At 45.1% G+C, this 118,086-nt stretch overlaps 4 protein-coding genes and 1 pseudogene across 4 annotated transcripts; 2 read left to right on the top strand and 3 right to left on the bottom strand.

The window, feature by feature from the left end:
• Window positions 1–18,834: 18,834 nt before the first annotated feature.
• LOC129342963 (probable G-protein coupled receptor 33) lies at window positions 18,835–19,896 on the top strand. Its single transcript, XM_054998919.1, has one exon. It carries the CDS (start codon window positions 18,835–18,837, stop codon window positions 19,894–19,896), a length of 1,062 nt encoding a protein of 353 aa, XP_054854894.1.
• Window positions 19,897–22,760: 2,864 nt separating this feature from the next.
• On the bottom strand, window positions 22,761–69,318 carry LOC129342962 (uncharacterized). Its single transcript, XM_054998918.1, has 16 exons — window positions 69,241–69,318; window positions 68,121–68,273; window positions 64,581–65,039; window positions 59,654–59,956; window positions 59,123–59,186; window positions 58,376–58,414; window positions 53,053–53,147; window positions 49,330–49,418; window positions 46,015–46,042; window positions 45,242–45,469; window positions 31,710–32,117; window positions 28,804–28,857; window positions 27,108–27,374; window positions 24,188–24,475; window positions 23,118–23,202; window positions 22,761–22,998 (listed from the first exon to the last, which is right to left on the bottom strand). The coding sequence occupies exons 2-16, from the start codon at window positions 68,200–68,202 to the stop codon at window positions 22,761–22,763; spliced, it is 2,727 nt and encodes a 908-aa protein (XP_054854893.1). The 5' UTR covers window positions 68,203–68,273; window positions 69,241–69,318.
• A 5,102-nt stretch (window positions 69,319–74,420) lies between these two features.
• LOC129342961 (probable G-protein coupled receptor 33) lies at window positions 74,421–75,569 on the bottom strand. The gene has a single exon (XM_054998916.1). It carries the CDS (start codon window positions 75,567–75,569, stop codon window positions 74,421–74,423), a length of 1,149 nt encoding a protein of 382 aa, XP_054854891.1.
• Window positions 75,570–84,845: 9,276 nt separating this feature from the next.
• LOC129342960 (probable G-protein coupled receptor 33) lies at window positions 84,846–103,383 on the bottom strand (annotated as a pseudogene).
• A 13-nt stretch (window positions 103,384–103,396) lies between these two features.
• On the top strand, window positions 103,397–104,461 carry LOC129342959 (probable G-protein coupled receptor 33). The gene has a single exon (XM_054998915.1). It carries the CDS (start codon window positions 103,397–103,399, stop codon window positions 104,459–104,461), a length of 1,065 nt encoding a protein of 354 aa, XP_054854890.1.
• The last annotated feature ends 13,625 nt before the right edge of the window (window positions 104,462–118,086 follow it).

The raw sequence follows: 118,086 nt of genomic DNA, 5'->3' as shown, positions 1-118,086 counted from the left end.
AAAATTGCCAAAGCACTTAGCAGGTAGATGGCACATCAAAGACACTTGTTGATAGACAGAGACAACAGCATTACGAGTAACACTGAGAGCCAATCTACATTAGACACCAGACATGTGTTCTTCTTGTGTTGGGTCCCGCAAGATTCCCTCGGTAGTGTAGTCTTACAAAGAACAGCTGCTTGATGTGATTCTCTGTTGGGGGAAGAGCGATGGGAGGGATTCTCTCTCTTTCTTGCAAAAAGCCTCAGCTCGAGTTTTCCTCCAGGATCTCAGGGGTGGGACGTAACTGGAGGCAGGAAATCCAGGATGGCTTTTTGAGAGAGAGAGAGAGAGAGAGAGAGAGAGAATTCCTTCCCCCCTCTTCCCAGTGGAGAATTGCATTGCAGATTCTCTCCCATCACATCAAGCAGCTGTTCTTTGTAAAACTACACTACCCAGGGAACCTTGCAGGACCCAACATGCACCTGGGTGTCTCCTGTAGTTTCCTTCTGAGTGTTAACTACTACTTCAAGCAGACCAAAGATCACAGATGGATGATGCTTGACAACTAGGGGCTAAGCAGCACATCAAACTTGCAATCAGACATGGGAAATGAGGCAGAACAATTACTGGTTGTTATGAAACCTGCATTCCGCCTAGACTTCCTCTGCAACCCACCAGCTGAGAATCGCTGGTCTAAAGCAGGGTTCTCAATGCAGTACTCATGGGCACCATGGCACCTTCCTGATGCTTACCAAGTATTTTTAGAAAGTGGCCAGGACCAGGCAGGGATTTTGCCCAGCAAGGCTTCTAATTGGTCATTGGAGGTGTGATGGGATGTGCAGATTATTTTTAAAAAATGTTGCTTTTGCAGCAGCTGCTACAACAGCACAAGGATCTTCACCGTATGGTTGAAGGTAAGCTGTGGCAGCCATTTTGTGGCTGTGCCATTACTCCACGTCAGAACTCCAAAGGTGTCCACAGGTGTGAAAAAGTTGGGAACTCCTGGCCTGGAAGAAAAACTCTACCTGTGATACCTCATTAGAGCACTAGAGGGCACTGTGCAGGTGCAAGTTAGTTAAAAAAAACTTTGGTTGCGTGAGTAAATCTCTGATTTTTTTATCCATAGCTTTGACACCCCATCTGGCAATATGGTAGGCTGTACTAGGCAAGAACGGCTAGCAATGGTGCCTGCCACTTTGTAGGATACACATGAAGTGCGTTCCAGCCTTGGCAATCAGATAAATAACCCTCGTTTGCTTCTAACAAGAAGGGTTAAGCCACCAAAAGGGAATTAGGTATGTCAACAATAAAAGGGCATAAAAGTATCTTATCCCCAAGTTAGGAAAGTCAACAGAAGGAGGGAAGGTAATGCAAAAGTTAGGGAGCAACTCACAAATGATGTTAAGATTCATGGTATTATTAATTGTTGCCTGTATTGTAGAGTATATGACATGGCAGGTGAGGGCTTTGCCTTGGTCAGCTACCCAGGGGGTGAAAGTGATGACTGATCCATAGGTCCAGCTCCCATTGCTGTGCTGAAGGCTCCATGGAGATGAGCTGACATTGTTGGCCTTGATGCTCCAGAAGATTTGGGGTGGAGTCCCTGAACAGGTCCCTGGTGCCAGGCAGCTGAAAGTGATGGGCTTCCTGAAAACCAGCTCAGATGAGTTTGAGATTGTTGGTTTTGCTGTTAGTTCTGAACAAGGGAGAGTCCCCCAGGAAGAAATTAGGAGTTTGGCACATTGCTACAAAAGGCTGAAATGTGCACATCTAAAGTAGACACGAGCATGAACAGAAAAAAAAACACGAACATGGTATTTGTCGTTCATTGTCCTCCACGAACAATGAACATTGACGAACATGACCTGTTCGCGAACATGTTCGTTGTACGTTGTACGTGGGGGCTAGGAGGCTCTCCTCCAGCTATCAAGATCCCTACCATACCTCTCCCAGACAACCTACCTGAGCAGGCAGCAGGAAATATACCAATAATAAATAATAGCTTGGCCCCGGAGCCTGGCAACAGCCCTGGAACCTGAAGGGGTAGATCCCTACTGCACCACTCCCAGAAACCTTACCTGAGCAGGCAGCAGGAAAGGTTCAAGTAATAAATAATAGCTTGGCCCAGAGCCTGGCAGCAGCCCTGGAACTTGAACAGGTAGATCCCTATCCCACCACACACAAAGAAAATTCAAGCTCCAATGCACTCTCCCTGCCTCTCTCTCAAAATGCCAACAGCAACTCTCTCTCCCTCACTGTCTGCAAAACCAGAGCTGGGAGCCCCCCTCCCCCCTGCTCTTTGCTTCTTTGTAACAAATTTGGAGCTCCACACTTGAAAGGAAGTCCTGCCTATCAAGCTAAATTGGGCTTAGATTGGGGTTTCCAGGGCAACAGCAGGAGTTCAGACAGAGTTCAGACAATCCCTGCCTGAGTTGCCATGGGAATTGATTGCAGGTGCCAGACTGTCTGGTTTGACAAACAGCAACAAGCAGCAATGAATGAGGCTTGCAACGACCACCTGTTCATTTAGAATGGGGCCTCTCTACACAAGACATCTTACATGAGTAGGATCAAATGAAAGATCTTACATGTGTTCTCCCATTGTGCATATACATGCCCTGTTAGGGACACAGAGTACACTGAATAGAAGACCACACAGAAAGTAAGTCACTTGAGCATCCCCATGTTAAGATGTCTTCTGTAAAGAGAATCTCACATAGCCCACTTCAAATCCCGTCTGGCACGAGGCTCACTGAATGACCTCGGGTCATGGTCTCTCTCAGCCCAACCTACCTTATAAGATTGTTGTGAGGATAGGAAGGTAAAATCCATATAAGTTGCCCTGAGCTCCTTGGATGGAAGACTTGATAAAAATATGATAGACTAGAGGGGCTGATTTCTGAAATACCAGACAATGGGACAAAGGGGATGGATTTACCCCTTCAGAACATCAAAAGAATCCTGTTGGATCAGACTAGAGGTCCATCCAGTCTAGCATCCTGTTTCACACAGTGGCCAACCGCCTTCTGTGAAGGGCCAACAAACATTAAGGCTAAGCTCTTCCTTTGATGCTGCCTCCAAGTACAGTAAGTCAAAGGTTTACCGCCTCTAGATGTGGAGATTCGCTTTAGTCACCATGGCTAATAGCCATTGATAGACCTCTCCTCCATGTATCAGTCTAACCCTCTTTTAAAGCAATCCATGCTAACGGCCGCATCATTCACTAGCAGGGGTTCTGTGAACCAAAAATAAAGTACATTTATGAAAACTCGCCCACTTTATTCCTTTTGGGCCTTTATGTCCTGAGATTTTGGAGAGGAGAGAGAGGAGCGTGGACTATTAACTGCTACTGACATCATTTTAAGAAGAGTTTTCTTTGCTTTCCCCAGTAGGGAGGCAAAAACAGGCAAGGAAGAATAAATAAAGACATAGGAACCCATTTGTGTGCGTAAAGTGCCATCAAGTCACAACTGACTTATGGTGACCCCTGCTGGGGCTTTCAAGGCACATGAGAAGCGTAGGCGGTTTGCCTGTGCCAGGGCCGGCGCACCCATTGAGGCCAGGTAGGCGGTTGCCTCAGGGCGCGGGGCGCTGGAGGGGGTGCCAGAGGAGGCGCTGGGGGTGGGAGAATGCACCACGGAGCTGCAGCCTCCCAGCCCTCCCGCCCCACGCTGCTGCTGCCACCAGCACACGCCCCTAGTTGGGCGCAGCAGCCGCAGGCAGGCGTCTGGGGCGGTGCAGGGCAACCGTGTGGGAGAGCTGGGAGGCCACCTGCGCGCTATCCCAGCCGCCCGCTGCAGCTATCGGGCCAGCTCATGTGCACTCCCATGACGACGTCACACGTGATGTCATCACACAGACTGGTGTGCGTGCACATGCATGTGTGTGTGTGCCCGGCCAGCCGGCTGGCCAGCCGCAGGCACCAAAAAACCTGGCGACGGTCCTGGCCAGTGCCTTCCTCTGTGGAGTCTTCCTTGGTGGTTTTCCGTCCAAGTACAGACCCTGCTCAGCTTCTGAAATCTGATGAGATTGGACTACACCACCCGCCTTCCCTCCCAGGAACCCATTTACCTGTCACTAACAGATGAAGTGAAGCAGCAACTGAATCCTGGTTAGTGGCGTAACTGAATTTTAAATCTTCTCCTCTCTCAATTCTAAAGTAGTACGGGCCCTGGTCTTCTAGCTGGGCATCACTGATGCTGAAGGAGCAGTCGCCTTGCTCTGGGTTCCCTTCTAACCGGAAACGGTTCACAACGGATGCCTGGAGTCCCTGACCAGGGTCATTAGTGGCCACTAGAAGACCTGAGACGTAGCGGGAAGAGACAAAGTGCTTGGACCCTTCTTTATTTTTAAACCAGTAGGCAAATAGCTTTGCTGTGCTATTCTGCTGTGGATGACCGTAGGTGAACTGGCAGGGAATGTGGACACAGAGGCCGTGCTGCACTGACACAGAGGCGGGAGCTGTCAGCAGAAATCCTGGCACCAGCTTGCTCACTGTAACTGGAAGAAGAAAGAGAAAAGAAAGACTTAGCTGGTATTCAGAGAGGTGTGAGGCAAGCACCTCCTAATGTTGCCCCCCTCTTGAGTTTTTTTCAGCAATTGCACCAGAATCATTGTCAACTATTTTTGGCCCCTAGCAATGTAGCTTGGGAGGCATCAGGCAAGAGTTTTCAAGGTTGTGTCAAGGCTCAATGAGGTCTGGCATCATGATCTGGCTTTGCGTACCCTTTGATGCAAAGAAAGAAGCACCTCCCTTGCTATTGGCTCATCCAGTTTTAATCACATTCTTCGATTTCTACTAGAGGTGTGCACTGAAAAAAAAATCCCATTTCCGTTTTGGATCCAAATGTTCCAAACCAACTATGCACCACCATTTCCCCCCAGCTGGGGTGTTCCCAGGTTGGATCTAATCCATTTGCAGGTGTTTTTCTGTTATGCTTTGGCGCCATTCTTTGCAATGCAGGCTTCTAGGCTCTTTGGGGCAACTGTTTTTGCACTGAACAGCTCCAAAATTGCACAGAATACAGTCCTCCCCCTAAACCATCAACCTGCTGAGTTTTCCCTCAGTTACATACACACAGGGTTTTTTTCTGGGAGAAAAGGTGGTGGAACTCAGTGGGTTGCCCTTGGAGAAAATGGTCACATGGCTGGTGGCCCTGCCCCCTGATATCCAGACAGAGGGGAGTTTAGATGGCCCTCCGCGCCACTTGGCGGTATGGAGGGCGATCTAAACTCCCCTCTGTCTGGAGATCAGGGGGCGGGGCCACCAGCCATGTGACCATTTCCAAGAGGTTCCGGAACTCCGTTCCACCGCGTTCCAGCTGAAAAAAAGCCCTGCATACACACAACAGCAGACCCTGGCTGGCTAAGGGAAAGCTGAGGTAGGGAGGAAGGGGTTGGAGCATTACAATCTTTTCTGTTCACTTTTTTTCTCTTTCTATTCTATAACCATGCTCCCCCAATGGCCACAAGTATGGCTTTCTTTTCCATTCCAAACAGAATACTCATTTCCTGGTTCCAGTTCTCTTTATCTTGTCTTTCAAATATGCTGTGAAGGCCTCGCTTAAAAAAGAAAAGCTGTCCTTCCTTTCATCATGAATACAGTGTTTTTCTGGAAAGACCCCCGAGCAGGAGGGGAGAGCCCATATGATCAAGCAAAACACAGATCAAACAATCTCAGTCAATCAAAAAAATGGAAATTCTATTTGATACGAAGAAAAGAACGTATATACACACATTGTGCTCACCTTTGCAGAGGTGGGACAAGATCAGTGCTATTATACACAAGCTTACTACCTCCTTAAAAGAAATCACAAGCTGCCATCTCCTCTCCTTTTTCATCCTCCTTCAACCAAAAGTACTTCCAAAATCTGTAAGGAACAGGAGGCAATTTGATCAGAGTAAAGGAACAAGACCTTGTCTACTAAGGTTGTCAACCTCCAGGAGGGACCTGGAGATGTCCCAGGATTACAACAGAGCTCCAGCCCACAGAAATCCCCTGGAGAAAATGGCTGCTGTTGGGGGTATACTCTTTGGTATTGTAGCCCTTTGTGATTCCCCCTTCCTCAAACTCTGCTCTCCCCAGCCTCCACCCCCAAATCTCCAGGAATTTCCCACCCTGGAGTCAGCAACCAATTGTCCATCAGTCTCCTTGGGAGGGGGGGTTTGCGTCATGCACCATCTCCTATCAGAAGAAAACCTTCTTTCCTCATCTCGCTGTGCACAGTTTACCTTACAGCAAGAGCAGCTCAGCTTCTGGTCTGGGCTAGTAACTTCATCAGCAAGCAGAGGACTTTGATGAAAGAGCTGAAATAACAAAGCAGGAACACTAAAATCAAACAGAAGTGAAAGTTAGAGGGGGGAAAGTTTTGTTAAATGCATTTGGAGAAGGTGCAGTTTACCACATTCCCCCGTCCCTAAAGTCCTAAGTCATACATTAAACAGCTGCAGAACAATCAGAAAATCAGCAAATAGAGATTCTTTATCACTGTCATTCCATCTCCAAGGCAGGAAATGTTCTATCTATCAATCTAATACATTTTAAAAACCCCATTCTTCCGAGGCATGTCACAAACGTACAAGTAGTTTTCTCCTTCTCTGTTTTACCCTTACCTCAATCCTGGAGGGTTGGATAGGCTGAAAGAGAATGATTGGCTAGGTCACCTACAGATTTGTTGGTTTGTTTGTTTAAAATATTTATTAGCCTCCTTATTAATATGTGCAATATATTAATATAAATCTTACAAAGATGGAACACAGAAAAGCAACAAGAATCGGGTTTCCTAACATTTCTTAATTAATTCTATGTTTTAAACAAGCAGATTTTCTCTGAGATGCATTAAGATTTCCATAGCACACATTACAATGGTACAATTCTCACTTTTATGAGATGGATTTCAGCCAGAAGTCAGACCTGCTATCCGAGTTGGCGCTTTTATAGGTTATTTTATGCAGAAATCTAAGATCTTTTTCATGCGATGGTAAAAATAAACGATGCTTGGTTCAAGACTTAACTAATTATTCATATTTTAAATTGTATAACATTCTAATTAGCCCCAAAGTGACGCTATATCCAGCTGCATGATAAAAACTATAAATCAGTAAAAATGATAGAAAAAGTCGAGTAGATCATCAGTTCCAGGGATGGCAGTCCATGGAAGATAGATCCCCAAGCCCTTCACAGCAAGCACTCCAGTGCATTGGTTGAAATACTTTTATTCAGAGATCCATTCGTTTCACAGGTACATCCATAGATGGAAAAGTTGGCAGGAATGATTATGCAGGCAAAAGTACTATCGATATAGGCAGCATCATTCCCCCCTCCCCTTGAGTGGTTTGCATCTAGGCATGGAAACCTAAGAAGTTACGTGAGAATACAAAAGCTTAGTCTAGACAAGATTACAAAGAACTCAAAGTCTTTCCCTCTCCCCTGTGAAACAGTTACATTTCCGTTTGCAGCTGCAAGGTTAACAGACGGCAGAATCACATATTTCTCAGAGATAACAGTCTGGTTACTATTCCTGTGGAAATCAGCATTAGCAAGCAAGGCACTTGCGGTTTTAGCTGGGCTAATCTTGGCATGAGCTATTATGTGAACCCAATGCAAATTATGACAGTAATAGCAGGGCCTGAGATCATAGCACAGAATATAACAGTGGCATGGATGTTCTCATACATGACAGGTCCATGCTATGATTAGAGGACATTAATCTAGATACTGTCCACTACTTTTAATTAGTTGCCAAAGAGGAAAGTACACTTGTGTGGTTATACAACAAGTGAGAAACAACTACAGCAAAGTTCATACAGATTTCAGAAAGGTTCACCAGCAAACATGTGTATTGCTGAGTATAATGTGCTCTAATCCAAATATCTATGACAGAGACACTTCCCTGCCTATTGGCTTTGGAAACATATAGAAGGGGGAATCTGCAGACTTCAATCATAGGCTAAAATTCTAAAGACAATTCCCTGGGAGTAAACACTATTGAATAATATGAGACTTACATCTGAGTAGACCTGTTTTGAGGCACAACCCAGGCACCAGTCTGTCTTCCCAATCCCCATCAGGGTACTTAGACAGTTGCTGTGAGGAAAAATGCCACTGGGTGTGTGTGCAAGTAGCCTGTTCAGTCAAAAGCAGGATTGTTTTTAATGCTGCCACCATTCCATGATCCCTTTGCCACCCATTTCCGAGGGGGGGAGGGGGGTAGCCTGCCCCTGGCGCCACCAAAGAGGGGGCGCTGGGCGCAGCTGCCAGCCGGGTGCGCACCAGAGCTGGAGGCGGAAGCATGGGCGGCTGAGCAGAGGGCTGGGAGGCTGCCCACATCATTCACCTGCCCCACCGATGGGGCAGCTGGCTTGCTGCACGTGCAGGACAGGGAGTGCGCAGCAAGCCAGTGCAGAGGAACAGTGCAGGCAGCTTCTCAGCAGTGCTGGGAGTATGAGTGTGCTGCGCGTGCGCATGAGGGAGATGCTGGACTTGGATTGCCCTGGGTGCTGGCTCATAGACATTTCTAAAACCCTCTTGCAAAAGGTTCCACATTACTTCAGGTGAAGTGCCAACAGTGATGCTATCTTTGCAAACAAAATCAACGATTACTTCAGAATACTAGAAATTTCTAGAACATTATCACAATAGCCAGGATGGACATTTTGATTGTCAGCATCAGAAATATACAAGATGGATCAGAATACTTATTCTGGAAAATGTTTCATCCCAACCTTGGTTGCTGCTCTAGTTCCCATACTAAGGCCTAGCTCAAAGGTTAGGGAGCTAAGCCTCAAGCATCACTGGACTATCCCTGGGACTCAGCTATCAGGGGCCAAAGTTGGCCTAAGCACTGATTCAGATTGAAGCCACAAACCAATGAAAAAACACTCCATTATAAAATATATATTATTTAGTAATGAGGTGAATAAAGAACAAATGTTTAAAGAGTGTGCGAAAAGAATAGATAAAACAATGCAAACTAATAACCTTCTTAGAGATACCTGGCAGAATCTTTTGCCCGCCTGAATAAAATAGCACAGCTTTCCTCTTCAACGATTCGAGGCCTAGGGCAGCCAGGTCCCTCGATGGGGGAGGGGGATTCCCTGCTCCCACCTTCTGCCCCCCCTCACTCCCCAGGTCAGTGGGTGGAAAAGGCAGGGGAACAGACCTCCTGGGCTAGCTTCTGTGCCGGCATGATGACATCCCTCCCGGGAATGACATCATAGTGCAGGCCTCAGGAGTGCTCCCGTTCTTTGCAGCAGAAGCCCTCCCGATAAAGATCCCATCCCCCTGTTGGCGACGAGGGATCATTAACAATGCCTACCCATAATCCATTTTGACTCTACCCAAGGCTGGCTTATTTTTACTACAAACTCTGGCCAAGGCAGGCATGACTCTTCACACTGCTGCAGTTCATCTATCTCCAGGTTTGACATGTCCTCAAAGGGCCAAACCTGGTTGGGGGACAGCAGGAGTGGCAGCAGCTGCAAACTTAGTGTTTGTGGCTGATTTTTAGCTAATTGGTCCCTAGTATGACCTGTTGCTTCCTCAACATGCTGGAAAATAGGGTTGCCCGGTCCTCTTTCCTCCTGGCAGGAGGGTTGGGACCTGGCACTTACCTTTCGCAGTGCTGGTCTCAGTCTTCCCATGAGCACTCTGCGCATGCATGCTCCAGCGACGGCGTGATGACATTACTTCCAGAAGTGATGTCACCGCACGAGGTGTGTGGCGATGTCACTTCCAGAAGTGATGTCGTTGCACCAGCCATGGGAGTGCTCCTGTGCCCAATATGGCTCCAATTCAGCTGTCGCCGTGCTGGATGGGAGCACGTGCTGGGCGATTGGCGGACAAGGGGGCAAATCCCCAGGAGTTTGCCTGCCACTGGTGTGGACCTGGGAACCCTATGGGAAAATGATGTTATTTTCCAGCTTGATGTGCAGGCATGTGCGCACATCCCTTTCTCCCCAACCAGGCAAGTGAGTGGTGGTGGGGTGGTAGTAGCTGGGGGTGGGTAGCTGGCAACCATATCTGCTAGGAGCACAATAGCTTGATCAGAGCATGAAATAAAGATGATCAATTGTAAAATACTATAAGTAACTGCTTTTGAATGCTGAGGACAAATTGGCACAACACCAGAAATTGGATATATGTATGTAATCAGTTACCCAAGTTGGTGGCCCTTGTGAGGGCAGAAAGAAGGAATATGTTTTGTAAAACAGAAAAAATAAACATTTACCTTCAGAATGGGTATATCCCAGAATACTTTTCCTATAAGCTATCCCCAATGTGATGCCCATGGACACAATTGTGCCCACTAACAACTTTCCTTGGGCCCACCAAATGTCGTTACAAAATGGGTGGGGCCAGGTGGGGCTTTACCAAGCGTGGTTTCTGATTGGCCACTGGAGATTAAATGCTGTGCAGATTTTTAAAAAATGTTGTTTGGGCAGAAGCAGCTTTTACAGCACAAGGACCTTCACTGTGTGAAGGAAGGTAAGCTATGGCAGCCATTTTGTGATGTTTGAAGAATGCTCCACCTCCTGCAGCAGCCATTTTGTCGCTGTGCCAACCACATTGTGTCAGAATTCGAAATGTACCCACAGGCTCAAAAAGGTGGGGGACCCCTGGTCTAACTATGCTACAAAAAGCTCCATCTAATCCTTGTTGGCCATGCGAGTGTTCGACTGACATTGACTGAGGGAACATTTGATTTTTAAATGTCTCATTTTGTACTCTGCACCCTGCATCAACGACATGAACTCATATGTGCCCAATTGCCGCAAGAGAGGCTTACTTTTGATTCGTTTTGCAACACTGCCCAACCCTGATGTAGATTAGCAGATTATCAGAAATGCCCACACCTTCTGAGAGCTATAAAGGGGGTAGAATCAAAAAGCAGAGATATGGAACTGGAAGTAGAAATGCAGAAGGCGTTGGCTTTTAGGGACAGAGCATGAATAAGGCATCTTTTCTCCTTTCCAGATTCCGTGAACTGTTACTCTGACACCAATCCTACAGAGGTCTCTAAAACATCGTTTTGCTTCAATCCAGGTCAGTGCCGGCAAACTTGGGGCCAAAAGAACTATCAGTGATGGAAAGAGTGCTTGTTTCCCTAACAAGTACCTCTGGGTGCCTGGGGATTCAAGATACAGGAACTGGTTGGGTCTCTCTATGCACATAAATTTTAAAAAATAGTAGTATCTCTTTAACTTGCCCTACTGGGGTGGTGGTAGGGAATCTATATCCAGAGTGTTCTGCCCAACCTAAATTTGACCCATCAAGGAACATCAAAAAAAATAGTATTTTTCTGTTTTTGACATGGCGTTTGAAGAATGAGATCTTGTCTTCAGAACAGGAATTCAATTATGTCCTTACTAGAAACAGACCCATTGTGCAAATAAATACAACGGGCTCTAGAAAGCTGGGGCTGGGGAGGGCTGGTGGGAGGGGGTGGTTAGAAATGGCTGGCAGGTGGGGGGCAAGGGGGGTCTGGGGAGAGGTGAGAAGCAGGAGGGGTGTGGAGAGGAAAGGCAGGGAGGGAGGCAATGGGGTTTTCGGGAGGGCTGAGAGCCAGGTGGGGTGTGGAAAGGAAAGGCAGGGAGAGAGGCAATGGGGGTTTGGAAAGGGGTAAGAGGCAGGTGGGGTGTGGAAAGTAATGGCAGTTAGGGAGGCAATGGGGTTTTGGGAAAGGCTGAGAGCCAGGTGGGGTGTGGAGAGGAAAGGCAGTTAGGGAGGCAATGGGGTTTGGGGGAGGGCTGAGAGCCAGGTGGGGTGTGGAGAGGAAAGGCAGTTAGGGAGGCAATGGAGGTTTGGGGAGAGCTGAGAGCCAGGTGGGGTGTGGAAAGGAAAGGCAGGGAGGGAGGCAATGGAGGTTTGGGGAGAGCTGAGAGCCAGGTGGGGTGTGGAGAGGAAAGGCAGTTAGGGAGGCAATGGGGTTTGGGGGAGGGCTGAGAGCCAGGTGGGGTGTGGAGAGGAAAGGCAGTTAGGGAGGCAATGGAGGTTTGGGGAGAGCTGAGAGTCAGGTGGGGTGTGGAAAGGAAAGGCAGTTAGGGAGGCAATGGAGGTTTGGGGAGAGCTGAGAGCCAGGTGGGGTGTGGAAAGGAAAGGCAGGGAGGGAGGCAATGGGGGTTTGGGAAGGGGTCAGAGGCAGGTGGGGGTGTGGAGAGAAATGGCAGTTAGGGAGGCAATGGGGTTTGGGGAAGGGCTGAGAGCCAGGTGGGGTGTGGAAAGGAAAGGCAGGGAGGGAGGCAATGGGGGTTTGGATTGGAGAGCGGGGCGCCACGGCTCCAGAGGCCTTGCAGGGCGGCGGCGCTCTGCTCATGCCACCTTTCCCAGGACCTGAGGAGAGTGGAGCACCACTGCCCTGCGAGGCCCCTGGAGCCATGGCGCACCGCTCTCCTCGGACCCAGGGCGAGACGCCGCGAGAGGAGCGCCGCCGCTGTGCAAGGCCCCGGGTCTTTGCAGAGCTGCGCACCCGGCTCTGGAGGGGCTGACACGGCAGCGAGTGCTTCTCCCTCGTCCCGTCCCTGCCGAAAGCGATGTGGCTCAGCTCTGGCAGGGGTCAGAGGACAGCGGGCTTCTCTCCCGCCATGGCTCCCCCAGGGCTTGCTGGCGCGTCACCCTTGCCGCCCTTCCCACGCTGCCATCGGAAGGGCTGAGAGGAGTGCCACCGCTGTGCAAAGCCCCGGGTCTTTGCAGAGCGGCGCGCCCGGCTCCGGCGGGGCTGACGCGGCAGTGAGCACTTCGCCCGATGCCCCGTCCCTGCTGAAAGCGGCACGGCTCAGCTCCGGTGGGGGTCAGAGGGCAGCGGGCTCTCTCCTGCCGCAGCTCCCCCAGGGCTTGCCGGCACGCCGCCCTTCCCTCACCACTGCCTCCGCCCTCCAACCAGGCTGCACAGCCCACGGCATCCAGCGGCGCCCTCCGAAAGCGGCCTGCCCGGTGCACTTTTATGCTGGTATGCCCCACACAGGCACACCGGCATCAATGTGAGTCGTCTGAAACCCGCTAAGAGAATTATATAGTAAGGTTCAAGTTGCCGCTGACTAGCTATTCCACCATTCAAAATAGCCTTCCTGGCTTCAATCAGAGCTCACATTTTTTTCCCCTATAGTAGCTCCCACCCTATGAAATTGATATTCTGGGGAGGTGAAGTGGCCACTGTTTGTAGAAGTTTTTAGGAGATGTTGTAAGACTATTATATTCACTAGGGCTTTTAATAAGGTGTAGACTACAGACATGGGTGTGGAGAAGAGGAGTTACATGGGGTTTTATTGTTGTCTGGAATTTGGAATTGTAAATTCCCTTGAAAGGAAAAATCAGTATAAGTATTTTAACATGTAATTTTTTGGTGCCCTCTCCCCAAAGCAGGTGGACTTCAAACCCTTCCCACTTGATCCACCCCATTCTGCCCCAGTCAAGATTTGCTGCGTCTGGGTAGAACTTTTATCCTGGTGTTTCAGTCATCCAGAACAAAATAACCATTCCTTTGTAGATGTCACAACTGCAGAAAAAAATCTGCTTAACTGGAAGAGGCTGTCCCTGAACCAGCGAACTCTTTATGTTTTCCTTGACAAGCTCCTCTAAGATTGGTTGGAGATACTGATTCATTAGCTATGCTGCTGGACTCTGTCCATGCTTCAGTAAAATTGAGCAATGCATGTGTGATTTCACTTCTCTGCTGTGACTTCTCCATCCAAACTCTCTGTTCAGCTTTCTTGCTACTTCAAGGAAAGTGATAGTTCTGGTGCTGTCTTGGAAATGCAGCTGCAAACCTCTAGGGTGTGTTACCAGAAAACTGTGGTTTGTTATCTTTTTTAAAAAATTGATGGTATGCCCTGGCAAATGGATATGTTGTTAAATACTGGAATTACTCTTTCCAAGACACTGATGCTTAACTCCGTTATCTCACCGTACCAACATAGTAGTCAATAACAGGCTGCAATTCTAAGAACACATTTCTGGGAGTAAGCACTGGTGAATAAAGTGTGACTTACTTCTGAGTAGACCTCCTTAGTATTGCTACTACAGTCAACTAATTATCCAGGACTGTGTATCTTAGCAAGCTTTTGTTTGATAGTTTTGTCTTGATAAGTATCTTGAATAAAGCAGAGCAAATTCTTAGTCTTTTCTAACATTTCCTGCTATAATGCTGGTGGAATCATTACTAGAGATGGGCACGAACCAAAATATGAAACAAAATTAAGCACGAACCAGGCTGGTTCGTGGTTCGTGAACCATGGTTCATCAGATCCCATTTCTGACGAACTGCCACAAATTTTAGGCTGGTTCGTTTGGTTTGTTTTTTGGTTCATGACTGCAGACAGCCTGGTGCCAATCAATCAGTTTCCTAGGCAACAGGGGATGGACTTCCTGCAGACCTTCTGCTGACCTGGAAGTGATGGTTTTCTGACCCAGATGTGCTGTTTTCATGAACCAAACAAACTGATTCGTGAACCGGAGGCAGGTTCGTGAAAGTTCATGGTTCGTGGTTCATGAAATTTGACAAACCATGAACCGCATGGTTCGGGTTTTTTTTTGTTCGTGCCCATCTCTAATCATTACCATGTCGTGAAACACAAGTGAATTCCCTGCCTTATGGAACTAGAATGTCTTATGTGACTATCTAACCATTTCAGAGTCTGATATTTTCTTTAAGCCACTGTTCTAAAATTGTCTTTAAAAAAAATTCTCATTCAAAGTTTGCTGTAGTTGCAAAATTCTTGCCTGCAAACTTGCACATTCTCTCTCTAATAACATTGATATAATTCTACCATTTAGAGCGTATCATTTCTTAAAGTAGAGGAAACTCAGCTGTTGAAAAGTCAATGAATACAGAAAGAGAAGAACAGCATTCAGAAAAGTATGATGCAAAGTAGGTGGGGAAATCAGGTGTCACAAATATAAAAGGGTACTCCTATTTTCATCTGCGTCATGTTGGACAGTGTGAGGGTTTTCTTGAGAGAGTTCTTTCCATTTGAAGGAGGAAAAAATCAACATGTCATCACGAGAAAGAAGAAACGTCAAAAGACAGGAAATGAGATTAAAAATAGCTGAGATAATAATGGAAGTGGAAAGAGATCAAAGATGAGAGGATAAAATGAATGCTGTTACTGTAAAGTTTATAGTTAGATGGAAACATTAGAGAATTGCAAACAAGCCAGGTGGTAAATCATTGATGTTAGGCAGAAAAGAGAGGCAAAAGGGAATAACTGTAGGAAAAATAAAAATGAGCTGGAATTGTCAGAGTTTACGGAGACACAGCATATAAATGTCCGAAATAAATAAGCAATACAATTATAAATAATAAATATATATTAACAAGTGGGGAAGCTGCAAGGATTTGATGGGGGCATCTCATTTCCCCCAGTATCCCCCTTCCCCCAGCGTTTCCACTTTTCCTTCATAGGCACCTCCATAGTTTCTCCCCTTTTTCTGCATCCTTCTTCCTACCAACCAGCCAGCCTACCTTTATCTGTTCCCTGGTCTTCAGCTTTATCCTCTTCCCCCCCCCCCCACCAACAGTCTGTCTCTGAGAAAAGTCTGGACAAGGTGTATAGTGGCAGCCAAATGGGGCCCAGTTGCGTAGTAGCCACCACCAGCCCAAATTGAGTGTTGTAGGTAGTCAGTTACTGGTGGTCTTTCCCCATTCAGCCCTCATCCATCAGGGGACATAATAATAAATAATAACTGTGCTTATATACACTCTACAGATTAGTACCCGACTTAGAGTGGTGAAGCTGGTGAGCTGGGGCTGAGAGGAGTGGCTTAGCCAAGGACCGCTACTGAGCTCATGGCAGTAGTAGGATTCAAACCAGCAGAGTGCTAAACATTGCCCAACCACTTGATCACTGTGCTACATATAGGAGGTGGTGCCTGGACCCTTTCCAGGCTTGCTTTGGCCTCCATCCCCACCTTTACCCTCCATCATGGCTTTGCTTTACAGAAATCAAGACTCGGAAGGCTTGGCAATATTGTTGCGGTTGCTTAGCAACCTCCAAAATGGTGACCGAAAGCTCAGTGGGCATTATTTTCTTAAAGATTTTAAAATTTCAGATTTTCCTACAAATTTGGGTCTTAAGGTATGCAAAGATATCTTTCCTTTCTTTCCATCCACTCTATGGTCCTGGTCAGAATCAGATATAGGGATATGAAAAACGAGCAGAAGCATCAAGAAATGAGTACAGGTGGGAAGAAGGACTTCTTTTCTGAGCCTTTAGTAGCTGTATGATATAAATTCAGCAAATAAACCTTTCTCCAGCTCTGCGGTAGAAAAAGCTGCAACTGTTAACCTCCACTTGTCAAACTGATGTTAAAGACACCGGAGGAACTTGGCCAGGAAAAACATAATAAAAACAACTAAATGGAACACATCAAGCTGTGTCCTTTGCAACTTGAATGCCACCATATAGGAAAGAAGGCACAGCTATTAAAAGATATCACTTCTGGCTTTCTAAATGGTTGGTCCATTGCAGTCATCTTAACATCTTTTGTGTAGTTAGATGAGCGTAGAGAGGCTGAACTTCCTGTGGTTATGGTGGGATGGCTATTCAGGAGGTACTGCAAGTTTGCTTCAGACTGTAGCACTGATATCTGACCCTCCTAGATCTTAGAAGAATTCGTGACCCTCCGTGTTGCATCAGAAACCCATTAACCAAGATCCATTCTACGTTGTGCTGGAATTGCTCTAGGGGTTCTGCAAAACTTTCCTGGGAGATCCAACCCACACTGGTGCCAAAGGGTAACTCCCATTTGGTAGGTGAAGTTCCAGCCTAGCAACAGTCTGAAAGTTAGTAGGATTTTTAACCTGCTGTTATAAACTGCATAGAAATTTTATTGCATGCTCTCTTGTCAATTTTTGTTACTTGATTCTGCTGTTTAGAAGGTCATTCTTTTCTGGCTACCTGCACAGCCCACGGGGACCTACATGGCATTCCAGTGTGCCACTCATTGCATCTGAAGAAGTGGGCATTAGTCCAGTTTACTGTGGAATAAGATGTCGGACTTGTGAGTTTTAAGTTGCCACAAGACTCCTGTTGAAATAAATACTCTCTCAATTCCGTTTTTTCTACTGTCCTCTGATCTCCAAGTTTGAATCCTATTACTTTCTTGCTGTCTGCATTTCTTGTAGAAGAGAAAAGAATCCAAAGTCATTGAAGATCTGGGAGTAAAATAAGTTGTATGAAATAGAAAATGGTTGCAGGGGTACCATATCATTTATTCTCAGCTTCCGGAGAATTTCTCATTCTATGCTATATTCTCAGCCATCCTCCACCAGGTATTTGTCTAATGGCTTCTTGCGTGCTTTCTCGCCACACAGTCTCTCTTCTCCTCCTCTGCCTCAAACCCTCAGGTCATGTATCCATGTGTCATCAAGTCACAAATGACTTGACGGCCAGTTTGAGGTAGTGGTGTAGTTAACAGCAGTGGGACTCTAATCTGGAGAACCAGGTTTGATTCTCTACTCCTCTTCAAGTCAGCTGGGTGACCTTGGGTCAGTCACAGCACTTCCAGAGCTCTCTCAGCCCTACCCACCTCACAGGGTGTTTGTTGTAGGGATAATAATAACATATTTTGTAAACCGCTCTGAGTGGGCATTAAGTTGTCCTGAAAGGCAGTATATACATGGAATGTTATTATTATTATTAAATCAAATGTTGTTGTTGTTATAGTGCCCTCAGCAAGAGTCTCTTTAGGCACCTGTATAATTCCAGAAGTCCAATGCCTTCCTTTGCTGCTAAGGCAATGGAAGAAACTTCTGAGTAAATGGGAACAGGCTCCTTCCCATGTCTTTGTTTCTCCAATTAATTACCTGATTAATCGGCACTGGGAATGGTTGCAGCATACCCCCCCCCTCTCTCTCTCTCTCTCTCTCTGTGCATGGCTCGAGGATTTTTGTGTCATCCCAGTAGCATGGAACTTCAGCAGACCCCCGTGTTATCAGTCAGACTCTTCCCTCATGTTAAAAGGAAATTTATGGATATGAAATATCATAAACTCCTTGCCTTAAGTCCCAGACACTGCCTGGTCTCAGGCAGAGGGGATGCCAGCCAGCCTGGACACTGGAAAATTACCAAGACATGAGTCATAGGGGGATGAGTGAGTGAATGGCCCCCAAGCCCCAGAGAGCAGCAGATATAAGTCTTCCTGAGAGTTTCATCCCATCAACTCCCTTCTGTGCTTCCCCTCACCCAGCTAACCTAATCAGGCTATTCAGCGAACCTGATAGCCTTCCTGTCCAACACTTACCAGGTCATCAAGCAATCATTTTTACCTTTAGTCCAGCCCAGATAGTCATTTCACACCTTTCCCACCATATTGTTCCACCTCCAGGCAGGCCATTAAGGTATTGTTTTTGGAAGCAAGACATCAGCTTTGCTGTAGGGCATGTTTCACCCTATAACTAGGCTGTCCAGCCATGTGCTGGATCCAAACACCACCCTCAAGTTCGCTTGAGCCCCTCTTCTCTCTGTAAAATGCTGGTCATTTTACTGCTGCTCCCATGGACCCCCCCCCCACCTCTCTCTTCAGAACTGGTAAATATCACCCTATCTCTTTCCCACTTTCCTCCCTATTTTCTATCTAGCCTTGTATATGTGCTACGTGGGTTCCATACTTGCTTGATTGCCTTTTATTTCTCTGTCAAAAACCTTTCCTGTTGAACATCTGCCCGCTTATTTGAGAGCTCTCTGAGGGAATAATCCTGGTATGCATAGGTGGAGATTTCCCAGTTACCCTCTCTCACTGCATCTCATTTAATGCTAATGCTAACTCACAAGGAGAGACCCCTCATTAGAGTAACACATGCCCTGAAACCAAATAAGCACCTGTCTTCGCTCTTTCTAATCTTCCTCTAGAACCTGATGGAGAAAGCCAACATGACCATCCTCTTGGAGAAGAATGTTTCAACTACAATCTTAAGCACCGTTCATTCACCAGTGGATATAACTCCTATGAATCTGGCTATGGGCATCTCCAACTTGGTGGCCTTCCTGGTGGGGACATCAGTCAACGGGCTCTTCCTATGGGTATTGGCGATGAAGATGAAGAGAACTGTGACTACCCTCTGGTTCCTCAACCTGATCCTCATCTATTTCATGTCTTCTTCCTACATACCTTTCTTTGCTGTCTACTTCCTCCTTGATTTCCACTGGGTCTTTGGCGCAATCATGTGCAAAGTGGTTAACTCCCTAGGTTCACTGGGGATGTTTATCACCGTCTTTCTCATCACTATTATCAGCATAGACCGCTACCTGCTCATCTGCCACCCCATCTGGTCCCAGTATAACCGGACTGTTCCTCGGGCACGGAGACTGATTGCAGGAGTGTGGCTCACTTCGTTCGCCCTGAGTGCTCCCTACCTGGCTTTCCGGGAGACTCGAGAAGCAGAAAAGGGTAAAATCACGTGTGTCAACAATTATGCTCTCTCCAGTGACTGGGGTAGTCCCAGAATAGAAGCCCTAAGGAATCTCATTCATTTGACTCTCTTTTTGGTTCGATTCCTGCTGGCCTTCTTGATTCCCTTCTGCATCATAACGGGCTGCTATTGCAGAATGAGATCAGAACTAAAGAAGAAAAGGTGGGTGAGGAACAAAAAGCCCTTCAGAATCCTGGCAATTGCTGTGGCCTCCTTCTTCGTCTGCTGGCTTCCTTACCATCTCTATCATGGTTTATCACTCTTTAAGAGAGTACCAGATGGATTACTACTGCCTCTTCAAGGAATTTTTATCATCACAAGGTGTTTCAATTTCTGCGTCACCCCCATTCTCTATCTCTTTGTTGGGGAGAAATTCCAGCAAATCTGCAAGATGTCCCTTCTCGGTTTGCTGAAGAAAGCTTTTGTGGATATCCCTGTCCAACCTGGGGATGATCCACTGGCAATGACAAGGGCCACCCAACCAGTACCAGCAACAGCTTGTAGATGAAGATTACTTGGGGGTGGAGGATCATCTGCCATCTCTTTGAAGAGGCTGCCTTGGGTTGGTGGTAGAAAGAAACTCAGTTCCTACATCTTATAAAATTGCTTTCCAGAGTGAGATTTTTCCCCTGTGTGAACTGGCACGGAACCATATTAACGAATGTTCGGTTCGCAATGTGAAAAGTATAACCTCCATGCAAGAAGAATCCAGTTTAAAACTTGTCATTGGGTGCCACTTTCCTGGCCTTCCACTAACGATGCAAAACTGAATTATTCAAAATGGCTTTTTACACAAAAGGGCTGTTTTGTAGGGAGATGATCCAAAAGAGATGCTTCATCAACAAGTTAGGGACCATAGACTTCACCACTATGTTGTCTCACAGACTATCTGTTTCTTTAAGTATGTGCTCCTATGTACTACCTGTTGCTTTAAGTATGACCCTCCTGGATAGTTCTATGTTTTCTAATGTCTGTCCTAGAATTGCTTAAGCTCTGTTTCAGGATTTCTTCAACTCTGTATTGGATTGATTTCTAATACAATATCTTTGTAAACTTGCATTTATTTATCCGATGGCATTGTTCATTGAAATGTCCTTGATACTGACTGTGCTAATCTTACTCTATGTAATCCGCCTTGAGTCTCAGTGAGAAAGGTGGACTATAAATAACACAAATAAATAAATGAATAAACAAAAAAACAAATAAATAAACAGGGCTGAGAAGAACATTTCATATTTGAACAGCCTGGCTGTATCACATGTTCCCATATGACTCTGCTTTATCTCGTACAAGACCAGCGGTTTATCAAGGTCAATCTTATCTACACGGCTGACAGCCGTTCTTCAAGATCTTAAGAAGAGGATTTTCACATCACCTACTTCCAGAACATTTTAACTAGAGATGCCAGGGATTGAACCAGGGACCTTCTGCGCTCAAAGAAGATGCTCTATCGCTCCCGTCATGTCTCTTCTCTAGTCTTCATTATATGATTAATGTCCTGCACATATATTATTGTGCATGCAGTTGCTATGCTGTTTTTACAATGCATCTGTGATTCTGGAGATTTGCAATCTTTCCCCCATCGGTCTTGTGACTAAGTCCTGCTTCGATGGAAAGTTTTTGATGCTTTATTATGTAAACATTTAAAATTTGCTTTGTATGTTTATGTGCCGCTGTGTGATATCACTACTGCAGTGAGATGCTATATTCTAGTTGTCTGTTTTCTCTTTTAAATGTATTTTTAGTTTGGGGTTTATGGCACATTTTTTAAAAAAATTATTATACTTTTTCCCTTAGGAGAAAGGTGGGATATTAATGTTGCAAAATAAATGAACAGCTTTCAAGAGGTCGATATTAATTTGATTGCACTTTAATCATTAATAAATTCCATACAATGCAGCTCCTTGGAGTCTGGTAAAAATGTACATTTGTGCAAGACATTGCACACCTTTGACATTTTTCTGATTACTTTTTTAAAGAGAAATCATGATTTTATGTTGTATATCTAATGATCTGCTGATGATGTACACAGATAAATTGCTAGTCAGAAAATACCACTTTGGCTGATTTGTGTAGCTGAAACAGTTTTCAGTCACGATGCCCAAAATTCTACTTACAAAAAAAATTGTGGACGGAGTCAAAAATGAGTTTGCTCTCAAATACCTGGATGCCAAATCAATTTCATTTCAGATGGGGTGAAGGAGTCAAGAGAGAAGCTAAGACAGTCTGATGGGAATGGGAAATCAAGAGTATGCATGAATATAGCAGGCATGTTGTGGAACGACATCTTTCAGACATTGGCAAACAACCTGGAACCTGGAACAACAAAGCATCTCTCTCCCAGTCTCTTATTTGCAGGCCCAACACCCAACATGATTTCACAGGAATCACATAGTCTAGCACAGGGGTCCCCAACAAGGCACCCATGGGCACCCGCTGATACCTTACCCAGTGCCCACTGTGTGTTATTAGAAAGCAGGTGGGGCAAGGTAGAGATCCTGCCCAGCAGCACTTCTAATAGGCTGTGCAGATTAAAATAACATAGTTTTGGTGGCAGCAGCCACTATAGTGTTGGTTTTATTCTCTCTCGTCTTTCCCTGTGTATTTTAAAAAAATGTTCTTCTTGTCCCCAGCATTTGGGCTTCCTCCGTGTGCATGTATGGGTGTGTGTCAGAGTTTCTCAGGTGCTCGCAGGCTGAAAAAGATTGGAGACCCCTACTCTAGTGACACATTTTAACCACCTTTTGAACAAATATTCAATATAGCTGAAAAGTATGATGAACAGTTATTCAGTGTCTGTTTGTACACTTGTGGCAATGTGGCATTGCTGTCTTAATCTTCATTTGCAACTATGAATGCAGAATCAACAGGGCAATATTAATCTTGTTTATCCTGGAATAAAAATGCATGACTTTGGACAATGTGCTTTGGGGGCCCTTCTGTGTATTTCCTTTCACTCCAGATTAGAGATGGGCATGAACCGAAATACGAAACAAAATTCATGACAAACCAGGCTGGTTCATGGTTCATGAACCAGAGGTTCGTCAGATCCCATTTCTGACGAACCACCATGAACTTTAAGCTGGTTTGTTTGGTTAATTTTTCAGTTCATCACTGCAGGCAGCCTGGCACCAATCCATCAGTTTCCTAGGCAACAGGGGATGGACTTCTTGCTGACCTTCTGCTGACACGGAAGTGGTGATTTGCTGGCCCGGAAGTGACATTTTCATGAACCAAAACAAACCGATTTGTGAACCGGGGCAGGTTTGTGAAAGTTCGTAATTCGTGGTTAATGAAATGTGATGAACCACAAACCACATGGTTCTTTTTTTCTTGTTCGTGTCCATCTCTACTCCAGATGTTGGTTTCCTTTCACTCTGGAAGAACACAGCTGTATGTGACGCCTTCTATAGACTGCTGGTTGTAGTAAATCCCACTGTACCGAACAACAGGATCCTGGAGGACACAGTTGTGTGTGATGTCTTCCCTGGGCATAAGATTGCTGTAGATGTCACTGGTATCATCGGCCACCTGTTGTCCTTTTGAACGGGCGTCATCGGCCGCCTGTTGGCCGTTTGAATCAGATGAAACTTTCCTCTCCTTCAAAAGGCTAAAAGTAAATGTCATCAAAATACAGCGATTAAATAGCTAGATGGAGGTGGGCATGAACTGCTTGGAACTGGGTCAATGAGTACAGAACAAGTACAGAAAACATGAAAAATAACTTACCAGATCAGGTATGCGCCTAGCAAAAAGAGGGTGGCTGTGATCAAAGGCCCACAGAGAGCAGAGATCAAGATACTGGGATAAGCTCCTGCAATGTTAAAATGAGATAAGAAGAAACTGAGGCAGAGGCTAAGAGCTCCACTTTGGGCTTCGTAATATCTGTCCCCCACAAAAGGCAGCCCAGTGCCATCTCTTTGGATGGTAGGTAATCAATTATTTGGGGCACTTTGGCACCTCCACTGAGCCTGCAACTCTTACTTACCCTTAAGATCGACATCTACAGATAGAACAAAATCTAAACTACACAACAAGACTGAATTACTGTAAGAAAATGAGTACAAGAGGCTAGGTTTCCTTTATCAAGAGCAACTTCTGACATTTCTTCCTTATTTATTTGGGTGGGAGGGTGGCATGGTATAGCCTGATCTCATCAGAGCTTAGAAGCTAAGCTACTTGGATGGGAGGTCACTGAGGAAGACTCTGCAGAGGAAGGCACTGGCAAACCACCTCTGCCTTTTACTTACCTTGAAAGCCTCTTGCTGGGCGCAAGTTGACGGCACATAGGCATTTATTTATTTATTTTATTCACATTATTTATTGTCCACCTTTCTCACTGAGATTCAAGGCAGATTACACGGTGTGAGTTAATACAGTCAGTCATTTATTATAAACAATGGAATAGGGTATATAAATGCAAATTTGCAAAGATTTAAAATCAGCAGAAATCCAATACAGAGCTGAAGAAATGCTGAAACAGAGCATAAGCAATTCTGAGACTGATACATTAAAAAACATAGAACTACCCAGTAGGATCATACCCAAAGCAACAGATAGCACACAGCGGCACATAGTAGTAAACACTATGGTTCCTAGCCCTCTACTGATGCATCCCTCTGAGACCACTTCCTTACAGTACAGCCCTCCTAGCTGAGTAAAAAGGCCCTCTTGAATAATTCAGTTTCACATCATCTGTGGAAAGGCAGGAGAATGGGAGCTTTCCTGACCTCTTCAGGTAGGCTGTCCATGGTTGGCATGCACAAAAATCCGGGAAGAGATCTGGGAGAAAGACTCACTTGTTATGGAAGAACTGAGTACAAACTGAAGGGTGTAGGCCCCGGAAGGATTGGTCACAGAACAAACGATGCTGTGGTACTCCTTCTGGCTCCCTGTCCAGTTTAGGGAACTGGTGAGCTCTTTTCCCTGCAGAGTTTCTCTTGGGATACTCCCATTGATAATCTTGCCATCCACTTGCCACTTGATCTGGGGTGGAGGCCAAGAGTGCAGAGAACAAGTGCATAAGATGGCATTGCCCTCACGTCGACATGTGGAATTTTGCTGGGTGCTGCTGAGCCTGGGTCCATCTGGAAAAGTGTAAAAATCCAATGAATCAGAGGCAGAAAGTAGAAAAGAGCAAGAGTCCAGTAGCACCTATAAGACTAACAAAATTTGTGGTAGGGTATGAGCTTTTGTGAGCCACAGCTCACTTCTTCAGATACCTGAGATACCTGAAGACGTGAGCTGTGACTCACGAAAGTTCATACCCTGCCACAGATTTTGTCCGTCTTATAGGTGCTACTGGACTCTTTCTCTTTTCTACTACTACAGACAGACCAACACCGCTACTCATCTTGATCTATCTCCAGAGACCGAAAAGATTGTTTTTAAAAAGCCTCTCCTTGCAGTACTGCAACAGAGCACAAGAGGGCGATATGCAAGTGATAACGGATTAAAAGGCAATGGTCGTTGTGGGTTTTCCGGGCTGTATTGCCGTGGTCTTGGCATTGTAGTTCTTGACGTTTCGCCAGCAGCTGTGGCTGGCATCTTCAGAGGTGTAGCACCAAAAGACAGAGATCTCTCAGTGTCACAGTGTGGAAAAGATGTAGGTCATTTGTATCTACTCAGGAGGGGTGGGGTTGAGCTGAGTCATCCTGTAAGAGTTTCCCAGGGTGTGGAATGCTAATGGCGGGAGGCTTCACTGTATCCTGAGGAGGTTCTTTTGCATATGGATTGGTACTTGATGTGCTAATCTTCTCTGCAGGGCTATTGTCGGGGATAGAATGTTTTGTTAGCCTGGTGTTTTTCAGAACTGGAAACCATGCTCTGTTCATTCTTAAGGTTTCTTCTTTCCTGTTGAAGTTTTGCTTATGCTTGTGAATTTCAATGGCTTCCCTGTGCAGTCTGACAAAGTAGTTGGAAGAGTTGTCCAGTATTTTGGTGTCCTGGAATAAGAAACTGTGCCCTGTTTGAGTTAGGCTATGTTCAGCCACTGCTGATTTTTCAGGTTGTCCAAGTCTGCAGTGTCTTTCATGTTCTTTTATTCTTGTCTGGATGCTACGCTTTGTGGTCCCGATGTAAACTTGTCCACAGCTGCAGGGTATATGGTATACTCCTGCAGAGGTGAGGGGGTCTCTACTGTCTTTTGCTGATCGTAGCATCTGTTGTATTTTTCGGGTGGGTCTGAATACTGCTTGAAGGTTATGCTTTTTCATAAGCTTTCCCATCTGATCAGTAATTCCTTTGATATATGGCAAAAACACTTTTCCAGCTCAACCCCACCCCTCCTGAGTAGATACAAATGACCTACATCTTTTCCACATTGTGACACTGAGAGATCTCTGTCTTTTGGTGCTACACCTCTGAAGATGCCAGCCACAGCTGCTGGCGAAACGTCAGGAACTACAATGCCAAGACCACGGCAATACAGCCCGGAAAACCCACAACGACCATCGTTCTCAGGCCGTGAAAGCCTTCGACAATACATCGGTTTAAAAGGCATTTTGCCAACATTTACTTATTTTATAACTTTTGACTTTTATTGTTATTGACTTCATTTACGGTCTATCTGTCTTGTTGAGACTCAAGGCGGATCCTCGATCTTGCACGCATTTCCAATGATCATTTGGAAATGCCCCACCCACACGCACACATACACAACTCCTCAATTATGCACTTTGCCATAACTTGCAAGTTTCACAAGATAAAATTGAGAAAACTCATCCAATTTTGCAAATTTCATTGGAGGGTTTGCGAGTGAGGCAGGGGGTAAGATACATAAATAAATAAGGTAAATTTTCCCCTTCTGCATGTCCATGGATGGCTTCAAAAACTACATGCCTGAATACCCTGGAAACTGCATTTTGATTTTTGGGACTCATGCACAGCAACAGCACATGGGGTGGGTGTGTCCAAAGTGTCATGCTTAAGTGACATGCACAGAAGTGCTGCCCTCTCAAACTCATTAAGTCACACCAATGACTCTTCTTGTGCTTGTGCCATGGCAAGAAAAAGATTGCCCTGAACCAAGAGACTCACTCCACCTACATTCATATGCACTGAGATGCCATGATGGGAAGAAAAAAGCCTCACTGGTTAGATTTCTGCCCATCATCAAATGCAAGTGTCTTACCAGGAAAAAAAAAACAAGTAGCAAACTGATAAATAAATCGTTATGTAGGCCCCAGAAACCTAATTAAACGATTCCATGTTTGGGCCGTTAGCAGAGTCTATCATTTGGCAGAGGAAGTGTGATTATAGGTGGTTGTGAGCTTGTTCTGCTGGCTGGTGTTGAGTGCAGGAGAGAAAATCATAAATCATAGACTTGCTTTATATTTAGAAAAGAAATAAGAGTTCTTTATTGTAGGAACTCCATACTCTGATAGGAAAGGCGGAGAGACAGATCCTAACTAGTCTAAGGATGGGCATGAATGGCTGGGCAAGGCCTGCATCCATGCTGCCAAGATGGAAGAAGGAGAAAGAGAGAAGTGTTGCCTGGAACAATGCCAGGAAGAGAAGAAGTGAGAGGGAGGAAGTCAGGAGGAGGAAATCCTGAGAATAGCAATCTACATATCAAGGGACAGTCAGAGCAGTAAACAGTAAACAGAGTGCCCTGACCTCTCTATCATTCTATCGCTTTGGTTTGTCCCCCTCTGAATCCTCCTCTTCCAACACAAACCAAAGAGGAATGCCGCCATGTAAAGATGCGGTGGTTCTTACATTGCACACATAGTTGGAGGGTCTTCCTTGCAGAACCGTATGGAGTTTTCGCCCAGCACAGATATTCCCCAGCATCCTCTGGTCTGACCTTTGGTAGCAGGAGAACATGCTCCCTGCTTTGCCTGGCGCTGCTGAGGGTCTTGTTCCCCTTCCTCCAGCTCAGGGTGGGGTCAGGCCTGCTCTCTACGTTACAAACCAGGGCGATGCGTTCACCTTCTTGGGCCACCGCTGAATCCACATCCCTTTTGGCTTCCTGGGAGCACAAAGCTGCAAGAGAAACAGACCTGAGTTAGAGACAATTGCTTTGGGGTGTGCCTGTTGCTGAGATGAGGTCTATGACGGGGTAGAGGTTTATAGTTTGATCCCTCCGCCCCGCCCCAGCAAGGCTTTGGGGAAAGTTTATTAAAGTACCAGTGTAAGATGCAGGGTAGTACAAGGTCTAGCACCCCTCGCCCCGGTACTCCCTCTTCTATGTTCTCTATATATAGGGTTGCCAGCTCTAGGTTGGGAAATTTCTGGAGATTTGGGGGGGGGGGAAGAGCTTGGGGAGGGTGGGATTTGGGGAGAGAAAGGACCACAGTGGGGTATAATGCCCTAGAGTCCACCCTCCAAAGCAGCTGTTTTCTCCAGGGGAACTGATCTCTGTCACCTGGAGATCACTTGTAATCACCCAGCAAACGCCTGATGAACCTGAAGGGGCGGCTCCTCTTCCCCCCTCCAAACCTAATGGCTCTCTTGCTCTGTTTTTGATCATTTACGTCAGGACAAAGGCACAGGCTCTGTATGCCTCTACATGAAAATGCCCATGAAATCTTTGATCTATACTCAGCAGTTCTCTCTCTCCAATCTGATCCTTCATCATCACTGCTGTAGCATCGTGGTTAAGTGGTTGGGTTGCGAGTCAGCAGTCTGCTGGTTCGAAACCCCCTACTGCCCTGAGCTCATCAGGCAACCTTGGGCAAGCATCTCCTCTCAGCCCCAGCTCCCCAGCTGGATTGTGGGGATAATGATAACAATGACCTTGTTCGGTGCTTTGAGAGGGACCCTGATCTGTCTAGAAGAGAGGTATATAAGCATGCTGTTTGTATTACTAAACTCTTAGATCTTAACTGGCTTGGGGTATGTGTGTGTATTTACTGTCAGATGCAAGTGAACCTAGAACCTCTGGGCTCCATCTAGTTCTCATAATCAGAGCCAGTGTGGTGTAGTGTTTCTCATGTCAGAATAGGATTTGGGAGACCCAGGTTCGAATCCCCGCTCAGCCAAGGATGCTCTCTGGGTGACCTTGGACCCCTCACTCTCTTTCAGGCTAACCTACTGCACAAGGTTGTTGTGAGGATAAAATGGAGGAGGGGGCTGGCTACGCTAAATAAGCCACTTTGGGTCCCCGTTGGGGAGAAAAGTAGGGTGCAAACTTCTAGATGTCGGTTCCTATCAATTCCATCAACTTATTCACTTACCCATAACTCACATGAATGAATGAATGAATGAATGAATGAATGAATGAATGAATGAATGAATGAATGAATGAATGAATGAATGAACTTTGTTGAGAATGTGGTATCTAAATACAAGAAATGAATACTCTTTTAAATTCAGATTTCTACTGAAGCTCTGAAATGGGTCAGAAAGTGTCATTTTTCTTAGGTTCAATGACTAAAATAAGCAAACACCCTCAGAGCTTCATATATCTCACCAGCATGTCCATGGCTTGTTCCATTTGCCAGTATTTTGATGACCTGAGGAGGACCTGAAACAGAATATACCAACACACTGAGGTCAGGGAAGCAAAAGTTTAATGGAGACATACCCCACCTCCCACCCTCCACAAGTTAGAGTGGGACAGCACTAAGGAGGAAAAGGAAGATTAACCTTTCCACCGCCAGTCCATTTTCTGGGGAAAGTAAGTAGATCCGGAGGTGGTAGCAGGATCTTACCATACCCCCAAAGTCTCAGAAGGTCTCTGGAGAGGTATGAGACTACTTTAAATCTGTGCATCTCTCTGGACAACTCAACTGCCTCAGCAGCTTGCTGTCCTGAAGCAAATAACAGGGGCAGGGGAGAGGAGGTGAAGAACTTGAGACCCTGATAACGTGAGTTGTCCTAGGGGAAGAAATTGCGTCTCAGTGGAAGGGCATCTATTTGCATGCAAGACTTGTGTCCAATCCGTCTCATCTCTACTTAAAGGAGCTCTCAGCTGTCCAGAGAGACCTTCCCCTGCCAGAGGCCTTGGAGAGCTACCGTGACTCAGAGGAGTTAATCATGAGCTGCGTGTACCAGCGGTCTTACTTAGAATAAGTAGGGATAAACTAATGTTCCCTCTTTTGTTCCTGTTGATATTCAATTCTAATTTTGGCATCAATTTCTCTGTAGGTTTTGTATATTTTGAGAGCACACGTTGTACAATTTGGGCATGCAAAACTTGTTGTCTTTATGCTTTTATAGAATTTACACATAAAGCCGAAGTACAAGGCTGATTGATAGAAGAACAAATAATACTGAAAAATGCAAACATTGTTGGGGGGGGGGACTTTGGCACAAGGAAACCAAAAATAATAATAACAATAATAACATTTAATTTATATACCGCCCTTCAGGACAACTTAATGCCCACTCAGAGTGGTTTACAAACTATGCCATTGTTATCCCCACAACAAAACACTCTGAGAGGTGGGTGGGGCTGAGAGAGCTCCTAGAAGCTGTGACTGACCCAAGGTCACCCAGCTGGCTTCAGGGGGAATCAAACCCAGTTCTCCAGATTAGAGACCCATGCTCTTAACCACTACATCAAATGAAAAAGAGTCTAGTAGCACCTTTAAGACTAACCAATTTTATTGTAGCATAAGCTGCCTGGTGTGGGCTTTCGGGGACCACAGTTCTCTTTGTCAGATGCATCTGGCAGGGAGAGCTGTGGTTATCGAAGGCTTATATTGCATAGGAATTGGAAGCTTTTACTGCTGCAAACTAGCACGGCAAACTGACTCCACACCAAAAGGAGATGTTTACATTTACTAGCAAAGGAATGTTTTGGTTGCCTCCCCGCTAATTGCAACCTGTCCCCTTCTGATATATGTCTCCTTCTCTCCCCTATCTCCCCTCCTCTTCTGTATTTGACCAGTTTGGATCATGCATCTGACGAAGAGAACTTGATTCTCGAAAGCTTATGCTACAATAAAATTGGTTAGTCTTAAAGGTGCTACTGGACTCTTTTTGATTTTACTACTACAGACTAACACGGCTAACTCCTCTGGATACATCAAATGAAGAATCACAAGTTCTTTTTTTAATGATAAAGTAATTTACTGTGACAACATTGATTAATTTCTTTAAAAGGGCCAAAATACAACCATTTTAAAATTCATAACATTCTATTTGCATATGGGTGACCTGAAATTGAAAATGGTGGGTGGGTTTGGATACAGCAAGGATGTAAAATTTTAAATCATCCCCTGAGAATGTTTTTTAATGTAAGTCCTATAATTGATTATGTTCTGTTTCAGCAATTCTCCAACCCCATATTGGATCCTTGCTAATGCTATGTCTTTGTAAACTTGTATTCATTTACTCTATGACATTGTTTATGGAAATGTTCTTGACACTGTATGGAAATGCCTGCCCTTGTCCTTGCCACTGATTGTACTAATCAACGCTATGTAATCCGCCTTGAGTCTCAGTGAGAAAGGCGGAATATAAATAAATAAATAAATAAATAAATAAATAAATAAATAAATAAATAAATAAATAAATAAGGTTTATGTTGGAGGAAGACAAAGGAGAAAATTCATAAGAAGAGAAAAAGACGCTCAAGAGATAGTTGGGCTTCAGACGTTTTGGTGCCAGAAAGGACTGAGAGATACAGCTCCCTTAAGTTTCTAGTATCATCAATGTAGCATAAGTTTTCGAGAATCTCGAAAGCTTATGCTACAATAAAGTTGGTTAGCCTTAAAAGTGCTACTGGACTCTTTTTGATTTTGCTACTACAGACTAACACGGCTAACTCCTCTGCATCTAGTATCATCAATGTATCCAAAAAACAGCTTTGGGGTCTCTTGCAGTGGGGAAATGTGAAAGTTACCCACATATCAAAAGAAGCAAACTACCACTCAATGCATTACAATGGCATGCTATTATCACATCGACATTGAGTCTGGATCTGCTGGCATAATTATAAGCAAAGCTTCCCCATCCCTGCAGCATAAAATGGGCAGACTGGCCGTTTCACTTATGGAGAAAGTTCCCAGTAGGTCACTGCCCTAGAAGGCTACTGGCAACCAGAAAGAAGCAGAGCCCAAACCTAGTAGCTCTGCCAATGCCACAGGGTCTGATAGGCTTGGACCCTGCATTGGCGACAAGGATCAATGTCAGCTCAGCAGTTGCAGTTTCCTACACTGCCACTAGTTGGCAGCAGTGCAGGAGGAAATAAAGAATGGCTGGGAACACTGGCTGGGTATTTGCCAAACAGCCCCTGAAGTGCTGACATGTAGGGTTGCTGGAGCCGCTCAGCTTGGCACGTCCCCGTGCCATTTCAACTTCTAAGTCTGCCTGCATGGAAAAAATACAAAACAGGAAAAAAGAAAGTAAAATAAGCAGAAAACCTCTTACCGAACACAAAAATAGAAGGTGAAGTATGAATTTGATTGCTGTGGTTGGCATAAGTGTATTTCAGACTTCCTTTCTCGATCCGAAAGTAATACTCCCCTTCATCCCCCCATTGGGTGTCATTGATGCGGAAGGAGCACATGCCTTGATTGGGATCCCCTGTGAACTGGAAGCGGTTCACGGCAGATCTATCAACTGCTACCTTCTTGTCAGTGGTAGCCACAAGACGACCGGGGTCAGAGCGGTGTGGGTAGGCATGGGACTTTTTCTTAAACCAGTAGCCATAGAGTTCCTCTGACCCGGTCTGGTTTGGGTAGGTGAACTGGCAGGGTATGTGGACCCAGAGGCCCTGACGGACAGAGACAGAGGCAGGCATCGTCAGTGTATAATCCGATTTCTGGCTCATCAAACCTTCCAGAGAGAGAGAAACAAGAAGTTAACAGGGCATGTGAACAGAGAACTAAATAAATCCTATTTTGCACTGGTCATTCAATAGTTCTGTTGATTCCTTTTACACCCAGTAGCAACACATTGGGTAGTTATAGTATTTGACCCCTGGAGCAAGAAGAGGAGAAACATACAACTGATATCATCTCGGAACTTGTAGCATACGTTCTCAGACATTTATGCAAATTTGCAGAAGGAGGAACAAGCCCTCTGAGCAAGGAACACAGAGATTTATGATTTACAATGGAGAAATTTCAGGGTGGGGGGAGAATATCACCATGCCAGCATCTCCCTGCTCAGCTTCAAGGGAGGGGGCTGTGGTCTCTGGCAGGACTCCTAAAATACCTGCCTTTCTTGAACTACTCAATAGTCAGGCAGCCTCTGCTTATAACCTGGTCTTTTGCTTCTTCCTTTGGAAAAATGGGACCAGCTCACATGGAGTCCCAAGACTGAGGGCCAAGCTACAAGTGATGAATGACACTTGAATGGCAAGTGTGTTTCTCTCTGTTCACTTGCTCTCCACTCAATCCACTTGCCGTTCAACTGTCTTTCATCACTTGTAGCTTGGCCCTTAGTCTCATTTCCATGTCTTAATTGAGCTTTTGATCCACTGAGCTTTAATAATGCAAAAATGATACTGTAAGGAAGGAAGTGGCTTAGTACACAATGGGTTTGTGGGCTGCCAGACAGGTAACAAAGGATTAGCAAGCAACGGGCTGTGACCTTTACAGAAAGCCAAGAAATTTGCACTCTGAACTGATGACATGCAAATTGTTGTGAGCAGATTCATCCATGCTTAATCTCATTTGCATATCTGAATTAAAGACAGTGTGACAGCGAAACTGATGTAAGACCGACAAGAGTATCCAATTGATGTTCTCAATACCTCTGATTTTTCTTAATACAAAAGAGGAGGAAGGGGGGAGAGGCATTTGAAATGCAAATGGACATTTTGGCAACATAGCATTTCCTTTCATAGCTGCTTTAACCTTTGTTAAAGAAAACATCCTCAGATGTCCACATAAATAGCGCAGGAGAACCTCAAGAGCAATTTAAACCTCACATACAAAAATGTTCTAAGGACTTTTTTCCTTGTCAGATAATATTCATCTCAAACAACTGTGCAAAAGATAGGCCACCACCTTTGGATTCCAAATGCATTAAAAATCTGTGGATTTGTTCCCCTTGTGAAGGATAAAACTCGAATGTCTTCTCCGAACTTCAACTGAAGAGGTGGCAAGGTGGTATTGAAGCATATGAAAGGTCTAATAATGACATTATGGGAGACCTTGCAGGAGCCGTGAAACCACATCCTACCCCCACCCAACAACTCCTTGGAAATCTTTAGCAAAAGAAACGCATATTGGCAACGTCGACCCAACATTTCCCTGCCCCTCTTCCATCAGTTCATCTGCTGATGCCTGCCAAGGATAGGAAGATAAACACTAGATAGCATGAGGTTGCATGCCTTTATTTAGAGCTATCCTAGTTCTGTAGAGCTGCCAGTTCAAGCTTGAGGAACTCCTGGAGATCTGGGGTGGTGCTGGGAGAATGGAATTTGGGGGAAAGAGAGAGGTCATTGGGTATGGGATGGTATAGGGTTTACCTTCCAAAGCTGCCATTTTGTCCAAGGAAATGGATCTCAGCAGTCTAGAGATCAGTTGTAATTCCAAGAGAACTTCAGACCCCGCCTGGAGATCAGCAAACCTAGTCTTCAATCTAAAATTGCTTGCATGGTGGCTCATAGAAACCACAAGTCAATGCCTAGGTTGATTTCATCCCTTAGGGAGGGGATTATGATGAGCTGACTGCTTCCTGCCTGCCCTTTGAGGGCCTCTTTAATGGAAGCTGGAAGAAGGAAGGATCTAAGCAGGACATGAATCCAGGCACACCAAAGGGGTTCTTGGTTCTTCCTTGTAATGGAAGATGGCCATTTGTTTCTTCTTCCTAGAAGATACTTAGCAGCAGCAGCAACGGTTTGCTTGAAACTAGAGTTGCCAGCCTCCAGGTGGTGGCTGGAGATGCCCTGGAATTACAACTGATCTCCAAGCCACAGAGATCAGTTTCCCTGGAGAAAATGGCTGCTTTGGAGGGTGGACTCTGTGGAATTATACCCCACTGATGTCCCTCCCCTCCCCTCCCCTCCCCAAACCCTGCTTCTGCAGGCTCCACCCCCAAAATCTCCAGGAATTTCCCACCTGGCAACTCTACCTGCCACATCTGCTAAGGTCTATTTGTTGACTAGTTCAAGGTATTAACTCACCAAATGTTCCTGTTAGGAGCTCAAGAAACTGAAGCTAGCATCATTACAGGAAGCTAGAGAATATATTTTTAGAAGATTCAGAGTTCTGCCTGTAGCACTTACCTTTGCAGAGAGGGGCCAGGAACAGAACAACCAGCTTTGCCACAAAGGAGGCTACAGACTTCATTTTCCAGAAGGGACCAATGAGCTGCTGAATTCTCCAGCCTTGTGACGTCCCCTTGGAACTGGAGGTTTTGACCAGAGATCAGTAGCACGTTAGAGGCAGCGAGCAGGCAGCAGAAAATATACTGATGGTAGAGGGTGGTCAGAGACCCTAGATTTAGAAAAATAACAAGAACTGAGGTAGTGCCCAGTCCACAGCTCAGTGAATTCCCAGAGTAGATTTCTTTTCTGTGCACCAAGGCTTTTAGCTAAGGAATCCGTCTTTTTGTATTTCTGGCATTGTTCAAGGATGCTGTATTCAGATGAGATGACATGACAGGAGATAACGTTGTTGAGCGGAGGAACGGGAACAAGCAGAAAAAGGTGACCTAAGCAGAGGGCTTAAATGACATTTGCTGTACAGGTAAGTTCCATTGTGTTGAGCTACTGCCTTGGTTTCCATGCCAGTCCCTCAGTACAGTTAGGAATGGATGCCAGCATTACCAACTTCTGCTTGTGTTCGAAACACCTGATCAGATCGCCTTGCCTATTTTTTGTCAAGATCAATTTGAGCACCATGAACTCAAAATGAGTCAGATCCTTCGCCTATCAAGGTCAGATTGGCAGCAGTTCTCCAGGGCGGAGACTTTTCACATCACCGCCTGCCTGATCCCTGTCCATGGAGGTGCTAGGGATTGAACCGGGGACCTTCTGCAGGCAAAGCAGATACTCTGCCACTGCGCCACGGTCTTTTCCCTTAATGAGAACACACGGAGCTGCCTTATATTGAGTCACCCTTTTGGTCTATTAGTGCCCGGATTGTCTACTCAGACTGACAGTGGCTCTCCAGAGTTTCACATGGAGATTTGTCATATCACCTATTGCTTGGTCCTTTTAACTGGAGAGATACCGGGGACTGGAGCTGGGACTTCCTACATGCAAAGCAGATGCTCTAAACACTAAGCTTTGGCCCGGTCCCTGAAAACATTTAAGCTGATCTATCAAGGTCAGTCTTGTCTACTCAGACTGGCAGCTGCTCTCCAGGGTCTCAGGCAGAGGTCTTCCCCATCATCGGCTACTTGACCCTTTGAAATGGAGAGGTCAGGATTAGTCCTGGGACCTTCTGCATGCAAAAAATGAGCCATTATCCCCACAGAGGGTTTCCACCTTCCTCTCACCCGCTGAATTTTCGTGCCTTCAACCGTTGCCTCCCACAAAGAAACTTAACAGGGGCAGCTTTCACCACCATGGGGAAGCAGTGTTGGAGAAAACCCATAGGATAAATTGCCTTCCAACATGCCTCTGTTTAGAGAAGCAGATCAGGGGGAAAGGCAGCTATCCTCCGAATTTAGGTGTGCTTACCATGCAGCCAGGCAAGGAGCTGTGCTATCTCTTTGGTTCCTGTCTGAAGCCGGATAGCTGACTGGACACAGCTAAGATATTAATACAGAAACAAGAGAAAAATGGCAGGAAACAGCTTCTGTGAAATGTGTGGCGGGAGGGTGTTAGCCCATATTTTTTCTGTCCAGGGTCCAGAGCGTTTAGCAGTTGTTTCACAGTCTGACATTCAGGTGGGTGAAGCTCTTTCTGTTGCTGCAATTCTATCTCCATGGTAAGAAACTCTCTGAACAGGGGTACCTTAAAGATTAACTACAACCTGGTATGGGCTTTTTAAAATCAGAGCTCCTTTCCTCAGATACAGAGGCCAGTAGGCCTCTGTTTCTTTTTGCTATAACAGATCGACATGGCTACCCCACACTGGAATAATGAAAGAAAATCTTAGCCTGTTATATCATGCTGTTAAAGGAAGAAAAAGCCTGACCAGGAAAAAAAAGTGGATTTCTGTGCAACTTAACCACTGGCCTATTACAACGATTCCCACCTGTGAACAGATAACACTTTAAAAAAAGTAGGACCCATGCAAAACTGAAAGCATAAAACATGATTGCACTTGCGTGTCACTGATATTCATCTAGCAGGCTTCTGCATAGCTCCACATGGGGACCTCACATGCCCCTTTTGTTGAAGTAGCAATAAGGTAGAGAGGAAACCTTGTTGGAGAAGGGGGTAAACACTTTGCACTCACATTAAGCTTGAGAACATTCCATGGCTGCTCATATGGGACTGCTCAGAAGGCACGATGGTGAACCCACGGTTCACTCCTCCTCAGCATTGCCAGGAAATGCTGTGGTGAAGGTGCAGAAACCAGAGTTCCAGCGACTGTTTCAAGTGTGTAGCTACATGTTGTGGTTGCTTTTAGCACCCAAGCATGCAATGAGGCAGGCTTTATTGTGCAAAAACTGGCACAAAAATTTCTGCTTGGTTATCGAGCTGTGGCTCTGTTCACCCACAGACACAAGTGTTCCCCTGCTGGAGGGTTGCCACTTTTGGGCTGGGAAATTCCTGGAGATTTGGGGGTGGAGCCTGAGGTGGGAAGGGTCCGGGAGAGGAGGGACCTCAGCGAGTATACAGCAATAGAATCCACCCTCCAAAGTCACCAGTTTTTCCAGGGCAACTGATCTTTGTAGCCTGGAGATCAGTTGTAATTCCAGGAGATTTCTAGACTCCACCTGGAGGTTGGAAACACTATGCTTGATTCAGATTATATTGTTCGTAATTACCCTTCTTTGTAATAAATTAGAGATAGTTCTATATAACCGAGTATATAAAACAAAAATATTAATAATAATTGTCCCCCAAATCCCCTTCATTGTATTTTTTAAGACACTGTCTATGAAGTACAGTAGTGCTTACTTGTGTTAGGTGTACATTCATATTCAGCATTTTAGGTTTCAAATTTCATAACTGATCTGTTTTGCAGCTCCATTATTAATTTCATCATTACTACATACTTGATATTGCAGATTTTTAACAGCTATGCTCTCCACAGCTACAAGCTACAGTTTTAAGCTTGTCGATTGGACTGAAAATGTAAGATAAGATAGAGAACGACAAAATATCATTCAGTTGCTTTAATAGCCAGGAATCCCTCTTCTATATTTTTTGGAATGTGATATCCATCAAAGTTTAGGAAGGGGTCGCCCTACAAAGAGACAGTTTGGAAACAGCTTGCATTTGAAGCAGCAAAAGCAAGGGAGGAACCCACTCTAACGAAATAACCAATCGGAAGGGTAGAAACACACGAGTGGGGTGCAATGCCAAACCAAATGAATAATAAACACGTATGAAAATTTAAATACAAAATGTTGTTTTAACTCCGTCAAAGTAGTAAGTTTTCAGTTAAATCAATATGGTACAAAGTATCACATACAGAGGTGCTACACCACAGGAATTCAATCGCCAGGTAAGTATGAAATTCCAGTAATTAAATAATCAATTTCAAAGTCCATGTGATGAAAAGTTTGTGCTGTTGCAGAGCCACGACGCCCGACACGCAGCTTCGGCTCGTTCTGCTGTTTCGTCACAAAGGACCTCTTCAGGGGCGAAATGCCTCCACCTCACTACAAAACATACCAGTACATTCAATAAATATCTTTAAAAGGGACTAAGCTATGTCTTATTTTGGAGTACAAATTGCATATCCAGCTCACCCATATAGTTACGAAGTCGTGTAGCAAACAAGCAACCAATGGTAAGCACCATCCAAGGTTACATCTGGAGAATGGACCTGCTTTTAGATTTTACCCGTCCACTGCTGAGGCAACTCAGCAGTGGATGGGTCTTAGACATCAAGGAACGACTCCTTGCACGTCATGAAAATTATCAAGCATTGAGATTTCAGGTCATTGAAACAGCTTTATTGAAACTGGAAGCAGACAGAGGGCCAAGCTACACATGACGAATGACACTTGAACGGCAAGTGTATTTCTCCCTGTTCGCTTGCCCTCCACTCAATCCACTTGCCATTCAAGTGTCATTCGTCATGTGTAGCTTGGCCCAGAGACAGACAGGCTTAACAGGAGCCAACTATATACACACAAGCCACGCCCCTTTCAAAGCCACACACAACTAGGACCCTTAGTTTGCATTAACTATACACAAAGTAACTTATTTACAGTGCAGTGATTGGTCTTTATTATACAATACTGATTGATTGCTGTCAGCAGGAAAAAACCAATAGAGATGAAGACTTCAGGAGCCTTAGCTCAGGCAGAAGCTAAGTCAATACATAACAAAAATGCTGCCATGAGAATAGCTCCGCCTCACAATCCCTTGTTCTATCCTATTAGCATTCATTTCCAGGGCTCTTGTGAATTTCACAAACAGGGTTCTGCACAAAAGAGGGATTATTTGGTACCCACTCAGGGCCGGCCCGCTCATTAAGGCCAGCCTGGCAGCCACCTCAGGGTGCTAAGGTGCTGGAGGGGCGCTGGCCAAGGGGCAGGAGCATGCGCCATGGAACTGCCACCACCGCCGGCCAGGAGCACATGCTGGCAGCAGCAGTGTGGGGCAGTGAGCAGGCAGCCACCTGTTTAGTTGCTCTGAGGGCCAGGCACAGCCGGCGGCCAGGGCAGCCGGCTGTGCCTGGCCCGCAGAGCAACTGAACGGGAGGGCTGGAAGGCCCCCTGTGCATGCACCCAGCTCTGTGTGATGATGTCACACACAGTGACGTCATCATGCAGTCCGGTGTGTGTGTGCGCGTGCATGTGCACAGAGGCAGCCCTTAAAACTGCCTCAGGTGCTGGCGATGCTTTAGCTGGCCCTGTACCCACTTTCCTTTTATTACTTAAAAAATGAATCTCCCTCACATCTTTTAAATGGATGTCTATGCTGGCACAGAGTTCTTCGGGGTATTTGTAGGATGTGTTATGATTCACTGCTCCCTTGAGTTGAAAACAATAATATTCCATGCTCAAGTGCATTTTTAAAAATTGACTCACATGGTTATAAAAGAAAGCTGTTTGCTCTGAGTATTCTCTAGGAAAGGACTCTGAGAATTGTTCATTCATCATTTAAGAGAATTTATAAAACAAAAAGATCTTGGACACTGTGCTCAGAAGACAATGGCTTTCCCACTTTTCATTGTGACCAGCATATTCACCATTTTCCTCATAATTGACATGTTTGACTGAGAGATACTGACTGGACATGGGCACGAACGGAAAAAAAAAACCGAACACCCTGTTCGACGTTCGGTGCCATTCACAAACAACGGACAACGAACATGGATGAACATGAACTGTTCCCAGACATGTTAGTTGTTCATTGTTCATGGGGGCCAGAACCACCCCCACCCAACCCCCCACTTAGCCCCCCTCCCCTCAAACCCACTTACCTGTCCCTTTAAAGATCCCCCCTGCCGCCTGCCAGCTGATAGTTTAAAGGGCCCTGTCCTGGCAAAAACAGCAGTCTCTGCTGGCAGCTAGTTTGAGGGGTTACAAAAGTGACCTTCCCAATGTCCAATATCCACCATATTTGCAGGGGACATAGTCCTCACTGTCTTCTGAAGACTCCCCAAGTTTCAGAGAGATTGCACCCCGGTAAAGGCATGATCCACGGGTCTCCCCGTTGGCTGTCATTTTCTCTTCACAGTGGCAAAAACGGGACTCTCTGCTGGAAGTACTTTGAAGGGTTAAAGCCAGAAGGAAAGCCAGAAGGAGTTCAGACAGAGTTCAGTCCCTCCCAGCCTTCTGTTTCCATGAGGAGTGATTGCTCAAAACACAAACCAAAGGTAACAAAGGAGCTGTCCCAAGGGCACCAAACACACAGAAAATACAAAGAGCCCTTAGGAAAATACAGTCAACAATTATCCCAAATTCATATATTTAAGGTGCTTAAAGTGCTCAGTGCGAATAAATCCGTCATATGAATTGTTCCATCATACAAATTGTAAATTTCCTTTAGACATCAATGATGGTATACAAGTCGCAAAATTCCTACAGGCAGTACATGTAAACAATACATAAGGTGCTTGGAAGCCTTAATAGTCCAATATAAAGCCAGAATTTTCCACCAGAATGTAGTATCCAGGTTATAGAAGTCTTCTCTTGAGTAACCTGGATATTACATTCTGGTGGAAAATTCTGGCTTTATATTGGACTATTAAGGCTTCCAAGCACCTTATGTATTGTTTACATGTACTGCCTGTAGGAATTTTGCGACTTGTATACCATCATTGATGTCTAAAGGAAATTTACAATTTGTATGATGGAACAATTCATATGACGGATTTATTCGCACTGAGCACTTTAAGCACCTTAAATATATGAATTTGGGATAATTGTTGATTGTATTTTCCTAAGGGCTCTTTGTATTTTCTGTTTCCAAGGGGATTGATTGCAGCAGGTGCCAGACTGTCTGGCTTGCCGAACAACTGCCGAAGGCAATGAACGAGGCTTGCAACGACCTCCTGTTCGTTTAGGATGGGGCCTCAAGAACAGCTTGTTCGAGAACAGCAGATTAGGCTGTTCATTGGTTTTTTCTGTTCGTAATGCTGTTCGTGCCCATGTCTAATACTTACCCACTCAGGTCAAACTGGCCATATCACTCGTAAGGGCTCTACATTTTCAAATATGTCAGCATTCTGTGACTTTAGCATCATTACCACACGGATTCTGTCACACTGCTGTTTTCTCCATGTTTGGTCATTTATTTCTACATATTTGTTCAGCTTTTTCCTCTCTGTTACTCTCTTTTACATATATAATTTGATTTCCTCTATAGGGACTTCCCAGTTCCGTTTGTTAATCTATCATACATAAACGCCTCAAATATCTTTTGGCTTTCGCCTGCCATTTTATCATGGCAACCTTTGCAAATCTCAGCCACCATTGTATAAAGTTTCTACAAGTTTACTTCTTGTATGAGAACAGTTTCCATTTTTTCCCCTTTGGTCAGATTTTAAACACATTGTGTTTGCCTCAGTTTTATTTTATACATCTATTCTTTATTCATTCTGCTTTGGACTGTGATTGAAGTTGACTTTTGGCCTCCCTCATAATTGCTTTGTTCTCTGTTCTCATCTTTTTATTATGAAAAAAATTAATATTGCATACCTACCTCTCAGACTTTTAAAATATTAGTATATCTATTCAATATTTCCTTCTTTTCCCCTTCATTAGCTTGTATGGACCTTCTACATTGATATTAGTATTTTCTTTGCTTGACAATAATTTTCAAATATCTCATTCTTTTTTTTAAAAAAAAATTGTGAATTTCCCCATAAACAGAATATTTATTTTCACACATCTTTATAGAATTGTTACACACGATTTCATGTTATCTGGTTTAGCTGCAGTATTTTTCTTAAATAGAATTTTGCTACATCAACCGATTTTTGTTTGCTGCCAGTGAATGAAATCAGTACTAGTACAGCTGTTTGGGGACTTTCACCTTTACAAGTCTCAAAGTCTACATCTGTTTAGTCATGGAACTCATTTTATGGTTTCATTTTGGATAATTTCGAGATTTTTTTTAAAAAGTAGCAGCTTGCTATATGCACATGAATTTTGAAGACTTTGACTGCTGTTTGAAAAGCAGAGTTTCTTTTGTTTGTATTCATGAAATTGGTACAATCTAATGGAATTTATGGAGTTAATTTTTATGATTACAGCAATCAGCTTTGTCATCATAGTCATATAAGCAGGGCTTTTTTTCAGCCGGAACGTGGTGGAATGGAGTTCCGGAACCTCTTGAAAATGGCCACATGGCTGGTGGCCCCACCCCCTGATCTCCAGACAGAGGGGAGCTTAGATTGCCCTCCGAGGGCAATCTAAACTCCCCTCTGTCTGGAGATCAGGGGGCGGGGCCACCGGCCATGTAACCATTTTCTCCGAGGGAAACCCACTGAGTTCCACCACCTCTTTCCCCAGAAAAAAATCCCTGCATATAAGAGTTCTTTTACAAATTAAGCTTTGTTAGGGGAAAAGATATTTGGGGAGAAAGGACAAAAGTGTGTGCAGGAGGGGGGCAAGATGGGAAGATATCTGGAGTGTCTGAATGACAAAGGTGAATAGACCCCCCCCCCCCGCCCTAAAGAATAACTTTTCCAAATTAAAAACGTCCGGGAGCTAGGCACAATTTCCATTCCCAAGAGGATTTGTTATATGAACCGAGGTCTTCCATTTCGTAGTATGGCCATTAAATTCTACTCGTATTTTGTACAGCTTTTTCTAGTCTGAATTTTAGCCCACCTCTGAAAAAAATGTATGCTGGTTTGTATTTTCCTACATTTTTACAGTTCAGGAACTCGGTACAACTGCATTACTTTTAGGGATCTTCAAGCCTCTTCAACTCTGCGTCCATTTAAGCATTGTGCTCATTTCACACTTTCATACTGAATTTCAGAGTCCTTTAAATTTTAAAAAGAGAGATTGCTGAACACACAAGTATTCTGGACCCCAAGCAGCCACTTGGAAAGCTGAACTCTGTGCTTTCTCTTCGTAGGTCAATGGAATCCAGTGATACAGATGGTGTGTGCGCCACCATTTTCTTCCGTAGGCAAATAAACTGCAGGAGATTCAACAGCTGTATCATTCGCTAATGCCCTCTTCCACTTGATGGAGCCTTCCTCCCTTTCGAAAGCCAAAAGGCCAAGAAAAAGTACAAGAAAAAAATTAAAATCCTACAAAGAGAAAAAAAATATTATCAGCCAAAGAACAGAACTCTTAAGAAGGTCTGCCAGGATCTGGAAAAATTCTGACTTTTTTTTTTACTGTCATTCTGCCTTTCAGCCAAAGTGACCCCCGAGGACAGAAGGAAAAACACTTACTTGGTCAGACACAGGGCTATCAGGAAGACGCTGGCTGAACTCAAAGACACAAAGAACTCAATATGGTTTTCTGAAATAAAAGTAATAAAACATCCTCGTGTTGTGATCTTTGAGTGGTAGTTTAGTTCCCAGCTGAGCCCTTGATGAAGTTTCCCAGGCAAGCAAGCTGGGCAATAACAGATAGGAAGAAATATTTCAAATGTCATGTCTAGGGATGCTGTTCAAATAGTTGAGAGGTGATGATCAAATGTGAGCTGATAACCAGGTCTTTTTGATTAGGCACTAGGCAATTTGAATGAACAAGTTTGAGCCAAAATTGCCAATCCAAATAGCCATTAACAACATTAAGGACTACTTAGCCAAACATCTCATTGTAGGATTTTTTTTTAAAAAAAACACTATATTCCTTTATGACTGATTTATTTGGTTTTGACTGATTTTACAGTAAATACATCCCCCTCTATGTGCCATAAAAGGGTTTTCCAGGTTTTTTAAAAATCAACAATTGCTTGATCACAATTGCTCAGCTTTCATGTTTAATAAACATCTCTATCCATTTTTACCTTTCCCCTTATGTCTCTGCATCAAAAAGGGGTAGAGATGTACTTTTAAAAAACATGTCAAGGGGAAAGGTTACACAGGATTAGAGCAGCATCTTAAAACCTAACAAAATTTATTTCAGCATAAGCTTTTGTGGGTCAGAGCTTACTTCCGTAGGTGCATGAATTATACTTCCTTCAGGCAAATGCTTTTTTACACAAGGCAATATGAAATGAAAGGAGCTACTAACCATTAATGTCAAGAAAGATGGTATTTGAAAGGCTTTTCCTTATATTAGGGTACCTAGCAGGTAAGGCGTTTACCCTGGTCATTTAGGGATGGAGTGAAGGTGAAGTCAGACCCATAGATCCAGCTGCCATTGTTCTGTCGATGAATCCACTGAAATGTTTTATATCCTGTCAGACTAGTTATCCAAGAAATTTCAGGTTCAGCCCCAGAGCAGGGCACAGGTACTGAGCAGGTCAAAACTGCTTCCTTCTCCAAAACCACTGCAGATGATTTTGAGATCTCTATTATCTCTGTCAGCTCAGAAACATCCCCAAGTGGGAATAAAGAAAAACACACACAAGACAGAGGGTCAAAACACACGAGACGCATGGGCGAGTATCTGATCCTGCAAGGATCCCTGGGAATTGTAGTTAAAAAAACCACAGCCACTCGATGTGAATCTTAGCTCAGCCGGGGAGAATTGCAACTGGAGAGACATTCTCTCTCATACACACACTTTCTCTCTCTCAAAAATCTTCTGGGAGCTCAGGATGGGGGTGGGGGGAGGTTGGGAACAACGTAACAAGAGGTAGGAAAAAAGCTGAGGTGTTTTGTGAGTGAGACAGGAACCCAGTCCCTCCCCTTCTTCTTCTCCTGGCAAAGTCCTGTTACATCTCCCTCCTGCCCCATCTCTGAGCTCCTAAAGGAAAACCAGGCAACTGGATTTTTGAAAGAGAAAATCTCTCCAGTCAGGCGGCGGTTCTTTGCAAGAAAATCCACTTTGCTCAGTTTTCCTCCAGTTGCTTGGAGATGGGGAGGGTTAGACTACCACTCCCAGGGACATTTGCAGGATCAATCAAGTGCTCTTCACATGTAATTTGTCTCGTGCATTTCTGTTTTGAGAGTCCAGTAGCAGCTATAAGATAAATAAAATTGTGATAGGGTATGAGCTTTCATGAGTCACAGCTCACAGAGAAGTGAGCAGTGACTCACGAAAACTCATCCCCTACCACAAATTTTGTTAGTCTTATAGGTGCTACTGGACTCTTGCTCTCTTCTACTGCTACAGACAGACTACCACGGCTACCCAGCTTGATCTATCTACACAGAAGATTGATTGAAAAGAGAATATAAATAGAATAAAGTATCAATATCTCATCTCATAAAAACATCTCATAAAAACTTAAATGTCTGCAACCGCCAGCAACCAAATAGTCAGGTAATAAATAAAAAGGAAGTTTTTACCTGTCACAAGAACTTCAAGCATCATACGAGCTCGGCCTTTGGCAGTGGTGTAGCTGTATATTATTTTGCTGTCCTCAGTTCGAAAGTAGTATTTCCCTGAGTCCTGTGGTCGGGCATTGAGGATGCTGAAGGAGCAATTGCCTTGCTCTGGATCGCCTGTTAACTGGAAACGGTTCTCCACAGATGTCATGAGTATCTGTCTCTTGTCATTGGTGGCCACAAGAATACCTGGAGTGGTACGACGTGGTGTGCTTAAGGCAAACGAGTGCTTCCACCCTGTCTTTTCCAAAAACCAATAGCCATAGAGTTTTTTAGAGTCATTCTTGTGTGGATTATCATAAGTGAAGTTGCAGGGAATGTGGACACCGAGGCCGCATTGCACTGAGACAAGATCAGGAATGGTCACTTTAAGATCCAGATACTGGCTCAGGACACCTCCCATAATCATACAGGAGTTAACTGGAATACAAACAGAGGAACTGTTAAGCTCCGTTTTGCCTTGGCCCTTATATAGTTCTACCAAGGCCTTCCAGACATCGGAAAGCACTCAGACATGTTCAGAGCTCAGAGCCAAACTAAAAGTGACGTCTTACACAGGTTGGACACTAGTCGGCTTCCCTCAAGTTTTGATGGGAAATGTAGGCATCCTGGTCTTGCAGCTGTAATGGAGAGCCAAGCTGTAAAACCAGGACGCCTACATTTCCCATCAAAACTTGAGGGAAGCCGACTAGTGTCCAACCTGTGTAAGACGTCACTTGTAGTTTGGCTCTTACTCTGTTTGATGGGGATGGTGTTGTGAATCTGGCCAGAGAGGCAGACCCAAACCCCCAGCCCAGCGGCAGAATTGAGGGTGGCCCAGGAGCAAGAAGGAAAGAGGGTGAGATGGTCTAGCACTTCGTAGCAGAAGATCTTGGTCATTTCTCTGTGATTGCAGGAGGGGAAATGTGTTTTGCAGCCCCAGTTAGGGAGAGTTTGGGAACAATCTTAATGCTTCTCAGCCACCCAACACAAATTCCCACTTGCCATTTATGCTCCAAGCTTTTCCAGTCCTTCTCATTCATACTCATTCTTACGCGATCCAAACACAAATGAGAATAAAACTGAAACAAGATTGTATTGCAGATAAATTGCCCACCCTGCTGGAACTTTTTCAAGACAGGATAGAAGGTGGAGGACAAGAGACACTCCTAACAATAGAATCATAGGGTTGGGAGGGATCTCTAGGGTTATCTAGTCCAGCTCCATGCACAATGCACAACTCCCTCCCCACACCTCCAGTGACCCCTGCTCCATGCAAAACACCATTAAGATCCCTAGCCAAACTGGCCTGGGGAAAATTGCTACCTGACAAAGGAAAATTGCTAATTGACAAAATTGCTACCTGAAGATGGCAAAACACCATCAAGATCCCTAGCCAAACTGGCCTGGGGAAAATTGCTACCTGACCCCAGGATGGCAATCGACATTGGTGTAAGAAGGGCCACGAGAACTCAGCACTGATGTAACCCTTCCTGCCCTCTCTCTCATGATGATCTACCTAAGTTTACAGAGGAGTTAGCTGTGTTAGTCTGTAGTAGCAAAATCAAAAAGAGTCCACTAGCACCTTTAAGACTAACCAATTTTATTGTGGCATAAGCTTTCGAGAATCACAGTTCTCTTCGTCAGATGCATGGAGGGCAGAAAGAATCAGCATTGCTGTCAGGTGGCAGCAGAGAGGGTCCAATTTCTTGGGAACCAGGTTAACGCACTTTTCTAAACAACAGCCAGAAGAAGAGCATCTCATTCTCATTGACCCAAAGATAACTCGTATAAGCCATGATCAGGGTTCATTCTTTAATTCTAGCTGAAGATCATTTCTGGAGATTGCAGTAAAAAGCATTACATTCCCCCATCCTCCCACAGGAAATAAGAGGTTCAGACAAAGACGGGAAAAGAGGTCATGAATTCACACTAAAGCCAGAAGACATGCAGTAAATCTCATTTGCTCCACATACTTAGGCAGAAGTATTGAACTACAATTCCCATAAGTATGTGAGGGGCAAACCATTATCTAACTTCCTCTAAGATAAGACAGAAGCTTTCTTATTCTGTGACTAACAGCACATCCACAGAGCTGGTTTCTGTTTAGTGGAGGGCAACCCTTGATGAATATCCAACAGCAGAGAGTAGAACTGATTATACCTCACTACACAGAGTTAGATAGCACATTTCTGAAATGTTTGCATTTAAGTATGTTGCACCTACTTTTGCACAGAGAGGCCAAGAGTAAAACGGTGAGAGTTGCTGGGAAGGAGGCTGCGTTCTGCACCTTCCAGGGTGGATCCATGAGCTTCCAGTGTCTGCTGTCCCCTGGCAACCTTTTTTAAACTGGATGCTCCTTCCTTTCTGGGCTAGGAGCTGGGGTGGGGGTGGGGAGGAGACAGTGAGAAGACCAGAGTAGAATTAGAGATGTATAAATAGATCCTTTTCTATCGTTCATGTGTTGTCCTCCTGCCTTTTTGCCCATTTGCATTGATGATGATGTTCCTGGTTTTATTTTTCATTTTGACAGAATTTGATACTGTTATATGAGTTTGCCTCCCACCCCCCAGTCAGGAATAAAGAGGCAGACACAAGGCATTTGGGTATTAAGGGGCCACTTTTATTAAACAATTAACAAACTGTTCATACGGCAAGGGATCTACCTGCGGTACAGGTCAAGCTCAGCGTCTGTGCCAGGACTGCCGCCTTGACCTGTCTGGGTGAGCCCCACTGCCCTGGATGCGAGTCACCCATGCGCATGGCTGCAACCCGGTCGGCCAGGCAAATGATTCCCCCTTGAAGTTCCAACCACTCTGCAATACAGCCCGACTGAAGGACTTTTACAGGAGGTCCCAGCAGAAGTCTGCCCTCTCAGCTGGTCGCCATAAAGCCCACCAGCCGATCATGACAGACCCCAATCCCCCTAGTGGGGATATGCCAAGGGTGCTCGCCGCCTCGCTCCCCTTTTCCCAACTCTATCCTGCCCCATGACCACCTATTTACAGCACCACCATAACACAACCCAGTACACAGTGCAAGGTAGGCGAAAAACTCCTCTCCCCAAGAGCCAATGCGGGGAAAGGAGAAAAAATTCCTACCCGGCCCCGACAAACAGCGACCAGCTCTCCTGCACTGGTAAAGGGAGGGGAGGGTGGGCCGAGTGTGCAAAGCTAACTGCAGGGGCTAAAGGGGGCGGTGCCACCTTGTGGAGGCTTAGCCCCGCCCCCTAAAAGCTCACGCTTGGGAAGGAGCAAAGGAGCCACTTTCTCCTTCCGGGGCTGCAAAAACGTCCCCCATCCTCAGCAGCCTTCGACTGCCGGCTGGGAGGGCTGTATTACAGGTACAGTTCGGGCATGTAATTAATGCGTAAAACTCCTGCTAGCAGAAGAAACATGGATTCTTGACCATGTATTTTCCCCAGTAACCCCGTCTGATTGCCTAGAAAATATTCCTGGGCAGGGCAGCAGGGTTGATAGTCATGTTGGATCAGGGCTAGAGGAGATAAAATGGCTCTAGCCGCATGACTTCACAGACAGAAGAGGCAGGAAGTCTGAGTTTTCTCCCTTCCTCACTGAAGCCCATCAACTATTTATTTAAAACATTTCCATGCCACCTTTACACCCAAATAGGGACCTCAAGGCAGAGATCAGTTCCCCTGGAGAAAATGGCTGCTTTGGTGGACTCCATTCTACCCTCCTAGGGCCCCTCCCCTCCCAAACCCTGCCTTCTGTAGGCTCCACTCCCCTAAATCTCCAGGATTTCCCAACCTGGAGCTGGCAACCCTGCGTACCAGCAGGGCCAGAGTCTCACTTCCACATCTCTAGGTGAGAAAAGCATCTATAATGATTTTTAAGCTTTGGATTCAAGTTTAATTTAACTATTTGGTTATGGCAGAATTTTTCCTGGACAGCAGAAAAATCAAATCAAGGAGTCTGCGGGTGAGTGCACCAGACGGCAGATGTTTTAAGTTCCCCCTTCTTCCATTCAGTTCCCTATTTTTTGTCCCTAGAATTTCTTGTCCTTTCTTCATCTTTCCTTCTTCTTTACAAACCTCCAAGTAGACTTACTTCTCCTGTAGCCAGAGAGGAGCCACCTGTGTATCTCCGCTGCTGCTTTGCTTCTGAGACTTCAAATTTGGGAAGAGTTTTGTTAACAGCTGAAAGAAAAGCAAGAGACAGGAACCAGAAAAGCAGAAGTAACAGCAAACAAGGAGTTCGTAGGATGTGGGAGGAAAGATAACTATAGGTAATGAGTATATCTAGAATGCATTTTTATCATGGTTGTTGGGGGTTTTCCGGGCTGTATTGCCGTGGTCTTGGCATTGTAGTTCCTGACGTTTCGCCAGCAGCTGTGGCTGGCATCTTCAGAGGTGTAGCACCAAAAGACAGAGATCTCTCAGTGTCACAGTGTGGAAAAGATGTAGGTCATTTGTATCTACTCAGGAGGGGTGGGGTTGAGCTGAGTCATCCTGTGAGAGTTTCCCAGGGTGTGGAATGCTAATGGCGGGAGGCTTCACTGTATCCTGAGGAGGTTCTTTTGCATATGGATTGGTGCTTGATGTGCTAATCTTCTCTGCAGGGCTATTGTCGGGTGTGGAGTGTTTTGTTGGCCTGGTGTTTTTCAGAACTGGAGCCCATGCTCTGTTCATTCTTAAGGTTTCTTCTTTCCTGTTGAAGTTTTGCTTATGCTTGTGAATTTCAATGGCTTCCCTGTGCAGTCTGACAAAGTAGTTGGAAGTGTTGTCCAGTATTTTGGTGTCCTAGAATAAGATACTGTGCCCTGTTTGAGTTAGGCTATGTTCAGCCACTGCTGATTTTTCAGGCTGTCCAAGTCTGCAGTGTCTTTCATGTTCTTTTATTCTTGTCTGGATGCTACGCTTTGTGGTCCCGATGTAAACTTGTCCACAGCTGCAGGGTATACGGTATACTCCTGCAGAGGTGAGGGGGTCTCTGCTGTCTTTTGCTGATCGTAGCATCTGTTGTATTTTTCAGGTGGGTCTGAATACTGCTTGAAGGTTATGCTTTTCCATAAGCTTTCCCATCTGATCAGTAATTCCTTTGATATATGGCAAAAACACTTTTCCTGTAGGTGACTGTTTTTCCTTGGTTGTTTGATTCATCCTGGGTTTGATTGCTCTTCGGATTTCATTTCTGGAGTAGCCATTTGCCTGAAGTGCGTGGTTTAGATGATTAATTTCCTCATTGAGAAAGCGCGGCTCACATATCCGTCTTGCACGATCCACTAATGTTTTCATTATGCCTCTGCAGGAGTATACCGTATACCCTGCAGCTGTGGACAAGTTTACATCGGGACCACAAAGCGTAGCATCCAGACAAGAATAAAAGAACATGAAAGACACTGCAGACTTGGACAACCTGAAAAATCAGCAGTGGCTGAACATAGCCTAACTCAAACAGGGCACAGTATCTTATTCCAGGACACCAAAATACTGGACAACACTTCCAACTACTTTGTCAGACTGCACAGGGAAGCCATTGAAATTCACAAGCATAAGCAAAACTTCAACAGGAAAGAAGAAACCTTAAGAATGAACAGAGCATGGGCTCCAGTTCTGAAAAACACCAGGCCAACAAAACACTCCACACCCGACAATAGCCCTGCAGAGAAGATTAGCACATCAAGCACCAATCCATATGCAAAAGAACCTCCTCAGGATACAGTGAAGCCTCCCGCCATTAGCATTCCACACCCTGGGAAACTCTTACAGAATGACTCAGCTCAACCCCACCCCTCCTGAGTAGATACAAATGACCTACATCTTTTCCACACTGTGACACTGAGAGATCTCTGTCTTTTGGTGCTACACCTCTGAAGATGCCAGCCACAGCTGCTGGCGAAACGTCAGGAACTACAATGCCAAGACCACGGCAATACAGCCCGGAAAACCCCCAACAACCATCATTCTCCGGCCGTGAAAGCCTTCGACAATACATTTTTATCATGATTGAATTTTTTAGAGGCTGGCTTCTTGAAGATCTGACCAGTCATAAGAAAAATAAATCACATGTCAAAGTGCTCCGTGTTTAACCCAACTGAGGGCCAAGCTACACATGACGAATGACACTTGAACGGCAAGTGGATTGAGTGGAGGGCAAGTGAACAGGGAGAAATACACTTGCTGTTCAAGTGTCATTCGTCATGTGTAGCTTGGCCCTAAGATTCTGGTCAAGTCAGTATTAAAGGAGCAGAAACTGCTTTGCCATAAAGGAAGGCAGTACAAAATCATGCTTGCATTTTCGCCATTGGTATGTACAATAAAGGAAGCAAAACTGATTGATGGATTACCTTTGTATCCCACTCTCTCCTTGAACAGGCTCAGAGCAGATAACATCAACAATTACATTTACATTAAAATTATAACATTACAACCACTATAAAAGCAGATCAGTTATAAAAATAGTTCTAGATAGCAGCCCATTTTCCCCAGCCCCAGGAAAACATTAAATGGGGTGGGAGGTGAAGAACAGCAGTGGTCCACCAATGGAAAACCAGGGTGGGGGTTTCAGTATCTCTCCCCCCCCCCAACAACACCCATGGCTCAGCCTCAGCCATATGCCTAACGGAACATCTCTGTCTTACAGGCCAATGAAAAGATAGTACATCTTGTTGGGCTCGAGTTTCAGCCTGTGAAACAGGGTATCTAGGCTTTCCCCACTGGTCAATTATTACCTGCCCCTGGAAGATATTCAGCTCCCACCCCTTGTGATCCATGATCGCTCCTAGATCACAGGGTCTGAAGAAGCCAGAACTGCGGGGAGGCTCCATCTTCTATCAAATCAATGAATCGTCATCCGTTTACACGAAATCATAACTGCATTTCCTGATGAGACAGCCAGATTCTCATTGGAAAGCTGCCATTTGCTCTAATCAGGGACTCCCCTGTGACTCTTTGTTTCCTCAGGACACCAAGGCCGTGATGAGTAACTGATGTTTTCAGGACAATACCTCACTATTCCAGTTCACTCAGAAATACCCCTCAACACATTAAATAGACCAGAAAGCTAAACAAATCCTTAATCAATTAGTAGGATTGCCAACAGCCAGTTGGAAAATTCCTGGATATTTGGGGGTGTAACCTGGGGTGAGTGGGGAGGGGAGAGACCTCAGCAGGGGATAATCCCATAGGGCCCACAGTAAGGGTGTGCACTCTGCCGCCTGGCAGAGAGGGCTTTCCCTGCCACTGTTGCTGCACAGCTGAAGCCAGCATGGCTGGCCAGTAGAGAGGGCCTTCCCTGCCGCCATCAACATGCAGCCGCAGCTGCCTGGCAGAGAGGGCTATCATCACCGCCACTGTTGGAGGCCAGCGGGGAGGTGGGAGGGCCGCCTCCTCCAGCATGGTGTCAGGTAAGTGGGGGTGGGGTGGGGGTGGGGGTAAGGGTAGAGAATAGGAAGTTTAAAGAGCTCTGCAGCTTGCAAAAGGGCCCTTTAAACTTAACCCTTAGGCTCCCGAAGCTGCCCGAAGCATTACGAATGCTTCTGGAAGCTTTGATTCAGGATTTCTGAATCGGCACCAACTTAGTGCTAACAGCACTAAGCAGGATAGACTCCTAGCTCCTTCTGCATTTGTGTTCCCCTAGAAGTCACATTAGTCATTTTGTATTGGTAGCAGAAGGTGGACTGGCATAGAAACTTAAGCCAAGGGAGTCTCATTTCTCCAAAACTGGCAGGAAAACTGAATTTTGGGTATAAGAGACTCCCCTGGCCTAGGTTTCTACGACAAGCAGAGTATGACCAAACTTCTCACTTTCTGCATCCATTTTCCTACTTACCTTCACATCCTCTTTTTCTCTCCCTTATAAGAAGGTCAGGTTTCCCACATTGGCAGGAGCCCTCCTGCAACTTATTGTTTCTGCCTGCTGCTAGGCTGTGAAGAAAAATGGTTGTGGAAATTGAGAGGGATCAATCAGCATAGAGTTTGGGGCAAATCTTAGAGCATTGCTGGTAATCTGATAATGTCACCTCTAGGCCATGGTGGAAGTGACATCACTACATTGCCAGCAAGGCCCCTCCCCCCAGTAATCCTCCCGCTGGTACACTCCCTTATCCTCCCCCTCCCACTGATGTATTCACACCAATGACAAGGCTTCAACAGGGTGGTTTTTTTCAGCCACTCTGGCCCTTACATCCTTGCCAGCTTGTTGGTTTTCCCACTGAATCAAATGGGTTTTAAGTGTACACAGCACAATGAATGCTCGCCCAGTAGTCAGTCAGAATAGTAATGATTTTAACTGTAATTAGCAGGTTTGTTTTCAGTGAGATTTTTTAACTGAATGGGTTTGGGAGCTGGGTGAAGAGAATAAAGCCAGACATTCCCCAATAAATACCCAAACATGATCTGTCGGGTCAGAAGCAATAGTTCCCACAGCTGATTTTGAAGTTGTTTCATAGTGAAAGGAAAAAGCAAAGAGTTTTTTTCTCTTTTTGCTCCTGAAATGCAGCATTCATTGAGATAACTTTTAAAGCATGGAGTCCGGCTAGTGTTGGGCCAAGCTCCAGTTACAAGCCGTGTTTCTAAGGTATATTTAAATCCATTGATTCATGACAAGTGGGCATTTGGAACCCATAACAGAGAGTGGAAATTTCTCTCATTGTTGCTGATGGTTTGGCCCCCCAAGTTACTGAGCTCTGTAAGAGCATGCTGGCAATATCAATTTGAGCTGAGCCAGTAAGTATTCCTTGTTGCTGTTAGCTAGGATGGTGAGCCCATTCTCCCAACCTCCAGACAGGCTATCAGTCAAATAACTGATCAGCATAAAGATATAGGGGGAAAGGAGAAGGAAGGAACTTAATAGGATATATGTTGAATACATCATAAAGATCGAACAAGAGGACACTGTGGATCTTTCTGCTGAAATAACTACTTATTTATTATTTATTTGTCATTTATAGTCTGCCTTTCTCACTGAGACTCAGTGTGAGATTAGTACAAACAATATCAAGGACATTTCCATAAACAATGCCATAGGGCAAATAAGCACAAGTTGACAAAGAATTCTATTAGCAAGAATCTAATACAGAGTTGAAGAAATGCTGAAACAGAGCATAAGCAATTCTTGGACTGGCATTCGACAACATAGAACTACCCAGTAGGATCATGCTTGAAACACGGGTAGCACATAGGAGCACATACTTAAAGCAACAGACAGGACATAAGACAACGTAGTGGTGAAGTCTGTGGTCCCTAACTCATTAGTGAAGCATCTCTTTGAAACCACCTCTCTTCAATATGGCCCTCCTATCTGTGTAAAAAGCCTTTTTGAATAATTCAGTTTTGCATCATTTACAGAAAGCCAAGAGAGTGGGGGCTCTCCTGACAGGGCACCACAGAGAATGCACATGCACGGGCGGCTGTTGATTTCGCCCATGTGCAGGGTGGCTGTCCTGTTTCTAAACCATGAAGTGCCTTTCAGGTGTTCACTTGACTTGCACAGTATGATCTGCCTTGGTTCTCAGTGAGAAAGGTGGACTGCTGCTGCTGCTGCCTAAGGGTAACAGGACTAAGAGCCAAATCACACGTTAAGAAATACCCAGGTTCAGCACGTGTTCTCTTACCTCAAGGTTTGTCGGGATCTGTAGGCGTCCTGGAAGCTTAAGGTTTAGCATTTACAGAGCAGCAGGGAGGGAAATACAGGCGCCTGTATTTCCCTTCCCCTTCCTGCTGCTCTGTAAATGCTAAACTTTAAGCTTCCAGGACGCCTACAGATCCCGGCAAACCTTGAGGTAAGAGAACAAGCTTAGCATTTACAGAGCAGCAGGAAGGGGAAGGGAAATACAGGCGCCTGTATTTCCCTCCCTGCTGCTCTGTAAATGCTAAACCTTAAGCTTCCAGGATGCCTACAGATCCCGGCAAACCTTGAGGTATGAGAAAACGTGCTGAACCTAGGTATTTCTTAACGTGTGTTTTGGCTCTAAGGGCTGGCAGCTGAGCACAGATCAGCAAAGGAGCTGTCCACAGGATTTGGAACCTGGGAGCTAGTCAACGGCCTGGAGTGCCAGATCAGATCAGAAGAAGAGCTGTCCAGGGAGAACATCAGCTGAACTCCGGAAATGCTGTACCAACAAAGATCCGACTGCGGCTAAGAAGTTTCATAGTACCTAGTACCTGTTCCTTCCTGTTGCCTGGAAAAGGGCCTTGATCCCAGCAACAGAGCTCAGCTCTTGAGATAGACCATGCAAAGGGATACTTTAACATGTTTATTTTACAATACCTGCTATGCACGCATTCTATTTTTCAGTTCTGGCTTTGGCTTGGACTTACTACCTCCTACATGTTTATGAGTCCTGGGGTAACTGGAAGGGTTCAAAGTGAGGGGGCTCCTCTCCTCCACCAGCTTCCTAGATAGACTCTCCTCCACGATGAAAGGCTTGAGAATTCCCTAAGTGGGGGATCTTGACTCTCTCCAGTTCTCAGATATGGTAAGGGCTGTGGGAAGAGGGGGGTCCTCCTCAGACAGAGAGTTCCATTCCATTTTAGTTCTGGGCCAGGGTAGATCCTGATTATGACCCAGTAAATAGCAATCAGGGTTAACTCAATGCATGGGAATTACTTCTGGTCCTGTAAGATATAGCCCTGACCTGGATATCCCAGGTGAGCCTGAGCTTATCAGATCTCAGAAGCTGAGCAGGGTCAACCTTGGTTAGTAATTGGATGGGAGACCTCCAAGAAGACAAGGGTTGCAGAGGCAGGCAATGGCAAACCTGTTAGTCTCTTGCCATGAAAACCCCACCAGGGGTCACCATAAGTCAGCTATGACTTGAGGGCCCTCTTCACCACCTGCAAGGTATATTTCCAATGACCAGTGAATTCTGAACTTGCTCTAACAGACATTGGACACTCATAAAACTTCCTTATACTAAATCAGACCATTGGTCCAAGGTCGGTGTTGTCCACTCAAATTGGCAGCTGCTCTCCCGAGGCTCAGGCGGAGGTCTTCCACATTGCCTCCTACCTTGTCCTTTCAACTGGGGATGCTGAGGATTGAACCTGGGACCTTCGGCATGCCAAGCAGATACTCTACAACTGAGACACGGCTATTCCCACTATGTACAAGTTCATGCAGTGGGAACTAGTTCTACAGAGAGTCTGGATCCAGAACTTTTAAAGCTTCCAAGTTCAAACCCATCAGCTTAAATCGGGCCCTGAAACTGACCAGCAACTGTTCCAGACAGAACAGCACCGCTCCAGACAACAATCTCCGATCTGAATTCTCTCAGCTTCATTTTGTATCAAGAGTTTTATATAATAAGAGACTACACATAAAGATACAGTTACACAAAGGCTAGCCAAACAAAGCTTCATTTTGTATCCATTGTGTGTCCTGAAAGGAAGCCCTGCATAGAGTACATCACAATAGCTTAATTTTTATGCTACTAAGACATACATAAAGTTCCAGCATTTGAAAAGATCCACTTCTTTTCCTTCCAATGTATATTTGCTTTAGGGATATATAACTGAGTGGCAAGAAGGAAGGTGAGTCGCACTCAGGATGAAGTTACAGTATCTTTTTCTCCTGCCAACCCCCATGAATAAAATTTGATCAAAATCTAACTGGTAAAACAAAAAATCTAACTGGCAACACTACGCTTGGTTTGCGGGTTTGTGCACCTTCCACAAATGGAACATGTATGAAAGAAAGCGGTATCAAATGCTGTCAAAGAAACAAGTGAAATGTAAGAATGATTAAATGAAAGACGCAGGAGGAAAAAACTTGCAGTCAACGTGTATAAAAAATAAAATATAAATGAAATGAAAGATTTTGCCAAAGGAGAAGTCATCTAGGTTAGAGCTTTTCTACCTGCTCAGCTCTGCTCCCTAGTGGCTGCTTGTAAAGGCACTGGAACCTGGCATCATGTTTATTATTATTATTATTATTTATAATTTATTATTCCTTTTGTACACATGTGTCTATACAGCTCACATTTTAGACAATAGAATGTTATATTAAATGCAAATATATCAAATAGAGGTTTTAAGGTAAAAAAACAAAATCCCCAAGCTAAACAACCATATAGGCATTTGCAAAGGAGATTTGCAGGTTAAACTCTTGACTGGATCAGCCTCTTCAATATGACCTTGGTTATCTGGAGACAGATTCCCCCACCTGGCAGAAGGAGAACGGGCTCTAACCCAAGCCGTCATGGAAGCTGTAGATCCGCTGAGCTAGCTGTTTATCCTTAGAGAAGAGGGTAACACATTTGGCATGAATAGCGAAAGGATGCAGTCAGAGGAAAATTTCAGGTGGAGAAGTATCAAGCAGGATTTTGATCACTCCACTCCAATTACTCCACCCAAGCATTTCTCCCACAACTAAATTTATTCCAGTTTTGGTATTTGTTCCAAACTTAGTACAGTCCCAAATGGACTGTTTGGAACTGACCCTGATTTCAGCAATCAGCTGGCCACCAGTGTCACTTGGGAGTTTATCAGTAAACCAGGCTTCATCCTGGATGGGCAATGGATATGAAGGGAGAAGGAACAAAGTTTGGGATGAGATGGGAAGATATCTAAGGTGGCCACAAGTGATAAAGTTGGGTGGGCCCAATAAAGAATAAGTTTTTCTAGTGAAAAACTGTCTAGAGCAGGAAACAACGTCCATTCCTATCTGGGTCTCTTGTTTGAACCTGGGTCTCGCAGATCCTAGATCGACACCTGAGCACTGTACTTACATTAAGAACATGATGAATAAGAAAAATAATTGCACTCTTCTTCTAGTTGGAATTTTAGTCTACCTTCGAAAAATATGCTGGTATCTATTGGACTGAATTTTTACTGTTAAGGAAGTCTGCACACCTTTTGGTAATTTTTGCATTTGCAAACCTCTTCCACTCTGCTTCCATTGAGCCCCTGGACTCATTTCACAGTTTCATTCTGAATTCCTCAAGGCCTGTAATTTTTTTAATAGGCTGCTGACACTTAGTGTCAATTGGGAAAGCCTAATTCTGTCCTTTCGGCCCTCAGGCCAGTGGGCTCCAGTACTGCAGAAGTGTGAGAGATGTTCTTGTCTTCCATGGGCAAAGGAACTGCAGTAGATCCATCCATCTTGCATCATCTGCTACTCCCTTCTCGATGGCGCCTTCCTCCGGTTCAAATACCCAAAGACTGAGAAGAAGAGCAAGAAACAAAACAAAACCCTGCGAAGCAGATTTCAAGAGAAAAGAGTCATTAGCCAATGAGTGGAACTGCCTGATTAGAAGCATAGAGTTGGAAGGGGCCTTGCAGACCATCTAGTCCAACCTCCTGCCCAATACAGGAACAGCCTAAAGCATCCCCGAAAAATATTCTAGGGGGACCCACCACACCCCTAGGCAGCCAGTTCCACTGCTGAATTACTCTTAATGTGAAGAAGTTTTTCCTAATGTCAAGCTGGTAACTTCTTTTCTGTTGTTTAAACCCATTGTTTTGAGTCCTATCCTCTGCTGCCAACAGAAACAGCTCCTTTCCCTCCCCTAAGTGACAGCCTTTTAAATACTTAAAGAGAGCAATCATGTCTCCCCTCAGCCTCCTTTTCTCCAAACTGAACATTCCCTGGTCCCTCAGTGTTTCCTTGTACGGCTTGTTCTCCAGGCCCCAATCATCCTGGTTGCTCTCCTCTACACCCGTTCCACTTTGTCCACGTCCTTTTTGAAGTGAAGCCTCCAGAACTGCACACAATAGTCCAGGTGAGGCCTGACCAATGCGGTACATAATGGGATAATGACATCCTGTGATTTGGCTGTTATGCCTTTGCTGATTAACGGTACATCTGGAGAAATTCTTATTGCCGTTCTCATTTCTTTCACTGTTATTCTACTTTTCAGCCAAAGCCGTACCCTCACCATTACAGAAGAAGAAATACTTACTTGATCAGACACAAAACTATCAAGAAGAGAACCACTGAAGATCCCGAAAACTCCTGAAAGAGTCCTGAAACAAGATAACATGGTGAGAACCTTGAGCTGTTGATCAGCTGAGCCCTTTGCCAACATTCCTTCTGAAATGAGCTGAGGGGATCCTGGCTTTAGGGGCTGGTAAGGTTTGCCAAAAGATATAGAGCATCACCTCATCAGGCTGGTGATGGTTTGTTGCATTCACCGCTGTCTTGTTAATATGAGGTGAGTCCGAAACATAAGAGAATGTTGAGGGCACCCAAAAAGGGAACTGGTAGGAATAATGGGCAGGGGAGAGAGAAGCTGACCTTGAGGGAAAAGAAATGGTGACTGTTTGTGGAGGAAGATTAAACAGAAGTTTGGTGGCACCTTAAACACTAACAAAATTCACTTCAGACTAAGTATTTGTGAATCAAAGCTCACTTCCGTAGACACATTAACTGTACATCCATTAGGCAGATACGATTATACAAAAGGCAGTTTAAAGTGAGGAGAGCTACTCACCAGAAATGTCGAGAAAGATGATGTTCTCGACTCGTTTCTGTATATTAGGGTACCAGACCTGGCAAGTGAGCGATTTGCCCTGGTCAGTTGGGGAAGGCGTGAAGGTGAAGTTAGACCCATAGATCCAGCTGCCGTTGCTCTGCTGATAACTCCACAGAGACGTTCTATATCCTGTCAGAACAGTTGCCCATGAAACTGCAGGCTCGATCTTAGAGCAGGGCCCTGGAGCCGAGCAGGTCAAAACGGCTTCCTTCCCAGAAATCACAGCAGATGATTTCACGATTTCTGGCTTTACAGAAAACTCTGGGGAGAAAAAGTCCCCAGGAAGCAATTCAATAAAAACACAAAAGGTTGATGGAGAACAATCCCAGGTAGGATAAAAGAATGATAAAAGCTCCCACACTTTTATTATTCCAGAAAACGCATAAAATGAAACCATGTACAACTTACAATAAACATTTTTCTGACTTCTGTGACAGAGAATAAGGCTGCTTAAACTGCGTGCAATTTAGTCCAATTTCATTGCTTTGTGCCTTTTATACACAACATTGTTTATCGCACAGATCACCCATTTTTCACTTCAGCCCTGCTATGTCATTTGTATGTATTACACTGTGATGAGTGTATTGCTCCCTTACAGGGCCGGCTCAACGATATCTGGCATCCAAGGCAACTAACTTTGCCACCCCCTCCCTGTGCCATAGGGAAGCAGCCACCCCACTTTACCCACAACACCATCACTGGGACAGGACTACTGCTTGATTTGCTGCTATGCCTCCCAACAGGGACAAACTGGGAAGCTAAAGTGGCCCTGGAAATAGGGTTGCCAGGTCCCCTTACCCTCCAAGTGAGAGGGGGGACCTGGCCCTGACCTTCTTAGTCTTCTACCTTCATGCCCGGCACGGTGCAATGACATCACTTCTGGGAGTGACATCATCATGCCCGATGGCGGCCATGCTCCTGCCTTTCAGAGGGGCCAATTTTAGCCCCTCTGATAGGTGGGAGCATGCCCACCACTGAGTGTGATGACATCACTCCTGGAAGTGACATCATTGCACCCCACTGCACACGAGTCCAGGAGGCTTCTTGCCTCCTTGGACCATTCCTCAGGACCATTTCCTCCACTGGTCAGGTGAGTGGCAGTGGGGGACAGAGGCTGGGAGTGGGGGATCCCCTGCCTCCACCAGGGGACTGGCATTCCTGCCTGAAAAGACCCCCACTCTTCCAGACAAGGGGGGAAGGGGGGAAAGGGCCCATTCTGGTTCTCCTAAATGGAAGGGGAGGAGGAAGAAGCTCACTGTGGGCCATGCATTGCGGCTGAGGGAACTGGCTGGAAGTTAGAGTGGTAACAAGTCTGGGTTTGGTTCCCTAGGCCAGGGGTCCCCAACCCCCCGGTCTGTGGACCGGGACCGGTCGGGACCGGTCCATGGACCAGGACCAGTCCATGGCCTATTAGCAACCAGGCCCCACAGAAGGTGAGTGGTGGGTGAGCACAGAGCCAGCTCCAGGAAGCAGACGAGGTAGGCGGTAGAGTGGGCATAAGCAACACACCTTGGGTGTCTTCTCCTATCACCCCCAGATGGGACCATCTAGTTGCAGGAAAACAAGCTCAGGGCTCACACCGATTCTGCATTGTGGTGAGTGGTACAATTATTTCATTATATATTATAATGTAATAATAGAAATAAAGTGCACAATTGTATCATCCCGAAACCACCACCACCACCCCGTCTGTGGAAAACTTGTCTTCCATGAAACCGGTCCCTGCTGCCAAAAAAGTTGGGGACCGCTGCCCTAGGCAATGAATTACCAAGGTGTGCCTATTGTACGGGCTGGCCCTGGTCTCTTATTTTGTAACCCAGTTTAATTCACTAGGTGGTCATATGTTCTCATTTAATGGTTTTAAATTGTATAATCAGCCTTTAGTCTCAATGAGAAAGGTGGACTATAAATGAAGTAGACAAATCAACAATAAACAGGATATATCGGATGAGTATTATACATGGTCTCCCATGTCCCTTCCGCCTTCATTACCACCACTCCACCCCTTGCAAGGCTGATTTAATTGATTAAAATGTTTCCCCCCCCCACTTCATCTTTCCACTAAAAGGGCAGCTAAATATAACAAAGGCTGATTCCATGCATGTTGGATAACGCACTTCCAATCCTCTTTATAGATCATTTGGAATGGATTTTTTTGTGTGCGGAACAAAAAATCCACTTCAAACGATGGACTAAGTGCATTGAAAGTACATTATCCAATGTGTGCAGAATCAGCCAAAATATAAAACAATAAATTCACATTATAAATACCTTATCTTAAAAACAAACACACGCAAACATTATTAAAGCAGCAGCAATGGCTACAAAAACACAATAAAGAAAAGTAAGCACATTACATTTTAAGCATGCATTTCATACATATTTCATACACATTAAGCACATTAAAATGTATGGAACATGTTGGCATGTTAGCTCATTCCCAAAGCATAATTTTTTCAGAGCAATAAGAATGGTCCAATGGTAACCCTTTCCAACAGGATCCAGCATAAAAACAAGAAGAAAACCAAAAAGCTAAATGAAAAAAAGAACATCTTCATTTGGCACTGGAATGACAGTACGGATCACTTCTGGCAAACATCCCAAAGAAGGCTATTCCAGAACAGTGGTGCCTCCTGTCTGGTGTGACCAGTTCACTTCTATCTAGCAGGTTGGACCCAAAGCAAGCCTTCCAAAGGTGATATTAAAGCAGCAGTGTTGATATTTTTTGCAAGGAGACTCTTTTCTATAAAATCTACTTTTTGAGACCCCTTGCCACTTCAGGTAGCCGGCTCAAGGTTGACTCAGCCTTCCGTCCTTCCGAGGTCGGTAAAATGAGTCCCCAGTTTACTGGGGGTAAAGTGTAGATGACTGGGGAAGGCAATGGCAAACCACCCCCGTAACAAAAAGTCTGCCAAGAAAACATTGTGATGCGACGTCCCCCCGAGGGTCAGTAATGACTCGGTGCTTGCACAGGGCTCCTTTACCTTTACCTTACCCTTGCAAAATAACTTTGCACTGCTTTTCTGCTCCCCAACATAAAATGCAGGAATAGGACATCAATTAACTACAAACAAGCAGCTGCAGAGAAGCAGAATCTCTTATCAGTTTCACCATCGGTATCGGGGGCCAAATTCAGAGGTGATTCTTGACAATGTTTACAATTTTAATGCAGCCGCAGGACTTCCAAATCCAATCAGGATAGCTGCTGCTTAACCATGAGTGGGAAAAGGCTACCCATTCCAAGTAAGGTTATCTTATCAAACTCCGGTTGGTGTCCGGAGATCTCCCAGAATTACAACAGTTCTGCCAGGGGACAAGGCAGCTTTGAAGGGTGGACTCTATGACTGCTGAGCTGAGCTGAGCTATGTCTATTCCCCAGGCTCCACTGCAAATCTCCAGATTTCTCAAGCTAGAACTGACAATCCTAACAAGTAACTTTCTTTCTGTAGAACGGGGAAAGCCATTTGAGGAGAACGAGTGGCCTGGCATGAACAAGGCAAGTAGTCCTCCCCCATTCCTCCAATCAAATAATGATGCACCAGAATGACGACAACAACAATAACAAAAGCTTTCGATTCATATACCACCCTTCAGGACAACTTAATGCCCACTCAGAGTGTTATTATAAGTGTGTTATTATTATCCTCACGACAATCACCCTGTGAAGTGAGTGGGGCTGAGAGCTCTGAGCAGGGCTTTTTTTCAGCTGGAACATGGTGGAATAGAGTTCCAGAACCTCTTGAAAATGGTCACATGGCTGGTGGCCCCGCCCCCTGCTCTCCAGACAGAGGGGAGTTTAGATCGCCCTCTGCGCTGGAGTGGCACGGAAAGCGATCTAAACTCCCCTCTGTTTGGAGATCAGGGGGTGGGGCCACCGGCCATGTGACCATTTTCACCAAGGGCGATTTAAACTTTTAAAAACTTCCCCCTTGTTCCAGCTGGCTGAAAGTGACATCATTGGTCCTGGGAGCATGTGTGCACTTTGTGCACGTGCATATGGTTACCAGGGGCACCACTTCTTGCCAAGAGATGCCCCCTGTGCTGGCAACCCACTGAGTTCCACCACCTCTTTTCCCAGAAAAAAAGCCCTAGCTCTGAGAGAGCTGCGACTGACCCAAGGTCACCCAGCAGGCTTCAAGCGGAGGAGTGGAGAATCAAACCTGGCTCTCCAGATTAGAGTCCTGCTGCTCTTAACCACTACACCAAACTGGCTCTCAGAAACAGGGAATACAAGTGTTTCAAGTATACAGTTTCTCAAAGCAGCTCCCAAAAGATACAGATTCTCTGGCAGGGAAGTAGGCAATTAGGAGATATAAAAGGTTGGTTTCAAACACAACCCAGATTGAAACACAAGGTGTAGTTGTTTTCCGCTGCCCCAGAAGGTCAGACCAGAACCAACGGATTGAAATTAAATCAAAAGAGTGATTCAGCTAAACATTAGGAAGAACGTCCTGACGGTTAGAGCAGTCCCTCAGTGGAACAGGCTTCCTCAGGAGGTGGTGGGCTCTCCTTCTTTGGAGATTTTTAAGCAGAGGCCAGATGGCCATCTGACAGCAGTGCTGATTCTGTGAACCTGGGCAGATCGTGAGAGGGAGGGTAGGAAGGGTTACATCAGTTCTTGTGGCCCTTCCATACATGCCCAGGGTAAGGCCGATCACCACCTTGGGGTCAGGTAGCAATTTTCCCCAGGTCAGATTGGCTAGGGATCCTGATGGAGTTTTGCTATCTTCTGGGAATGGTGTAAGGGTCTGTGTGTGTGTGTGTGTGTGTGTGTGTGCATGTGCGTGTGTGTGTGTGACCTCAGCCATTGACTTAAGTTTCCCATCCTTACAGCACAGAAGGCAACCAAACAGTTGGGAAATATGGTACAGGAGGAAAATCTTGCCTGTCACTAGAACTTGAAGGGTCTGATGACTTTGGGTGCGGGTTGTGAAATAGTTGAGGAATACGTTGTTGGAGAATATATTGTTGTCCGCAATTAGAAAGTAGTATTTCCCTGTGTCCTGTGACTGGGCATTGAGAATGCTAAAGGAGCAATTGCCTTGGACTGGATCGCCTGTTAGCTGGAAACGGTTTGCAAAGGATGCTTCAACCTTCTGCCGGTAGTCATTGGTGGCCACAAGGACGCCCAGACCATTGTAAGGTTGTTGCAGGACAGCAAAAGAGTGCAAAGACTCGTCCCTTTTCTGAAACCAATAGCCGTAGAGTTTCTCAGAGCTGATCCTCTTCGAATCATCGTAAGTGAACTGGCAAGGAATGTGAACGCAGAGACCATGCTGCACGGAGACAGAGTCAGGCATGGAGACAGAGGTCAACATAAAAGCTGGATTCTGGCTTGGCAAACCTTCCAAAAAAAGAAGAAAGGAGTTACTTGACATATGAAAAGAGGGAGAAATAAACCCTGTTTTGCCGTGCCTACCAAAGCCTTCCAGGAGCATTCCGGACATTGGAAATCATCAGGGCTTTTTTTCTGGGAAAAGAAGTGGTGGAACTCAGTGGGTTGCCCTCGGAGAAAATGGTCACGTGGCTGGTGGCCCCGCTCCCTGATCTCCAGACAGAGGGGAGTTGAGATTGTCCTCCGTGCCGCTCAGCAGCGTGGAGGGCAATCTCAACTCCCCTCTGTCTGGAGATCAGGGGGCGGGGCCACCAGCCATGTGACCATTTTCAAGAGGTATAATGCCATAAACTCCACCCTCTAAAGCAGCCATTTTCTCCAGAGGAACTGCTAATGATAGCCTGGATATGAATTGTAATTGCAGGAGATCTCCAGCCACCACCTGGAGGTGGATACTTTATCTGAGAGTCAGCATAGAATACCCAATCAGAAACAGCAAGGTTGGCTATGATGAACAAGAGCAGGAGAGAACTCAAGTTGAGGATTGGGGCCTAGCTCAAAGGAGCCTCTTCTCCATATAAGTTGCCAACACCCAGGTCAACAAAACAACAACAACAACATTCGATTTATATACCACCCTTCAGGACAACTTAATGCCCACTCAGAGCAGTTTACAAAGTATGTCATTATTATTCCCACAACAAAACACCCTGTGAGGTGGGTAGGCCTGAGAGAGCTCCAGAGAGCTGTGACTGACCCAAGGTCACCCAGCAGGCTTTAAGCGGAGGAGTGGGGAATCGAACCCGGCTCTCCAGATTAGAGTCCCGCATTCCTCACCACTACACCAAACTGGCTCTCAAAGAGAGAGTTGCGGCAATAAGTTAGAAAAACAGGAATCCCAACCGGAGCTAACTAGTTAAATGTAAGGCTATATGCACAATCATTAACACAATAGCTTATATCATACAGAAGCCATTCAGTTATATTGATTCAGCTTTACATCCAATTACAGAGCGACAATTCAGCATGAACAATATAAATATTTGAGCATAATAAATACTCTTAATAGAAATAAAAACATTGTACATAAGCACCATTCATTGACATAAGATACAGATGACAGGTAAGTCCAAGATTCCAGCAAACTGACTAAACTGCAACGTTTTCCATGGAACCATTTCTAGAAAAGTTCTTTTTCAAGAACATGTCATTTCCAAACAGATTCTCCAATGAAGTGTCTTCAATCCATAGTCATTTACAAGTCAATAGTGATTTTCCAAAAGACCAACTCAGTCTTTTGGAAAATCACTATTGTCTTGTAAATAACTATGACTATGGACTTGACTTGAAAAAGAACTTTTCTGGAAATGAGGTGGTCAAGCTTCATTGAACGGGGCCATGGAAAACATCTTCTTCTCCCCTAAAAGCAAGAAAAGAAAAAAGTTGCCCTTGAGAGCCTAGAGATCTCCCAACTAGAGAGGGGCACGAACCGCATTATGAACCTCAAAAACCCACAAAAATGGCGATCGCGCAATCGTGACCCGGCGGATCGTGATTGGCCACAGTCAATGAACCAGTGGTCGGGAGAGGCCTGGTTCGGGGCATTCAGGTACGGTTCGAGAAGCCAGACACTCAGGTGCCAGCAATCTATTCCTCTGGCAACGGAGCCAGGGGACTGCCTGAGCTCTGTCTGCCCTCCTTCTGTCGCCCTAGAAACCCAAATTGAAGCCCAGCTTTCCTTGATCAGCAGGGCTTCCTTCCAACCACGGAGCTGCAAAGCAGTTACAAGTTGGAAGAAGACACCCAGGGGAGGGAGGGGGAAGGGGGTGTTCTGTAGCCATGGGCACTTCTATCTCATCCCTGCAAACCCTGATAAGCTGCTCTGATGGCCAAACACAGACCTCCTGTGTTGCTGAATGGGACCCATGCTTATAAATAGCCCTGGTCTCCCAGGCTGGGGTTCACTTTCTGCGAGCAGTGGAGTGGGACAGAGCTCTTGCTTGCCGTTTTGGCTTCCACGAACCATGATCCAGTTCGGTTCGGCAACAGATGTTCGTTGCGTTTCGGGAATTTGGGATCGTGCCTATGTTGTTCGTGCCTATGTCTACTCCCAACAGCACAACCGATCTGCAAACTACAGAGAAAAGTTCTCCTGGAGAAAGGGGCAGCTTTGGACTCTCTGGCGTTATACTCCTCCAATGTCCCTGTCCTCCCCAAATGCTGTACTCCTCAGAGTCCATTTCCAAAGCTCCAGAAAATTCTAGATCAGGAGTTGGCAACTCTCTCTCCACCAGTTGGTTGGACAAAAGGAAAAAAGGGCGCCAAGGAGGTTAGTTCAGTTCTCCCCTAGGCAGCAGCTGCGATATGGACTGCAAGCATCTTCTGGGAGGCTTGCTGTTGTATGTTTTAAATAGCAACATTTTTACTTGTGGTTTGTAAACCCTCTTGAACCACAATGAAAAGTGGTATATAAATATTTGAATAAGTAAAATATCAGAGGGTGATACGGTGGGGCTGGAGAGCAGATGGGCAGCTTGGAACCTTGGTGAAATGCACGGAGGAAGGGCAGGGCTTTTTTCTGGGAAAAGAGGTGGTGGAACTCAGTGAGTTGCCCTCGGAGAAAATGATCACATGGCTGGTGGCCCCACCAGCTCAGCAGCACAGAGGGCCATCTAAGCTCCCCTCTGTCTGGAGATCAGGGGGCGGGGCCACCAGCCATGTGACCATTTTCAAGCGATTCTGGAACTCTGTTCCACTATGTTCCTGCTGAAAAAAAGCCCTGAGGAAGGGGCCAGACAAAAGTCACCCCCCTCATGATATTCACACAGTATTGCTAGGGGGCGGGGCCAATAACCTGGCATTTGAATTGGTGGGTAGGAATGAAGAGACTCCGCCCACAGCATCCCTTTTGGGACCACAGGAGAGATTTGGTAACATTGTTTCCCAGTGGACAGGTAGGTCCATAGAACTGGCTTTGCTCTAACTGAGAACAGAGAACAGACCTCGATACACCACCAGCAACAGACAGTACAACTAACTGATTATTTAGGATATTTCCTGCGTTTTCAAATTTAAGCACATCACACCTACTTTTACAAAGAGAAGCCAAGATCAGAACGGTTAAAGTGGCTGTGAAGGAAGCCGGATTTGGCACTTTCCAAGAGGAATCCATGAATTGCCACCTTGTCCAGTCCTCGGGCAGCCTGTTTTAACCACTGGAAGTTTCTTTCTGGGGCAGGAATGCTGTGGAAGAGGAAGGGAGAAAGTGAGCAGATAGGGATACAGCCAACTTCTGCTTATTGAACACCTTATTTTGAACCAGACCCACTCTCAAATTTTAGAGGACTGTGTGTCCGAGTCAATCACCCATTTCATATGACTGCAATTTTTCCTGAGGGCAAGCATGCCTGTTTGAGTTTGTGTCATTGTTTATTGTCAGTCATTGTTTATTGTCACTGTCTAGTCTCAAATTTGGTCCTTTAGAATTTATGACATTTAAAAAGTTATTATTTTCCTTACAACAATCACCCTGTGAGGTGGGTGGAGCTGGGAGAGCTCTGAAAGAGCTGTGACTGACCCAAACTGGCTTCAAGCGGAGGAGTGGAGAATCAAACCTGGCTCTCCAGATTAGAGTCCTGCTGCTGCTAACCATTACACCAAACGAGTGTAGTGTTTAGTGTTGGATTAGAATCTGGGTAAGCCACATTCAAATCCCCACCCCGTCACAGAATTTTTCTGGGTTATGTTGGACCAATCTCACACTCTCAGCCTAATTTACCTCACAGGATTGTTGCGAGGATAAAATGGATGAATGATATAAGCCACTTCAGGTCCTTCTTAGGAGAACGGCAGGGTATAAATACCGAAGCAAATAAATAAGACCCATTGATCACGGTAAGACTTCCAAGTGTTCATCATATAGATAAAAATATAATCCTGACAAGCACTACTTCTCATACATACATAAACTTCCTTACCTCATCTTGTCTCAAGGGAAAAATAATATTAACAAAGAAAATATAGATTGTTGAGAAGAACATACTCCAGTTCTGCTCACAAATTACACTTGATTTTTCTTCTTACATGTGATGAGTAATTTGGAATCATGTTTGGAATCATGTTTGGTTTGACAGCCTGATTCCAGTCAGATAGAATGTAAGATCCAGAAAGCAGGAAAATCAAATTAGGAAGTAGACAAACAGTTTCTCACCGGGCGAGCAGAAAAGCCAGCATGCATTTTAGAACCCCTCTTCAGACCAGCTTCTCTTTTTTTGTCGTTGTTACTAAAATTTCTTGCCTTTTCTCAACTGAGCTTTCCTCTTCCACTACAACAGCTTCAAGTAGACTTACTTACTCCTGTAGATAGAGAGAAACCACCACTGTTTTGCTGCTGCCTTCCTTCTACGGTCTCAGGCGCTGGGTCGAATTTTCGTTCAGACCAAAAGGAAATTATAAAACAGGAACCAGAAAAAGAGGAAGTGATGGTACACAGCTTTGGTAAGGAGCTTTGAGGTGGCACAGAGGGGGTTTACTTTGTGTTGTAGTACTTAAGTCCAGAAAGCATTTTCATCACTAGTACGTTATTAAAAATGTTGAGGGCTGGCTTCTTGACGGCCAGACCAATCTTGAGAAAAGTCAGTCAAACTGAATGCTGCTCTGTTTGTAATCAAGCTAAAATTCTGGCCAACTTGGCATTAAAAAGAGAGAAAACTGTTTTGCCTCCTAAAGGAGGGCAGTACAAAGCCCGTCCTGTGTTTCCTTCACTAGTAAGTACGTGTAAGGAAGAGAAATGTCAAACTGGACATCTCAGCTTTCCCTACAGGTCATTCATTACCTGTCCAATAAGATTAATGAAACCATGTGGTAGATAAAAGGATTAACCTACTGTCCATTACTTGCAGGAAGCAAATGAAGGACTGCCCGAACCTGCATTTTATGAAGGGGCAGAGATCTGTGAGGGTCATGTCCAGGGCTTTTTTTCAGCTGGAACGCGGTGGAACGGAGTTCCAGAACCCCTTGAAAATGGTCACATGGCTGGTGGCTCCGCCCCCTGATCTCCAGACAGAGTTTAGATTGCTCTCTGTGCCACTCAGCAGCGCAGAGGGCAATCTAAACTCCCCTCTGTCTGGCGATCAGGGGGCGGGGCCACCGGCCATGTGACCATTTTCTCCAAGGACAACCCACTGAGCTCTGCCACCTCTTTTCCCAGAAAAAAAAGCCCTGGTCATGTCTATTTTTGACCTTGGTTCCCGTTCTGTGTTCATGGCCACATGAACACGAATGACCAGACCTCAGCTGGTGGCCTTCACTCAGCCATTCTTCCCTGTACAGTGTTGCTAACATTGTGGTTTCCTCACTAAATAGGGCTGCCAACCTCCTGGTGGGTCCTAGAGTTCTCCCAGAATTGCCACTAGTCTACGGACAACAGAGATGCATTCCCCTAGGAAAAAAACAGCTGCTTTGGAGGGTAGAGTCCATCCCCAAATCTCCAGGGATTTTCAAATATGGAGTTGACAACCCTATTACTAACTGAATGGTTTTTCAGAGCATACATTGGGATAAACTTGGGTCCCATCATCAGTCAAAAACATACAGTGCAGTCCGAAGAAGAGTTACTCCAGTCTAAGCCCATTGAAATCAGTGGTCTTAGACTGGATTAACTCTTCTTCGGATTGCACTGATAGCCATTCCTAACTGTGGTTAGTAGGTTTCTATATTTTCCAGTTACTCGTGCCAGAATTGGGTGGGGACCTAGGAAAATCCTGCTTGTTCAGAGACTAAAATCCAATTTTGCTCAATAAAAACTAAAATTGGATTGGAGTGAGTCAGAAGTTGTTACAGCCAGCGCTGATTGGGAAACTTCTCAGATTTTTCTTCTTCCCAGTGAAGTCAGAGAGCAGAAAGAGAAGTCTAATTGCTAAGGTTGTTGTTAAGGTATGGTGGCATCTGAAACTATTTCCAAACCATGGATTCCAATCAATTAGATCCCAAGAACAATTCGTATTTCGAAGATGTAATGTCATTAATTAATTCATGGCAAACAGACATTATCTTCCCATAATAGAACTTGTTTGGTGATTCCCCCATTGTTTTGTGGGATTTGGACTTCAGGTTAGTGGGAATTCTGTAACAATGACTTTGCCTGTGTGGATAAATATTCTTTTCTGCTGTTGACTGGGTTTGTGAATATGAGCCAAACTACAAGTGACGAATGACACTTGCCTGGCAAGTGAGCAGACTCACGTGTATTCCTCCCTGTTCACTTGCCATTCACTTGCGCTCCACTTGATCAAGTGGAGCGCAAGTGAATGGCAAGTGAACAGGGAGCAATACACGTGAGTCTGTTTACTTGCCAGGCAAGTGTCATTCATCACTTGTAGCTTGGCTCTGAGTCCATTGCTCTCACCTCCAGATAGGCTGGTGTCAAGTTACTGGTGTGTCTGGAGAAGTGGAGGAAAGAAGGAAAGAACTTAATGGACTATACATCAATTAAATGCGAAGTTCAAATAAGAGGACATGAAGAGCAGATACTACTGCTGAAATCAATTGCTCTCCTGTTCCCAAACCAGAAAGTACTTTTCTGTAATTCAATCAGAGAAACGGGAATAAGGGCTGGAAGGGCTGGAAACAGATCAGCATGGGAGCTGTCCACGGGACTGGCAACCTGGAAGGAAGTCAATAGTCAGTCGAAACCGAGCCAGAACTACACAGATCAGTGAATTCAGAACTTGAATGCTGCTCTGTGTAGTTCTAGTCCACACAGGAATGTAGTATCAGGTCTGGTGAATGCTCATCAATTGAAGTGGGTGCTTTAGGCTGTCCCTGCATTGGGCAGGTAGTTGGACTACATGGTCTATAAGGCCCCTTCCAACTCTATGATTCTATGAGAAGAACTCTAGGTTGTAGTTCCCACCCCCAAAACCGCTGGTTCTGTGATCTCCTTCTGGAATCCCTTCTCATACTCAAGGAGCAGGTGAACTCATTTTCCTGGATCCAGGAAGTGAGCTATGAGGATCCTTTGGGCTGTACTCATCAAAGTTCTCTTCATCCGCTTACTATCGGATCCAAGGTTGAGGGCAGGAATGCGGAGAGCAGGCACAAAAAGGGTGGTTGTGTCCTTATGTCATAGGGTTGCCAACTCCAACTTGGGAAATTCCTGAAGATTTGGGAGCAGTGCTTGAGGAAGGTGGAGTTTGGGGAGGGGGGGAGAGAACAACAGAGATGTAATTCCATAGAGATTTAATCTGCCATTTCCTTTGGGGGGACTGATCCCTGTAGTTTGGAGATCACTTATAATTCTGGGGAAATTCCAGTCCCCAGCATGTAGGTTGGCAACTCTATGCCTGCATGTTGCTTTTGGCTGGCAGATGCTTACTTTGTGGTCATCTGTAAAGAAGCAAAACTGTGAATGGAGAGATAGAATGAATTTGGCCCACGAATAGAAGAAACTCTACTTGCCATACTGTTGAGCACCACGAGAGGGCGCTGTGCAGGTAAAGCAAGCCTAACACAGTCAGAGCACCAGGAGAGGGCGCTGTGCGGGTAAAGCAAGCCTAACACAGTCAGAGAGATGGTGTTAACATGCGGTTGGTGAGATTATGCCTTTGATGGGTGCTTGTTTCTTCCCTGCTATGAGTGGATATCCATATGGGGAAGGATAGCCACTGCAGCATTCCTAAGGGATTGTGTAACTTCCGGAGGTCTACAAGATGGGAAGTGTTAGTAGCTGGCTGTCAGTAGGAAATAACAACAACAACAACAACAACAACAACAACAACAACAACAACAACCTTGTGCTTACACAATGCTCTTCAGGATAACTTAATGGCATACTCATAGTATTTTACAAAGCCAGTGTCATTATTATCCCCACCCTCTGAGGTGGGTGGGGCTGAGAGAGCTCTGAGAGAGCTGTGACTGACCCAAGGTCACCAGCTGGCTTCAAGGGAAGGAGAGGGGAATCTAATCCGGTTCTCCAGATTAGAGTCCTGCTGCTCTTAACCACTACACCAAACCAAACTAACACCAAATTGAAGGTGCAGGTATCACAATATACATTCTGCATGTTTTATCATGCTCAAAAAGGGGGTTGTAACATTAACTGTTATTTGCATTACAGCCCTTAGGTGATGCTATGTAAGGAGGCTAGAGATAGGGGTGGGGGGTGGGAATAAAAACTGGTTTCGCTTTTACATCAGTGCAATGTTCAGCTTTTCTGTCACACACACACACACACACTTCCGTTGCTAACTCTGAGCTGGCAAATTCCTGGAGATTTGGGGGAGGAGCCTCGGAGAATGAAGTTTGAGGGAGGGGAGGTCAGCAGGACAGAATGCCATAAAGTGCATCCTCTAAAGCAGCCATTTTTTCCAGGGGTACTAACCTCTGTCATCTGGAGATCAGTTGTAATTCCAGGACCTCTCCGTACCACACCCAGAAGTTGGCAACCCTAACAATGACTGAAGCTCCGTTACTAACGTGAACTGCAAATTAGGAAGGGTACTATTGAAACTGATGGAAATCGGAACCAAATTCCTTTTCTTATTTTTTATTTTAAAAATTTACACACACTTGGGACAAATGTGCAGGATGGCCACCTAAATGCTAAGCGTCACCAATATTTTATTATCAGGGACCTGAAACCAATCTCAGGTTGTGGCCAAGTGTACCCCTGTAAATATGACTTTGCAAACTCATGAGTGTCATGTTTGTATATGTGCGTACGTGCAGAAGTGCAGAACATATGGTACTGGTGGTAAGTTCTAAAAATTTTAAGGAAGTAGCAGAACGTTCCCACAGCGTTATCTATTTTCAACGTTTATATATCCCCATGCAAGAGGTAGAATGACACTGAAGCATGCAATAGTCAACAACGATGAACCAACAGTAGATAGACTGCAAACACAAATGGAAATATGGCCCCTCAAATCAGACCGCTGGAATGAATCCGTCATGCCACATAATAATAGAAACAGGATATCAAAACTTCGGATTTATGCAAAGAAAAGGGTAAAATGACACCAAAACCTCATCTATAAGCAATTGTCCAATGAAAATGTGGCAGATCCCCAAGACAGAAAAAACACTGCGATCAAACTACAAATAGTCCAGAAATTTCCATATGCTATGCCAAGGCAGAGCTTTGTAATGTAATCAGGATATTATATGCCCATCCTGGGGCATATAATATCCATACCTAAAATGGCTGGCTGGTGAAATGACCACATTCAAACTGGATTCTTTTTCATGGAGATTACACTTAATATAGCGGGATACGAATATTCACCCATAAAGCCCCTTATATGTTCATGGGAAGAACCTTTTAATTACTTAGTTCAGCAAGGGGTAAAAGACCCCATTCTCTCTTTGTATGACTTAAGGTCGCTTTTTTCAGGGTGATGGCTGATTGTTTCCACTAGCAATCTTCAGCTCCGAGCTGCTGATGCTACTGGTTTGATGGCCCTCCTTGTCAGCATTGGTATCGTCCGTGGGTATGATGGGAATATCCGTAAAGCCTCTCCTAAGCAAAGCGAGGATGGATGTCTTGAAGACCTGCTGGAATTTCTCCCCGACAAACAGATAGAGAATGGGCGTGAAACAGAAATTGAAACACTCTCCAATGAACATCGTCACCCGAAACCCCCATCGTATTGCTGTAAACGATTCCCAGTGTGTTGGTGATCCGTGATAGAGATGGTAAGGAAGCCAGCAGATGAAGAACGAGGCCACGGCGGCCACCAGGACTCTGAAAGGCTTTCTGTTCCTAACCAACTTTTTCTTCTTCATTTCCCAGCCCATCCTACAGTGGCAACTCACGATGATCAGGAAGGGAAACAAGAAGGCCAGCAGGAAGCGGACCACAAAAAGAGCTAAGTGAACACGCACCCTCAAGGCCTGTGTCTCAGGCCCATCCCAGTCACTGGAGAAAGCGAAATTGCTGGAACACTTGATCCTGCCCTTCTCTTCTCGTGTCTCCTGGAAAACAAGGTAAGGAGCGCTGAGAGTAAAGGAAGACAGCCATACTCCCGTGACCAGTCTCCGTGCCTGTGGAATTGTGCGATTGTGCTGGGACCAGACAGGGCGGCAGATGAGCAGATAGCGGTCGAGGCTGATGATGGTGAGGAGGAAGACCGTGGTGAACATTGTCAGTGAAAATAAGGAAACAATAAGCTTGCAAACCACTATCCCAAAGACCCAGTGGAAACCAAGGATGCTGTAGACACCAAAGAAAGGCAGGGAGACGCAGAAAAGTAAGTAGGTGAGAATCAGATGTGAGAACCAGAGCGTGTTCACCGTCCTCTTCATCTTCACTCCCAGCACCCAAAGGAAGAGGCTGTTGGAAACGGTCCCCACCAGTAAGGACACCAAGGTAAAAATGCCAAGTGCCAGGCTCAAAAAAGTCATTTTGTCTTGCGAATAGCTGTCAGGCACTCTTGGGGTTGAAATATTCTCCAAAAGGACAGTCCCATTGCCTGTTTCCATGAGGCCCTGGAGAAAGATTGAAAAGAGGCTGAATTGGTGGAAGAACAGGATTGCCATTCTTCAGGTGGGGACCGGAAATTCTCCCAGAATTACAACTGATATCCATACAACAGAGATCAGACAACTCCAAGTTGGGAAATTCCTGGAGATTTGGAAGTGGAACTGGGGAGGGCAGGGTTTGGAGAGGGGAGGGACTTCAGTGAGGTATAATGCCATGATGTCCACCATCCAAAGCATTTTATCCCAGAAAACTGATCTCTGTAGTCTGGAGAAATTCTGGGAAATTTCCAGGCCTCAGATGGAAGTCATCTACCCTGCACAGTATTCATACAAATCCTTGCAAGTTTTTTTCTGGATTGCTGTGTAAGTTGCTCTTAACCATTTTTGGGGGAAACACTAAAATACAAGCACATTTTAACTCAACACAACCTTGCTGTGATCCTGCATGTTTATGAATTGTATCGAATGGGTAATAGAGCTAAGTGCAAGAGAAGGCAAGATAATGAATGGGTTTGGGATCCAGTTCCGGTACAACGCAATCGAACTGGATAGAGCGAGCTTGCTCACAAAAGAGGCAGAATCTAATGAACAGAGATATCATGGATCCACCTAGAAACTGAACTAGGGTTGCCAGCCTCCAGGTAGTGGCTGGAGATCTCCTGGAATTACAACTGGTCTCCAGGCCACAGAGATCAATTCACCTGGAGAAAATGGCTACTTTGGGGGGTGGACTCTATGGAATTATGCCATGCCAAGGTCCTTTCCCTCCCCAAACACCACTTTCTCCAGTTTTCACCCCCCAGATCTCCAGGAATTTCCCAGCTTGGAGCTGGCAACCCTAAACTGAACCAAAACGAAATGGATTTCCAGGTGACCGAAGCCTTGGTCATACAAGACTATGGAACTGGGAAGCAAAAAGGATTTGTGGCAGAGGCCCTAGCTGCAGTGTGGATGGGTGAGGAGGCCCCACAGGAATGGGGCTGGTGTAGAAATGATTGGAAATGAGGAGAAAAACAAACTGGGATCGCAGTGTAAGAAACCTAAAATCAATCTCTGGCTACTGGGTTTTATAGTAATTAAAAATGCGTGCAATCCTTACAAATTACATAGATAACAGAAATTATCACAACAATAAATGTGATCCTGTAATTACAAATTTTAAAAAGTCCTATCCTTGTGATATTGTCGAATAACTTCTGCGATAAGTTGTAATAATCTTCCTCAGAAGTTATCTCCCTCTTGTTTACAACACTCTCAGGCAGTGTTTAATACTCTAAGGGCCAAGCTACAAGCTACAAGTGACGAATGACACTTGAACGGCAAGTGGATTGAGTGGAGGGCAAGTGAACAAGGAGAAATACACTTGCTGTTCAAGTGTCATTCGTCACTTGTAGCTTGGCCCTAAGAGAGGGTCTTGCCAAGTAGTATTAGAGTAGTAGGCTGTGTATCTGTTTAGGGAAAGACTATTGGACTGGCTTGCTTCCTATGCAAATATTGCGTGATAAACAAGAGGGAGAAAGCTTCTGAGGAAGATCTTCTAAGAATAATTTCTGAGGAAGGTTGATTACGAAACGGGTTTACGTCTAAATGCTCGTCTTGCTACAATGTTAAAGATTATTACAATTTACCACAGAAGCTGTTCTACAATATCACAAGGGTGGGACTTTTTAAAATTTGTGAGACAGGATCACATTTGTTGTTGTGTGATCATTTCTGTTATCTACAGGGCTTTTTTTCAGCAGGAACGTGGTGGAATGAAGTTCCGGCACCGCTTGAAAATGGTCACATGGCCGGTGGGCCCACCCCCCTGATCTCCAGACAGGGCTGGCGCGGAGGGCAATCTAAACTCCCCTCTGTCTGGAGATCAGGGGGTGGGGCCACCAGCCATGTGACCATTTTCGCCGAGGGTGATTTAAACTTTAAAAAATTCCCCCCTTGTTCCAGCTGACCCAATGTGACGTCATTATGCGGTCCTGAGTTCCACCACCTCTTTTCCCAGAAAAAAAGCCCTGGTTATCTATATAATTTGTAAGAACCAAATTTTCAATTATTATCGACCATCTCCTTGAAGATTTGCTCAGAGAGCGATGGCGTCCCCTACTCCATGCAAAACCACTTTCCTGCGTTCTTGATTGGGAACGAGAGACATTGGTTGAGAGATCATTGGAGAAAGGGAATAAAGCTTAGCCAAGTGAGGGAACTCCTAAGAATGGAGGGACATCAGTAAACTCGTTCGGAAGGGTGTCTGAGGGCCAAGCTACACATGACGAATGACACTTGAACGGCAAGTGGATTGAGTGGAGGGCAAGTGAACAGGGAGAAATACACTTGCTGTTCAAGTGTCATTCGTCATGTGTAGCTTGGCCCTGAGTATGGGGGCAAGTTGTGGACACTGCAATGCCTTAAACCTTTGAAACCTCCCATTCTGCTCTTCGTGTTATGCTGGCCTGGGCAGTTCACAGTTTGATTTTGCATTCCTAATCCCTATTGCATTGGCCACATCATCTAGTTTTTCACCCCTAGCCCTATTGCATTATTCATTTGACCTCCTATACTGTATTATTACATTTTTTTTCCATTCCATAATCCGTCCTTGGTCTCAGTGAGAAAGGCGGGTTAATTATGAATGAGCTAAATAAACAAGTAAAAATTTAAAAACTAGCAAAGGAGCCCCCCCAGCGAGAACACAAGAATACCAGGGCACACTGTGAATGCATTTTCTAAGGCAGCTGATATTTTTACCAGGTCCTGCTCCCGTGCCTTTTATAAAAAGCTCGATTTGCAGAGATCCAATGATAATGCTGATCCCTGTGCCGTGAAACCCTTCCCCTGCTGATTTCTGCAGAGCACGCAGCTATTAAAGGGCATTGGAGCAGAGTGACAAGCTGGTTTACGTAATTGTTTGGCAACGTTTGCATCTCAAGCCCTTTTTTTAACTGAGCTTTTCTTCTTATCACAACAACAACAACAACAACAACAACATTTGATTTATATACCATCCTTTAGGACAACTTAACACCCACTCACAGCAGTTTTCACCCACTCACAGCAGTTTTCAAAGTGTGTTATTATTATCCTCATGACAATTACCCTGTGAGATGGGTGGGGATGAGAGAGCTCTGAGAGAGCTGTGACTGACCCAAGGCTTCAAGGAGAGGTGTGGGGAAACAAACCCGGTTCTCCAGATTAGCGTCCTGCTGCTCTTAAACACTACACCAAACTGGCTCTCTCTTATTGCATCCCTTGCCCCCTTTCCTTCATGCCCTCCCCTATCCTTGTAATGTTGCCCCCCTTTGCACTTCTGTGCTTTTAGCAGCTGCATTTGGAGCATGGACTCAGCAGTCAGGACTTCTGTTAGGAGATCAAGTGGGCAACCCCCACCCACACAGCCTGGATGGACTTACCTTGAAGCAAGATGACAAACTTTGCAGCCACTGTTACATGAGGTCTGGTAGAACTGTGATACCACATCAATGCGTTTATGCAGAATCAAGAAAGATAAGGAGAAGTGGCAGGAAATAACTTCTGCAAACGTGTGTTGAATATGTAGGCAGTGCTTTCTTTCCCTTTTGTCTAAGCTTCTAAGCCTTGAAGAGCTGTATGACAGCCAGAAATTCAGCAGGTGAAGCTTTCTCCATCACTACAACCCTATCTCCAGTGGGGGAGACCATAGTACATGGCATACCTTTCTTCTGTCACTCACAGGAAATTGCAAGACCTGTTTTTTAAAGGCACAGGAACTATTCTTTGCAGACTAGAAGCATCCTTTTTGGGTAACACAAGCAGCTTTATTCAAAGACAGACACACGGATAAGCTCCTCCATGAATTGTCGAAGGCTTTCACGGCCGGAGAACGATGGTTGTTGTGGGTTTTCCGGGCTGTATTGCCGTGGTCTTGGCATTGTAGTTCCTGACGTTTCGCCAGCAGCTGTGGCTGGCATCTTCAGAGGTGTAGCACCAAAAGACAGAGATCTCTCAGTGTCACAGTGTGGAAAAGATGTGGGTCATTTGTATCTACTCAGGAGGGGTGGGGTTGAGCTGAGTCATCCTGTAAGAGTTTCCCAGGGTGTGGAATGCTAATGGCGGGAGGCTTCACTGTATCCTGAGGAGGTTCTTTTGCATATGGATTGGTACTTGATGTGCTAATCTTCTCTGCAGGGCTATTGTCAGGGATAGAATGTTTTGTTAGCCTGGTGTTTTTCAGAACTGGCAACCATGCTCGGTTCATTCTTAAGGTTTCTTCTTTCCTGTTGATGTTTTGCTTATGTTTGTGAATGTCAATGGCTTCCCTGTGCAGTCTGACAAAGTAGTTGGAAGTTTTGTCCAGTATTTCGGTGTCCTGGAATAAGATACTGTGCCCTGTTTGAGTTAGGCTATGTTCAGCCACTGCTGATTTTTCAGGTTGTCCAAGTCTGCAGTGTCTTTCATGTTCTTTTATTCTTGTCTGGATGCTACGCTTTGTGGTCCCGATGTAAACTTGTCCACAGCTGCAGGGTATACGGTATACTCCTGCAGAGGTTAGGGGGTCTCTACTGTCTTTTGCTGATCGTAGCATCTGTTGTATTTTTCGGGTGGGTCTGAATACTGCTTGAAGGTTATGCTTTTTCATAAGCTTTCCCATCTGATCAGTAATTCCTTTGATATATGGCAAAAACACTTTTCCTGTGGGAGACTGTTTTTCTTTGGTTGTTTGATTCATCCTGGGTTTGATTGCTCTTCGGATTTCATTTCTGGAGTAGCCATTTGCCTGAAGTGCGTGGTTTAGATGATTAATTTCCTCATTGAGAAAGTGCGGCTCACATATCCGTCTTGCACGATCCACTAATGTTTTCATTATGCCTCTTTTCTGTCGGGGGTGGTGATTGGAGTTTTTGTGTAGGTACCGATCAGTGTGAGTTGGTTTCCTGTAGACCTTGTGACCTAACTGAAAGTTTGCTTTGCGGATGACCCAGGTATCCAGGAATGGGAGTTTTCCCTCGATTTCTTTCTCCATGGTGAATTGTATGTTCAGGTGGATGTTGTTGAGATGATTAAAAAAACCCATCAATTCTTCCTCCCCATGGCTCCAAATGATAAATGTATCATCCACAAACCGGAACCATACACTAGGTTTGTGGGGTGCTGATTCTAGAGCTGTTTTTTCAAAATGTTCCATGTAGAAGTTTGCTATAACTGGGCTGAGTGGGCTCCCCATGGCCACCCCATCCATCTGTTCATAGAATTCGTTGTCCCATTGGAAGTAACTGGTTGTCAGGCAATGGTGGAATAAGGCTGTTACATCCTCTGGGAAAATCTGATTAATAAGTGCAATAGTGTCTTTTACTGGAACCTTGGTAAACAGGGATACAACATCAAAACTGACAAGTATGTCTTGTGGATTGAGTTTCAGAGAACTGATTTTGTTGATGAAATCTGCTGAATCTTTGATGTAAGACGAGGTTTTCCCGATGTGGTCCTGCAGGAGATCTGCCAGATGTCTAGCTAATTCATATGTCGGTGAACCAATGGCACTCACAATGGGTCGGAGTGGGACTGAATCCTTATGTATTTTGGGGAGTCCATATAGTCTAGGTGGCTGTGCTTCAGTCTTGCATAGTTTTCTGTGCGTGTCGGGATGTAGTGAGGAATTCTTGATCAGCGCATTTGTTAGCCTGGTGATTTTGCAGGTGGGATCTCGTTTTAGTTTTTTGTAGGTGGAGGGATCCAGGAGTTCCTTAATCTTCTTCTTGTATTCCTCTGTTTTCATGATCACTGTAGCACCAGGATGAATCAAACAACCAAAGAAAAACAGTCTCCCACAGGAAAAGTGTTTTTGCCATATATCAAAGGAATTACTGATCAGATGGGAAAGCTTATGAAAAAGCATAACCTTCAAGCAGTATTCAGACCCACCCGAAAAATACAACAGATGCTACGATCAGCAAAAGACAGTAGAGACCCCCTAACCTCTGCAGGAGTATACCGTATACCCTGCAGCTGTGGACAAGTTTACATCGGGACCACAAAGCGTAGCATCCAGACAAGAATAAAAGAACATGAAAGACACTGCAGACTTGGACAACCTGAAAAATCAGCAGTGGCTGAACATAGCCTAACTCAAACAGGGCACAGTATCTTATTCCAGGACACCAAAATACTGGACAACACTTCCAACTACTTTGTCAGACTGCACAGGGAAACCATTGAAATTCACAAACATAAGCAAAACATCAACAGGAAAGAAGAAACCTTAAGAATGAACCGAGCATGGTTGCCAGTTCTGAAAAACACCAGGCTAACAAAACATTCTATCCCTGACAATAGCCCTGCAGAGAAGATTAGCACATCAAGTACCAATCCATATGCAATAGAACCTCCTCAGGATACAGTGAAGCCTCCCGCCATTAGCATTCCACACCCTGGGAAACTCTTACAGGATGACTCAGCTCAACCCCATCCCTCCTGAGTAGATACAAATGACCCACATCTTTTCCACACTGTGACACTGAGAGATCTCTGTCTTTTGGTGCTACACCTCTGAAGATGCCAGCCACAGCTGCTGGCGAAACGTCAGGAACTACAATGCCAAGACCACGGCAATACAGCCCGGAAAACCCACAACAACCATCCTCCTCCATGAAGTCTTCCACTCAAAGTAGCTAGCTAGATATGGTTGTTATTACTAAGCACACATGCACAAAAGAGGTAATGAGAAAACTCTAGAGGAAGGTGAAGAACACAGAACACAGGAAACAAAATAAGAGTTTCTTGCTGACTAAACACATTGACAGATGGATCATATTTCCCTACCAGAATACCACCTGGGCTTCGCAAAAATAAGACCTTAGGTTACATCTCTTGGACCTCTATTTCAGGGGTTTCTCAGGACAGGGACTTCCATTTCGGGTCCAGACAGAAAGACAGAGGCCAGTTTAAAATCCTTGCCTCCAAAGGATTTAACTGATACGTTTCTACTTCACGGCAGGGCTCATTTCAAGGGGGAACGCACAGGAACACAGTTCCAGCAGTTCCCCAAAGAGGTCATATGTCAGGTGGCTCCACCCACCTGACTCTTGGCCATTTGGGGCCCATTTCGGCCTGGATTGGGGCCGAAATGGCCCAGATCAGGCCTCTGATGGGTAATGGATCACTCTCATCAGTGGCCCGATCCTGACCATTTTGGGTGGGCCCCTTTTAGCCATTTTCAGCCCCTTTTTGCCATTTTGGGCCCAATTTTGGCCCTGAATGGCCAGGATTGGGTCCAAAACAGCCAGGATAGGCGATGTCAGGGGGTGTGGCATATGCAAATCAGTTATACTAATGACACACTTCTGGTGATGGCAAGAGGCGTGGCATATGCTAATAAGTTATGCTAATGAGTTCCTCCAGCTCTTTTTCTACGAAATGACCCCTGCTTCATGATATTGGTGTCTTTGCCCTCAGCCTTTAAAAAGGTACTGAGTGCAAAAAGTGTGTGAGGTGGAGAGAGAGAGAGAGAGAGAGTTAGGTCAGGTGTCAAACTGGAGGGAATTTATCCTTTGAAACCACTGAATTGACAGGAGACTGTGACAGCCAAAGTCAGGGCTGGCAGCATATTGGAAGGTGGCACAGCTTCTAGGGCCCAAAACTTTGGGCAGGGCCCACTGCTATTGACTCCTCCCCCCATCATTTGCTAGTGCTCCACCCACTGTGGTTACAGCATGAGTGCCAGAAAAGCTCAAACACAGGCAAAGGAAAGACATACAGGTGGGCGGGTAGGAGCGAAGTAGAGTGTGAACAGTGAGCAGAGACGTGAAGGGGCTTTTGGATCTCAACGCTCAGGACCCGCCCCCACCCCGCAAAAAACCTGGGAACAAGCCGTGGTCAAGATGCTATATAATATGCAGGTTTCTCTCTTCCTTTTCCCACCTGAGAGGTTGGCTTGCAATCTTCATTCTAGTGAAATGGTGTTTGGTGCTTGACAGCGAATGGAAAACTGGCCTGTTTTATCACAGCACACCGGAATGGGCTTATAAACCCCACCCCCAGCAGCACTGGCCCGGCTTACATGTGGTAGTCACATTGATTCACGTGCAGATGTAACTTCTCTTTTCATGGTTTCTATGGGGCTTAGAAAGCAACTTTCACAAAATTTTAAGAAATAACTTTTTTTTCCTTTTAAACTTTTTAACAATTAATAAAATACAACTTTAACAAGAATTAACTCTTAAGTGCAACCATACAAAAAAAACTCCAAAGCAACAATGTCCTTGAAAAGGCAAACAGTTCAACATCCAAGAAGCCAAAAGGCTTCCGTCTTCTTGTTGGGAATTATAGCCCTGCAAAAATAATACAACCCCAGTAACACCAACTACACACAATACACAAACACCACTGTAAATCATATTTTACATACAACATTTGATTACCTTATTCAAGGTGATAACAGCTTATAATTTATTAAGCTCCACAGCAAACAGCCTCCTCCCCAGCAGCCTGCCTCTAGCTTCTGACTCCACCCCATGGGGCTAAACCAATTAACCTCACAGGGGTTACACAGACACAACTCATGGTACTGGTAAGCCAGAAGAACTGTTATGTGGGAAGCTGAGCTTGGAAATATTTATTTTGAACATTTATTGGATTTCTGCAGAGTTTTCAAATATTTGCAAATTTGCAAGTATATACCCTATTACATGTTTATGGAAATGTCCTTGATATTGACTGTACTGCCTCACACTGTGTAACCCACTTTGAGTCACAGTGAGAAAGGCGGATTATACATTATGTAAATAAAATAAAATTTATATCCCAGCATAAAAGCCATAGAAGAGGTGGAACAGCACTGCAACATGTACCCTTGAATAAGAGTAGACCCATCAGCAGACAGGATGTAAATACAAAGAGAAAGGTGACGCCGCCTCCCCCCACAGTTGGACTGCCAGAAACGAGTCTTCATATCAGAATGGTAATGTAATATTAAGACTTCTATATGCGAAGAGAAGGGTAAAAGGACAGAAATGGTAAAACGAGATTCAGGACATCATCTACAAGCACGTTCAATGCAAACATAGCTGATCTCCAGGGCCAAATAAATAATGTAGCAGGAAAACAAATGTCCCAGAAATATCAGGTTAAGATAGCCAGCATATAATGCAATATAAAAAAGCCCAGTCTTACAACGTATAATGTCCTCGGGTCTAACAGCCGGCTGATCAGTCAATCAAAGAGTTTCAAACTGGGTACTTCCTCTGGAAGATTATTCTTCAACTTTCAGCCACTCAGTCCCTTAGGAGCTCATGAGTAGACCTGTTTGATACTCAGGAAAATGGTTTTGCATGGAGTAGGGGACACCGTCGCTCTCTGAGCAAATCTTCAAGAAGATGGCTGATCATTTCCTTGAGTGAGATTCAGCTCCAAGCTGCTGAAACTAGTAGTCTGGCGATCCTCCTTGTTGACATTGGTCTTGTCTGTGAGGTTGATGGGAATGTCCATAAAACCTCTCTTAAGCAGAGCAAGAATGGACGTCTTGAAGACCTGATGGAATTTCTCCCCAACAAACAGGTAGAGAACGGATGTGAAACAGAAACTGAAACACTCTCCAATGACCGTCATCACCCACACCACCTGTTGTATTATGCCGAACGACTCCCAGTATGTTGGTCAACTGCGATAAAGATGATAGGGAAGCTGGCAGATGAAGAACGAGGTCACGGTGGCCACCAAGACCTTGAAAGGCTTTCTGTTCCTCACCAACCTTTTCTTCCTCATTTCCCAGCCCATCCTATAATGGCAACTCATAATGATCAAGAAGGGAAGCAAGAAGGCCAACAGGAAGCGGACAACAAAAAGAGCTAAGTGAACAACGACCCTCAAGGCCTGTGTCTCAGGCCCATCCCAGTCACTGGAAAAAGCATAATTATTCACACTCTTGATCTTGCTTTTCTCCTTTCGAGTCTCCCAGAAAGCCAGGTAGGAAGCACTGAGGTAGGAAACCAGCCATACTCCTGTGACCAGTTTCCATGCTCGGGGAATTGTGCTGGGAGACCAGACAGAGTGGCGGATGAGGAGGTAGCGGTCAAGGCTGATAATGGTGAGGAGAAAGACGGTGGTGAACATTGTCAGTGAAAAGAAGGAACTGACAAGTTTGCACATCGCTGTCCCAAATACCCAGTGGAAATCCATCAGGATGTAGATGGAAAAGAAAGGAACAGTACAGTAAGTATTGTCGAAGGCTTTCACGGCCGGAGAACGATGGTTGTTGTGAGTTTTCCGGGCTGTATTGCCGTGGTCTTGGCATTGTAGTTCCTGACGTTTCGCCAGCAGCTGTGGCTGGCATCTTCAGAGGTGTAGCACCAAAAGACAGAGATCTCTCAGGGATCTCTCAAGTGACGAATGTCACTTGAACAGCAAGTGGATTGAGTGGAGTGCAAGTGAACAGGGAGAAATACACTTGTCGTTCAAGTGCCATTCATCACTTGTAGCTTGGCCCTCAGTGTCACTGTGACACTGAGAGATCTCTGTCTTTTGGTGCTACACCTCTGAAGATGCCAGCCACAGCTGCTGGCGAAACGTCAGGAACAACAATGCCAAGACCACGGCAATACAGCCCGGAAAACCCACAACAACCATCAGTACAGTAAGTAGGTGAAAATCAGATGTGAGGACCAGAGGGTGTTCACAGTCTTCATTTTCACCCCCAGCACCCAGAGGAAGAACCCATTGGAAACTGTCCCCGCCAGTAAGGACACCAAGATAAAAATGGCAACGGTCAGGTTTATGGAGGTGATTTTCTCCGGGAGGGGGTGTGGGCTGGCATCCGCTTCTGTGACTGCAATGTTTCTTGAAAGGACAATCGTGTTGCCAGTGTCCATGAGGATCTGGATGAAGATGGAAAAGAGACTGAGTTGATGAAAGAGGAAGGGGGAGCAGGAGAAGAGATGAGAAGCCATGAGAGAAAAGCAGTTAGTCTCCCCTCCCATCCACCTTCATAGCTTACCTTCTAGCAAGAAAGCTCTTCTGTTCCAGTGTTGTGTGTGATCCAGCTGGACTCTGATACTGCATCAAAGCTGGTTCATGTAGAAAGAGGAAAGATAAGGAGAAGTGGCAGGAAATAAGTTCTGCAAATCTGTACATTTTTGTCTGGCTGGGGCCACATTCATTTCCCTTGACCAAGGAACTAAGCCAGTAACAACAGTAGGACAGTCTGAAATTCAACCTTCTCCATCATTACAATGCCAACTCCAACAGCAAAGAATTGTTGTAAAACTTTTCTGCAGTAGCTCCCAGGAAATGGCTTGGCCTAAAGGCTCAGGTAACCCTTCTGTGACCTTCAAGCACATTCCTTTCTGGTGATGCTAGATTATCCATTAAAATATATCACCCGGATATACAAAATCTCCAACAGATGGCTACCTAGCCTCTGCTTGGAGACCTCCAGTGACCCAGAACCTTCTCCATAAATGGTCCCATTGTCAACTTACTCTTAGTATAACAAGTGGAGTGAAAGCACACAAGTAGGAAACAGTAATGAAGCAAAAAATATATCAATATATCAATATATCAACAGTATATTGGAGTAAAAAACTCTCTCAGTACAGTCAAAGAATCACAATAAATATCAAAGTCAAAGCTCGGTGCACCTCAAAGTCACAACCAGTGCACCTATACAAATTTCCACGCAATTGGGAGTACTGCAAGATCCAATAAGAAAGACACCCAACAGGTAAGTGTTCTTATTAAAGTCAATAAATAGAATATTCTTCCTTTCCAAGTGGAGCTATAACCGGTGAGATACAGTTCTCAAGGCCCACGATACCCACATCGTGGATCTTACAGCACTCCCAATTTTGTGGAAATTTGTGTAGGTGCTCTAGTTGTGACTTTGAGGTGCACCGAGTTTTGACTTTGATATTTGATTTATTGTGATTCTTTGACTGTACTGAGAGAGTTTTTTACTCCAATATACTGTTTTGATATATTTTTTGCTTCATTACTGTTTCCTACTTGTGTGCCTTCACTCCACTTGATATTCTTTTGAGTAGGTTCCTCTCTTGTGGTTGTGTAACTTACTCTTAGTATCAAGAGGCTTCTCCAAATGTTCAATTGAAATCTAGCCTCCTATAACATGAGCCTATTAAATCCCATCTCATCCTGTGGAGCAATAGAGAACAGATCATTATTGTCTTTTAAGCAACAGCCCTTCAGGTACTTGAGGACCATGGACCTGTGTGTTCCTCAGCCTTCTCTCCTCTGGGCTAATAAACTCAATTCCTTCTGCCTTACCTCACCAGACCTTTCTAATTTGACCATCTTTGCTGCCCTCCTTGAACTTGTTCCGGTTTGTCTGCATAAAGCACGGAAAGTGCCATCAAATTGCAAACGACTTTTGGTGACCGCTCATGGGATTTTCAAGACAAAAGACAACAGAGGCTGATTCCACACACGTTGGATAATGCACTTTCAATGCACTTTAGCTATCGTTTGGAAGTGGATTTTTTGTTTCACACTCGAAACATTCCATTCCAAATGATCTCTAAAAAGGACTGGAAGTGCATTATCCAACTTGTGCGGAATCAGCCAGAGTGAGTTTGCCGTTGCCTGTCTCCATATAACTGCCCTGGACTTCCTTGATGGTCTCCCATCCAAAGACGAATCCGGGTTGACCCTGCTTAGCTTCTGAGATCTGATGAGATTGAGCTACCTGGGGCCAGTTTGTCTACACCCTTCTCAATGGATAACGCCCAGAACTAGACACATTCCTCTAGATTAAATATGACTAGCACAAAGCTATTAACATAACTTGTATATTGAGCTTCTGTTAATGCCATCAGAAATCCCATTAGCCATTTTTTGCAGTTACATGACACTGCTGACTTATGATGTTAAGCACGTGATTGACAGCAATCTTGAGATCTTCGTCACATGTACTAGTGTCAGGGCTCATTTTGAGGCAGGGATCACTCATCCTTTATCTGTGCATCTCATTTTTTTTAACCTAAATGCAGAACTCAGTTGAGTCGGCTTGTATGGGTTCAAGCCCAGCTTTCCGACCTTTCAGGATCATTTGAACGTTGCGTGTATCTTCTGACATGTTTGCTGTTCCTCCTAGTCCACCTGCAGGTTTGGTAAGAATTCCTCTCCCATCGTCATTCAAGTCATTGATAATAATGTTGAAGAGTGCTGGGTTTTGTGGCACCCCTCCTTAGATCTCCAAAATGGAACAAAGGCCACTGGTCAACACCCTTTCAGTAGGATTCTCCAAACTGTTGCGATGTGAATCTACATAACAGTAGTATCGCATAGTCCACATGGAACCATTTGGCAAACCAAAATTTTACAAGGAGCTTTGTCAAACGTTCTGCTGAAACCGAGATATCTTAATCTACAGCCTTCCCAGACCTGATGAAAAGAGAAGATTAGTAAAAGCTAGCATGGATTTGTGAAGAATAAATCCTATCAGACTAATCATTGCATTCTTTTTCAAGATACTTAGACTGATTGCTTTATAATCTGTTCTAGCGTCTCCTCTGCACTGAAACTGGCCAGCCTTTAGTTACCAGATACTTCTCCAACCCACCACCTTTTGAAGATTTGCCCAGTCCCTTAAAACGTTGTAATCCACCTTGAGTCTCAGCAAGAAAGAGGGACTACAGATAAAGTAAGCAAGGAAGCAACTAAATTGCAACACCTCACCTATCCTCCAGGAGTTTTCAAGGACAATAGACAGCTTCTGAGAGTCCAACAGCAAGTTCCTTTAAGACCGAAGGATGTAATTCATCCAATCTGGAAGACTTGAACTCATTTCAGGTATCTCTGTATTATTTGGACAAAACCTTGTTCATCTTGAGCTACTATCCTGTCCCCTGACCTTTGTAAGGTTTCATGCTGTTCCCCATTTGAGAGAAGTTGGTGAGAAAACAGGAACTGAGAGCCAAGCTACAAGTGACGCCTTACACAGGTTGGACACTTGTCAGCTTCCCTCAAGTTTTGATGGGAAATGTAGGCGTCCTGGTTTTAAGAACATAAGAACATAAGCAAAGCCATGTTGGATCAGGCCAGTGGCCCATCCAGTCCAACATTCTGTCACACACAGTGGCTAGAAATCCAGTGCCATCTAAAGGACTGTCAGTGAGGCCAGGACACCAGATGCCCTCCCACTGCCTTCCTTCCAGCACCAAGACAACAGAGCACCACCTCCCCACAAAGAGAATACCATCTATCTCCTGTGGCTAATAGCCACTGATGGACCTCTGCTCCATATATTTGTCCAGTCCCCTCTTGAAGCTGGCAATGCTTGTAGCTGCCACCACCTCCTGTGGCAACGAATTCCATGTGTTTATCACCCTTTGTGTAAAGTAGTATTTTCTTCTATCTGTTCTAACCCGACTGCTCAATAATTTCATAGAGTGCCCACGAGTTCTTGTATTGTGAGAAAGGGAGAAAAACACATCTTTCTCTACCTTCTCTAACCCGTGCATTATCTTGTAAACCTCTATCATGTCTCCCCTCAGTCGTCTTTTCTCCAGGCTAAAGAGCCCCAAGCGCCTCAATCTTTCCTCATAGGGAAAGTGTTCCAACCCTTTAATCATTTTAGTTGCCCTTCTCTGTACTTTTTCCAGTGCTATGATATCTTTTTTAAGGTGTGGCGACCAGAACTGTACACAGTACTCCAAATGAGGCCTCACCATCGATTTATACAGAGGCATTATGATACCGGCTGATTTGTTTTCAATCCCTTTCCTAATAACCCCTAGCATAGCATTAGCTTTTTTTATGGCAGTCGCACACTGTGCTGACGTTTTTAGTGAGTTATCTATCATGACTCCAAGATCTCTCTCTTGGTCAGTCTCCGCCAGTTCAGACCCCATCAACTTGTATTTATATTTTGGATTTTTGGTTCCAATGTGCATTACTTTGCACTTGGCTACATTGAACCTCATTTGCCACATGGATGCCCACTCTTCTAGCCTCGACAGATCCCTTTGGAGTGCCTCACAATCCTCTCTGGCTTTCACCACCCTGAACAATTTCGTGTCATCTGCAAATTTAGCCACTTCACTGCTTAATCCCAATTCCAAATCATTAATAAACAAGTTAAAAAGCATTGGACCCAATACCGACCCCTGTGGCACCCCACTGCTCACCACCCTCCACTGTGAGAAGTGCCCGTTTATACTCACTCTCTGTTTCCTATTAATTAGCCAGTTTTCGATCCACAAGAGGACTTGGCCCTTTATCCCATAGCTACTGAGCTTACTTAGGAGCCTTTGATGAGGAACTTTGTCAAAAGCTTTCTGGAAGTCAAGATAAACAATATCTATCGGGTCTCCCTTGTCCACTTGTTTGTTCACTCCCTCAAAGAACTCTAACAGATTGGTGAGACAAGATCTTCCCTTACAGAACCCATGCTGAGTTTTCCTCATCAGCTTTTGGTCATCAATGTGCCCACTAATTTTATTTTTGATAATAGTTTCCACCAACTTACCCGGTATTGACGTCAGGCTGACTGGCCTGTAATTTCCCGGATCTCCCCTGGAACCTTTTTTAAAGATGGGGACAACATTAGCTACCTTCCAGTCCTCAGGAACAGATGCAGAGTTTAATGACAGATTACATATTTTTGTGAGGAGATCTACAAGTTCACACTTGAGTTCTTTCAGAACTCTTGGATGTATGCCATCTGGGCCCGGTGATTTATCAGTTTTTAAATTATCTAGCAATCGCATAACCTCCTCTCTCGTCACCTCAATGTGACTCAGGTCTTTCAAAACCCCTCCCAAAGTCAGTGCTTCCGGAGTGGGCATGCACTTCTTATCTTCCACAGTGAAGACAGAAGCAAAGAACGCATTCAGCTTCTCGGCCATTTCCCTATCACCCTTTAGTAATCCTTTTACGCCTTGGTCATCCAAGGGCCCCACTGCCTCCCTAGCTGGTTTCCTACTTCTAATATATTTAAAGAATTGTTTATTGTTTTTCTTTATGTTCTTTGCAATATGCTCCTCATATTCCCTTTTTGCCTGTCTGATCACAGACTTGCACTTTTTTTGCCACAGCTTATGCTCCTTTTTATCAACCTCACTCCGACTAGTTTTCCACTGCCTAAAAGAATCCTTTTTACCTTTTACAGCTTCTATTACATTGCTTGTTAACCATGCTGGCCTTTTCCTAAACCTATTTGTGCCTTTCCTAACCAGCGGTATATATTTAATTTGAGCTTCCAGGATTGTAGTTTTAAATAGACTCCAAGATTCCCCAAGTGTTTTGACCTTTTTTACTTTCCCTTTCAGTTTCTTCTTAACGTACCCCCTCATCTCAGAAAAGTTACCCCTTTTGAAGTTAAACATGGCTGTGTTGGTCTTATTTGGCAATTTCCTATTTATACATATGTTGTACTCAATAACATTATGGTCACTGTTCCCAAGTGGTGCAATCACATTTACATCTCTCACCAGGTCTTCAGCATTACTGAGGACCAAATCCAGGATCACCTCTCCCCTAGTAGGTTCTGTAACCATCTGTTCCATAGCACAGTCATTGAGACAGTCTAGAAACTCACTTTCTCTCCCCCGATTCGAACACCCATTGGCCCAGTCAATGTGTGGGTAGTTAAAATCACCCATTACAACACAGTTTTTTTGTTTAGCAGCCATCTTTAATCCTGTCATCATTTTATAATCCTCCTCTATTTTCTGATCTGGAGGGCGATAACAAACTCCCACAGTTAAGTTTCCATTTGGGCCCGTAATTTCAACCCATAGCATTTCCAGAAGCGAATCTAATTCAGTTACCTTCTCAATCTTACTGGAATGTATACCTTCTCTGACATATAGAGCCACCCCACCACCAACCCTTCCCTCCCTATCCTTCCGATATAATTTATATCCAGGAATCACCGTGTCCCACTGATTTTCCTCATCCCACCAAGTTTCTGATATGCCCACAATGTCTATGGATTCGCCCAACACTAAACATTCCAGCTCCCCAATTTTACCTCGGACACTTCTAGCATTTGTATATAAACACCTGTAACTTCCCCGGCACACTTTGCCTCGAGACGTAGTTAGGTCATCTGCACTGTTTGTCTCCATCTCAGTTGACAACTCTAATCTATCTCCCTGTAGAAGTGTTATACCTAGCCCTTCATCTCTCTGAGATGAACCATCCTGAACCAGAGACACTTTATCTCTTGTCGGCTTTCCCCTAGCATTTAGTTTAAAAACTGCTCTGCCACCTTTTTGATTTTAAGTGCCAGCAGCCGGGTTCCTTCTCGGGACAAGTGGAGACCGTCTCTCTTGTACAGCTCCCGCTTGTCCCAAAAAGAATCCCAGTGCCTAACAAACTTGAACCCTTCCTCCCTACACCATCGTCTCATCCACGCATTGAGACTCCTGATCTGCGTTTGTCTCTCTGGCCCTGCGCGTGGAACAGGTAGCACTTCTGAGAAGGCTACCTTGGAGGTCCTGGCCTTGAGTCTCCTGCCTAACAGCCTAAATTTTTGTTCCAAGACCTCACGACTGCATTTCCCAACATCGTTGGTTCCAACATGGACCACGACCGCTGACTCTTCCCCAGCACTATCTACCAGCCTATCTATAACACGCGTAATGTCCGCTACCTTCGCACCAGGCAGGCAAGTCACCATACGGTCAGAACGCGGTTGTGCCACCCAGCTATCTACTTGTCTAAGGATCGAATCACCAACTACCAAGAGCCTCCCTCCCGCCCCACCCAGGGATGGTTCCTTGATGCGAAAGGAAACCTGCCCACCAACTGAAGAAGAGGTCCCTTCTGAGGGCATGTTCCCCTTATCCTCAGTACGGTGCCCTGATTCCACAAGATCCTCATTCTCCTTGACAACAAGAACGCTGCCATTTTTAGAGTGGGACACATCTATCCTGTCCCTGAGAATCTTGTCCTCGTGCCTATCTAACTGTCTCCGCTTCTCCAGGTCAGCCACCTTGGCCTCAAGGGTACGTACTCGTTCCCTGAGAACCAGGAGCTCCTTGCAGCGAGCACACATCCAGGACTTCTGACCAGAAGGCAGATAGTCATACATGTGACACTCAGTGCAATACACTGGAAAGCCCCCAACCCCCTGCTGGCATTCTGACTTCATTATTCTGTTTTAGGAACAACACACTAAGAGGAAAGAAAACGGCTATGATCCCCCGGCTAAGAGCCACAGGCCAAGAGCCCTTTAGCTCTTGCCCTTCGGCTCGCGCCAAAGGCTCGCGCCCCTGCCCAGCAGTTGCCTTTTCAATGCAAAAGGTCACTTCCTGCTAAGCACAGGAGGTGAGCACAAAGGGGGGGTGTGGCTTGTACTCCAGCAACCCCCAGCAGCCTTACAAACACACTCACCCTCAAACACAATCAAGCCCAAACACACTTAGCCTCAAAACTACACTCAAATCAACACAAAACTACACACAAAAAGCCCCAAAGCTAGAGAGGACCACCCTTAGCTTCTCAGCTTAACCCACCACAGCCAAGAAGGCAAAAAGCCCTTACCTCCTCTAGCAGCTGCAGACCATGTGCTCCTGAGCCCAGGCGACTCTGCTCTGCTGTTTTACAGCTTGGCTCTCCATTCCAGCTGCAAGACCAGGTTGCCTACATTTCCCATCAAAACTTGAGGGAAGCTGACAAGTGTCCAACCTGTGTCAGGCGTCACTTATAGCTTGGCTCTGAGCCACTCCACCAGTCCTGTTATCCATTGCCATTTCACCATCCTCGTCAACTCCCCCCCCTCTTCTTAAGAATCCAGCTTGGGGAGGGGGAAGCCCTTTGTTGTGGTTCTTAGCATCCTTTAACAGCCTCATTTTGCTAGCCAGCATTGAGTTGTGAAGGATTTGAACCTGGAACCTCACACAAGTTGGAGCTATGCCATTTGACAAGGGCAGGGGCTTTCACTCCACTCTTCTTGGTCTTGCTGAATGTGGTCGACTTCATCACAGAGCAATCAGGGGATTCCACACACCCACGATGAGCCGTGCTTTTATGTACCATCGTGGTTATGTGGCTAGACAGCGGATCTGTGTTGTGGGTTCCAGCAGCACTGCCTCCTCTTCCTGTTTTGCCGCTGATACAGTTAGGGTAAAAGAAGAGTTTTGCTCCATGCCGCCTTTCCCCATAGCAAGATTCAGCTCCCCCTCCATGTCAGTGCCACCCCCCAAGTGGTGAGCTCTCGGGAAAATTGCAAGGAATTAGTTCCTGTAAATGCACAATTCTACATTTTTCCCATTTCTCCTAACTTTCATAGAATCATAGGGTTGGAAGGGATCTCCAGCGTCATCTAGTCCAACTCCCTGCACAATGCAGGCAAGTCTCAACTACTCCCCCACCACCACACGCACACACACAGTGTCCCCTGCCCCATGCCCAAAGGTCAAAAGCAGAGTGGAAAAGAACACCGCCTGGGATTAAAGAAACAGTAATATGATCTATTTAAAGTGCTAGTGCTCCCAAATTCATATACATTTACAACGTGCAATTCATACAACAAGATCAGATATTAAATACAAAATACGAAGTTCTAAGAACAAGGATCACATATCCTCCTCCCATACATTCCAAGGAAGCAGGATGCAAACTCCAAGTCCAATAGCAGGTAAGTACTGTGCTTTTTAGAGAGTACAAGTCTCATTTAGTTCTTCTTTCTTGCTTATAGGTTTTCTTCAATATTCCATATGAGAGAGCCTGAAGGGTAGGAGCCCAAACTGGGGGCCGGCTGCAATGCCAGATTTTGTCTTCCGACTTCCTCAGGGGCAGGCAAAGGATCACCGTATGGAGATTAATTATTTCAAATGTCCATTCCCTCATAGAACCTGGAGAGTGACGCAGATACAGTGGTCATGTGTGGGGAGAATTGCTTCCTAACCCAAAAGTGGTGATTGGCATTACCCTGGGCATGTAAGAAGGGGACACGAGAACTAAGCACTGATTTATCTTTCCCAAAAGCTTCTTACCCTCCCAGTCCCCCCATGGGGCTATCCCCTTATCTGCAGGAGGGTTTTCCTGGTGGAGGGGTGTTTCTCCCAGGTGGGCTGTGGAGGTGGCTGGGTGTAATACTTTAACCACTTGCCCACCCTTCCTTTTCTCGGTGGGGTCTGAGTCCTAAAAGCATGCAGGTCAAAGGGTTACTGCTGAGTGTGCCATACAGTTGGAGGAACTGCGTCACATTTGCAAAGTTCTATTGCATGCAGGGTATGGAGATAGGTCCAGGGCTTTTTTTCATGGGGAACGCGGGGGAACGGAGTTCCGGAACCTCTTGAAAATGGTCACATGTCTGGTGGCCCCGCCCCCTGATCTCCAGACAGAGGGGAGTTGAGATTGCCCTCCGCGCTGTTGCCGCGCTGACCATTTTCTCTGAGGACAACCCACTGAGTTCCACCACCTCTTTTCCCAGAAAAAAGCCCTGGATAGGTCAGTATCACTGTGGGTGGTTCCACACCGGTCAAATATGTAGCATTACCTACCATTTGTACACACAATTTTAATGGCAATCCCAAAGGACAGCATCAATCCACTATTCTCCTTTTTTACCCATTATCATTGTCCTCTTCCATTTGTCCTAAGAGATGGTTTGTTGCAACAGTTTTACAGCATCTAAGTGCAAACTGTACTGTCTTTGTACTTTTTACCGGGACATCTTGGTGTACGTTGGTGCACGTTGCACAGCAGAGTTCCAGTTGTCCCGCTCTGAACTGCTTGCTGCAGTCACTTTCTGACGCTCATGAAATTGGCACTATGACGGCCTTACATGACTGCGAATGGGTGCCATTTCTATCTCTGCCCTTCAGCGATAATCCTGGTGTAATAACATAATCACAGTCATCAGCTCACACTGGAAAAAAAATTATGGAGGCATACTTCTGCCGATGTCAGTAAACAGCAGGGAAAGTGGTTCGTGATCATAATGGAACAGAAGCCCAAATCCAGGAGGTAAATTATTTCAAAAGCACAATTTCCAGTCTTTAGCCCATATATTATAATGCCACATGCTATTAATGCTGGAATCAGGATAACTCAGTTCTGGAGCATGGCCCCAGTGTGAAACCACCCCGTGTGTGAATTGGCTGTGTCCTGGACTAACAGGGGGTATGTTAGCATGACCCTCCATGACTGGTGGCTGTTGACAGTGTTGCTATGGACTCTGGTGATGTCGCCATGCTCTGTCGCTTAGAGTGATCTCTATTTTTATGTTAGAATAAAAGATACAAGATACTGGCAATGCTACACTGGAGCAATACCAGTGTTAATAATAATAATATTTGATTTATATATTACTCTTCAGGACAACTTAATGCTACTCAGAACAGTTTACAAAGTGTGTTATTCTTATCCTCACGGCAATCATCCTGTGAGGTGGGTGGGGCTGAGAGAGCTCTGAGAGAGCCGTGACTAGCCCAAGGTCACCCAGCTGGCTTCAAGCGGAGGAATGGGGAATCAAACCCCGTTCTTCTGCCGCTCTTAACCACTACACCAAGCAGTCAGAATGCTGCTGCTGTTTCACGTCAATAGGATTGCACTATTGAAATCTTGTGGGTAATTGTGATCCCTGGAAATGTCTTTAATATCTGTTTCTCCCCTATTTTTCTATTGCCTTGCCTAAAATGTTGCCTGAAGGAAATTGGGGGTTTAACAAAAGTGTGTATGTTGCTTAGTATTTCCAGGCCCACATCTGGCAATCCTAGAAAACCTAGGGGTGCATCTTGGGGAAAGGGAGCAAAACACAACATCATGATATTACCACACTTAGCAGTGCTCTAGGAATTCCCCCAATATCTATGGTAAAGACCATAGAGACCGAGGAAGTTCCTAGAGAGAGGCACACTCCTGCTGCTTCTTTGAGTAAATGCAAGGGGGGTGGAGAATGGTGGGGAATTGGACTGCCAAAGCCAGGCAAATGGTAAAGCTAATGTAGTTGTTGAGCTGGGAATCTTCTTTCAAGTCAGCTGCTCCTCAGAAACATTCTTCTGACTAATCTTAGAAAATGGAAGGAACAGAGAGATCTGCTTTTGCTGTTTGATGTGTGCAGTTGGATGCACCAGAGCCAAAACTAGGCTTAAATTTAGTTGTTTGGGGGCAGCTCAGGGACACCTGAAATGATGCAAAACACTTCTGAAATTCTGGAATAATAATAATTAAAAAACCTCTTGCAATTCTGGGAATGTTTCAGGATTTTGGAGAAGTACAAGAGTGGAGAGGGAAAGAAGGGAAGCCAGCCTGGGAAATGCCTGTCAGTTGGGAAGCTGATAAGCATGCTAACAACAGAGGGTCAGATAGACTCTTTAAATTAAAAATAATAACAATAAAAGACCGAACTATCCCTGGACTTTCCATGCCAGGATTGTTATCAGTGGAGGCTTCTCCCTGATGCTGCACCCACCGCTACCTGGCAGCCGCACCCACCGCTACCTGGAAAATAGTGGTCTTAGCTGTCTATGAGCCAAGCTACAAGTGACACCTGACACAGGTTGGACACTTGTCAGCTTCCCTCAAGTTTTGATGGGAAATGTAGGCATCCTGGTCTTGCAGCTTGGCTCTCCATTTAATTGAAGTTTACAGAAACCTCCCCCCCCCAAACACCCAGCGGAGGGGAAGGGGGACACCCGGCGAGAGCCCGACGCCTGCACTCCCCTCCCGACCACATGTTCTCCCTCCCATAGACTGCAGCTCTGTAAACTTCAATTAAATGGAGAGCCAAGCTGCAAAACCAGGACGCCTACATTTCCTATCAAAACTTGAGGGAAGCTGACAAGTGTCCAACCTGTGTCAGGCGTCACTTGTAGTTTGGCTCTCAGTAGCCGTTTCCTTCTCCCATCATGAGGGGTTTTTTTATTTTTTAAACTGGCGATTGAATTGTGTCCTAACCATATAGCAATATGTGTACTAAAATTTTCTGAATTCCCAGCTTACATGTTTTAAAAAAGGATATGAAACTCAGCCATCGTAAGGAAATGAAAGTCCATTGCCACAACTACTGCTCTACAATGAAAATAAGCAAATAATAATTTTAAGAAGGATCACAATGAGAGCATATGGAAATGGAAACAAAAAAGGGAGTATTTACGTACGCCTTAACCATATCAGAACCTCTGAAAATATTATCTTTTTAAAAAAATCTTGATAAGCAACATTTTCCTGGGCAGGCACATGTTTATTCTCCTTCCTCAGTTTAGAATTTGAGTCTGCTCTTTGCTGAAATGGGCCTACAAGTACTCCAAACATGGGTCATTTCATAGAAAAAGAGGTGGAGGAACTCATTAGCATAACTCTATGCCATGGCCTTTGACAGCACTGGAAGTGTGTCATTAGCATAACTGATTTGCATATGCCACACCCCCTGACATCACCTATCCTGGCTGTTTTAGACCCAATCTTGGCCATTCAGGGCTGAAATTGGGCCCAAAATGGCAAAAACAGGGCTGAAAATGGCTGAAAAGGGGCCCAAAATGGTCAGGATCAGGCTGCTGCTGAGTGGGAGAGTGATCCACCACCCATCTGAGGCCCGATCTGGGCCATTTCGGCCCCAATCCAGGCTGAAACGGGCCCAAAATGGCCGAGAGTCAAGTGGGTGGGGCCACCTGACATGTGACCTCTTTGGGGAACTGCCAGAACTGTTCCTCCTTGAAATGAGCCCTGACTCCAAAGATCCTCTCTTGAGTAGTCAAGGTTTTTAAACTTTGATAAATGGTTTTGCTTATGGGTTTGGATTGCTTTGGTGATTGTGATTATTGGTTTTAAATGGATTTTGTGCATTGTTGGCTTCGAATGTATGCTGCTTGGCTTATTTGAATGCCTTTTGAAAAATGAGAAATTCCTAGAGACTTGGAGGCAGTGGCAAAGGAGGAGATTGGCAGCTGCATTTTCTCAAAGAAAACTGGCCTCTGTAGCTTGGAGATCAGTTGTAATTCCAGGAGAACCCCAACCTCCACTTGGAGGTTGGAAACCCTATCAGAGACTAGGTATTATAGACTGTTATATCCCATGCATAAGTACAGCAGACACACCTGGACGGATACTGTGGACTTGTCTTGTTTACACTTGCCAACCTCCAAGTGGTGGATGGAGATCTTGCAGAACTGATCTCCAGGCAACAGAGATCAGTTTCCCTGGAGAAAATGGCTGCTTTGGAGGGTAGACTCTATGGCATTATACCCAGCTGAGGTACCGTCCCTCTCAAACCCTGCCCCAAATTGGGCTCCATTCCCAAATCACCAGGAATTTCCCTACTTGTGGCTAGGAACCCTTGCCATGTTATTTTGGTGAGAAGAAGAGAAAAAGATGAACTTTGTCTTGGACTTTGATTTTCAGGTCTCAGCTTTGAGCATTAAGCCAAATCTTCATTTTCTGGAGATCTCACTGGAGAAGAAGTGTTGGAATATAAGAATCTATTGTTATCAACAAATGCTTTATCCTTCCGTGCTACAAAGACAGAATAATTACACTTGGCAGTGAAGGAAAATAATCACCTTTAAAAGAAGGATATGAAAATTAAATTTAGTGGTGCAGGGGCTGGATTTCCGGAACCTTATACAACCTAGTCCAATATTTATTACAACTGCTCTGATTGAGGTAAAAATTGATTTTCCTTCCTGCCTTGTTTCATTCTCTCTATTTTTTTTTTGTTTTCCCTTTTATTAATTTTCTTCAGTTCACCTGATTCTCATTCTTCAGCCCTAGAGGGGATGTGTGAGAAAGTAATTTATTGACAGTATTTTGCATGGTACTACAAAAACTTGCAATAAAAGAGGGGGGAATGGCTAAAGGAAAAGAGCTGCAACCCCTCCCCCCTCAAAAGCCATTATACAAATGTCAAAATCAGTGCGGGAAGAAAGGGCTTTAACTCCCAAGAAAACTGCCTCATAGAAGACATGAAAGAGTTGTCAAACATGACATGGGAACAGGAAGAAAAGCCTATGAAACATGGACATGTGTGGTGAGAAGATTAAAACAGGGCAGAGAGAATTTTTTGGCTGTCCACTTTTTGTATAAGATAAAAGGTGTAACCAGGGCTTTTTTTCAGGGGAAACGCGGTGGAACGGAGTTCCGGAACCTCTTGAAAATGGTCACATGGCTGGTGGCCCCGCCCCCTGATCTCCAGACAGAGGGGAGTTTAGATTGCCTTCCGAGCGGCATGGAGGGCAATCTAAACTCCGCTCTGTCTGGAGATCAGGGGGCGGGGCCATCAGCCATGTGACCATTTTCGCCAAGGGCAACCCACTGAGTTCCACCACCTCTTTTCCCAGGAAAAAAAGCCCTGGGTGTAACTACTCCTTATTGTCAGAGATTTTCGTGTAAAATTCTTTACTAAGCAGAGACTGTGGCCACTTTGAGAATTTAGCTGATCAAGAAAAGAGAAGTCTTTAACTGGAGTAAAAAGAATCTGGGAAATGAATGAGAAAGTCTTTGATCAGATGCTGGGTGCTGTTTATTCAGGGGGATGTTGCAGTTTTTTTACCCTTTCTTCCCACAAGGCCAAGGATACAATCTGACACCAGTGCCATCTTGAATTTGTGTTCCTGCTTGGCATTCCACAGAGGGTATTTACAAGATGAAGCCTTAATATCATAGCCTGAGATATTCCCTTCTCCCACTTTATTTTTACATCCAACTTGAAGAAGAGTTCTGAAATACTTGAAAGTATGCACACAGTTTGTGTGTGCGCTTTATTGGGGATAGTATTAATAAAAGATGTTGCATGGTATTTGTTTTTCAGTAGCCAGAAATCTCTTTCCAGTCTTTAGTATGTGATTTTTTTTTTATTAGACTTTGAGAAAGTGGGTTTCCCCTCCCCCCCCCCACTCACATCGAGTAGCGGAAAGGAGCAGTTTGGAAACAGCAGTCTGAATTGGGAGCACAGAATGTTAAGCATTTAGGCAGAGTTGGATAAGCAGGGGCCCAGCCTTATTGTGGGAGAAACAACCACTAGAAGCGGTGTCAGGGAACGTAGTCGCTTAGCTGTCTGCTGTACGAGTGTCTGTTTCCTTCTGCTACATGCTGCTTGTATATTGTATATATTTTGTTTGTTTGTTTATGTTATTTATAGTCCACCTTTCACACTGACTCAAGGCGGATTACATAGTGTGAGATCAGTACAGTCAATATAAAGGAGGTATCAACAAACAATGCCATAGGGTAAATAAATGCAAGTTTAGAAAGACATAACGTTAGCAAAAATCCAATACGGAGTTGAAGAAATGCTGAAACAGAGCATAAGCAATTCTAGGACACACAGAACTACCCAGTAGGGTCATACTTAAAGCAACAGGAGCAACTACTTAAAGAAACAGGGCATAAGGCAACATAGCAGTGAAGTCTATTGTCCCTGACTCCTTAGTGGAGCATCTCTTTGAGACCAAAACACTACAAGACCCCAATGCTCCATCAGCCATAGGATGCTAAACCCTGTAAAAAGTGCTCTTAAACTGGGTTGACATCATAATTCTTAGAAAATACACCGCAAGGCACAGAGTCCGTTGTCAGGAAGAGTTTTGGTGAATCACCTATCTTCCATCTAACATCGCCCACGTTCTTGGCATTTTTTTTTTACATCAGTCCTTCAAGAAGAACCAGACAATAAAAAGATCTAAAGACAGCCACATATAGAGGAGCAGGCTAAAATCAACAAGTGAGTAGGATCTGGTTCCGAAGACTTATGGTGGAGGTAAGGATCGGTTTTGGAACTGAATGGGCCTAGATTCTGTTCATAAGCATAGAGAAATTAATATGGGAAAGGGTGGGAGCTGGGCCATCAGGTTGTAGGCAGTTTGGGATCTAGTAGGTCAAGAGCTAGATGGCAGAAGATTCAACAGTCTTGGATTTTATCCCCGAAGGTAGTAGTTAGATCAGGGAAGCTGAGGATCAGAATGTAGAAAATTGAATTCCCAGCTCTGGGGTGGTGGATGGATATCTGTCAGGATGCAAATTACTCCCTCTTTGTGGATGGGAAGGAAGGAGAAAGGTAGGTGCCAGAGAAGGAGAAAAATAAGATGGAGGCAGTAAAAAAGAGAATCTCTGGAAATGCAGCGAGGTCTGTGGTGATAAAGGAAGAGAAACAGAATGTGGAGCGGTGAACAGTTGAAATCAACCCCACAGTAAGCAGTGCTGTGGCCACTAGTTCAGGTGACTTTGAAAAGAAGTCAGACAAACTTATAGAGGACAATCTACCTGAAGCAGCCATTAGAGATCAGTTCACATGCTGTGTACCTCTGCTTAACCAGATGCTGAGGGCTAATTAAACGGCAGCGATATCATACTGTACTTGTGATTGGAGGTACCCTAAACTTAGATAAAATAGATTAAATAGATTTCCCCAACTAGTAACCCTGTGAAAACTGGCAACATTTATACTGTATGCTTTTGTTCTGAGGCTGAAAGTCTGAGTCCTTCAGTAGAAAAAACAGCATCTGCTTGATTATCTTCTCTCATATTGTCGGTGTGAAATTAAAGAGTTGCAGAGTTTATTAGCTTATTGGAAATAAGTAGACAGAGTTTTGTGGTTTTAGCTCTAGAAAAATACTTTTACTACATATCAGGAAAAGGGTACATTTAGTTAGAAAATAAAGAATAGCTAAAGAGCAATAAAACCTTAGCATATGTTGCTAGTTAACTGCCCCCCCAAAACTGGTTCATCCAATAGACAATCCTGGATTCCCTCATTAAGACTAAAGACTCCCCTTTCTATGGCAGGAACTTTTACTCAAGTGGTCCTATGCCAACTAGCTATCTGATTAAACAAACAGAATCATTTAACTCTTTCACGACAGAACGTAGGACACTTGCTAAAATCCCAACCCGTTTCCGCTCAAAAGTTCTCAGCCCCTGGGCTTCTCCTCTCCTTTCCCTCTGCCCCTATTCCTCCCTCACCTGCCAACTCGATCTTTTTTTGCATTTGCTTCCAGAGCCTCATGTTGACGGGCAACATGACTGTCCTTTGGGAGAATATAACCACCCCGGAAGTGAATCCCAGCCACTCCATAGTGAAAATGACCTTTCTAAACCTGGCTGTTCCCATTTTTATCTTGGTGTCCTTACTGGTGGGGACCGTTTCCAACGGGTTCTTCCTCTGGGTGTTGAGGGTGAAGATGAAGAGGACGGTGAATACCCTCTGGTTTTCACATTTGATTCTCACCTACCTGCTTTTCTGCATCTTCCTGCCTTTCTTTGCCATCTACATCCTTTTCGGTTTCCACTGGGTCTTCGGCATATTGATGTGCAAGCTTACCAACTGCTTCATTTCTCTGGCATTATTCACCACGGTCTTCCTCCTCACCCTCATCAGCTTGGATCGCTACCTCCTCATCTGCCACCCTGTCTGGTCTCATCACAACCGCACCATTCCCCGGGCCCAGAGACTGGTCGCAGGAGTGTGGCTCGCTTCCCTTGCCCTCAGCGCTCCCTACCTGGCTTTCCGGGAGACTCGAGAGGAGAAGGGCAGGATCACGTGTGAGAATAATTATGCTTTCTCCAATGACTGGAACTCTGAGGAAATGCAGGCTGTGAGGCATCGCGTGCAGCTGGCCTTCACGGTGGTCCGGTTCCTGCTGGGCTTCCTCCTTCCTTTCTGTATCATTACGGGCTGCTATTGTGGGATAGGTCGTGAAATGAAGAAGAAAAAGCTAGTCAGGAGGACTGAAAAGCCCTTTCGAATCCTGGTGGCCGCTGTGACGTCCTTCTTTGTCTTCTGGCTCCCTTACCACCTCTTCCGAGCTTCGCTACTTTTTACAAACTTGCCTACAGGAGTACTTCTGACGCTGAAGATAATTACCATCGTCGGAGGCTGTTTCAATTTCTGTTTCACCCCCATTCTTTATCTCTTTGTTGGGGAGAAGTTCCAGCAGGTCTTCAAGACGTCCATTCTGACTTTGCTTATGAGAGGCTTTACGGATATTCCCATCATTCTTTCGGACAGTACCAAAGCCGATGGGGAGGGCCACCGGACATATAGCAGGACGATGACTCAATGCAGTGAGCCGACATCCCTCTGAGGACTGCAGTTCATACATAGAGAGCATTACAACCTACTTGTAAAGATTCTATAAACTCAGTGTGGAACTACAAGTGACAAAAGGCACAGGTTGAACCCTTGTTAGATTCCCTCAAGTTTTGGCGGGAAATGTAGGCAGCTTGGCAGAATGTTGGACAAGTGACAGTTGAAAAGTCCATTGGACAGCAGTCAGAGAGTGAAGCTGCGAGACCAGGATGCCTACATTTCCCATCAAAACTTGAGGGAAGCTGACAAGTGTCCAATCTGTGCCTTTTGTCACGTAGTTCCGCACTGAGTTGATGTTTCATGGCTGAATGCACAGAATCCAGTATCGATATCTCTAACAACCAATGGCCTGGTCCTGAGCAAATAAGTAAATTAACAATAAATTATCACAAGGCCAGCACTAATTACAATTTAGGGTTCTTCAAACCTAGGGGTGCAACAGACAGCTTTTACTTCCGCCCTCCAGGAATCCCCGCTAATCCCTGATTCCAGAATATGTAGACAAATTCCTAAAGATTCCAACCAATAAGAGTTTGTGAATCCTTTTTGGGGGGACGGGGGGGGGGAGACTTAGAGGAGGAGAAAGGCAGTAGCAAATGGACCAGATATTCCAGGTTTTGGTGAGTATTTCTCTCACAAGGAGAAACAGCCTGTCCGTTGTGTAACCCTGTGGGTGGCAGTGAGATGGAGGGCTGCAAAGCCCCGCCAGAGACAGGGCCTTGTTCACCCTTGGCTCTTCATAATAATTTTTAAATATCACCATTGGGCAATGGTGTGACATCACTTCCAAGGGAAACCTCAAAGTGACATCACCTCTCTCTAGAAATCGCTGAAAACTTTGTTATGATTTTACCTTAGAGTTTCTCGTAAGGTTTGTGTGATCACATCTGGGTTTCCCCCAAAAGTGCCATCACAGGCACCCCCTCTATGCCCCTCTACGCTATAAAGTTGTGCTGTGATGTCAATTTGATGGTATATTTATTCAATTGTTATCCTATAGCAACTTGTATGTTTTGTCATGCTCTATCTTTTCTATTTTTTATGCTAATAAAGGACCATCCCTGCCCCTCTCTGCTAGTCACCCAACTCTAGTGAGACTCTAACAGAACTGGGACCCAGAGCAGTGGTGAAAACAGATTTACTTTTACACTATCTTATTTGAGAACTAAAATAAGCCTTTTGACCCTTTTATGAAGGAAACAAACTCGTCTTGCAGCTGTAATGGAGAGCCAAGCTGTAAAACCGGGATGTCTACATTTCCCATCAAAACTTGAGGTAAGCTGACAAGTGTCCAACCTGTGTCAGGTGTCACTTGTAGCTTGGCTCTGAATCTGGGGCGGGGGGGCGGCAAGGTGAAATACAAATCACCTCAGCTATCTGGTACTGTTCATACAGCTATCGCCTTAAACAGATTAAAATGGGAAAAACTTTACTTAATATTATTTCTCTGATATGTAATTATTGCCCCTATATATTTTGCCACAAAGAGTAACAGAATCATTTGTATCTGGTAATAACCACATCCCCTGGGCTCTCATATTAGGTAGCTCCATATTTTTAAGTAGAGGGGTAATTAAGCTAGCCCTCAGCTCATTAGATATGGGACATTCTATGAACATATATTCAACGGTTTCAGTTTTATCATCTGGGCATCTGCATGTTCTTTTAGTATATGGTACTTTCTTGTATCTACTCTCCAAAGCTGATGAAGGAAGAGCATTCATTCTTGCCAGAGTAAAAGCTCTTCTGACCTTTGGTATTGTCAAATAATAAAAACACTTTGGCAGTTGCATCGGGAGGGCGATACTGCACTCAGGTCTCTCTGTTCTTAGTCTGACACTCTAACCACTATACCACGCTAGCTCTCAACTCCCCTCTTCTTTGCATATCTTCTGTTGTAAAAAACAGGCTCCCTGCCTATATGTAAACAAGGCAGAAACTAGCCCTCCATCAAAAACCTGGCCCCTTTGGGATAAGTTTAAGAAAGAAAGAAAGACTCTTCTCTGATGCAAGTTTGCACATATGTGCCCTCGTGTGGTGAAAGAGAGACGCAGCCTAGGTACATTCATTGCTCTTTTAGAAAGTTAAGGACATGATGGAAGAGAGGAGAATGATATAAGCTGCTTTGCCGCCCTGCTGGGAAGAAAAGTAGGGTATAAATAAATAAGGGGTGGTTAGAACCTCTCTCTCTGCTGCATTTTCTGCTTGCAAGGAGTTTTATTGTACGGGCTAGCACTCAACAGTGGAGTGCGCTGCTCCACCACACCTCATTCAGTTGCATGCTATCACCCCGGCTCATACACAGTACCATATATCAACTCTACGACCTTGATATAATCATCACGGGCCAGCTGTATTATGTTTTAAGAGTTTTATCTTGGATCCATTGTAATGGTGAAATGATGCCAATTTCTAAAGAAATTGCCCACTTTCCAGGAAAATAGGGCGAACGCTGTGAGGAATGGTGCTCAGAAGAGCTACAGGCATGGCTTCTCATAGCATCACTGATTTAGCTATTTGGTTGGAGTCCTCAAGACTGCAGGCAACAGTCAGTAATGGAGCTGGATGTGACATCCTGCTGAAAAGTACACTCAACTAGGGAAGGAAGATTGGCAACTTCTTCCCTGCCGGAGAAACTCTCAACAGGCATACGGTTACACGTCCCCACGGTGATCATATGCTGAACTTAAAGGTAAAGGTAGTCCCTTGTGCAAGCACCGAGTCATTACGGATCCATGGGGGGACGTTGCATCACGACGTTTTCTTGGCAGACTTTTGTTACGGGGTGGTTCGCCATTGCCTTCCCCAGTCATCTATGCTTTACCTCCAGGAAACTGGGTACTCATTTGATCGACCTCGGAAGGATGGAAGGCTGAGTCAACCTTGAGTCGGCTACCTGAACCCCAAACCTAACAGCTAAACCAAGTAAAAATGAAGCTACCAAGGGTGGTACCACCTCACCCGGGATTCACAATAATCAATCACTCCAAAGATAACTAAGCTTATTAATAAAGTGTCAAATGTTCATACAATTAATCTGAATTCTTTGTGCATTCCATAACAGGTAATTAATACATACATACAACAATCTTAGTAATAATAATACATCTCTTCTCTACCAAAAAGCCAACTCCAAGAGAGAAGATCTGGGACCAAGTCAAGGTAAGTATAAAGTTCTGATGATTATCCTGCACCAGGAGTCCCGCTGTTGTTTCCCGGCTGCTGCTTGCATGGCTGGGAGGGAGTCGGGCAGCCAAGAAGTACCTCTGATTCCTAACTAATTGAGGAATTGTACCTTTAAGAGAAGTGAATGTATGTGTGTTAATGTGATTAAAAAGGGCTCGTTATTGTAGACAAGCACCTGCTGCGAATTAGCGTTGATTGGAAATGGAAAGTATCTACTGGGAAAGTGTGACTTGGACTATTATGTGCATAGAGGAGGCCAGGATGAAGGGAAATCGAAACGAGCAACTTTAAGTTGGCGGGCTCGTTGCCACCTACCTGGAGATCCAGAGGGACCCTATGAGGCTCTTCTGAATTGGCTGTTTTGAAATACTTATTGTTGATTTCTGACATTGACCATCCTGCTGGTGTTCCCACTTATACGGATTGTGTGGACAAGACGAAGATTTATTCCAGGAACTTTCACCCCTCCAGTAATTTTCATAGGAGGTTATACAAAAGAACTGCCATTGATTTTTTGCGGCAACTTTGGGACACGTGTGTATTCATACTTATATATATGTATGTATTGTAAGAATTTTGAATGATTGTACATCTTTTGTATTCACATGGTGAACTAGACGCAAATAACAAAATATTTTGATATCATAATTGAAGATTTATTGGGTTCCTAGGGCGTTTGCCCGCAGCGGAGTTAGATTTGTTGGGGACCCCTCATTTTTGTGTTTGTTGGTTGCTTTGCTTGTTGAGAGATCATGTCCCCTCACTCTATGGCCAAGAGAACCAGGAAACTTTTTCCAAAACTGTCTGCCTACAGCCTTGTTCACATGTTACAGTGGATGCACATATATTTGCTTGTAAGAAGGAGCCAACCCTGACCTAGATAGCCCAGGTGAGCCTGATCTTGTTAGATCTCAGAAGCTAAGCAGGGTCAGCCTTGGTTAGTAATTGGATGGGAGATCTCCAGCAAAGACCAGGGTTGCACAGGCAGGCAATGGCAAACCATCTCTGGTAGTCTCTTGCCATGAAACCCCCATTAGGGCTTGTCAAGTCAGCTATGACTTGAGGGCTCTCTCCACCACCAAGAAAGAGCCAAAGTGTGTTCAATTTACTAATGAAATTGGTGACCAGTATCTAGATAAATAAATTTCTGTAATCGCCCATTCAGCTGTGTGTATTTGAACGTAACAGTGCATACAAAGAACAATCAAGTGTACATCTCTCACGGATTGTACGTGCATTCACTGTAACTTGTGACCACGTACACCTTCATCTGGTGTCGTAGGCGCATGGGAAATTATGCATCCAAGTATCATTACCTTGGCACTTGTGACAACTCCTGCTTTTCAAGAAGCAAAAAGTAGTGGGAGAAATTGAGGTGTAGAAGCTATGCTGGGCTTTCTCCATTCCCAGGGACATTTTCAGAGGAAAGATGGAATCTGAAGCATAGTACCCCTTGCCTGCCTTTTTACCAAATGGTCCAGCCGTTCAGTTCAGCACCCTCGGAGGCACATCCAACTTTTCAAAGGCAAATGCTTATTATTCATGCGCTCTTAAGTGCTCAAATCTCTTCCTTGAAATTATCTCAGTGAACCCTACAACTCTTCTCTAGGAAGGACCTACCAGGGAACTGCTTTGGCTGGCAATTTAGACACCATTAAAAGAAAGCAAATTATTGGTTATTTTAACATTATTGCATTTTTGGCACTGGAGGCACATGCGTACTGTTTTTGTATTCCATCTGAAGTGCCAAAATGTCCCAGCGTAGCTCTGTAAAAGCAGCCCGGCATTGTGGGCGGCAGGAGAACCTGTAGCTTGCCTGAACCCGCGCTGAGTTTCTTGAATTGATTGAAGCACAGCCAGATTTATTTTATTCTCTGGAGCTTGTATTCGTCCAGGATTTTGAACCTCTGCGCATACCTGCTGCCAGAGTTCTGGCTTACTGTTTTCCATCCTGCTACTGAGTTCCTGCCCCAGAAAGAAAACTCCCATCTGGCACGTTTCAAATCTAGAAAAAAGATGGCTAAGAGGGGACATGACTGAGGTTTATTCAATTATACAGGAGGTGGCGAAAGTGGGAAAAGTCATACACTTCTCCTCTTGTAATACTAGAATTTGGGGACATCCAATGAAGTTGTTGCAAAACAAATACAGAAAATACTTAATTACTCAATGAGTAATTAAATTGGAACATTTTGATTGATTTGCACCCCCCTTTTCTTCCCCAGGAGGCTTACACGGTTTCCTTCTCCTTCATTTTATCCTCACAACAACCCTGTGAAGTAGGTTAGGCTGAGTATGTATGACTATCCCAATGGCAGATGGGGGGATTCGAACCTGGGTCTCCAGCTTCCTGGTCTGACACTCTAATCCCTACACCACACTGGCTCTCACCCCTTTTCCTGCAGAACTAGAGTAAAATATGACAAGAACTTTTATCTTCAAAAAGCATTTATTTTTACTTTACTGCCAGCCTAACAAAGTTCTGCAGAACTCAAAAGCTTGCACATTTTTTGTGTGTCATAACTTTGACTTGCAGTCCCTTCCCACCACTAAAGATACTCAAGGCCCGGCTAGGGTTCATTAGTAGTGGGAATAGACAACCCCACGTGATCAGAGGTACTCTAATCGTTACAAGTGTTGTATGTTTCAGATTATGTGCGTTTGTGCATACAGGAGTTTCGCAGCCGTTTTGGCTGATGGGAACTGCAAATGCGGCTCTCCACGATCTGGAGTGAGTACCACTGAGCTAAATAAATAAATAAATAAACACAGATAAGCAGATGCAGCAGGAAACAGCCGGTGGAAATGTCTTTGTGGCTAGGGGCTGCTGTCACATTGGATTTCCTGTCCTAAGCCTTTGTGCCTGTAATAGCTAGAGGACAGACAAACTGGGCTAGCAAAGTTTTTCCCATCACCTATCCGTGGCAGGAAAAGCTGTACCTGTTATGCCCTTGCTACAGTTCTAGGAGCCCCGCCCAGGGGGGGGGAAAGGTGACAAAAAACTCACCTCGAAAAATCCAATGAAGAATTCTGTGCCACTCCAAAGCTTGCTTGCAGCCAACAATGCCCATCTATTGAAAAGAATCCCAAATGCATCTGATGAAGGGAGCTCTGTTCCACCAAAGTTTTTGTTGGAATAAACATTGTTCATCTTTAAGGTGCGGCTGGATTCCTGTTTCATTCATCTATTGAAGCATGTCTAATTTCTTGTCTGGAATCCGTGCGTGTGACAGAGATCATAAGTAACCAATCATAAAAGGCTTTTACCCTTAATTGGTCAAAGGGCATCACACATATTATTGCAATGCTCCCACAACAACCCTGCGAGGTGGACCAGTGCGATGACAGCTGTATTGCAGAAACTGGGGCCAAGTCATTTATCTTTGAGCTACTCCCCCCCCCTCCAAAGGAACAGACATTCAAAGTATCAGACATCTGGTGTTTTCAGAGCCCCTGACCTCCAACTCCTAGCTTTTCAACACTACAGAGCTAGTGCCAGAGAAGAGAAACAACTGGAAGAAGAAGCTCACGAACACATCCATCGAGTGCGAGGGAGACACCCCTTCAGATCGGGCAGATTCTATTGGGCAGCCGAGTTTCTCTGCATCCAGCCTTGCTCTCTCCTCTCAGTCAGCATCAGCAGCTGCCCGGGCTCACATAAGCGAGCAAGCCCAGAGAACCACCTCGCAAGGAACAGCTAATCCGCCCTCCCTCACACTCAGTCCCTGGGCTCGCCTCGGAGGATTGGAGCTCCTGCCTGTCGCTCCAGGTGTCCCACCTGAGTCTTGCTTTGAAGAGCATCTTCTGCTGGGGAAGCCACCCTGGTGCTTACCTGGCTGATGGACAGAAGGAAAGCCTCGGTCCTTTAACCGGTTCAAGAGGCAGGTGATCCCACGCCCCAGCAGCAAGGTAAGACCGTGATTCCATTTGGACCTCTCCTCCTCTGTCTGTTGCCCCCCCTTCAGAATTTTATTAGAGTGGGATTTTAAGAAGTTATACATCTCTTTAAATGAGGCTCTTGGAAGGCAATTAAAAATTATTAGCCATATTTTGAAAGATCAGCCAGAATGTTAATTGTCTTTCTGAAAGCACATTTTAAAAGATGAGTAACTTCTTTAAAAATCAGCTCTGATAGATTGAGTGGGGTATGGAAACAGGCATGTATACCCCCCTCCATTGGAAAGGATCACACATGTCCTTGTATACGCTAAAAAAAGATATATGATTTATTATTGGGCATATACAGGAGCTTCCTTCCTTGCTCAGGGTCAGCCTGCCCATTCCCCCTTCCGTTCTCTTCCCTATATGGAATTGCAGTATATCCGCAATTAAGAGAAGGTTCAACGGCGTCATTGAATGGCTATTTATTTAAAACATGTATCGCCAAGCTTTTCTCTCCAAAGGGACTGGGGGCAGCTCAGAGCCAAAATAAAACCCATTCAATTATCCACAAACAATTACACTCCAGAAGGGAACGGCTGGCAGGCAACTGTTGATTCCGCTAACCATCTTCAGTAAGGGTGGGGGGAGTGAGTGAAACAGGGAAACCAAGGAAAGGCTGCCAGAGAGGGTTGAACAAAGTTAGGGGGAAGAGGAACTGGGTGAGAATCGTGGGCTAAATCCAGAGTCCATTCTGCTTAGCCCTGCTAAGGCCAGTCGGATGTGTCTCAGGGAAGCTCATACCTACAGCATTCAAACAATGGTTGTCTGTTGTTGCCAGTTTCCAGCACTGAGTAATCAGAGGTAGACTGCTTCTTAATATGGAGGTTCCATTTAAAAATAAGCGCACAACTAAGCAGTCACATATCCAATGGATCCGGGAGCCAGCGACGGGGGGTAGGCTGTTTCTGGAGAGGGAGGTTCCATTTTAGCAGAAAGAAGTGCAAAAGAAAGAAGTCACGTATCAAAGGAACCCAGGAGGCCAAAAGGTTGTTCTTACATGGGCCCACACTTAGAAAGCCACATGGCCACATGGGAGGAGGAGGGACCTGTGACCATGTTTACACATGAAATGGTCATTTCCTGGCATAGACAAAAGGAGAATCCTGCAGCACTAAAGTACTGAAGTAATAATCTTTGGCTTCAGTATATCAGACTCCCAAGGTGTGATCCCACTGGAATCTGTTTCCAGCGTGAAATGACTTTACAGACAGGAATTCCACCATGGAATTGGAGACCTGTCCCTACCAAGAGCCCTGCTGGAAAAGGTAAAATTGAGGAAAGAACGATAAAGATCCCAGAGCTCTGAGTGTAGGGTTGCCAACTCCAGGTCAGGAAATTCCTGGAGATTTGGGGGTGGATATTGGGGATTGTGGGATTTGGAGAGGTGGGGGACCTCAGTGGGGTACAGTACCATAGAATTCACCCTCCAAAGCAGCTGTTTCCTCCTGGGGAACTGATCTCTGTAGACTGGAAATGCTGTAATTCCAGGAGATCTCCAGCTCCCACCTGTAGGATAACTACACAATAAAGAAGCCAACCTCCATTAAACAGGAAACCAACAGTGGAAACCACACTGGAGGATCCAAATCAATAATTACCACACTAAAGTGGTATTACCACACTAAATGCGTATTATTCACCTGTAGGATGGCAAGCCTAAGAGTTCTGTGGTCGGTACAAGACCACTAGAAAGGTAGGGCTGGGAGGGCACAACAGGGGAGGAGCACTGAGGCTAGGGGTTAATGCCTGACAGCTTAACCACCTTGTTTAAGGCAGGAACTGGGGGAAGGAGGGCATAGTGTTTAGCACTCATTCCAAAATCCAAGATTGGGGTCCTGTAGCATCTTAGAGACAAACTAGATTTCCAGGGTATGAGCTTTCGAGCGTCAAAGCGAGCTGTCTATATATGAAATTCTATTTGAAACTGGGAAAGCGAGATTGGGGTCCAGTAGGACCAGAAAGACCCACTATGGGCATGAGCTTTTTTGACGGTCAAAACTTTGACTCCTGAAAGCTCCTACCTTGGAAAGCTAGTTGGCCTTTCAGGCGCTACTGGACCCCCATCTTGCTCTTCTGCTACAGACCAACATGTACCCATCAGACACTATCCAAAACCCACCTTAGCGACGGTGGAGCCACGTCCCTTTGGGCACCCGAGCCCCAGCCAGCGCCCTCCCTTCCAGTCCGCCTGGGGAGCTTAATCAATCGACGGCTCGGCGGGGCTTTGTTTGCGCCCCGGCAGCTGGAGGCGCGGCTATTAGAGCGCCTAATGAGCCGCGGCTGCTGCCAGGTTCTCCCGAAGGCGCCATTAGGGCAGCCCGGAGGAGCGAGGCAGGCGCGCTTGGAGAGGGGAGCGACGCCGCGCTTAGCCCGCTGCAGCGAGCGTGGCCGGCGATGAATGAGCCAGCGCCCTCGCCCCAGTTCTCTGCCTTCAAGGTCAGCAGGAAGCTCGACGGGCGCTACGGTTGCTAGCCTCCAGGTGGTGGCTGGAGATCTCCCGGGATTGCAACTGGTCTCCAGGCCATAGAGATCAACTCCCAAGGAGAAATTGGCTGCTTCGGAGAGCGAACACTATGGCATGATGCCCTGCTGAGGCCCGTCTCTTCCCCAAACTCTGCCCTCTCCGAGCTCCACCTCCAAAATCTCCTGGAAATTCCCAGCTTGGAGTTGGCAACCCTAGATCGAAAATATAGATAATTTCACGTCGGGGTCCATGTCGGGCTGCAGCAGAACAGGAGGATATGAGTCCAGTGGCATTTTGGGAGACCAACGAAATATAAGGTTGCCAATCTCCAGGTGGAGGCTGGAGATCTCCCAGAATTATTGCTAATCTCCAGATCACAGAGGTCAGTTCTCCTGGAGAAAATGGCTGCTTTGGAGGGTGGACTCTATGGCAATATACACAGCTGAGGTCCCTCCCTGCCCCAAACTCCCCCCTCCCCAGGCTCCCCCCTCAAATTTCCAAGAATTTCCTGACCTGGAGCTGGCAACCCTAGAGCATAAGCTTACGAAAGTCAAAGCATCTAAACTATCTGCTATCTGAAGAAGGTAGATTCAACTCTCGAAAGCTTATTCCCTGAAAATCTTGGCCTCTAAGGTGCCGCTGGATTCAAATCCAAAAATTTGGAGTACACCTTCGACAGCGTAAAAAATGGGTGAAAATTCAACAGGTGCCGCTTTCCGAGGGTGAAGCAGAAAAGCTTGTCTGTTGAGTTGTTGCCACACAGCCTCTCTTTTCCACAGAGCTCAGGAATTTTATTTCCAACAACATGGCTTGGAATAAAAATAAAATAGAAACTAATTTTAAAACGCACGAAGCAAATGGGAGGAGGAAGCTTCCTAGCAAAGCTGTTCATATAGGTCCAAAGGAGGCATGAGTCCCTCTTCTTTCCTGCCTCCCAAATGCCAAAATGCGGGCATCTGCCATGGGAGCCCAGGGTGGGGGATGGTACTGCTGGGCAGCTCTGTCAAAGTTATGCAGCTGGGAGCCTGGCGGATAAGCCTGTAGCCTGAATGTCCACCCCCACAAAGGGGGAGGGAAACTAGTTATCTCTGAAGCATATATGTAACTATGTATTGTCGAAGGCTTTCACGGCCGGAGAACGATGGTTGTTGTGGTTTTTCCGGGCTGTATTGCCATGGTCTTGACATTGTAGTTCCTGACGTTTCGCCAGCAGCTGTGGCTGGCATCTTCAGGTGTGGCTGGCATCTTCAGAGGTGTAGCACCTCTGAAGATGCCAGCCACAGCTGCTGGAGAAACGTCAGGAACTACAATGCCAAGACCACGGCAATATAGCCCGGAAAACCCACAACAACCATCATATATGTAACTGTTTGTCTTATGTACCTTATTCCTAACAAAAGCCTTCGTTAGATCATGATATAGGATTTTACATTAATGCTTCAAAAAAAAAAACAAATAGTGGAGTCTTGTGTACATTTCCTTGGCTAGATCCTTACACCAAATCCACCAGTTGCAATTGTGTTTGGAAGAAATGCAGCTCAATGCACCCAGAAGTAAGGAAAAGGGTGTGTGTAATTCATGCAGGGGAGGCAGGATTCTTAAAATGTTATTGAGTGAGAGGCCAAGCCAATATATCAAATGCTGAACCGTAATATTGTGTGTCAAGATTGTGAAAGTGAAAAGTAGGAAATATGGGGTGGGAGAACACCCAGTATCTCTTGCAGTCATTAGAGCACTCACCTGGAAAGGTGCCACTTTCTATCTGGATCATCTAAAGACACACACACACCAGTTCCTGTTGCTTCCTAATGCAAAGCAAAGGCGAATGTTTCCCAGGTTTAATTGCTGTGTGTCCTTGGCACAGGAAGAGAGCCGTAACATCCCTAATCCAAACCTCCTTGTATCTGATGAAGTGAGCTCTGGCCCACAAAAGTATCGATAGGAATAAATGGTTAACCTTCAAGGCTAAGCCAGAATCCACTAGGACTTGAATCAAAAGTAGCCATTGTGGGAACTTTTGTGGATCATGTGCCTCGGAGTATTCAACCGGCACCTGGAATCACCTGCAAGTTACACAACACCCACACAGCGGTCTCCCCGGGAGAGGCAGCCCAACCAGCAGCTATGTAAATAAAGCTACTTCATCTGTGTTGCATAATAGGATCATCTCATTCTGAAAGATCTGCTAGGAAACAGAAAGCGCTGAAAGCAGAAGCTCTCACCAGCAAATTTTCCATAGCTCAAATGCCAGGTATTGCATTCCAAAAATTTCACGAAGCAGCTTTTAACCTGCCCCCTCCCCCCAAATATGAAAAGTCTAATCTAAAATCTGACCGATGCCACACATTGAAAACTACCTCCAAAATCTTAAAATTCTCAAAAATCCAAAAGACAGAATCCTCGTGCTTGACTATTCAATTTCGGCTTGCAAAATAACCCAATAACCTCTCCCCCCCACCGCCCGCTCCCGCTAAGGTTTAGGGCTAATTAACTAACATGATCGTACATCTAGTTAACACAGAGTGCAAGTAGTTAACACAGAGTGCAAGTCCACAGGGAAGTTCCAGAGAAGCAGTGCTGCGTTCGTTTGTGACAGCCAAAACAGGGACTTGCGGCCGCCTTATAAGATAAAGGGATATATCAAGGCAGAGGCTTTTATGAGCCCAGCTAGATGATGCATCTGATGTGGCTCATGAAACTTTGAAGTCTCCGTTGTGTCGTGAGATGCCACAGGACTCTCTGGTCTTATATCAAGAGGAGTGCTTCCTTTCATAAGTCCCATTGAAATGAACACATGCAGCTGCCATCAGTTCAGTAAGACCTGCTGCAGAAGAGAGATCTTGCGCTTCTGCCTGCTGATCAACTCCGGTTCCTCTCCCAGCCTGACAGCTTTTAATGACAACTAGAACTAGCTGCCAAATTGCACCCTATGAGTGCAGCCAGCCCGTGTGCATCAACACCCCACACGTCTCTTGTGAACTGAACAACCCCGCAATCCGATCGCAACTTTTCTAGCTTTGCGCAGACAAAAACTCATGCACGGTTTTCTATCTGCCATCCGCTCTGTGTAATTTTCCAAGTGATGGCAGAAGTTATGCTGTAACCAGAGCAACTGAGCTTGCCCTTGAGAATTTCAATTATAGTAATGGGGGATGAGGTGGTGGCGTAGGGTGCCGGGGCTGCGTGGGAGAAGAGCCAAGCCAGGGAGCACATGATGATGCCTTGGAAAAGCACCCCAGCGTCCAGGATTTCAAAACCGCTCCTATCACCATCTAAACCAATACAGATTAGACACACACTGCAAACAGGGTGCTGATTTCTCATTCTAACTACAGCCCCTTGTGCAACAGTGAAGTTGCTGGAGGGGCTTTGGGGTGATTGTGAGAAACGAATGGTGTGCGTGTGTGTGTGTGTGGGCACGTGCCCAGCCCGTGAGGCCCCACAGAAGATCCCCACAGCCAACAATAGTTTTAAAAGGGTTGTCACTTTGCTAATGACATTTTTGTCAACGAGAGGTGTTTATTCAATTGAGTAAATCTGCACACTATTGCCTTCTACGAAGATAGTTTCAGGTGGGCAGCCGTGTTGGTCTGCGGTAAAAGAGCAAGATTTGAGTGTAGTAGCATCTTAAAAACCAGCAAGATTTCCAGGGTATAAGCTCTCAAGGGTCTGGGGACTTTCATTAGAGCGGGATCCGTTTGTACTTGGAGCTGGCAAAGGGAGCTTGACCTAGAAAGCTTAGACCCCGGAAATCTTATTCCTCTTTAAGGTGCTACCAGACTCAAATCTTGCAAAATAATGAGGTTCTATTTGTAGATGATGCATGGATCTTGGAAGAGGCTTTCTGCCTTCCTTTGTACCCAAGATGAATGTTTTTTCTGAGATTTGAAGTTGTGTTCTAAAAATATTTTTTTTAAAAAAGGAAAAGGGAATCTCAGCTAGCCAATTAGCAGGATGGCCTTTGAAATGGGGGAACAAAATATTTTAAACCAAATGAGAATATAAGAATTGGTCCACTGGATCAGACC

This window comes from Eublepharis macularius, chromosome 15 (assembly GCF_028583425.1).
Source record: "Eublepharis macularius isolate TG4126 chromosome 15, MPM_Emac_v1.0, whole genome shotgun sequence".
Classification (NCBI taxonomy): Eukaryota; Metazoa; Chordata; class Lepidosauria; order Squamata; family Eublepharidae; genus Eublepharis; species Eublepharis macularius.
Note: the sequence above shows the minus strand (reverse complement) of the source record. Positions and strands in the feature narration are given on the sequence as shown.

Bases quoted from the DNA above. Each gene is read 5' to 3' on its own strand.
- LOC129342963 (XM_054998919.1), top strand. From the start codon at position 18,835: ATGGAGAAAGCCAACATGACCATCCTCTTGGAGAAGAATGTTTCAACT.
- LOC129342962 (XM_054998918.1), bottom strand. From the start codon at position 68,202: ATGGATTCCTCTTGGAAAGTGCCAAATCCGGCTTCCTTCACAGCCACT. The intron at 59,957-64,580 runs GCAAGATTTTCC...TTTTCTCCCCAG, and splicing joins CCTTCAAGTTCTAGTGACAG to AGTTTTCTGTAAAGCCAGAA. The intron at 49,419-53,052 runs GTAAGTAGGAAA...CTTTTCTTTCAG, and splicing joins GAGAAAAAGAGGATGTGAAG to CTGTTAACAAAACTCTTCCC.
- LOC129342961 (XM_054998916.1), bottom strand. From the start codon at position 75,569: ATGGCAATCCTGTTCTTCCACCAATTCAGCCTCTTTTCAATCTTTCTC.
- LOC129342959 (XM_054998915.1), top strand. From the start codon at position 103,397: ATGACTGTCCTTTGGGAGAATATAACCACCCCGGAAGTGAATCCCAGC.